Genomic DNA, 144,179 nt, shown 5'->3' on the forward strand with positions numbered 1-144,179 from the left:
GCACAATTTCGACAAACTCTGGAAGTATGGTGGTTTTCCTATTATAGTGTTGAGTTTTCTTATATAAAATAATACATTTAGTTAGTTATAGGTTTCATGTATTCTTATGAAACAATATTGGGCCTCGTATACAAGTATGAGCTCATGAATACCTGCATGAACAACAAGCATCTTATCTTAGCTGCACGTACACTACAAATAAGTTTTAATAAGGAAGTTTGGTTTGTCACACAGAGTCAAGGACGCTGGTATCTCTAAACAGTGAGCTCATTTTAACAAAGCTAATGTTATGAGTCTGAACACTTGAACATCTGCACACACACCAAATATCTTTTAACACCAAGACGAACTCCCCACAGACTTTTGTAGAGAAGTTTAATTAAATCGCATACAACCAGGGACACTGGGTAGATCACTTTTAATAAAACAAGTGTAAATCATGTATCGTCCGAAACCCCCGGAAAAGTGTCAAGATAAAGGGGCACTTGTTTTTGAGAGGCTCACGCTACGTTTAAATCCTAATATGGTAGGCCGGAACTATGAGCGCTGAGGGACGGGCTAATGAAAAAGTGATGTCATATGAAACCTGATTGGAAGAAGACGATGTCATGCACACATGATTGGTTTAAACTGTGATAACAACTTGAAAACGATGTATAAATGATGGAATCAGATGTGTATTGTTGGGATCCCTTCAGTTGAATTCTGAATATCCCAGTTTGCTTGCCCAGGCAAATAAAGTTTAAACTCTTGGCACCTGGAACCCTTGTCTCTGAGATTTCTTTCTGCGATGGAAGGCCGATTCGCCACAACAGAAGTCCTGAACATTCGCCATGACCAATGACCATACTTTCTCTGTAGCTGAAGCTTTTAAATGTTACTTCCTTGGCTAAGCTCACAACATCCAGGTTTGGGTGTTTCTGTCGTACTGTCTGTGATATGTCTTCATTCAGGACATCGATGGGAAGATTAGAAACATGCGAAACTTCCAATCTTGGTGTAAGAGAGCTGCACTAATACAGATGATATGCCATATGAAACTGGTGTCTTTGTGACAACGATAGGAGCACATTCTTCAAGCAGTTGGTATAACTCTTTTAAAGCAGCTATTCTTCACCTCGAATCGCATTGTCCACAAAGCAACCAGAGGGCCAAATTTCTCAATTAGCTCAGGATAATGCTCCTAGTGATGTAGTAGTGGTGTTTGGGAAAAAGTTTAGTCTCAGGGAAAACCTCTTGGAATCTGACCCTATGCTCAGATATCTTGAAGGCCAGATACGCTATAGAAGCTTCGGTGTGTGAAGGAGCGACAACAAGATCTACAATATCTTTTAAATCATTTAGAAGTTGCCATGCAGGTTCATCGACAGGCACTCGGTCTCCAATCAAAAAGGAAAAAACCTCAACAGGCTCCAATTTTCATAACCATTACCTCCTATTGTTTAGAGGTGGGAATCTTAAGGCACTTAACGATTCGATCCGATTCTGGGAGGAACGATCCGATTCCCAAAACGATTCTTAATTAATTATCCTGCTGTGCTATAATACTCTAAACTTTTTATTTTAACCAAAATTGGAGTTACTATGCTTTTTGTATATAGTTAGAATATCTGTTTGACAGTATTGCCGAATTAAAAATGATTATGAATATTTCTTTTCCAATACTTTTAATTTATTAAGAAAGTTATTTTCAGGATTAACAAACTCTGAATGAATGGTAAGCCATACAATTGCAATGAACAATCATTAAGAATAAACAGTTCTCATAACTCTTCCAGTAATTCAATGAGGTAATGTAAGTCACAGTATACATTATTATTTACACACTGATAAATATTTAAATATTTAAAGAAATTAGAGATTAATTTAATTAATTTAAGACATGAAATCATCACACAAATAAGCCTTAATAATATTGAGACCGTAATATTGCACTCTAATGTCACATGCTAAACATTTAGTCAATGATGATAAAATAATTACCTCTTGTAATGATGAAGCTTCAGTGATCACTGTTTTGTAAGTTTCCTCTCTCTTTTCTTTGGAAAGAAAAGGCAGTGCCTTAAAGCGTGGGTCGAGAGAAGCACATTTGTTAAGAAGGCTAGTCTCCTGGTCAGTGGTGTACCTTTTGCTGAGGTCCTCACATATGACCCTCTTTATCTCCCTGATCATCACTGATTATTCCTCAGTGTTTTCTTTCATGTCCTGGATCAGTTTAGCATGCAATGGGGCAATTAAACACACAGTGGGGCTGCTCTCCTCTGACATCAGAAGTGTGGCATCTTTCATAGGCTTAAGAGCAGTTATCACATCCTCACTGCATGAAATATCGGATTCCGTGAGAGTGAAGATTTCAGCCGCTCCTTTTCTCACCTCCTGTGATAGTAACGCAGCACAGACAGCCAGCTGTTGTTCAAGAAATCTTTCAAGCATCTCGTATGCGCTGTTCTATCTAGTGATGACGTCTGATTTCAGTTTGTGAGACGGAAGATTTAGTTGTTTTTGCTTCTCCTTCAACTGATGGTTTGCAATTGCGCTGCGGTGGAAAAAAGTCGCGATCCGCCTCACACTCCCTCACAGGCTTGACACAGACGGCAACTTCAGCGCTCGTGGGAAGCTAAATTCAGTGTGTGCGCATAACATCTCACATGTGAAATCTTGCCGAGCTGTGCTGCAACAGCCATGTTAGAGGCATTGTCACTCACCAAAACCAAGTCTTTGTTCCGAATTTTCCATTCGTCTGAAACATTGTGCAGTAGTTCAGCAATATTCGCCCGTGTGACCTTCGCTCATAGCACGCGTTTGCAGAACACAAGCTGCAAGCTTCCACTCATCTGTAATGTAGTGTGCCGTAATAGTGACATACGATTCTGTTGTAATTGATGTCCATGCATCGCATGTTATTGCCACTCTGTCCGTATTACTGTCCGTGAGTGTGATCTTTACACTCACTGTAGAGTGCGGGGACAGCCGTCTCACTAAAATAACGACGCGAGGGCAAAGTGTATCGTGTACCTGTAACATCGTGCAAAATCCTTGGTTTTCCACAACGGAGTACGGGCGCAGATCTTTGGCAATAAAACCCGCCACTGATCGGGTAATTCGTTTTGCCTTTTCAGAATTCGGTGGAAGCTTTGCTACTTGATCCAGGGTCCTTTGAATGTAACCGGGAGTGTTTGTGATTGGAAGAGAATGCTGTTTCTCCAGCTCTGAGTTGAACCGCGTAAAATGTTTCTTCATGTTAGTCGTGTTGCCGAAATATTTGAATTTGGCGCTAAAGACTTTGCACACAGTATGGCTTTTATCAATGACACCTTCGATGTCTTCAGAAAATCCAAAATGTTGCCACACATCCGATTTTAAATGAGATGGTGCAGGTCGTAGTTTGTCCATTTTATCTTAAACGAAGCTAATTCACCAGCATATAAACGGTCGTCAATCAACGTCTTTTTTCTTTGGTCACGTGAGTCTTGACAGCGCTCGCATTTGAATTATACACAGAATCGATTCTGAATTTTTGATAATCGATTCTGGATCGTTATATAACGAATCGCGATGCATCGAGCATTTCTCCCACCAATACTATTGTTCTTATTGCAGAAAATGTGAGAGGAACAGTATGGGGACGGTTTGTCTTGTCATTCCATTTGAATGGAAAGCTCTGAATTGCTTTATTAAGGTGTTCCAAGGTGAAATACTTTTTAGATGAAAAGACAGTCAAGGACAAAGCTATCTAGAGGAACAATGCCCTCAAAGAGATCATGCATAATATCAGCCGTGAATCCTATGCAAACATTGAAGTTTGATAATTTCTCTGAAAAAACACAATTACCTTTCACACCAAAATGGTGAGGCAAGTCATTGTCTTTGATATACTGATGATGAGCAGAATGTAGTTGAGTCTGATATTCGTTTTTCTCTGCTGTACAAAATCTGCAAACATATTTTCCAGAGAAAGTTTCCACAAATCCTGCAATACTGTGAGCACCAAGTGTCAGCAACAATACATTGAACTGCGCCCTTCACAGTTTTTCAATGAAAAGTCCATGTCTCTGCAACGTGACAAGATCATCAATCAATGGTTCCAGCACTTTGTCATACCCAAAACGCTTAACATCACTGCTTTAATTACAGCAGCTAAATTTATAGAAGACAGGGATTACTGACATCCTTCATGTAAATTGCCTAATATCCAATAAACTCCAAAAACTTTGGGTTTTTTCCTGGAAGTGCCAAGGGGGTTACATATCTCAAAATCATCAACATACAAAATTAAAGACATAGCAGGTTCATAAAGAAGTTAATTAAGTTGAGTGAATAAAAAAAACACTAGATTTAGATTCGTCTCCTTTATACACGGATTTTAAATTATGTGTATTATCAAGTGCAGCTTCTGCAGTAACGCGGTCGCTGTACCGGTCCGTCATGGTGAAGAGGAGCTTCACGATTTACCGGTCAATCTACGTTCCTACTCTCACCTATGGTCATGAGCTGTGGGTCATGACCGAAAGGACAGGATCCCGGATACAGGCGGCGGAAATGAGCTTTCTCCGCAGGGTGGCTGGGCGATCCCTTAGAGATAGGGTGAGAAGCTCGGTCACTCGGGAGGAGCTCAGAGTAGAGCCGCTGCTCCTCCACATCGAAAGGGGCCAGCTGAGGTGGCTCGGGCATCTTTTCCGGATGCCCCCTGGACGCCTTCCCGGGAAGGCTGGAGGGACTATGTCTCCCGGCTGGCCTGGGAAGGCCTCGGTGTCCCCCCGGAAGAGCTGGAGGAAGTGTCTAGGGAGAGGGAATTCTGGGTATCCTTGCTTTGACTGCTGCCCCCTCGACACGGCCCCGGATAAAGCGGAAGAAAATGGATGGATGTATGTATTATCACGTATTGGCTGGCAACTCAGAAGTTGCTGCAGGGATTGTAGAATTGGAACGTACTGAAATGTCCTTCCATCACTCCGATCAAGCACATACTCTACAGCAGTGGTTCTCAACTCTGGCCCGCGAGATCCATTTTCCTGCAGAGTTTATCCCCAACTCTGATATAAAACACCTGAACAAGCTAATCAGTGTCTTTACAAAAGATGCGTTCAACTTAATGCGGCGCTGTGCAAATCTGTCATCGTATGACATTTAAGTACCGCAAAAGAGATTCAAGTGCAGATTGTGCGGTACGCATTTGAATCGCTCTCGCTGTACTTTAATGCGATAAGCCAAACATTCTGCGCAGCCCAACATTAGGTTGAATGCGTCTGTTCCTGAAGTCACTGATTAGCCTCTTCAGCTGTTTAATCAGAGTTGGTGCTAAACTCGGCAGGAAAGTGGATCTCGCGGGCCAGAGTTGAGAACCACTGCTCTACAGGCATTTAGAAGTTGTCAATGCATCTTTTTGAGAGGGATGTTGAGGATGCCTCCTTGTGGCTCTTCAGAGAACTCCCAAGTTTTAAATGAACAAGGACAGTCTGAATAAACCCAAGGATAAGGATGACGAAGTCCAAAATGCCTATGATCAAGCTTAAAATGCTTGAGAAGCTCAGAACGCTTGGCTTTGGTGACACAGAAGTCTTTGCATTTCCACATTGAGTTACTTGCCAAAGAGAAGAGTGGGGTAGAACATAGAAGAAAAAATACATTACAAAACTGATCCTACAAAGCAATAATTAAAAGGTGCAAATTACTTACATTTTTCATGTGCCTGGATTATTCAAAACCTGCCCTGAAGAAAAGTTGTTCAGCAGTAAAGTTACCCCACCCTACAAGAGACAAAGAGAATTATGACATACTGGCTACATAACGTTAAATCTAAACAGGCGACTTCTTTACAGGGTATGCTGGCAGACGCGATATTAGGGCTGCAACTAACGATTATTTTAATAATCGATTAATCTGTAAATAATTTTTTCGATTAATCGATGAATCGGATAAAAACAGAAACCAAGAAAAGCATTCATTTCCAACCCTTTATTCAAAAACAGAACTAAAATCTTTAGAAAGTGCACAATCATGTTGCTCCTTGAACAGCCCTGAGCTGTTATAAAAATAATAAAATCAAATAAAAATGGACTAACACAAAAAACATACACATGTATGCTTTACATCTGCCAAATATATAGACTTTTTTTAAATAAAAGTGCCACCTGAGCTGCCAGAACAATAAATAATTTATTAAAACTAAAGAACAATACAAATCAGAAAACTTAACAGGATTTGTTTGAATGTAAGAACTTGTTCTCTACACTACACTGCAGACAGACACTCGCAGATGCACACACTCGCAGACGCACACACTTTTGCAGACGCACACACTGACAAACACTGACACACACACTCTCTCTCTCAAATTCACTTGAAGCTTATTCATTCAATTACTACCATCATTGTAGTAAGTGCAAGCTTCATTTATACACCACATTTTAACAAAGCTTAAGATGACCAAGAGCTATAAAAGAACTTTAAAATTAAATTAAAAAGTACAACACACACAAATATATTTGTCAATAATAACCTATATGGGAGAAAGCACAGAATATACACTGCAAAAATTGCTTTTCTAACTTAGTAGTTTTGTCCTGTTGTCAGTCCAAATTTAAAAAGAAATCTTATATCAAGAAACATGTACTAGACACATGAAAAAGCACAAGAAATTATGTCTTGTTTTCTGAAAAAACACCTCAAATTAAGTGATTGTTTGCTTAAAGCAAGAAAAATTATCTGCCAATGGGGTACAAAAATAATCTTAATGAGATATAATTTCAAACAGAAGTTTTAAGCATCAATTAATTTTCTTGTCTAGTAATCTTGATTTAAGATTTTTTAGATATTTGGACTGGAAATTAGACAAAATTACTAAGGAAGTTTTGCAGTGTAGCTATACATGACAACAGATTTATAAATGAATGGTCCAAAAAAGGCGAGTGAATAAAAACGTGTCTTTAGTCTAACAATGCAAAGCGCAAAGTAACTACACCACCCCTGATTATACTGTTATTAACGAGCTATTGCTAACTTGTGATGCTTGTCAATCTGGATAACGAGTAAACATCCGCACCAGGGACATTACGTTCTTCACTTCGAAACGGAACAAAAGTAGGATTCTGTAGTGACTTAACCTGCTGTTGAACTCCCTTCCTCCTCATCACAGACTCCAACATGTTTGAGTTTCAGGTGCTGGATCATTGCCGCGTTGCTCCCGCCATGTCGCGTTTGCATATTTTGTAGTTAACACAGTTTTTCTGTTTATTTAGTGTGAAATGCTCCCGCACCTATGATGACTTGGGTCGCGCTGATTTCTCTGCCTCCGTCATGTATCTTTCCTCCGCTCGTTTTTTTATTTTTGCTCCGCCCTGTATATGAGGCGCCGAACTCTGCTAGCATCAGTGCGCGATAGAGACCGAGTGTGTTTACTTCGCTCCGCGCTCAAATAAAGTTTTTTTTTTAATAACCAAACGTCTCCGCGTCGCGCGACACAACGAATCGATAATGAAATACGTTGACAACTTTTTTTACTAATCGATTTTTATCGATTCGTTGTTGCAGCCCTACGCGATATGTTAAAATGTTTTGAGGCACGTCACTTGAAGACGTGTTTGGGCCTTCATATGAAGATATGCGTTTCCTTCACTTAGCTTGAGTTAACGTTATCACGAGTTAACGAGTTAATCATTAATGAGAGACGTTAGCGTTTGGAAGACACTCTTGTACCACACAAGTTACGTTAAGCAGAGCTAACGTTAAGTGTTTGACAAGTACATTGCGAACGCAAATTTCATAAAAGGGAAATAATAATGAAGTTTCATAATAACGTTAAGCCCATACGAAGCGTCTGGCACGTATTTTCTACATGGCGCGGTGTACACACATGACGCGCCAAATTCACATTTTGACTAGTATCGCACTCCAGCATACCCGAAACAGCACTTATACTATCAACCCATATAACCTCAAGGAATTTACTTGTATTACTATTATTTTATTTCCACTCACTTTGACTTCATAGTGATGAGGGAAACTTGCTAGCCGAGATAGACCCGTCCAACTAGTAATACTAACAGTATGTAAAACAGCAGTATATCATAAAAATATGTAATCACACGTAAATGATGCTAATAATACACCCAATCGTATCTTTAGAATTATTTACCGATTTTATAGATTCCCGTTTATCCACGCCCTGTTCAGCCATGCGAAGTAACAAGATGGCGGAAAAATGAACGTCCTCACGCTCCACTGCCGATGACGTCAGACGTCACGTGATGGGAACGCAATATTTTTTATTTGAATTAAAGACATTTATTTACCTTACACTAACAAGACTTAATTGTAAGACTTAATTGTACTGTGCGTATTAATTTTGTATTTATAAACGCATACATTTATATATTTCAGAAAAATATAAAGATCATGTGTTTATAAATACAAGTTGAAATGCACAGTGCACAGACATATATCATGTAAATACAAACTTTTATTTTGGATATGGAAATTCCTATTAATCGTTTAACATCTCTATGTTTTTTTTTGCTGCTGTTCAGTGTAGCTGCAGTTCTTATATGTGGGTAAGATGTGGAGTTCACTTACAGTAAAAACCTGTTGATATGGAATTTCCCACTAGGAGGAGTTGTTTTATTAGGTAGAGAATAATCATCTGAGGTCTGTTTATTGTGGATGGAAAATGGGTGTGGTATATTTGATTTGCAATCACTGAGCAGAGTTGCAGGACATCCTTTGACTGTTAAATTTCTGTTTTTGTAACGCCCTCCTCTGTGTTACTAACCCTAACCAACTCTCTACCATCCTCCAGTTCAGACATAAAGTTAAGACGGGAACAAGATCCAACAATTATGCTGATTCGTAATAATTTCCTTTATTTATTTGCTGGAATGACAGTGGTTGGGTATGTATTTCATTTCATTAAAAAAATATATGTAGCAGATTTACTCATGTCTGTTGATGGGATGTTACGTATAGGTTATTTCTGTCGATTATATTGTTTGGATGTTGAATTATATGATGCTATGTTGGCAATGATACTGTTTCGTAGATATTCATGTGGTTTTAAGATAGTGACTATATTAATATACTATTAGTCAACAAAAAAATATCCGTAAACTGTCTCAATGACTGATTGCGAGACTGGTCTCTTTAAGCTATGACTGATTGACAGACTGGTCTCCTGAAGCTATACTTTTTGTCTATATAACGCTTTTTTCTGACAAAACAACAATATTTGAATCACATAATTATAACTCCACCTCATAATAATCCAGAGATTGTTTTGCTGAACTTTTATTCCAGTTCTTATACTGTGAAAATTCTTTGCTGCCTTACAACTTTATGTACATTTTTAATGTCACTTCAGCACTTTTTACATCACTTAAACACATTGTTTAATCGTATTAACATATAAAACGTTAAAAGCATATGTTTAAGTAAATTAAACATTTAAACATATTAAACATTAAAAGCATAAACATATAATAAGCAATTCATAAGAAAAAAAAATATTTTTAAGGACCTACATTTCACTGATGGTTGTATATTCTATATCTTGATAAATTGAAATGACTTGTAAAGCCAAGTCGATCGAAAAAAATGTAAGGAAGTAAAGAATTTTTGGTTTCACTTTATTTTATCGGGCCTGTGTTACAGTGTAATCATTAATTTAGTGCGTAATAAAAATTAACTTGTGTTACCTAAAGGGGAAAGTGTGAAACATGAGCTGTTTTTCAGTTCACCTGACCATCCAGGCTTAGCACAATAATGGCTGTAAGCAAATCTGGTTTTGACAATCTTGGAAGCGAGACTTGGGTCAAGCTCAGAGCTACCCGACTGAATTAGATAAAACAAAATAATTTACATAATGGGAAGAGTCGGTGTTTTGAAGGGATTCCAGAAGAGCTGTTGTAAGAGGAATGTAGGGTAGTTGTGTCATGAAACTCAAATTGAGACATGGCGGGAGAACCCAAGTGCAGGCAGACACAGACGGTATGATGTAAACACTGATTTATTAAACAATGACAAGACTATAAAACACAGGCAAAACCAAAACCCACGAAGGGGAAAAACTAACAGAATATATATATTACAAAACAAGAACACGGACTAACTAAACTAACAAAACAAACACTGGGAACAAACGCTAAACTGACACTTACTAAGACACGTGGAAATAGGGAACAGGAACAATGACTTGGCACATCATACTGGAACGAACAGCAAACATCAAACAGGAACAGCAAGAAATGCACGAGCAACGAGACAAAGAAACATGAGGACTCTTTATAGGCAAGGTAATTAACAGAAACTAGGAAACAGGAGGGTAGGAATGATCACGCGACTCGGGGAGAGTATGGAAGACCGTCATTGTCAAAAACATCTCTCCCCACACAAAACCATCAGGCAATGCCATGGCTCCACTTGAGACAAGAATAAAACATGACATGATAGTGGAACCATGACATAAGCCCCCCCTTTAATGAACACCTCCAGGTGTTCACCAAGGGGTAACTAACAAGACAAGACTGGCGGGCAGCGACCTCCGGCGGCGGCTGGGCAGCGACCTCCGGCGGCGGCTGGGCAGCGACCTCCGGCGGCGGCTGGGCAGCGACCTCCGGCGGCGGCTGGGCAGCGACCTCCGGCGGCGGCTGGGCAGCGACCTCCGGCGGCGGCTGGGCAGCGACCTCCGGCGGCGGCTGGGCAGCGACCTCCGGCGGCGGCTGGGCAGCGACCTCCGGCGGCGGCTGGGCAGCGACCTCCGGCGGCGGCTGGGCAGCGACCTCCGGCGGCGGCTGGGCAGCGACCTCCGGCGGCGGCTGGGCAGCGACCTCCGGCGGCGGCTGGGCAGCGACCTCCGGCGGCGGCTGGGCAGCGACCTCCGGCGGCGGCTGGGCAGCGACCTCCGGCGGCGGCTGGGCAGCGACCTCCGGCGGCGGCTGGGCCGGGCTCGGTGCCGGACGGACCGTCACCTTCCCACAGCGCCCCCCCAAAAAATACTTGGGGTTTGACACCACCGGACTCGGGACCACAGGACTCGGGGAACCCGGAACTGTTGCCGGTTGCTGAACTGGGCGACAGGACAGCAATTTCGGCCTGGGACGTCCTCCACGTGGCCTTCTCCTCCCACTACGGTCAGTCTGGCCCACGGCTGACTCAGCCGGGCCAGTGGGGAACCGAGGGAGTACCGGGGAGGAGGACTCCCGCGACGTCGTCCTCGAGTCTCTAGCCACCCACTCATCTTGGACTCCACCAGAAGGGCTGGCGACCGTGGAGCTCGAGCCAGAGGGTACTGACTCCCCAAGGGCATCGGCGGCCAGGACGATACCCTCCGCAGCGCTCGACCGTGGGGTGAAAGTCCCATGTGGAACCTCACCCCCGGGATCGCTACGGTTGGCCACGTACCTGACCATGTCCGCAAACCCCAAGGGAGCCAGCAGCCTCTTCTCTGACGGTGTGAGGCGCCGGGTGAGGCAGCAGTTGAAGATCGTCTTCAACTCCTCCTCACCAAACTCGGTCACCTCCGCCACCGCCGAGAATGCCCTGGCGAACTCCTGGTCACCATAATTCCCCTGGCGGAATCCAAGCATCAAGTGGGCCTGGCGAGACCGCAAGGACAACGTCGTACCGTCCATGCTGCCTACTGGGTTCTGTGTTGGCTCGTGCATTCTGTCATGAAACTCAAATTGAGACATGGCGGGAGAACCCAAGTGCAGGCAGACACAGACGGTATGATGTAAACACTGATTTATTAAACAATGACAAGACTATAAAACACAGGCAAAACCAAAACCCACGAGGGGGAAAAACTAACAGAATATATATATATTACAAAACAAGAACACGGACTAACTAAACTAACAAAACAAACACTGGGAACAAACGCTAAACTGACACTTACTAAGACACGTGGAAATAGGGAACAGGAACAATGACTTGGCACATCATACTGGAACGAACAGCAAACATCAAACAGGAACAGCAAGAAATGCACGAGCAACGAGACAAAGAAACATGAGGACTCTTTATAGGCAAGGTAATTAACAGAAACTAGGAAACAGGAGGGTAGGAATGATCACGCGACTCGGGGAGAGTATGGAAGACCGTCATTGTCAAAAACATCTCTCCCCACACAAAACCATCAGGCAATGCCATGGCTCCACTTGAGACAAGAATAAAACATGACATGATAGTGGAACCATGACAAGTTGGCAGCTTGGAAATGATTGATAGGATGATATGATCAGACTTCTTCCGAACTTCAAATAAACCTTTTTGTGCTTAACTGGAACTATATTTCAGAGTATACTCCAGTACAAAAATCTACTCTTGTATTTAAGATTTACGAAATACAGATTTCAGACAGCATAAATGGCAAAGGCATTTTAATGATATAAAGTTGTTACTCGATTATAATGTAAGAGTGTTGAACATACGGTGGTGTGAATATGTATTCGCCCCTTTATGGGATTCCTTTTGTGCCAATAAGTACGAACGCGAAACAAAAAAAACCCAAACAAAAATAAACAACACGAAAGAAGAAATACACTTTGAAAACGAAAACAATGAACTCAAATTGCAAACTTTTAACATACTTTCAAAAAACTGCATTCATCATCAAATGTTTTCTAATGATCCTTTTCGAAAATCATTGTTTATGAATACGATGCCCGAGATTTCGTTTGCGCTTCATTATTTTTCGTTTACGCTGCAAAAAGTTACGTTCGGACTTTGGGCACAAACCTCTCGCGTGGGCGGGAGTTAACAGTGCTTTACTCTCATTGGCTAGTCAGATTTTGATCGACAGGTCCGTGACCTGGAAGTGGAAGAAGTCTTAGTGGCGGCGCGCAACTTTAGAAAGCGATCTGGAGGTGGACGGTGAAGTTACTTGTGATTAGTTACCTTTGTTATTAAACGGGTTTTCTTGCTACAGTTTGGATTGAAATGTACGGAGCCCGGCTAGTCTTTTTGCATAACCTTACATTTTTAGAAACATCTACTATTCATTTACATTCTTAACAAGTAGTGCTGTTATTTTCCTCAAATGCGGTCAATTATGTAAATGAATAAAAGGAACCAGTGTTTAAATACATTGTACAGAATACTGTCTAGTAACTCTGTCTTTCTGTCTCTCTGTTTACCCTTATGTGTTAAAACTGTTAAGCGCAGATTGTTTATTCCTTATCATATGATATGGACTGATTTGATTTAATTCAATATTACTTTGGCTTGAGTCTACCTTATAAAGAGATCCTTTATATATTTAAGTGTCAAACACAGGATAACTATTAGTCTAAAGACACTCAAAAAAATCCTGTGTAGAAATGGACTATTTGGATTTATTGACAACACAAAAACAGCCCAATTAGGGATATCCAGCGACATTTACGACGTGGAGATGCTGACCCACTTGCTGGAGAGAGGAGCTTCATCTATGGCAAAAGCAAAGTTTCCAAATTTAGGGATATATGACAGAAGTCATTCACCTGATGTTTTATATGTCCCAAAATAATCTGAAAAGTGTTTAACAGGAATACAGACCCTCATGTCATTTAATTTCTGTTATACAAAATATATACATTTTGAGAAATGTGTGGTGTCCTTAACATGGAAGGCTACTATTACTTCAAAAACTAATAATAACCATATTAATTATTCTAATTATTATTATACAATAAGGGCAATGTATTCTGGTTATCAACATTCTTCAAAATATATTTTGTGTTCTGCAGAAGGAGGTCACATAAGTTTGAAACTATATCTACATGTTTGTTTTGATTTTATGACCAACATAATTTCACTTCGATTCATGCTGTCCTTCGTTAGGAATATTTTCATGTTAATCATATTGTCTGGCACAAAAGTATTTTTATGCTTTAATAAGATTTCCTGTGTCTCAGTGGTAAGAACATGGCGATTGGTTCGATCCAGTATATTGCACAACGTCAGAAACAAATGTATAATATAATGCAATGCTCGTCGCTTTCAAAGCATCAAAAATACTTAAATTATGTAAATGTTCTGTTTGAATTCTATTATGTATCGAGACAAAAACATGATCTCTATGTATGTTTCCTCACTGGTAACCGACTACCTTGCGAAGCTTATAGTTTTTTGTAATAAAAGTAATCACTTGTTTTTGGGGATTGATTATTGGCAAACCCATGGATTTTACTACGGTAACCATGTTCTAAACAGTAGTGAAATAAGGGCTGTATGCTTCGTGCAACATTTTAATAAATCCATGATTCTACGTTTAATAACAAAGGTAACTAATCACAAGTAACTTCACCGTCCACCTCCAGATCGCTTTCTAAAGTTGCGCGCCGCCACTAAGACTTCTTCCACTTCCAGGTCACGGACCTGTCGATCAAAATCTGACTAGCCAATGAGAGTAAAGCACTGTTAACTCCCGCCCACGCGAGAGGTTTGTGCCAAAAGTCCGAACGTAACTTTTTGCAGCGTAAACGAAAAATAATGAAGCGCAAACGAAATCTCGGGCATCGTATTCATAAACAATGATTTTCGAAAAGGATCATTAGAAAACATTTGATGATGAATGCAGTTTGTTTGAAAGTATGTTAAAAGTTTGCAATTTGAGTTCATGTTTTTCGTTTTCAAAGTGTATTTCTTCTTTCGTGTTGTTTATTTTTGTTTGGGTTTTTTTATTTCGCGTTCGTACTTATTGGCACAAACGGAATCCCATACCCCTTCCGGATTTTTTGTTTTCTTGCACATTTGTCATGCTTAAATGATTCAGATCATAAAAAAATGGATATTACTCAAAGAAATCCAGATTATATACAAAATGCGGTTTTTAAATTATGGTTTTATTTATTAAGGGAAAAACAATCCAAACATTTCTGACATTATGTAAAAAAGCAATTTTCGCGTAGGCATGCTGTTTCGCTAGCTGGATGACGCATAGCGTGGGCAGGAGCATAGCAAGCTTTTCAAAAGTGCGGAGGATGGATGTGGTTCGTTTGTTAACAATAAAAACAGAAGGCTCAAAAGGTATAACATAAAAGATATAAAAAGCTTCAAATTTAAATGAGTGATACTAGAAAAGTCTAAAAAACACACTCGGAACACACAGAAATTAAGTAAAAATAATAATTTATTAATTTGATTTTTTATTATTATATTCATAATTTTAATTAATAAAATAAATACACTGTTTAACAATGACAATTTGTCTCTCGTCCTCGTCAATTCCCTCCCTTTTTCATCACAGTTACGTTATACATTGCATGCGAAATACATAAAAGAATAGCTAGCTGCTGAACAATATTCCAAATAGCAATTAACATTAGTCTAAAAAACGAAATTGAATACAGAAAACACTCGACATCGGAGCATCTTATCTGCTTTTTCTGCAAATAAAGGCAAAGAGAAACAATATTTTAATTTGACACTTGGGAGAAATATTGTTTGTAATTCACAGAAAAAATAAAGATAATCACTTTACATAAACACATACCTATAATCGGTAAATTCAGAAACACAGAAAGTGGTCCTTGTGACGGTCCCTTAAAGGCCACGTTATCCGCGATCGCATTTTTCAACCATTAGTATGATGTTACTGTTAGAGCATAAATAATACCTTCAAAACGATAAAGCTCACAGTTTAGAGCCATGATAGAGATAAGGTCTCAATCACTAAGCATGCGTAAGCACAAATTTGTGAGAAAACTGCGTACGAACGCTTTCAGGAACAAATCATGATTCACAAAATCTTTCGTACAGAATTTCATTCTAAATATAAGAGAAAAGATAGGAACCGTTGAAAGCACAAGTACGCAAAAATCACCAGTCTCTTTCCTTTTCTTTTCATTCCCTCTTTCTCTCTAACACAAAATGAGTGTTTCATCTCAGGATAATAGTAACATATTTTAAATAATGCCCTTAAAGTTGATAATTTTGCGCACCACTGTTCTGTGAATAATTTATCTTTGTTGAAACAGTGTCACCTGCTGACAGGATCAGGTACTGTTTACCAGCCCTAAACAACGAGCACTTAATTACATAAATGTGTAAAAAATCGGTAATATGCCACGAACCGCATCGCAAAAACATATTCAAAGTCATATGATTATAATTTTATTTTTGAAATTAAAGTTCTAAATCTTCAAAAAGATGAGGGGCTTTTGGCAAGACATGATAAGGGTCTTAAAAGAGAAAATAGCCTAGCATTAGATCACGAAAATTACATTTCATGCAGTGTGTTATGTTGCCGTGTTTGAAAGTAAGCAGTCTGCCAAGTTGTAAGTCCTAAGGTGAATAAAAAACTAAGTTATTGGCTTGTAAAACTGGGAGTCGACTCTTAATCACGCAAACGAGACGTTTCTCTAACTGCCGCGTATCTACGTCACTAGACATAGTCCCCGCCTACGTTTTGCTGGGACTCCCGCAAAAAATTCACTCTCCTCCCCCAAAACACGCTCACTCGTTCGTGATGCGTGTGCCGTCTGAAACATTGTGTTCTACGTTGTGAAACTAAGTGCGTCTTATATAAACTACTAAAGGAAGAACTTCTGAGGAAACAATGTTTACAATTAATTTCCAAATGACACCAAAGGAGTATAACCCCAGGGTTTAACTGTGCAGACGTCATTTCACAGAAGATTGCTTTAAACATATCCTGCAGTGAACGTGCCAAGATTATTGAAGACTATCCTTGAAAGAGGGGGGAATAGCAACCTTATTTGGACCTGTTAGCTCCACCGAATCGCAACCCTGTAGGCCTAAGTGTGACTATTTATTTTTGTCTTGACATCAAGAAATATTTGTGTACCTTATGTCTGTGTTTAGCAAATGCATTTAATGCTGACGTTAACATGTACCGTTATGTCTAAGGGTATTACAGTTTGTTTATCTATCTATGAACACAGCAAATTTAAGTGTTCAATCTATTATCTACTATCGTCTTCGGATGTTTCTTCGTCAGACTCGGACTTAAACTGGTAAGGTGAAATCCCTGCCATCTCTATCTATACACTGTATATATAATGTATAATATATAACCTATACACCTTATCCTGCAATGATGGTATGAGTTTCATTTTCGACACATAATGAAAGCTGTTACAAATTCAATGAATGGGAAGAAAGAGACGGGAACTGGCGAACGTTCAACAACTTTTAATGAAAAATAAACAAACCACAAAACGAAAGTAAAATGCCGGCAGCTCCCGCACGGTCGACTCCCGGATGCCATACCCGTGCAACGCGCAGCTGACACTCATTATCATCACTCGCTCTTGTCCCGCCTTGCTCGTTACAAACGAATCGTTTGACAGTCAGTCAAGAAGAAAGGTAAGAATAATTACCTATTATTACGACATAATAGTGTATTTACATAAACCAAATGTACATAATGTACATAAACTTGTTGTTGGACAATCCATAAACCAATTTACTTACTCTTTAAACCCCAAAAGCCCCACAATGGCAATGCCACTGCTAAGAACCCTAGTCACAAAACAGATTCCAAAGTTTCCGGAGTGAATCGAGCACAATACTGCGTCTATACGCAGTGTTGTGCAAGTTACTTCCAAACTGTAATACATTACAGATTACTTGTTAGGGCTATTTAAAAGTAATCCATTACCTTAAAATATTGTTGTCTCCAAATTGTTATACCATACATGACTCCTGTTTACATTTACATTTAGCAGACGCTTTTATCCAAAGCGACTTACAAAGAGTTCAGGGAGCAACAAGCAATATGTCATAAAGGAGCCATAATACATTAGGTGCCAAAACAAAGTTAGTGGTTTAAACAAAAGCTAGACCACTACCTGTTGAGAGAAGCGGCCACACAATGTATCAAAATAATCTACTCTATTTTTGTGTTTTAAAAATACTAAAAAATACTTTTACCAGGGAGGGAGCAAAAAATTCGTTGTCCAATCAACAATAAATTCCTCATTCGCTTCTATAGTATAAACTGTAATCAAATAATGTCTGCTTCAAAAAAAACCTATAAACTTTTTGTGACTGTGGAAAACTGTGAGGTTTGTAAAACCACCTTGACGAAGTGAACCCATAACCCTTTCTAAGTGTGTCAACGGTGCTTTTGCAAACCTCAAAGTTTTCCACAGTCACAAACAATGCTACAACGAAACGGTCTCTCTCTGAATAGTGCTGGTCATCGGACTTTCATTTGCGACACTGGGGGTTCCTTCTCAATATCTTCTTTTTTCCTCAAATAATACGTGCTGCTCATAGCAGCATCAACAAAGGTGATGTCTGGAGTCCTCTTTGTCATCTCCACAGCTTCACAGTTAGCATAAATTACAAAAAAGTTGAATCTTATGATTATTAAACTACAAAAAGTTCTAACATTACATGACATGCGCGCTGACCTTGTAATGTCAAGTTAGCAATACATAAGACACACCGTTTGCACATGCTCAAAAACTTTTATCTGTTAACGTTAACATTATATCATTTGAAAGACTTACGTTAACAACTGAGCTTAAACAGCATAAGTCAATCAATCGTTTTTATAATATAACAAATTAGAACTAAATGTTTTTGGCATCACGTATAAATAAAACGCATATTTCTCATTTTATATATATATATATATATATATACACAGTATTGTTCAAAATAATAGCAGTACAATGTGACTAACCAGAATAATCAAGGTTTTTAGTATATTTTTTATTGTGTAGTGTATTTCGGGGAAAACTATGAGTTTGATCACAGTAAAAGACGTATAAGTAATGATGACTAACTATACCTGTTTTATACACTTAATACACGGATTCGGCAGACCTGATAATAGCGACAAACTAAATTCACTCGTCCAGCGAGTGATCCGCAGATCGTATATCAAATCTAAGAAATATTACTTTCCTGGCCTTGGAAACATAACACTCTTACTGTATGTAGTACAGTACCGCTCCAGAAATTATAACGAAATCAAGCAGTTTAAGTGACGTTAGTATGTGATAAAATAACACAGCAACAGTTTAATTGTGGATAACACAAATGCGGGTTTATTTACTACACTAAAGGGGAAACAAACGACTGACTAACAAAATAACGAATGCTAACAAACAAAACCTGAAACATAAATGCAGTAAAGAAAAGTAAGAAATAGACAAAGGAAATAATGGCAGTATTACAAAACGGCTATTCACATCTGCATGAACCATCAGACAAATCTCCTTAAAAAGGGGTTACGCTTAAACGCAGCTGTATAGAATAATTTCTAATACTTGCATTGGTCTCCTTCGAGTGTGCCTGGACAAGGTTTTGTGCCCGTGGAAGGTGGTTCTCAAAGTCTTGATGGTTTCGATCCTTCGGCTTCTCTCGGGTAGCCGGATTGGCGGATGAAGTCAGAAGCGAACTTTGCCGAAGTAATTTTGCCGAAGAGAATCTGTCTCCGAAAAGAGGCAGGACTCAGGAGGTGGTTCGAACAGGAGCGCGCGAACACGGAAGAAACTGAGCACTGTTTGCTTCTTTCAGAGATGATTTAAGCCTAAACAGATTCACGCCCTCAGAACTGGGTTATCCAATGTGATGAGTCGATTTTGGAGGGGAATCCAGGGTTCTTTGTTCTGGACATTAGCTCATTTGCATTGAGGGTCACTTATAATCTGGGCTGTATTAATTCATGAAATATGATATATTGAGTATAGTGTGAAATACATTTCTATGGTGTACACCATCTTTTAAGGAATGAAAAGGGAAACATTTGGATATAAAACAAGCCATGATTATAAGTACATTGACCTGAAGTTTGTATAAAAACACAATATAAAGAGAATACACTTAAACACACATGCTTTTGAGATTACAAGCGAGGCCGATTAACATGGGGACAAAGATACAATGTGAAAATGTTGGTTTAAACCCGTTTTAAACTATTCTTGTGTGGTTAAAGAAAAAGAGGGAACATTCAAACTAGTCTGACCATTTGCCCTCATTCCTGTTTAACACATCTGGTGTCCATCTATAGTCACACGACCCCATCCTCCCTGTTCGAAGATCTTTGAAGTCCACTAGGGTTTTTTGGGATTTATCCTGGTCAATTGACGAATGTGTTACAGGAAGACAGTTGGGTCAGACTTGCTGGCACCGATTTGGGTCCCACTGAAAGGTCATGGTAATTAACGACCGTCAATGGTCCTCTTTATTACAAACAACACCCCAAATCTTCGGATGCCGGTTAGGCCCAACAGAGAAATCAACAGTTTTACGATGTCCCACAATGGTTTTCTCTGTTTCGACACCCGGATCTCTAATCACGGGGGAGTCGACCCCTACTGAGAGGTCAGGAGGTGTTATGAGGTGACAAATGGTCCCCTTTTGTCTGGGTAAGATCCTACATATTTCCCCCTTCGGCCGACGGGGTTCGCATAGAAGCTTAGGCGGGCGACGTTTGGTGGGATCGTAATAGTCCAGGTGACAGGTGGGTCTTATTCGTCCTCAGTGCTGTGATGCACTGACAGTGGGTCGATCTCGATCAGGTTAGGTTCGGGTTCAGCTTGCGTGTCCCTTTTCTCGCGGCTCCGCTTGAAGGTCCGAGGAAACACCGCGGTACACTTGTTTACTGACTCCTGCATTCCGTTGACCCTTTTGTAAAGGACAAAAGATAGGCCAAGGGTAAGGGCATATCCTAACGTGGTGGTTAAACATAGTGCGGTATCCGCAGCGGTCCAGGATCGGACCACAGGGGAGTTGGTAAGAGCAGACATCCGATCAAGAGTCAGTAAGGCCTGGTCGATGGGGGTGATATCGATCAACTGGAGCCCTCCCTCTGCAATCCTCATCTCTAGTTCAGGACCGAGGGTGAAATTAAAGTCCTTGAAAAAGGTAGAAACCTCCAGCTCGGTGTGGTATTCTTCGCTGGGTAAATGATAGAGTGCCAAATCATCAATGTGCAGGATTGCGTCCTTCGGGACTTGAATCCACATAGTCTGATCAAGTAAGCTGATGCGAGTAGCGGTATCATGCTGGTCATAGGTTAGAGTTGCTACCCGAGCTGGGGTGTTGACTAACCAGCGGTCTCCCACAATTTCGGCCTGGGTGTAGGTGACTTGGACACGAGGTCTAGCCTCCGCGGGGCAGCGGGTGTCGCTTCTCATGGGGTGCATACCACAGATTCCTTCTGTGTTGTCCCGGAGGAATGGCTTACTCGGGCAAAGGTAATGGATGTCCTTGGTCAGCGTACACATGCGCAGGTTCGGGGCTAGGTACAGCTGGTCATTGCTGTCGTGGTAGGCCACCACGTCGGGGGTGTGAATCCGGATGTGGGTGCTACCTTGCCAAAACCCGACATTTACCATGTCCTTGAGTCTGTAAATGTTGTTAGACTCAATAATGGGTAAGTTCAACAGAAATGCTATCTCGCCCTGCTCGGGGGCTATGTATAGAGGAATGGCACTACCCAGAGAGTATGCAAGATGTGCTTGAAGGGGGTTGGTTGGTCCTGAGGTGGCAGAGTTCAACACAGTCTGTACAAGGCTCAGCGGTACCAGGTATGGTGGAATTCTGCCCATGGCGAGACTGTCCACAGACGAGCTCACTTCTCGCAGCATGTCTGACATCAGCGCTGTCACAAGTTGAGCATGTGCATAATCCTTCTGTATCACCGAAAAGAGCTGCTTCATGGAATTTACAGTCTGGTTAAGGAGGACACTGTGGGTGTTGAGGACCACTACAGTGCCCTTTAATGACTTGCCTATGGTCTGCAGGGTTTCGCTTTGAGTTGTCAGTTGTGCTCTTAGCTGGGGAATCTCAGTTTGGATCTCCTTCACATGTCGCCTGACAGTGGCTAGGCTCACGGCGTTGACACTGGTGATTCCGAGGTTGAACAGAGTTCCGACTGCGGCGGCGGCCCCCAGTAAAGCTCCCAGGAAACGTTTGCTGCGCCGGTTTTGCCCACTCAGGTCGGCTTGAGTGACGGTCATCTTCTGAAGTTGGGTGAGCATGTGGCTGATGTCGGCCTCCGCGTGGTCCAGCGCAGTTTGTGTCCATCGCCCTCCAGCCCATCCAAGCTGTGGTGCTACGATGGGGTAGTGTGCTCTATAGACGTCACGGGAGTTGAGTCGGACGTAGACCTTTTGAGTGTGTGTCCGGCAGTTGGTTACTAGAAGGCCAGGTTGCTCCCTTAAAACGATGCCCGATGTAGGGCCTAGCGACACGACATCCGGCTGGGGCAGTCCTCCAGTTAAGCAAAGAATCAGGGTGGCAAGCCCCAGCAGCATCCTAGTGACAAAGAAAAGAAAGAAAGCAGTGGATAAGCGGTGACATTCTTTAGCTGGTCAGCCTTGTTCGTGGCTTTCTCCTGGTGGGTTCTCTGGCATTGATTCGTTGAGGAGGGAGTAAAATTTAGTTAGTGTTGGTCCCCCCTTCTCTCTCTCGCCCAGAAACTGAGTGTTTTTTAATCTGGTTGCGATGGACCCATTTGAGGATTGGTTCTGTCTGTCCCCGACTAATCCTTATCCTGTAGGCAACAGGGGATAGTTTGTCAACAATCGCGTAGGGTCCAGCCCAGTGTGGCAAAAACTTTTTGGATAGCCGATGTCTGCAATGGTCTGGCGAAGCGGTAATACCAGACCCTATCACCCACACCCAGTTCCTCTCGTGATGCTTTCTGATCGTAGTATGCTTTTCGGCCTTCCGCACTCTTCTGGAGTTGCTGTTGCGCGAATGCCAACCCTGTTCTCAGATGCCGGTGCAGCTCCTCGAGGTACTGGTGAGTAGTGTACGCTGTGACCAGGTTGGAGTCTCCGGGCATGTATAACAGGTGTAACGGCAGAGTCATCTGTCGTCCAGTCATCAGCTCGAAGGGAGGCACACTGGTTGACCGATTCGGGGTTGCTCTAATAGCCATAAGCACAAGGGGAAGTTTCACATCCCAGTCCTTCTGGTTCCCTGCCACAAACTTTTTCAACATGCCGACCACCGTCCGGTTGGTTCGCTCCACTTGACCGGATGAGATTGGATGATGACTGATATGGAGCTGGGCTCGCACGCCCAATAGTTTCCACATCTCTTGCATAGTCTCTGCCGTGAAGTGTGTTCCTCTGTCCGAGTTAACCCTCAATGGCAATCCGAACCTGGAGAAGACGTGGTTCATCAAAAGGTATGCTGTTGTTTGGGCTGTGTCGTTGGGTGCTGGAAGGCACTCTACCCACTTGGTAAATTGACACACAACCGTCAAGAAGTATTTGTTGCCCCTCGTTGACCTAGGTAAGGGTCCGACCCAGTCGATCTGTAAGTCTGACCATGGGAATGTTATTTCTCTGCGTTGCAGTGGGGCTCTGTGATTTGGGTTTGCCGGCTGGAACTGGCAGCAAACCAGACATCCCCTGACATACTCTGTAACATCCTGCTGCATGCCGGGCCAGTATGCTACCTGTTTTAGTGTTTCATAGGTGGCTCTGATACCGTGGTGTCCGGCACACGATGCGTCGTGGGCATACATTAGCATGACCCCCCTTTGGCACTGGGGAACCACGAGCTTTGGTGTTGTGAGTTCATCAGGGACGTACCAGAGGATGTTGTCTGTCACGCGCAACGTGTGCTTTATGTCACTCAATCGTTTGAGGCCTGGTAGCTTAGCGAGGTCAGCAGACATGATTGGGTAGGTGGAGGGGTCAGCAAGGTGGTGTAACATAGCTTGTATGGTGTCGTCAGAGGCTTGGAGAGAAGCTATGTCGTCTTTAGCAATTTGGGGAGCTAGTGACAGAGTTTGTGATGCTGGTAAAACAGCGTCAGCGAGACGTTGGCTGCGTGTAACAGCTGCCACAGAAGGGGTGGGTGGGGGGGTTGGAGGTGACCACAGATCGCCATGGAGTGCACCTGCTTTCGCAAGGGCATCTGTCTGATCATTCAAGTCTTTGTCTTGACCAGGCTGTTTCGAGTGCCCTTTAACCTTTTTCCAGTAGACAAGCATATCATGTTCATTGGTGATGGCGTTGCATGATTGGAACAGGTGTTGATGCTTGACTGGCTTGTTGTTAGCAGTTCTGAACCCATTCTGTGTCCAGCCAGAGAGATGGCATGTGAAGCTCAGTCTGGCGTAATTCGAGTCCGTGCAGATAAGGAGTTCTTTGATGCAGTTATCCGATGCAATCTGGAGGGTGATCAGAATGGCTGCCACTTCTGCCCATTGTGATGACTGTGGGCCCAGGTTGAAGTATTTGGGTGGACAAGGTTTGTTGTTCACCCACAAGACTCCTGCTCCAGCCTTTAGGGTACCCTGGTGGTTGTATGAGCAACCATCGACGTAGGCCGTTGGCATGCCTTGGCATACATTATCTTCAAAGTACCTATGACTGGTGGATTGTTGCAGCTGGGTTTCCATTGGCTCCAACGTGGCGTTTGGTATGTCATCAGAGCAACTTTGACATGCGGCAAGTCCATTGCCAAGTGCAGATCTGTGATTCTGAGCATACCGTGCTTCAATGTTACGGCCCTGGAGGGCCATCAACCACATAGCTATGCGTGCGTTTGTCACGATGCCATCTCTGATACGTTGACTATTGAGGAACATGACAGGCTGGTGGCAGGTCTCAATGATCACCTTTTGTGCTCCAATGTAATTGGAGCATCGCTGAATTGCCCAAACAGTGCAGAGCAGGGCTTTTTCACAGTCTGAATATTTAAGCTCGGGTGGGAGCAGAGTTTTGCTGGCATAAGCGACCACTCTTTTGTCCTGATCGTGTCGTTGGTACAGACCAGCGCTGAGGCAGTGGTTGGAGAATCCAGCTTCGAGGTAGAACTCCTTATGAGGATCCGGGTAGGCAAGACATGGAGCTGAGCAAAGATGTCGTTTGAGTTCAGTTACAGCCGTGTCCTGGGCTTCAGTCCACAGAAATGGGCAGTCTTTTTTAAGAAGGAAAGTTAGGGGTCGTGCAATGTCAGAGTAATTTTCAATGAATTGTCGTGAGTAATTGCACACTCCTAAGAAACTTCGCAGTTCTGTGATGTTTGCAGGAGTTTTAATGTTCTGTATGGCCTGTATTCGGCTAGATTGGGGTTCAATACCATGTTGTCCTATGAGTAGTCCGACGTAGTTCACCTTGGTTCTACCCCATTGTCCCTTATGAAGAGCAATCTTAGCACCTGCTGTGGTTAATTGGTCCAGGACGTGGTCTATTTCTTTTAGGTGGTCGGCTACAGTCTTACTTTTCATTAGGACGTCATCTACGTAGATGAGATTGCCTCTTACTCTGGCATCCGGGCACGCTTTGTTGAGGAAGATGTTGAATTCAGCTGGTGAGTTGGCATAACCAAAGGAGCACCGTGTGAAGGTGTACTGTCGGTTTCCAAAGGTGAACGCCAGCTTGTGTTGATCTTCCGGGTGCACCGGTATAGTCCAGAATCCTGAGGCTACATCAAGTGTAGAGAAGATGGTAGCCCCCCTTATGCTGGGGATCTCTTGATCCAGCTGAGTCATCGGCCATCGTGACAAAGGTACTTGTTGATTAAGTTTCCTGTAATCGATTGTTGGTCGCCACTTGCCATTTGGCTTAAGGACAGGCCAGATGGGTGCTGAGTAGGTGCTGTTGCAGGGCCGGATGACACCCTTTTCCAGCATAGAGTTGATGATCTCTTGTACTGGCTCATGTGAAGCAATGGGGATTTTGTACTGTCTGACGAACGTGGGGGGAGCATTTGGGTGCGAGGGAATGCGTACCATATGAAGGTTGGTGAGGCCGCAGTCCAAAGAGTCTTTGGCAAATGATGCTTTGTACTTGTACAGGACCTGTCGAAGTTTTTGGAGGTCTTCAATGTCCTGTATGGCATCTGCATCCTTCAGGATTTGTTGAACTTGTGCCTCAAAACCCGGATAGGGCTCCTCCATCGTTGCGTCATCCGTCTTGTTGACAGTTACTGAAGCGGTGACTTCATTGCCTTCACAGATGGGTTGGCTACAGACTGTGTATATTGAAAGATATTCTTTAATCATCTCGGTCCTACACACCTGTTCTTTGGCGATTGGCATGACAGAGACAAGTGAGATCATCTGGAAGGGGGCTGTGTAAACTGTGTTATCTAAGCTTCCTTCTGGAATCAGTGGTGGTGGGATGGGGCCTATGACTGGTACGGTGAGTTCAAAGTCATGGAAATTTTGGCTCATTAACCATCCTACACGGTAGCCTTTGGGAAGTTTAATAGGTGTAGCCGTGCAGTTATTGAACAGGATGTACACTGCACGGGATGTAACTTCAGTGAGGGGTGTGGCTTCCAGGGTGAGGCCAAGCTCCTTGCACTCCATTGATGGCTGGAAATAGGCCAGTGTGTGGCTGAGAGTTTGGCCACACCGCATGTTGAGCCGAACAGTGACCCCTTTGGTGTAGGCCGGTACTGCAGTTTCAAGTTCGTTCACCAGGGTACAGACTTCTGGGATGGTCTGACCTGATGCAAGGTGTCTATGATCAATGGGGCCCTTTGGGGGTTGTGAGATCAATGGTGCCCACACCACATCATTAATAGTGTCTATGTGAGCTTGGAGGCGGACTAGGATATCTGCCCCAAGGTAGACATCGTGTGGTGAATCATGAAGAACAAGGAAGTAATGGGTTAAAGACCGGCCATTCCAGTTCAAGTTCAAAGCGCAGACTCCTTTAGCAGTTACCATGGTTGACAGGTGAGAGTCCAATGGGAATCGCGTGCTTTTAGCTACAAAAGGAATGTCCGGTGTGTGTAGAGTGAGTGCTTTAAACAGCGTGGGGCTGATGGCTGAATTGTCTGCCCATAATGCCAAAACAGTGTCTGTTATTGCCATGTCGTTCAGGTAGATTGCTTCCTTGACCAGAGGAAAGTAGCTGTCTGGGTCCTCGTCTGGTTTTAGGGAGCAGAGTGGAGTTCCTGAACTTGGGGTTGACCTTGAGTCGGTGTTCTCGCGACCGGCTGGGTTTTGGCCATTGACCTCTGTGACCTGGCAATGCACTTTGACTGAGTTGATTGCGGGAAAAGGCAGTGGTTCTCGCACTTGAGCCCAGATTTTTAGCTGTTTGAAATCCATCAGTGGCTCGAAGCGATCTAGCAGGTCCTTGCCAATGAGGAGAGGATAAGTGTCCATTGGTGAGATGTACACCGGGTGTACCAGGCTCATGGGACCGATGGTCAAGTGTATGGGAGCTATTTGTTCCAGTCGGACCTCATTTTGGCTGTATGATTAAACATTCAATGCGCACCTCTGCGGCTGGAGAGTCCGATTCTGTTTCTTAGCTTCTTCCATGAGTCTGTGAAACAACTGTGATGACATTAGCGTGAGGTCAGCTCCAGTGTCAACAAGGGCCTCTAACCTCATCTCTTCTTCCAACGTGATGGCTAGATATAGTTTCCTGGCCACTCCCTTTTCAATCAGATTTCCCAAAAGCCTTGGTACAGGGGCCTGCGTGGTGACTGACAGGCAGTTAGGGGTGGTATCTGGTTGTTCGGAATGAAGACAGATAACTAACACAGCACTCTCGGGTATTTGGGGATCTTGATTGATGGCTGACTGAAATGTTCTGTTTGAATCTGGATGTTCGGCCGTCGGTTGATGTGTTGTTTCTGAGTTGGTGGGGGTGTTTGCAGAGATCTGTGAATTGTCTTTAGGAGGAGAGCCTTCTGAAGGGTCGTTGATTTTCGCCACTCGTAGTCACAAGGAATCTGGCTTATCCTTCTTGTTTTGCTTGGTAGGCCCTTTGTGCATCAAATCCCTTAGTATCTTCAGGATCTCTGCTGACTCTGAGGTTTCTGTGCCGTTCTGCTCTGGAGAACAATGAGGTTTGGACCGATCACAGGGGTGTTGAGGTGCATTTCTCTGGTGACGGTTTGGGCTGGTTGCCCTTGCTACTGCCGATCGGTGATTCCTAGGTCGGCGATTACCTTCCCATGCAGCACCGCCCCTTGGATCGTCCCACGAACGTGTCCTGCTCCAGGGCCTCTCGGGATATCCTGTCTGACGCTTAGGTCGAGCACCAGCGTGGTCGCGCCGTTCTTGGGTGCCAATAAAATCCCTTGCCTCTCTGTGGACAGGCCTAGCATCGTGACGTGGTTGAGAGCCCTCCAAAGTGAGCTCGGGGTCCCGCAGCTGTTGAGTTGTCATGGTGCGGGGGCATGCCGTGACTCCTAAGTGGTGGCTCACGCTAGGATGCAGGTTACGCAGGAAAAGAGTTCTAAAGTTAAAATCCTCCTCCATCTCTGGCTCATTTCTGGCACCAAAGTATGTTCGTCTCAGTCTGTTGTAATAGGCCTGTGGGGTTTCGAGGCGGCCCTGTTTAAGGTCCATGGCAGCAACCAATCCCTGTTCAGATTCTGGGTCTGAAAACTCCTTAATTAGAGCCTGCTGCAGTTGCTTGTAATCCCCTTTTACAGTTTCGGACTGCCGGTCTAGGAAACTGCGCACCTCTCGACTGGATGTTATCCTGAGCAAATACAGTCTGTCTCTTGTGGGAACATTTGGCATGGTTTGCAGATGAAAGTTAATATCTTGCAGGTAGGCGTGTATGTCATGTCCTCCTGCAGGATTTGGTGTAAACGTGGGAATGTTTCTGGCTAGCTTGTCCAGGTCCTTGGGAGCCATGCTGCAGTTTGTAGGGATTCTCTGCTGACGCTCCCATCCCTCATTGGCAGTTACAGGCTCTCGGATGCTGGCAGGTGATGTTTTAAACCGCAGGCTATCAGCTTCCTCTTTCTCGGAGGGTGCTTGGCTGGGAAGTCTGATCCTGCTTGCCGGGGGGGGATTGGTAGTGTAACCCTCCCCCTTTCGTTCAGCTTGAAATATGTATGCGTACTTTAGTTCTCTTTGCACGGTATCAAATTCAGACTGAAGTTGGTCGTGTTGCTGAGCCAAGTTTTGGGCTTCAGCTCGGGCTGATTGAAAGTGTCTCTCGGAGGCTTTGAATTTTGCATCCCTCTCTTTCAGTTCGGTTTCAGCCCGTCGTAATAGAGTCTCTGCTTCATGGAGCTTGCATTCTAGGTCATTGCGGGCCTGCTTTTCCAACCGTTCTCGGGCTTCTATGTCTGCACGGAGGTCGGTCAAGGCGTCCTGAAGCTTTTCCCTCTCTTCCTTTAGCTCGGAGTCGCACTCCTCTTTTGCCAGCTCCTTGGTCTCTAGGGTTAGTTGATCTAGGCTTTTCTGGGCGTCTGCCTGGTTCCTGCGGGCCTCCTCAGCCTGAAGCTTTAATGCCGTTGTCTCCTGCTCCAGGAGGGTGACGTTTCCGTCGCTCAGCTTCAACTGGGCGATGAGGTTGTGGGCGAGGCTACCCATGGCCTTGGCCAGCTCCTTGTGGGCGTAGCTTTGTGTTGGATCTTGGGCCATCAACTGGTCCAAGTTGTCATCCAGCTGCTCACGGTTCAAGCCCTGTATGTCTTTAGTCGCCTCGGGTAGGAGCGCATCCGTCATTGCGCTCAACCAGGTCTCTAGCTGGTCCCAGTGGGCATCAGGGCTAGGCGATCTGGACATACTGGCAAACTGAGGGTGAGAGAGAAAAGCACAAAGGGCCAATGCAAGTCCTTACAAGTTTAGTGAGCTCTATAACACTTATATGTTATGTGTTGTGCAGCTAATTGGGTGAACAGTCAGTGGCGTAACTCAAACACCTATTTATCCTACTCGGTGAATTGGCGTGGTGGATAGAAGGTGTGTGAGTGAGTGTGTGTGGGCACAGGGAAATGGTTGGAGTAAATGTTTCGATGGGTCTAAACTTAGGGTGTCATTCTAATGACCGGGGAGTTTACTTCATCAACATATTACTGAGAATTCCCTGATGGCTCATGCAGATTCAGTCTTCCAGAAAACAAAAAGTAAAACAAAATTAAATCAATAACAAAACAAAATAAAGAGATAGAAAAGGGCTAGAGAGGGTTGCTTAACTTTGCACCGCTGGTTGGGAACCCTAGGGTTATGACAGGGCCTGCAGGTAGGGGGCGCTATGGTGTCATCTAACCTAGGGAGGCAGCTAAGCTCAAAAACAACAGGGAAAACTACACAGTTTAAAAGCGGGGGAAGGGAGCGTTCCTACTTCCCTTTCTTCCTATAGAAAATCCGTAGGGGCTGTACCTTATTTGCATAGACCTGGCGTGAAATGAGGGCTTCCAGATGGGTCCCAGGTAAACAAATCCAACTCTCCAGCATCTCCGGACACACAGCAGCAATCACCCAGACCCCTCGCCCTACACGCCACTCAGGTGCGACCACTCAAACAGTCACAACTCTCAGCCCAACCTGACCGTACCGAGTGGGTTACCGACTGGTGGGCACAGAGAAACCTGGGATTTTACCCGGGGGTGCCACTCGCAACAGACATAGCCCGTAGGCTTTTCTTCCCGCTAAGTGGCACTTCCCGGGGTTATGTACCCCAGAATTTACTGCAGTGCACCACCCATCGGCCCCCACTAAACATAGGAGTGCCAGTGGCTGAAAGTCTCCCTGCGTGCCGTCACCTAGAGCCGGGGACAAAGGTATCTGAGAAATCCACCACCAGTGCCAGACACGCCAAGAGAGCCGGATCCGCTCACCAGGTCCACTTAGGAGAGCCGTCACTTCACTACCCAGGCAGCTCTAGGGGAAGAATTAATGACATAGCTAGAACTACACAGAGATGAGCAAACCAAATTGTTAAAGGGCGAAAAACTCTTTAAATCAGATTTTAATAAAAAATTAAAAACAAATTGTGAATTAATTTGAAATCAAATTGTCAAATATTCAATCCATAAATTAAAACATTTGATACTTTAATCAAATTAAATTAATGATGTTCCTAGGTGGGGGGGCTTTATAGGGAGTAATGAGGAAATGGAAACAAATAAACCTACAATGTTGAAAACTGAAAAACAAAAATAAGAACCAGTAACCTGAAAACGAATTATTATTATTACAATAATTAATTAAACTGAAACTCAAAATCAAATAAGTAAATAAATAAAAATAAACTGAGAAGTCAAAACAAGAAAAATGGAAATGAGAGAAGTTAAGAAGGAAGAGACTGACTGAGAGGACCCACAAGGTGGGCGTGGTCGAGCCACGCCAAAAGGAAGTCAGGGAGGAAGGGGTGGAGTTAGGAAAGTGTTAGTCACCTACACACGCTACACTGCCCTCTGGTGTTAGTGAGTCGTAACACCATATCCTCTGACTTCAACGTGATTACCATCTCGTTTACACAAAGACTTTAACAATCACTTTAATTTGAACATTCAAGCGGCAATTGCTGTAGAAAAGAATTTACATATAAAATAAACCTCAAAACACAAGTCAACCAATAACTTTCTTAACTGGGTCTACAAGACAATTATGCTACAGAAATTGACGTCAGCTTGATATAAATTCAAATCAAATCGCCCGCTTTGGGGGCGTCACGGATGGTGACGTTCGATCTCGGCGGATCTAAGCTACGCGTCAGTTCACTACCTGAACGCGTGCGGCAGGATCTCTTCGCTGCCCAAACACTGAGTTTACAACACACAGTCATACAAAACAAACACACAACGGGATTTCTTCGCCGTCGCACAATTAACTTGATCAAGATTCTAAAACACTTCCCTTTTAACGTTCGTCATCTATTGTTTAACTCCACAACATCCAGTAAAGTAAAGTACAAAAACAATATCCTTACGCCTTGTTTACGAGGAAACAAAAAGCACGCATTAGCTAGCTAGGCTAATGGTTCAACTTCGGGAAGCGGTGTATATTTAGCTGAACCCTCATTGGAAAATGCATCAATGGCTTTACATCAGTCTAAAATACACAAAATTCGGCCGTATACATGAAACTGGGAGGAAATCCGCTCCACAATTTCCTTCGCGCTAACAGAGGATTTCTTCGCTCAAATTAGGGCGGTAAACAATATCTCGTGACTCGCTATAAAAGGTTTCCTCGTGATATAGGGTCAAATTTGAAATAGCAGTTATCTCGCTCATCATTAACGGTGACTGGAGTTTTCCTGGATTGAAACTCAGAGTGTGTTTCGGCGCAGAAACTTCACTATTCAATAATTCATTCATACAAAGAGCGAGTTTTACGTTTCGCTCAGCGCGCATTACCGTTACACACAAATGCAGACACAAATGAAACTGAAACTGGCTCTCCTCACAAACAACGTTTAAAACTGCCCGCATTCTCCACCAATTATGTAGTGTATTTCGGGGAAAACTATGAGTTTGATCACAGTAAAAGATGTATAAGTAATGATGACTAACTATACCTGTTTTATACACTTAATACACGGATTCGGCAGACCTGATAATAGCGACAAACTAAATTCACTCGTCCAGCGAGTGATCCGCAGATCGTATATCAAATCTAAGAAATATTACTTTCCTGGCCTTGGAAACATAACACTCTTACTGTATGTAGTACAGTACCGCTCCAGAAATTATAACGAAATCAAGCAGTTTAAGTGACGTTAGTATGTGATAAAATAACACAGCAACAGTTTAATTGTGGATAACACAAATGCGGGTTTATTTACTACACTAAAGGGGAAACAAACGACTGACTAACAAAATAACGAATGCTAACAAACAAAACCTGAAACATAAATGCAGTAAAGAAAAGTAAGAAATAGACAAAGGAAATAATGGCAGTATTACAAAACGGCTATTCACATCTGCATGAACCATCAGACAAATCTCCTTAAAAAGGGGTTACGCTTAAACGCAGCTGTATAGAATAATTTCTAATACTTGCATTGGTCTCCTTCGAGTGTGCCTGGACAAGGTTTTGTGCCCGTGGAAGGTGGTTCTCAAAGTCTTGATGGTTTCGATCCTTCGGCTTCTCTCGGGTAGCCGGATTGGCGGATGAAGTCAGAAGCGAACTTTGCCGAAGTAATTTTGCCGAAGAGAATCTGTCTCCGAAAAGAGGCAGGACTCAGGAGGTGGTTTGAACAGGAGCGCGCGAACACGGAAGAAACTGAGCACTGTTTGCTTCTTTCAGAGATGATTTAAGCCTAAACAGATTCACGCCCTCAGAACTGGGTTATCCAATGTGATGAGTCGATTTTGGAGGGGAATCCAGGGTTCTTTGTTCTGGACATTAGCTCATTTGCATTGAGGGTCACTTATAATCTGGGCTGTATTAATTCATGAAATATGATATATTGAGTATAGTGTGAAATACATTTCTATGGTGTACACCATCTTTTAAGGAATGAAAAGGGAAACATTTGGATATAAAACAAGCCATGATTATAAGTACATTGACCTGAAGTTTGTATAAAAACACAATATAAAGAGAATACACTTAAACACACATGCTTTTGAGATTACAAGCGAGGCCGATTAACATGGGGACAAAGATACAATGTGAAAATGTTGGTTTAAACCCGTTTTAAACTATTCTTGTGTGGTTAAAGAAAAAGAGGGAACATTCAAACTAGTCTGACCATTTGCCCTCATTCCTGTTTAACACATCTGGTGTCCATCTATAGTCACACGACCCCATCCTCCCTGTTCGAAGATCTTTGAAGTCCACTAGGGTTTTTTGGGATTTATCCTGGTCAATTGACGAATGTGTTACAGGAAGACAGTTGGGTCAGACTTGCTGGCACCGATTTGGGTCCCACTGAAAGGTCATGGTAATTAACGACCGTCAATGGTCCTCTTTATTACAAACAACACCCCAAATCTTCGGATGCCGGTTAGGCCCAACAGAGAAATCAACAGTTTTACGATGTCCCACAATGGTTTTCTCTGTTTCGACACCCGGATCTCTAATCACGGGGGAGTCGACCCCTACTGAGAGGTCAGGAGGTGTTATGAGGTGACAAATGGTCCCCTTTTGTCTGGGTAAGATCCTACAATTGCTACGTGGCAAACAAGTTACCAGTAGGTTCAGTAGATTCTCAGAAAACAAACAAGACCCAGCATTCATGATATGCACGCTCTTAAGGCTGTGCAATTGGGCAATTAGTTGAAAGGGGTGTGTTCAAAAAAATAGCAGTGTCTACCTTTGACTGTACAAACTCAAAACTATTTTGTACAAACATTTTTTCTTCTTCTGGGATTTAGCAATCCTGTGAATCACTTAACTAATATTTAGTTGTATGACCACAGTTTTTTAAAACTGCTTGACATCTGTGTGGCATAGAGTCAACCAACTTGTGGCACCTCTCAGCTGTTATTGCACTCCATGATTCTTTAACAACATTCCACAATTCATTCACATTTCTTGGTTTTGCTTCAGAAACAGCATTTTTGATATCACCCCACAAGTTCTCAATTGGATTAAGGTCTGGAGATTGGGCTGGCCACTCCATAACATTAATTTTGTTGGTTTGGAACCAAGACTTTGCCCGTTTACTAGTGTGTTTTGGGTCATTGTCTTGTTGAAACAACCATTTCAAGGGCATGTCCTCTTCAGCATAGGGCAACATGACCTCTTCAAGTATTTTAACATATGCAAACTGATCCATGATCCCTGGTATGTGATAAATAGGCCCAACACCATAGTAGGAGAAACATGCCCATATCATGATGCTTGCACCTCCATGCTTCACTGTCTTCACTGTGTACTGTGGCTTGAATTCAGAGTTTGGGGGTCGTCTCACAAACTGCCTGTGGCCCTTGGACCCAAAAAGAACAATTTTACTCTCATCAGTCCACAAAATGTTCCTCCATTTCTCTTTAGGCCAGTTGATGTGTTCTTTGGCAAATTGTAACCTCTTCTGCACATGCCTTTTTTTTAACAGAGGGACTTTGCGGGGGATTCTTGAAAATAGATTAGCTTCACACAGACATCTTCTAACTGTCACAGTACTAACAGGTAACTCCAGACTGTCTTTGATCATCCTGGAGGTGATCATTGGCTGAGCCTGTGCCATTCTGGTTATTCTTCTATCCATTTTGATGGTTGTCTTCCGTTTTCTTCCACGTCTCTCTGGTTTTGCTCTCCATTTTAAGCCATTGGAGATCATTTTAGCTGAACAGCCTATCATTTTTTGCACCTCTTTATAGGTTTTCCCATCTCCAATCAACTTTTTAATCAAAGTACGCTGTTCTTCTGAACAATGTCTTGAACGACCCATTTTCCTCAGCTTTCAAATGCATGTTCAACAAGTGTTGGCTTCATCCTTAAATAGGGGCCACCTGATTCACACCTGTTTCTTCACAAAATTGATGACCTCAGTGATTGAATGCCACACTGCTATTTTTTTGAACACACCCCTTTCAACTAATTCAACTAATTGCCCAATTGCACAACCTTAAGAGCGTGCATATCATGAATGCTGGGTCTCATTTGTTTTCTGAGAATCTACTGAACCTACTGGTAACTTGTTTGCCACGTAGCAATAAAAAATATACTAAAAACCTTGATTATTCTGGTTAGTCACATTGTACTGCTATTATTTTGAACAATACTGTGTATATATATATTATATATATATATTAACGTAACGTACAAACTTACAAAGACGACTTTGACAGACGCTCGGTGACTAGCAAGCAATATTTAGTGATCCACAATTTTAGTTGATAATTCACCTTCAGAAATTCAGTCCCTGAGTCTCGAAATACACCGACAATTAGGAGTATTGGTACAAGTAACATCAAAAGTTCATTTTATTGAGACATGCTGTGATAAGAGAACTGATGAGATAGAACAGATGAAGAAGAACAGCTTTTGAGCATGTGTAAATTACCATTAAATAAAGCAAAAATACTTATTTCGTTATTTGCAGTCCTCAAAGTCCTATGTAACCGTTCTAACGCAGGATCTTCATCTTTTCTTTCATGTCAATGCATGACTAGAAACTTCTCAACTCGTTTGCAGAAAATGGCAGATGTCTCAACTTCGTTCGTAACAAAAGTACGTCATCATGACGAAGACTATGTTTTGTGGTTATTTGAACAAGTAATTTAAATTTTTAAATTTCCATTCAAGTTGAGGTTGTTACAACTCAGCATATTGTGTTGTGACGCACTGCAATTCGACAGGACATGAATTTATTTGTCCACCTGACAAAAACTCAGAATCATTTTTAACAGTGTGTATTTGTTTGTTTTCGTCAGAATCAATCGTGGTTACCGTTGTTGAGGTTTTTATGAGGAGTGTTTCTGTCAAAGTTTGTCAGTGAGGTTTTTGGTTTACTTTGTCACGGTGCTTTTACAAACCTCACAGTTTTCCACAGTCACAAAAGTTTATAACTTTATTTGAAGTAGATATTATTTGATTACAGTTAATATCATGGAAGCAAACAACCGCAAATTTACATGTTGTAGAGAGGTTCAATAAAAGGAAGGAAGGAAGGAGGTGGGAACCGGCAGACATTTAAACATTTAATCACAATAATAACAAAGTAAAAGACACCCGGCAGCCCCTCACGGACGACTGCCAGCGAATAAAACATAACTACAAACATAAACATGTTCGGGCCCGGTCCTCTCGACGGTCCGGTCGCTCGTTCTCTTATATGCTCCCGATCTCAGGTGATTCGAGACCGGTGCACGCACAGCTGGCGCTCGTTAACAATTACTCAACGGTCTCGAACCACGGTTTCGCACCGCCTACTCCACTACACATGTCTTAAACATCTTTCAATAGGCGTCCTCGATATTTAAGTTTTTATTAAAAACAATTTCAAGCACTGAAATTTAATGAAATCAAGAACCCAACTAAATCAAACAATCAAAATAATTGTGATTTGTTGAACATTTACATTTTTTCAACATTCATTGCGGATGTAAAGGATTTTATTGATTCAATGTAATTAAAATTGACCAATCAACTATCAATTCCTAAAAGGAGTTTATATTCAACATAAATATGACAAACCAGTTTTGCTTTATATACAATGTTATTCTTTATATAAATCTTCCCTTGTGTGTGTCATCATACATACCATTGAGAACAAAACAACATGCAAATTCATTGCAATAAAGCATAAAAAGATGATCCAAAGCAATATAACGTGACTAGAACGGGCATCAGTCCTGCTGATCCAACAAAGCATAACTCTAATGCGCGCAGCTTTAATGACATGTATGGACTGCGTGCCTTTTATCTTGTGCACAAAGAAGTTTGTTAAATGTATAATTTCGATAACGAAAATTCCGTTTTACAAGAAACCGTTTTACAATACACATGCGCTGCCTTGAGCAAGTCTATGTGTCACGGAATGGGAAGTGAAAGAACCCAATTGCAGGCAGAGGAGGTTAACAAATTATTTAACAAAAAACACAATGCAAAAACCCAATACAAACAGGAACAATGAAAATAAGATCAGGCAAAGAGCAACGCAGACAAACGGATGCTATATTAACCCATCTGAATAGTTTCCTAGGTAATGAATTTTGTTCTGTTGAACTCAAAATATGTTTTGGGTGTTTTAGGAAAGCAAACAATTCTGGGTCACCTTTGACTTCTATTATCATTTGACAAGCTATGGTAGTCAATAATGCTGAAGAATTTCCATTGCTAACATTCTACCAAATATCTAAAATGTATACAGGTTTGGAACAAGAGGGTGAGAATCCATAACATAATTTTCATCTTTGAGGCCACGCATGGAAATGGACGAGAAACATGTTTTCTCTTCGTAAAACAAGCAAAAACTTGCTTAAGAAATAAGCATGTTTAAATTCATTGCATATGTATAAGCACATCAATGTTTTAGTTGTTCTAGATTGCGTGTAGTGCTGCTCAATCGTGATATTTGGCCACCGGAGGAAACAACTGTCATATACTCACGAGTGATTTCTTTCATCTTGCAACGTGACATGCAACTGACGAAACATGGCCAAAAGCATAATTCGGATGCATTGTCTAATACCACCATTATATTTTCCTCTTTGGTTCAGCTGAGCTCCTGCGTCCTAAACACGCTAAATGATATGTCTGATATGGAGGCGATCTGTAAAAGCTTGCCTTCTCCACAGGATGCGGCTAAATATGTATCAATTTTGCAAACGCATACAAAATATGCACATTTTACAGGAAGAGATTTCAGAGCGGTGTTGTTATGAACACTAGAGAAAGATGCAACTGGGGAAATGCTGATTGAAAAATGTCCCGCATTATCACTTGACAATGACAAAATCACAAACAGCGGTACAGCTGCAAACCCACATGAGTTGTTTTGGGAGACAGCTGCTATTATGGGATGAATTCCGACTCAAAATGATTAACAAATCATGCACGCACAATCATCCGTGAACGTGATACACGTTACATTTGCATTTTACGATTCACAAACAAATGCCTTATGATTTGATTCCGTGAAATTTAGATTTGAATAAACACGAAGCGATTTGTACAAATACAGTCAGGTTTGTGATTGCAATGTTTTATTTTGTGTTCATGTATATTGATTTTGCGCATACCAATGAGAAGTTGTGCATTTGTGTATCCTGCAACGCGCGTCCATTTATCCTGTTCGGTTCATATGGATTTTGAGACTTTCTTTACGCGGTTTTGCATTGGACAGTCCACACACACGCAACTGCAGATTCATGCGCAACCGTGCATGAAATAAGAACTGCCACTAGATGGCAGGCTTACGGAAACCATGGGTGCTGGTCCTATCATTAGAATTTCATCAAAAAGTTGATGCATTTTGTAACGAACGAAACTGTATTTACATGCATCACATTTATGTGCGGTGTGCCCCTTTAAGAGACTGATCACGTAATTTCTGATGCGTGCTATGCGTGGTAACGTTGTTGTGTTGAGCGTGAGTGAGATCCACCGTAGATTCTAAGCTTGCTCTACCCTCTTTCTATACTTTTGTTTTGTTAGTTTTATTTTGTGACACTGAGAAAGAGTAATCTCTCATGTGTGAGAGGATTGCGTTGCTTGTGTTACCTGCCATTAAATGTGCGTGATACAGCCTTTACGCCTCTAACCTCTTTATTCCATTGACTTTGTGAGAGCTATCCTGGTCAAAGCGTAACAATTAGCGCCCGAACAACTTGAATCTGTATCCGTCATCTACTGGAAACCGGATAATTTGCAACTCCGATCGAGCGTTGAGATCTTTGCAGAGACTGGTGAGATTAGCTTGCTAACGCTGGGTGACACGTGTGTGTGGACCGCGTGCAACGAGGGCTAAGCGTTTTTTCCTTCTCTCCTTTTCTCCACTTCAACCTGATATTTTTCTATGAAGTGACAGCTGATTAATTTGATCAATTTAGACTGTGCTTCGTCAGATTTTTTTCTTATTTTTTTATTTTTGCCGATGGTAAAGGACTGAGTGAAATAGATCGTTTGGGAACGGAGGATTATAATTTTTTCCCACATCAGTTTTGGAAGTGATCCAACTTTTTCCTCACTGTTTTCGAACGCGGACTGACATTTGGATCTTTACCTTTCTTTGATATTGTAGCACACATATAATATTTTTTTTTCCGCTTTGCGTGCTTGGAACTGGCATGTACTTTGTGCACAAACGGACAGCAAAAACAACTTTTTTTGTGTGTGTTTTGTCTGAACTGAATTTGTGAGCACGGAAGAAACAAATTTCTTTTTTTGGAACAGTTTTGGGACGTTTTTCGTTCCTAATTCATTGTGAACTGAACTGCTTGTGCAAACTGAACGATTTCTAACGTTTTGCTCTCATTTGGATGATCAAGTGACTTTGAGAACGTTACATTCACATTGAAAAAGCACGTTCCTTTGCTCTGGGTATGCTGATGGACAATATAATAATTGAACTCGCATAAAAAAAAAGTAAACCTGTATGTTTTTGGTCACATTTGCTATTTCACAGTTTAAATGTAGGATTATTGATTTTTCAATTTACATTTTCTGGGTTACATTGTGAATTTTACGGGTGTTGTACCGCTGTTTATGTGAGTGTACAGTTAGTGTGATGGCTTACTACCCAGACTTTAGTTCTGACTTGACCCACTCATTGCCAGACTCTGTTCCCAGGCGGAGACAAAAACCAGCGCAGCCTGCTGCGGGGAGTCTGGAGACTCAAGTGGAACGTCTACAAGCGGAAGTATCGGTGCTTCAACAGTTTCTCACTGACTCTCTCCAGTTACAGCAGAGCATATTAAGAAGGTTTGGACCTCCTGATGTGGACACCCATGCAGCGCCACACGACCAGCTGCCTCCTATGGCCAGTTCTAAGCCCCACATCCGTGTATCACCAAGCCAGGTGCCACTACAAGGTACATCTACCGATAATGTTTCCCTCAGAAATGTGACATTCTCACCACAGGCTAATTCTTCTGATGTGAGTAATACTAGTAGAATCCTTGCATCCGTACTGCACCAGTCTAGGCTTGAGCCACCTGTATTTGCAGGAGATGGACGTGTAAGCCCAGAGGACTGGCTCCAGTCAGTCAATGTTTACAGGACCTCACTCGACTTAACCGATGCCCAAGTTCTCCTCGAGCTGCCTCGATTTTTGACAAAGGAACCAAAAAAATGGTTCACAGTCCTTGACTCTCATGTCGTCACATGGGCCCAGTTCTGTGATTTCTTCAGCACAGTCTTCCTTCCCTCCAACAGTCAAGAACAAATAATGAGTGGAATCCTAGACCGTATACAGAGTCCCGAAGAGCCCCTCCCTACTTTTGTGGCCCACATGCTAAGTGAGTTCAGGAAGCTGAAAACCCTCCCACCCGAGCAAGAACAAATCAACCTTATTTCTAAACATGCTCTTGAGAAATACAGAGTTGCACTCTATGGAACCTATGTTTCCTCAGTGATGGATCTCCTCCTGAGGGCTCATGAGCTCCATCTGGTCCTTGGACCAAGTAATTGTTTCCCTACTTCAGGGCAGAGTAAAGCTAAATTTGACAAAGGAACTTTCTGTTACAAGTGCTCACGTCCTGACTTCACTTCTCGCACATGCCCAGACTGTAACCCAATTCCCAGAAGGAGCTCACAACGAAGCGAGTCCCCTGAGGTGTGTTCAGGAAAGAATCCTGAGGCAAAGGATACAAACAACGGTGAAAGCAGTAATGGAGGGGGAAACTTTCCTTTTGTCGCACAGAGGGAAAACTACAGAGGGGGGAGGATGATTCGCAGAGGCAGTCCTCCCTCCAGAAGATGAATTCGCCTCAACCGACTGTTCCTGCACAACCTGTCCTTTGTCATGTGGAAGATCCCACATCCCCGTCCTGTTGGAACACCCCATTAAGAGTTAAAATTAACCTACGTGGCCAGGTGGTGGATGCTACACTTGACACTGGCGCATCACTTTCTGCAGTGCAGGCAGACATCGTTCAAAATCATGACAGATTGAAAGCCAAGATTCAACCATGGACCTCTTCCCCTATACAACTGGCGGACGGTGGAGCATGCCTGCCCGTGGGGCTTACGTGGCTGGCTTTTGGATTTATGGGACAGCGCTTTTACCACCGTTTTGCTATTGTCCCACGCCTTCCCTCAACAGTAGTCTTGTGAATGGACTTCATGTTGCGTGCGTCCATTATGATTCACGTCCCGTCTAGAACTGTCGTCATGGGTGAAAATCCTTTATTCATGGAGGAATTGGATGGCGGAGCTGGTCTTGAGTTGGATAAAAGTTTGTTGTTCATGGAATTCCAGCTTCAGTGCTTCAGGAAAAAATTGAAGATGCATGTTTGAGTTTTGACGAAAAGGAACAGTTGTCAGAACTACTTGAAAGCTTTCCGGACCTCTTCGATGGTCACCTGGGCCGTACTACTCTAGCAGAGCACTCCATAGAGACAGGAAATGCCAAACCAGTTCACCTTCCCCCTTATCGAACTTCTCCAGCCAAAAAACTGTTGATCGAGGACCAAATAAAGAAAATGTTGCATGAAGGAATCATTGAACCTGCGGCTGGTCCTTGGGCTGCACCGGTTGTGATCGTGCAGAAACCTTGTGGTGAACCACGATTTTGCGTGGACTATCGTGGGTTAAACCAGCTCACCACAAAGGATTCTTACCCATTGCCGAGAGTCGACGAGTCCCTTGACTTCCTTTCTCGAGGAAAATTTTTGACCACAATTAACCTTGGTCACGATCTTTACTGACCACAGTGGACCTAAGTGGTTGATGTCCCGCCCAAATCCCACTGGACGTCTCGCTCGATGGTCTCTCCGCCTTCAGGACTTGTTCAGGACTGATTTCGACATTGTTCACTAGCCTTCACTTTATTGGTTTGTACCCCTGTGTTTCAATGTTCTCCTGGGATGTTGTTTTCTTACAAGAGAATAAGTACTTGTACATTTTGTTATGGTTCTTGAGTTTTCATACGTTATGTGAAAAAGAAAAAAATTGTATTTTGTACACATGGCTTGACTGTCGCAGGCTTTTGTTTTTGAAATGTCTTTGTAGTGCATACTGTGTAATGTGTAGCTCATGCTGGCATGTCTGCCAGTTATTGGCTTCTGTATGTGATACATAGTTTGGTTAATGGGTTTTCCATGTTTCCATGTATGGGGCTGGATATGTATTTTGTCCTTATGTCGTGTACGGCTGGGGACAGCCTTTTTCTTTCCGGGGGGAATCTGTAACGAACTAAACTGTATTTACATGCATCACATTAGTGTGCGGTGTGCCCCTTTAAGAGACTGATCACGTAATTTCTGATGCGTGCTATGCGTGATAACGTTGTTGAGTTGAGCGTGAGTGAGATCCACCGTAGATGCTAAGCTTGCTCTACCCTCTTTCTATACTTTTGTTTTGTTAGTTTTATTTTGTGACGCTGAGAAAGAGTAATCTCTCATGTGTGAGAGGATTGGGTTGCTTGTGTTACCTGCCATTAAATGTGCGTGATACAGCCTTTACGCCTCTAACCTCTTTCTTCCATTGACTTTATGAGAGCTATCCTGGTCAAAGCGTTACAATTTCACTATTTCAGATTTCACTACAGAATTCAAAAATTTCAAATAATTTAAACAATTTGAAGTGAGGCGATTGTCTCAACACACCAAGGTGACTAGAAACATGATGTTGTCCAGCCACGACTTCTTGTTACACAACATCAGGGTAAAAATGTTAACGTTTTTGGGGTGGTTGCCGGAAAGAAATTAGAATAGACTAAAATAAATAAAATAACTGTCCAAACTGAAAAAACGTATGCTGAACATATTTGGCGAAAAACAAAACTTGAAGTTTACTAAAAAAAACTTGAAGTTCACTTTAAAATCTATAAAGACAGCCTGCATGCCTTTAGATTCGAATTAGGCAAAGCAAGACAGATTTATTTCTATTGACTGCAACAACAGTCATAGGCTTTTTGCTACTGTAGAGAGACTAACAAACCCCCAAGTCAAGTCCCCTTCTAAATGCTTTCTGATGACAAGTTTGCAACTTTTTTCCTTGAGAAGATAATTTCAGAATGGCAGTCAGCAAAGCCCTACATGGCACTCAGGTCAGTCTGACTTTATTACAACAATCTAAGAAATTAGCAACATTATCTGAATTTACAGACAATTGATCAGAAAACTTTGGAGAAAACCGTAACGCATCTTAAGTCGTCAACATGCAACCTGGACACACTCCCCGTATCCTTTTTCAAAAATGTGTCTAACTGTTTAGATGCAGATCTTTTAAAAATAGTAAATAGGTTATTTCTCTCAGGAACTTTCCCAGAGTCCCTAAAAACTGCAGTTGTCAAGCCTTTACTAAAATAAGAGCAATCTAAACAAAAACTTACTGTCTACCAACAAATCTTCCTTCATAGGCAAGATCATTGAAAAGGTTGTCTTCAATCAGCTGAACAAATTCCTAAACTCAAATGGCAATCTGGACAATTATCAGTCTGGTTTCCGTCAGCATCCCAGCACAGAAATCTACTGCACTGTACACTCTCAGAAAAAAAAGTACAAAACGGTACCTTTAAGGAACAAAAGCTTGTCACTGGGGTGGTACCCTCAAAGGTACATTATTGTACCTTGAGTCAGGGGAGCAAATTTGTACCTTACTTGTTTGTACCTTCTAAGGGCCAATACTGTACCTTTGAGGATCAATAATGTACCTTAGACAAAGGTACAATAAAGTGCCTCTGGAAAAAGGTACAATTTTGTCCCATTAAGGTACCGCCCCAGTGACAAAGCCATTTTGTACCTTTAGGTGGCAAAAAAGTTCCTTTTTATTCCTTAAGGAGTGAAAGAAAATGTAGGCAAACAACAACTAACTGAATTTTAGACATTTATTTTAGTCCATATATGGAAAACAGTTTAATTCACAGATTCAATAATAATTCATCTCACAACCATACAATGTAACATCCCAAAATAAAATGCCACAATGTTTAGGATGTCATGTCTGATATAAAAAAAACATTAAAAAAAATTAAATACATTTTTAAGAAGCATTTCATTGACCAACTCTCAACTTCATACTGCCACTCCAAAAACAAAACAGCGATATAAGAGAATAGATACAGGGAATAAAATAACCATTTCCTTCTTTGTCCTTTAAGAAAGGGTATTTCAAAATCAGGGCCTTACACACTTTCACGTAGTCGTCATTGGTCAGAAACCTGAAACAGCGATGCAAAAGAAGGTGAGGAATGTAACAAGAGACATAGTATTAATAACTCAAATGTCGTGATCCAGTTATGTTGCAAAACTTACATTTTGATCAGGGACATGGTTTCATATAATGTTCTTATGATTTTGTTGTGATCGGATCTCTCCATTTTGCATGGCGGTTTTTGGTCCAACTTTGTCTGAACATCTCTGGGAAATTTAGGAATGATGAAAGCTGCTGGGAAGGCTGATGATGGGATTGCATGACTATGATGAAATAAAACAATTTCATCTTAAAATGTTGGCAAATTAACCACACAGTAACAATACAAGTTAAAGTCCTGCAGAGTAAACGTACTCTAAAACGTCCATGGTTCTACTTAGGCCTAACGTTATAACAATGACATAACATTACTGTTACCGGTACCTTGATTCCGGTGTAGCCTTCTCTGAATGTACCGGGACAGGCTCGAGGGTTAGTGTCACGGTTTCTTTCCACTGCTGAACAAATCGGTTGTATTTTGCTTGCTTCTTAAACAATCCTTCAAAGAGGTATGAAACCATTCTCTCAGTCAATCCATAGTCCACTGCTTCTCCATCAACTTCATTATCTAGACAATAGAGAAAAGAAAAACAGCAATGTTAACAACCATAGTGGTAACAGCATTAAAAACAATTTAAAAAGGCACATTATGTCATAATGTAACTTTAATGTAAGTCAATGGGGGAAAAGATAGTTTTGATCGTTTGATTCATTGGGTATTTTCCCTAATTTCTAGAGGTCTGGGCTTGCCGTTTGGTAGCCCTAATATCCATATAAAACATATTGAAAGTATTTAGGCGTAGCCAACGTTACCTCATTAGAGACGCTAGAAATGCGTCTCTCTCTCTCACACACAGCCGTGAATATTAATATAATGTAACGTTAGGCCTATCTTATTTTTTTTCCAGGACAGCGGGGAAAGTATTGAAATAAGTTAAACCCATTAATGATAGTAATCGGTTTATTTTTATAACAGAAGCTAACGTGAGTAATGTTAACGTTATTGCTACTTGAAAGGGAGGTTAACCGTTGGTCGGTTCTGTCAGTTAACCTGATGTTGTAATTTAACGTTAGTCTTACATGGTTTTACGAAGATGGTCTAAAGACAGTTTGTCGAAAAAATAAAGAATTTCAGAACAAAACTGTTGGGCGGCAAAAATGTTTTTTTTTATCTATCGTTCTCCTCTGACGCAGTCCAGCTAGCTAACGTTAAGTCAGAACAAAATACTTTTCGGCGGCAAAAACGCTTCACATCCAACTCTGACGCGGTCGTTTTATAGCTAACGTTGACGTTAGCTCGATGGTGAACTGTAGCTAAGATAGTACTTATAATAATAGTATGTGGAATGGCAATATGAGACATAATACTGCTAATGTTTTAACTAACTAGTTAACGTTAATAATGTCAATCGTCAATGTCGAGTCTAGCAAGCTAATGTTGACAGAGTATGAACTTGGATAGCGTTAACATTAACAGTAAAAGTTAACTTCCAACTTTGAATTAACACCACAAACACAGATTAAAAATTCAAATACTTTACCTTTGAATTTACTTCTCTCCTCTTCAGTGACCTCTATCCCAAAATGAAATAATTACTCCGTGATTAAATCCTCCGTGGATAAATGTCATCCTCCCGAATTTGTTCGACACTGACAGAGACTGACAGTTGGAATCACTGTCTATTCACTCATGTATCCTTCCGCGCTGCTATATTTATGCTTCCGCCGAGTCGAGCTTTGGCCTGTAGCTAGATCCTTTCAATAGAACAATTATTTGTCTATTTCATTCTAATATAAATAGGGTATAGCGTTTGAAAATCAAATTCTTCAATACTGTTTGTGAATATAAATAATTACATAATCCTCATTCACATGATTAAAAATGATTCAAAGGGACTTTACACACACACACACACACACACATACACAAAAGAAAAAAACATTCTGATTTATTTTGCCCATATCTCAAAACTTTTGGTTTAACAATTATTGAGTTATTGAGTTTGATAGTATAGGTAAACTTGTGTTTCTATATTGAGAGATGACATTTTCAGCATCCACTAATTCCTCCCATGTTACATTTAAAAATTAAGGTACAAATATGTAAGGGACAAATATGTACCTTACACCTCGGAAAGCACACAATGTACAATGGAAGGTGCACGATTGTACCTTAAAGGTGCAAAATTGTACCTTATAGATACATTTTTGTACCTTTAAGGGTACATATGCAAAGTTTGTACCTTAAGGAACAAAAATGGACCTGTATTGTACCTCTTTTTCTAACAGTGTAACTTTAATAACTGCACTAACTCATCTACTGCACTGTAACTTTAATAACTGCATTGACTCATCTACTGCACTGTAACTTTAATAACTACACTAACTCATCTACTGCACTGTAACTTTAATAACTGCATTGACTCATCTACTGCACTGTAACTTTAATAACTGCATTGACTCATCTACTGCACTGTAATTGTAACAACTGCATCTACTAACTTTATGAGAAAATGCTTTGTCTTTTAAATTAAAACGCCTTATCAATTTGGGATTTTCATTAGTTGTCAGTTATAATCATCACAATTAAAATAAATAAACATTTGAAATATATCAGTCTGCGTGCAATGAATTAATATAATTTACAAGGTTCACTTTTTGAATGGAAATAGTGAAATGCATCAACTTTTTGATGATATTCTAATGATAGGACCAGCACCCATGGTTTCCGTAAGCCTGCCATCTAGTGGCAGTTCTTATTTTTTGCACGGTTGCGCATGAATCTGCAGTTGCGTGTGTGTGGACTGTCCAATGCAAAACCGCGTAAAGAAAGTCTCAAAATCCATATGAACCAAACAGGATAAATGGACGCGCGTTGCAGGATACACAAATGCACAGCTTCTCATTGGTATGCGCAAAATCAATATACATGAACACAAAATAAAACATTGCAATCACAAACCTGACTCTATTTGTACGAATCGCTTCGTGTTTATTCAAATCTAAATTTCACGGAATCAAATCATAAGGCATTTCTTTGTGAATCGTAAAATACAAATGTAACGTGTATCACGTTCACGGATGATTGTGCGTGCATGATTTGTTAATCATTTCGAGTCGGAATTCATCCCATAATAGCAGCTGTCTCCCAAAACAACTCATGTGGGTTTGCAGCTGTACCGCTGTTTGTGATTTTATCATTGTCAAGTGATAATGCGGGACATTTTTCAATCAACATTTCCCCAGTTGCATCTTTCTCTAGTGTTCTTAACAACACCGCTCTGAAATCTCTTCCTGTAAAATGTGCATATTTTGTATGCGTTTGCAAAATTTATACATATTTACCCGCATCCTGTGGAGAAGGCAAGCTTTTACAGATCGCCTCCATATCAGACATTCTTAACGGTCTATCATTTAGCGTGTTTCCTTCCAGCTCTTACCCAAACCATTGAATTTTGAGGGTTTGTAGTTACATTATGTTTATCAATGAACTTTTCCGGTTTTATCTCTTTTGGTTTTATCGACAGTGATGGTGCAGAGGGAGAAAACTGTGTCTGGCAAGGGTTTGTATATCCCGGCGGCTTTTCAAATGGCCACTGGTTTTGATTTGCATACGCAATCATTTTATATTTTTCCGGACCTTGGTCCCAAACCTTTTTCATGTCTTTCCATACTGCATAAGCTTTATTCATGTATGGATAATCCCATGTTGGGTCTCCCCAACCTCCATTTGACATGCCCCCTGCCAGTAACATACACTCATCAGCAAATGAACCTTCCCTCGGATAGGGAATATCAATTTTCGGTTTTATTCCCTCCGACCATCCTGCGATATTGCTAACATATGGATCTGTATAAAATCCTTGATTTTTTCTGTACATAAATGCGACTGGCGTTTCGCCTGGCAGTAGCCTCGAAACAGAATTTCCCATCTTACACTTTATACCCGGCGGTGATAAAACAGTACAGTACAGACAAAACAAAGAAAAACCCTTGTGTTCAATCGACCAACCGTTTCAACAGTGCTGCATGTATTATATTGTGATCAGAGGTGGATATTAAATTCACCGTCCTTTTCTGACACCAATATTTCAATACATGCAGTAACAGTGATATCAATAATATTTTGAATTTTAACTGTAAGAATGTTATCTTTTAGAATAAACATTAAACAGATTTTTTTTTTGTGAGTAACAAAGCCTACCTCAAAGCTAAAACTTCGATCCCAAATTACAGTTTGATCAAGACTGCATTAACCATTCATATTCGTGCGTTAATAATTATTTTATAAATGACTGTCGCCAGCCTCACTGGTACAACAATGGGAAGTCTAACTCCCACTAACATGAATTTAAAAACACAAGAATCATACAGGGTAAGCGTTAGATTTCTGTAAGTCATAAAAAACACTTACCCCTTTTAATGTAGGTCTGTGACCGATCGTCAGTGCGCCCCAGAGGTCTTTGTTCTCTTTGGTTCAATGAGAGAAGAGTCTCCCCTCAGATGAGCCCCCAACTGATAGAATGTAAACTTCTTTATTATATGGTTGAAGAGTCTAGTCGACGGAACACACAGAGTTTGCAGATCTGGAGACAAAGTTTGACACAGACACAAGTGCTTGTTCAATCAGAGTCCAATGTTTATTGTTTTAGGACTAATACTTATAATTTTGTCTTAGGAGGCGTCATATAAAACCACCAAAACAGTGGAAAATCAACAGACTTTCTGTTTAGTCTTTCCTCCTGAACAATCAGATATGATTACATATTCAATATTACAATAATAAAACAATTGTCCATAGGCATCATTAGGAACCTCGATATGGAGATTTATGTACAACTATATAGTACATTTATGTACTAAAACAACAATCACAATGTTTGATCAGTGCAACATTCAATATTGTGATCCTTCAATACATACCCGATGCTTCTAAGATTGTTACAGCCATCTATTTACGCAGCTCTGACAGGAGGTCCATTCTAGAAGGTATCACGATTTCTGATGGTGTCGCTGGAAAAGCCTCCACTACCTCCTTAGCCATCTGTTGTGTAACATATATAGCATATCTTAAACTTGAGAAATTCTTGAGCCATAGCAGAATAAGAAATTTAAATAGTATACTATTGAGGTTAATGTAAAAATGAGTGTTGTTACAAGGTAATTAAAAATGTTAGTCACCTGCATGACATATACTCCACAGCTGAAACCATCTTCCTGTAGACTGTGGTTCAAGACACCATGTGTCCATGGCACATCCACCCAGTCTGTTTTACCATGATATATCTGCCTCATTTTGAAGTACAGTTGTGTTCAAAATTATTCAACCCCCAATGCTGTGAATGGTTTTAGGGAATTTAGTGTACATTTTTAATTGTATTCAGAATGAAATCCTACAAGGACTTCTTAAAGAACCATATGCAACTAAAATGACATCAATTAGTTTTGTAATACAGTAGTAAATGTTTCTTTTGTGAATTCTTCATTGACATAATTATTCAACCCCTTAAAGACTACCACTCTGAAGAACAGAGGTTCAATGAAGTGTTTTCAATCAGGTATTGAAAACACCTGTGGATATCAGGGAGCAGCAATAAAGCCTAATAAGCACCAATTAGGCAGCTTTAAAATGACTGTGATACTCAACTCCTAGACATTTACTGGTGTGGTTACAAACATGGTGAGGTCAAGAAAATGGTCCAGGAAGACAAGAGAACAGGTGATTACTCTTCACAGGAAGGGCAATGGCTATAAGAAGATTGCAAAGATGTTAAACATACCAAGAGACACCATAGGAAGCATCATTCGCAAATTCAAGGCAAAGGGCACTGTTGAAACGCTACCTGGTCGTGGCAGAAAGAAGATGCTGACTTTGACTGCTGTGCGCTACCTGAAGCGTAGAGTAGAGAAAAGTCCCAGTGTGGCTGCTGTGGAACTGAGAAAAGATTTGTCAGATGTGGGTACTGAAGTTTCTGCTCAGACAATACGGCGCACCCTGCGTAATGAAGGCCTCCATGCCTGAACTCCCAGGCGCACCCCCTTGCTGTCCCCAAAGAATAAGAAGAGTCGACTGCAGTATGCCAAAAGTCATGTGGACAAACCACAGAAGTTTTGAGATAGTGTTCTGTGGACTGATGAAACAAAATTAGAACTGTTTGGGCCCATGGATCAACGCTATGTTTTAACAAGGCCTATGAAGAAAAGAACACCTTGCCTACTGTGAAGCATGGCGGGGGGTCAATCATGCTTTGGGGCTGTTTTGCTTCTGCAGGTACTGGGAAGCTTCAGCGTGTGCAAGGTACCATGAATTCTCTTCAGTACCAGGAGATATTGGATGACAATGTGATGCAGTCCGTCACAAACCTGAGGCTTGGAAGACGTTGGACCTTTCAATAGGACAATGATCCCAAGCATACATCCAATTCCACTAGAGCATGGTTGCAGATTAAAGGCTGGAACATTTTCAAGTGGCCATCGCAGTCAATAGACTTAAATCCCATTGAGAACCTCTGGTGGGACTTAAAGAAAGCAGTTGCAGTGTGCAAGCCTAAGAATGTGACTGAACTGGAGGCTTTTGCCCATGATGAATGGGCGAAGATACCCGTAGATCGCTGCAAGACACTTGTGTCAAGCTATGCTTCACGTCTAAAAGCTGTTATAACTGTAAAAGGATGTTGTACTAAGTTCTAAGATTGAATGTCACTTGGGGGTTGAATAAAACTGATAATGATGTGAGCTCAGAAAAGACATTTGTGGTTATTTCATTATAAATGTTATGTTATATTTGTCTGACCTACACGTGCCTCTTTGATTTAATTGTAAGCAGGATGACTGAATGATCATAATCAATGACAAACCGACCAAAACAATCAATTTCAGTGGGGGTTGAATAATTTTGAACACAACTGTATCTTCTGTACGTGTGTGAGAATTGTATATTATTCAATTTAGAACCGGTTAATATTACAAAACTTTTAACTTAGCTGTTAATAACCCTGCATTGTTATGTACTGCATGATAATAAAAAAATGAAATAATAAAATACCTGAATCTTGCGGCAGCAATTTTTGAATCTTTAACTTCATCTTTTCCTTGGGGATCCACCACAAACACTTTCTGCATTGTCCTGTTGAGATACTTTTACAAACATATAGTTTTTTAAGCTTTCGATGTCTTTAAGTTATGAACTATGGTCTGACAATGGTTTTACACACCAGAAATTTCCAGTGGTTATGGTGTACTTGCATGAATCCAATCATGGCCACATAGTTTTGAAAGTTGACCTGCAGACAAGTTTAAATATTACAGATTACTTGGATTTCTCCTTCCGACCTTTTGATTTGCATTGAATAGTATCTGTGAAGTCTTACCTTTCTGAAACTGTGTTTAGACATTTCTGCCCTCTTACCAAGCACAACAATACCGGCGGAGTAGTGGTTGAACAAAAAGATTTTTCTTCCATGTTTTGAATTTAACAGTGATTGGATGTAGCCTTCAATAATCTGCAAACATTATAGAAAATTATATTCATGAATTAAGTAACAATAAATAAACAATTATTTGTCAAATATATCTTTGCATACTAGTCTATAAGTAACTGTAAAACTACAGTTTTGAAAATACATCCTCAAATGTTTGTTTGGAATACCATGAATACCAGAATTTACTCTGGTGGCAGAAATACTTTTCTATCTTTAGTATAAATCCCTGATAACAAATATAGACATATAATTACCTCTCCATTCAACCAGTTGTGTGGTTTCAGGGTTTTGAACTCTGTTTGGCGCAATGTAAATGTAACAGTCTGGTCAATTGACCGAATTACTGCTACAATGCTTTCACTGTCTTTGGAACTCCAACAAGCCTTAAAATCAGAGACACAGACAAACACACGTGCGCGCACAGACACAGACAGACACAAATTAGATCCGTATTTATTTTTTATGCACAGATTTAATCAAGTTGTTTTGTTTACAACAGTCCTGATCAGATCAGTCCTGTTTGAATTTTTCTAACAAACAGATCAGATGTGTTTTATGGAAGTAATGGTACAACATAGTTACAGCTAGCCTAGGCTAGGATTTCATGTGACAACCCAACTTAGAAGCAATTACATTTTAATGATAGTGTAATCAACCCTTAACAGTAGCATATTCACACGCACACATAATATAACAAACACAAACTTCATTTTTTTACCTCTACAATGTCCTCATTGTGGATATGACTTGTGGCATCAGTGACACAGTCTGTATTTCTCTTTCTGGACTCCGGCTGTCCAGTAGAAGGTTTTGATGCCTATGAGGACAAACAGAGAAAAAGGAAATATGTTGTGAAACACAATAAAATGTTAGAGAGTATGTGCGATGTACTGCATCATATGAGGAGTTTTCAAGCTCCTATGTTAGTGTTCAGTTATTTGACTTGAATGGTAATGAAAAGAACCAATTCATTGATATTAAAATGAAATTACTCAACCGAAATGTACAAGTTTGATAAAAATGATCATTTTCGAAGAAAATTTAAGATTACACTTATTGGCTTCTGCATCAGCACTGTAACATATAGTCATGCCCACTGATATGCCAAAAGTGGAGTTGTCTCACCTGTGAAGTTTTTGATGCTTCTTCAGCAGTGTCAGATTCCTTCTTTCTGGATTTAGCCTGTCCGATAGAAGGTTTTGATGACTACAAGGACAGGCAGAAATGAAGGATATGAAGCAGACTGTAACAATTAACTTTTCATGTTCATAGTAAAGCGTAGCACTCTATTTTAAGGAGCTCTAGTTACAAATTACATGTATTTATTTAGTATAATATAATTTATATAAAATATGCATGATTACATGTAAGTAACCTTAAACCACAAGCTAATCCTAACCATAACCCTATAGTAAGAACATATAAATAAATTTTATTATTCCGTTCTTAAATGTATAATTACTATGCAACAAACAGACACTTTACATAATTGTAACACATCTCAATAAAATGGAAGCAAGGAGGCGGGAACCGGAAGACATTTTAAACATTTAATAAATTAATATAACAGCCGGCGGCCCCTCACGGACGAGCGCCGGCGAACAAAACATGAACATAAATATAAATACAAACATAACATAAGTTCGGGCCTGGTCCTCCCCTGGCGGCCGGCGGTGGCTCCTCCTTTATCTGGGAGTCGGGGCGGGCTCCCCGTCCCCTGCTCCTCCCCCTTGGGCGGACGGACGCTGGCTCCGGCCTCTGCCAGGCGGTGGCCGCACTCGGCACTTCCGCCTCCTGCTCCTCCCCCTCGGGGGACGGACGCAGGCTCCGGCCTCTGGCGGACGGCGGCAACCCCCCCGCTCCCGCTTGGACGACAGCCACCCCACCTCGACCCAGGGGCGCGGCAGCAAAGGTCGCCGTTCCACCGAAGCTTTGACGGTGGCCGCACTGTGCACTTCCGTTTCCCCAGAGCCACCGCTTCGGGCAGCCACTGGCGGACGCCCTTCGTCCGCGCTACCCGGACTCTCCGGCACCGCGAGTCCACTCGGCGGCGAGGACTCTCCGACAGCATGTCTCTCCTTCCTCCCGGGTTTCGGCACCACTGTAACACATCTCAATACAATGGAAGGAAGGAGGCGGGAACCGGAAGACATTTTAAACATTTAATAAATTAATATAACAGCCGGTGGCCCCTCACGGACGACCGCCGGCGAACAAAACATGAACATAAATATAAATACAAACATAACATAAGTTCGGGCCCGGTCCTCTCTCTTCGACGGTCCGGTCGCTCGTTCCTTTTATATGCTCCCATCTCCTACGTGATTCGAGGCCGGTGTGCGCACAGCTGGCGCTAATTCACAATTACTCACCGGACTCGAACCACGGTCTCGCCCCGCCTACTACAATAATGTAATAAAAATAGTTTAAAGAATTTATTCATGGTTATAGTACTCACTTTTTCTTTAGGAGAAGGCACTACTTCTGGGGTATGAAAGTATTTGTTTTTTTTCTCCTTTCTGTCACACACGCTCTTTTTGGACCATATTTCTTCAAAGTCATCCAAACTGCTTTGTTTTCTTTTGCAAGGCATCTGTAACATTTGGTCCGGAAGGTAATATTGCATGATATGTTCTCTGTACCTTCCTTGTAAGGATGCATACATTTGTTGTATAAATGTTGCTGGCCTATGGTACAGTTTTTTCTGTAGGATTTTGGCTTTGACAATGCAAAACCAGTTTTGAGCATGACAATTTGTGTCATGTGTTTTTTGCTTATTGTCATCTGTGATAGACTCTCTGTCAGTGTATCTTTTCAGATCCCCAAGCATTATTCCTGATGTACTCCCTCATTAGCATTTCCAGTATCCCTGGACATCGATATATGTTATTGTCCATTTCAGTTTCCTTCTCGGGATCTTTCATAGACATGACAGCCTCAAGTACAATAGCAAAGTCTTTTGTAAATGGTGACCTTGCCAATATTGTATTGGCTTCTGGAGGGATGTAGTCGTCCACTCCCTGCTTCTCATCCAGTGTGTCTTCTGGAATTTTTATTCCGCGAATTTGGTCATGAAGTTTTTGCAGACACACCTTTACACATTGTGTGTTTATATATGGGCAGAACAAAGGTGAAGAACAGTGAGTCTCCTGAAGTCTGTGATTGTTTTGTTTCCTTTCACTAAATTGTAGCTTTCCATCAGGTAAACATGTATGTCTTGTTTATTGAATGACAACAGGACACTGTGGATGAGTGCCAAACTGAAGTCGGTTTCAACCTGGTGTATGTGGTAGACAGTGAGTTTTCGTATTTTTGTTACAGTCTGATTTAACCAGAAAGAAACATTTGAGATTGTGTTGTCATTTGTTATCATTTCTGACACAGGAAGAGGAGGCTTGTTTTTTCCCTGTCCTGGTAGATTGATGCTGTAGTACAAAACTCTCTTTGTCTGGCTTTGAATTCGGCTCACAACCCCTCCAGTAGCATCCAAATGCAGTGTAACAGGATGTCCTTTTCTGAGATGTTGTACAAGAATGATCAGTCCTGTCTCCGTGTATAAATGTACTCCAAATGGGTCCACCTGCAGATGTTGGACATATCCTGGCCAAAACCTATATGACAGATCTGTGTCTTTCATGATTTTCTGAGTCAACATCAGCTCCAGGACCACATCATCATGTAGTCCGCAGCTTTTATGAATTTCACTAGAAATTACTTTGAGTACATTCTTATTTAAACTTCTAGTGATGTTTCCTGCCATCAACTCCGGAACTGGAGTTTTACGGAGATTTTTGTAGTACAAATTGCTCACTCCTTGAACCACTTCTTTGGCAATCTTTCCTCTCTTCTGGTTACCTTTGCTGGGCGGGATTTTACCTCCCCTTTCAAATGGGTTATTTTGCCAATTCTTGTCACCACAATTGGAATTTTTTTGTCACTGCTCAATGGTTTGTGTCTAATCCGCAAAATGTACTGTGCATTGCATGTTTTGAAAGAGCATGATGCCTTAATTGTCAAGTATGGACACTTGTACTTTCTACTGTGGGTGACTCTTAAATGCTGGTATTTAAAAACCAGTGTGCAGCAAGGATTTTGTTTTAGGAATTTTTCATAAATGACATGTGTCCATGACTTTTGCAATTTTCTGCTACCCGGCAAAGGCCGAATCTTTTTCCATTTACGTGTGGATATATGGATTGTAAAAGACTTGGGTCCTGGGTTTCTGTCCCTGTATGGCTTCTTTAGATGTTGCCTTTGGTCCGCAGACTTTGTTGCCATGTCGCGCTCTCCATCGCTATTGGTCAGTGCCACAGGTGAGAGATGTTGCCCTGATAATAGATGGTCCGCAGACTTTGGTGCCACGTTGCGCTCTCCATCGCTATCGGTCAGTGCCACAGGTGAGAGATGTTGCCCAGATAATAGATGGTCCGCAGACTTTGGTGCCACGTCGCGCTCTCCATCGCTATCAGTCATTGGCACAGGTGAGACATGGTGCCCAGATAATAGATGGTCCGCAGACTTTGGTGCCACGTCGCGCTCTCCATCGCTATCGGTCAGTTCCACAGTTGAGACATGTTGCCCAGATAATAGATGGTCGGCAGACTTTGGTGCCAAGTCGCGCTCTCCATCACTGTCTGTAAGCTCCCCAGGTGAGACATGGTCTGCAGACTTTTCATCACTGTGTTTATCATCAAAGCTTTTTGGTTTCATGACATGTGTTCTGAGTCCTCTTCTATTTTCATTCCACACAACATAAAGCTATTTACGGTATTGCAAAGTATTAGCTCCAAACACAGCTGTAGATAATTCAGACCATACCTCTTAACTGCAATGAGTTTTCCTTTGTGTTATATTGACATCATGAAACCTGTTTAACAGTTGGTCAAGTCCTCCACATCGACTCCATAAATCATCTTTTCCAATTTTTTTACCTCTCTTCACTCTACCCATGTCAACATGAAAAACTTTCTAAAGCAATATCATAATAACAAAATTGCAAAACCTACTGTTCACGAAAATCTGCATCAAATCTTAAAATACAGGTGGATATTTTCCAAATGGCACGTTCAGGCTATGTCCTGTAATGATGTAACGGAAGGTTTTACGACCGAGCTGAAGTCAATTAAGTAATATAAGATGACTCAGAACACATGAATTTTTTATGTATTTTTTTATTTTATTGTTTTTAAAATTCATTTAATTTGTAAATGTTTACATAACTTTATGGTTAACGTTTTTATTTCAATAAATATATACATAAAAAAACCTGTTAAATTGAGTTGCGGAGCTATTCCAAATGAGGCCAGTTGGTGTCACCAAGTCATTTATCAACGTTTTTTTAATCGCGACACAAACATATAGGCCAATAATACGAAAATATTTGCCATATAATAAGTTGTAATAGGATCAAAAAAATCATGTTTACGATTATATATTGAAATTCCAATAACACTTTTTAAGAATGACATACGATGTCATTGTAAAATTATATTTGTTAAAATGGGAGGTGTGAGCACCCGCTAGTGGGCATATGCTACTATATTCCACTTAAAATGAGAAATTAGAATTTTTCAAATCCTATGTACCTCAAAATACTCATTAAACAAACGGAAAGTCTATAAACACTGAGTACAAATAGCCCGCCTTTTAGGCAGAGACTATTTTGAATACCTGCGCCCACCAATATTTGATTGGACTAGACCAATCACATATTGGTGTTTAAGAATGACGCTATATCAAATCTACGGCTCCAGTGGCAAGGTGGAAAGCCTTTATAACTTCTAGGGTTCTAATACACTTCTCACTGAAAACACTCTTACCTATTTCTATCAAATTTGAGATCAGAAAAGACATTTGTTTTCAATGAAATTGATTCAAGATTAAAACATTTTTTTAAAATAAAATTTAGGTTAACATTAGGGGATAGGTGTAGGGCTTTAATATCTCAATAAGTTGCCATCATTTTAATATTGTTTTATAAATCTAATGATATTCACTTGTTGTTATTGCATAATTTTCAATGCTGAACTATGCTGATCTGCAAATAGTAACATTATCTGACATTATTTATAAGTAACAATAGAATTACTTTATCCACAGAAAAAACAGCTTACTTTGGGGGGCTCTTACACCCCAGGGGTGCAACTGACAACCTATTGTGTTATGTTCTTATAGAGCCTGCCAGACTCTTCAAATGTGTTAACTCCCAAGTTTGTACGACATCCTTACTTTGAGTTATGAGCCGTCAAAGTTTGTCGCAATGTTAAGTCCATGGGAAATTAGGTGGATTTGAGAGTCTGGTTTTCGAAAACCAGAACCTGGATCAGTTTAAAAAGATAAAGCAACTGAAGTCAGACCAGTTTGAAGGTTTGTGTAAAGTTTGGTGCATGTAGCATGAAAGCTCTAGGAGGAGTAGCAGTCAGAAATTTTGGGGATAATAATAATAATAATAATAGGCTTAGAACAAAGAACGGTAAGTTGGCTCGGTCAAGCCAACATAATAATAAGCTTAGAAAAAAGAACAGTACATTGGCTTTGTCAAGCCAACATAATAATAATAATAATAATAAAAATAATATTAATAATAATAATAATAATAGGCTTAGAACAAAGAACAGTAAGTTGGCTTTGTCAAGCCAACATAATAAAAATAATAATAATAATAATAATAATAATAATAATAGGCTTAGAACAAAGAATAGTAAGTTGGCTTTGTCAAGCCAACATAATAATAATAATAACCTTAGAACAAAGAACAGTATGATGTTGGCTCTGTCAAGCCAACATAAAAATAATAAGCTTAGAACAAAGAACAGTATGTTGGCTTTGTCAAGCCAAGAAAATAACTATTCAAAATTACATTTTTAGGAACAACTGATCATATGTCTTGGAAAACATGTGCGTATGATCAGGACCTTGTATAGAAACAAATCCAAATATCAAACTTTAGTTCTAAATAAATATATATATATATATTTCTTTATCAATATTTTTTTACATATAACTTTAGATTCAATTTTATTGTCACTATGCAGAGAAAAAGTACAAGCTAATGAAATGCATTTAGCATCTAATCAAAAGTGCAAGAACAAAGTGTTTTATATGCAGATAAGTATAACTTATATACAGTGGAGTTTCAGTACACAATATAAAGAAATTATGAACAATATATAAATAGCAGTACAATGTAGGGTTATACGTGCAGTAAGGTCTGCAGCTATGTAAGAACTGTGGTAATAATACACATGGTTTTATGTGCAGAAGCATTGTTAATCAATGTACAGTCTGTGTAAAATATTAGTAGTGCAATAACATTTCAATGAAAATCGTTCACTTGGACAGTATCATTGTAAAACAGAGTATAGTGTTTTAGCTTAAAACAGTGTCTGTTAAAAAATTATAGTGCAAATACATGTTTTAAAAGTGACCATTGAGCAACAATTCAGTAAGAGAGCATGTAAAAATTAGATGTGGTGATGTTCTCAGTAGGGTCAGGGATGAAGCTCTTCGTGAGCCTACAATTGTAAGAATGTTGGCTCCTGTAACGCCCGTCGGATGGGAGGAGGGTCCATGATTAGGGTGTGTGTCGTCTTTAATGATGTTCTGCTTTACCCAGGCAACGCTTGTATTCATCTTCTCAATGGTAGTTAATAATGTACTGGTTGGAAAAAAACATTCATGTTGTTAATTCTCTCCCTTGCTTACATCAGCTGTAATCCTCCTAATAATGGTACTATCGGTACTGTTTAGTGTGTCGACCAAATTTTTTCTCCTACTTTGGATAAAACGTCTGCCAAATGAATGCATTAATGAAATAAATAAATAATACGTTGCACAATTTTCACCATCCACTCAGACTGATGCAGAGAAATTGTTGTACCACGGAGATGGAGTTTGCGTGTATGTTCTCAACGGTACAGTGATAGAAGTCCACAAGTATCCTGGGACACTGATGAACTCTCCTTATTCGGTTAATTTTCTGTTAAAGTTTCTTGTGTTCTGGGGTCTGTGTGACCCTACCCAGCTAACAAAGAATTGTTATAAGAATGTTTATTAGAGGTTTTTAATACATTTGAAAGTATTTAAAAACATTTAAAGTGTCAATTTTTTATGTTTTAAGAATGTTCCCATATTACAAAAGTCACCTTCATGGTGCTCAGTGTTTGCTTGAGTTGGCCTCTTGAACATCTTGGCCTAATGTTCCGCTTTAATGAACTACACTGGTTTTATGTCTCTGTCTTCATGTTGCCCACCGCCCCCCTCTATTGAATGACCCTGGTTGTATAGGTCTGTCTATCTGCTGGACAAAGCTATTTCAAAAAGTAAGTTATTTTTGGACATGAAAATCCCTTTTCCACCACTAGGGGTGAAAAAAAGGTTGTGAAAGTTGCCCCCCGCCCCCCTCTAATCAGTTAAGTTTAAGTTTAAGTTTATTTATTTATATAGCGCTTTTCACAATGTGTATTGTTTCAAAGCAACTTTACAGGGGCAAACAGAAAAAACAGAAATGTTAAAACACAGCACAGTGCATGGTATTTATACAACGAGTAAGATCATTCTAATAAATAATATCTAATTTCTAATTAAATAATTAAATGAATGAATGCAGTCTCCCGGTGAGCAGGCCAACAATGCCCTGCTGTGGTGAGGAACCCAAACTCCAATGATTGATTAATGGAGGAAAAAACCTCGGGAGAAACCAGGCTCAACCGGAGGGACAGATCCCCTCTGACGTGTCATAGCTGCACTCAAACTGCTGACATGTGATTTAAGTTTAGCATTTAATACCAGATATTGTAACTTCAGCATTAATAAGACAAATAGTCCGTCTTTGCTCTTGGTTGGGGATGTAGTGGTCTGAGCTGGGATGGTCTGATGGTCATATTTCTCTTGGCTGGTGGTGGAATTGCCTTAGATGGAGCTGGGATGGTCAGTCAGTCTGCAGCTGTAGCTGGCGTAATCTCAAATTGGGGATGGGCATCTGTCAGTTGTCTGGACACGGTGGAACTTCTTCCTACCTCGGGATGGGCATCCCGAGGCAGTGGCGGAAAGAGAATAAAGAGAATAATTAGCGTAGCTGCTGTTCATTAACTATGCATTATGTGAAGGCATGGCTGAAAAGATGTGTCTTTAATCTAGATTTAAATTGGGAGCGTGTGTCTGACCCTCGAATAGTATCAGGAAGGCTATTCCAGAGTTTAGGTGCGTATGAGAAAGCTCGTCCCCCTTTGGTGGATTTTGTTATTCTAGGTATTATCAAAAGTCCTAAGTTTTGAGATCTTAGAGAGCGTGATGGGTTGTAACGTGATAAAAGCTCGGTTAAGTAAGTAGGTGCTAAACCGTTCAGGGCTTTGTAAGTAATTAAAAGAATTTTAAAATCAATACGATACTTAATGGCAGGGCCGGCCCTGGCCAATTTGCTGCCCTAGGCAAGATTTCACCTGGTGCCCCAGGAATTTTGTTATTAAACTTACACAGAAACAAACTGCACAGCTTTGTCTTGTTTTTCTTTATTTTGAAAATATTTTGGAAACACACACACAACGTATTATAGATACAATATAAATATGTTTATATTATATTATTTTAGTGCAGAAAAAACTATATTACAGAAACATTGCTTTCCTTTGCTTTCCTTGCCTTTCTTACAGCATATGTAACATTCCAGAAATTATAAATAAGAGTGCTGCACAAAAAATAAATAACTATATACAAACTTGAATGAACTATGCAAATGTATAGCAAATGTTCTACAGTCTTACTCGCCTTGCCTTTCTAGCAGCAAAGTCATCTATGATATCATCATAAGACAGCTGTTGTGAGACTACATGATTTATGCTAATGACTGAAAGTCCACTGAGACGTTCTTGAGCCATTGTAGATCTCAGGTAGTTTTTAAACAGTTTGAGCTTAGAGAAGCTCCTTTCAGCAGCAGCGACTGTCACAGGTAGAGTGGCAAAGATTCTCAGAGCGACCCACAGATATTTCTAAAGTGCATCTGAAGAGAGAAGAGGAGGATTATATGTGACCATTGGGTGTTACATTTTATTATTAAAAAGCTGATGATAGTGGAACTATAAAAATATGGCAGCACCTAAACCACATTATAGCTTAAACACACAAACAGCAAGAATAATTACATCTGGTATTCATGCACAAAATTCTATTCATTGAGCACTTCTCTAGCATACAGTAGTTACATTTTCAAAATTAATTTTGAAAGTGTTTGTTTTCCAGTATATCTGGCATGGCAGCAATGTCCTACTAACTACACTTTATGATGTTATAGTAGTGAAGTTAAAGTAAAACATCTCCTGAAAAAATAATACATATAACATTACTAATTTAGCCAATTCAAATAAAAATACCATAAAATACTGAACAAGTTCGACTAACTATGTCATAAGCTAATTCAAATTAGCGAACTTTACAGGCATCGTTGAACTAACTTAATGCAACATAGATAAACTAATCATTACCTACCTCTGTCTTTTTCGCGTTTTTCTTCCTCTTCTCTTCTTTTTTTTCTTCCCTGGGCACCAGATGGCTTCGGTCTTTTTGACATAATGACAACTTATCAGTGTCAGTGAATTCGGCCATCTGTCACTCACAATCACACACAGGTAACGGATGTTTGTTTTGTTTTTCAGCAGGGCGGGGGCGGGGAGATTGATGCGTCACTCAGTCGGACCGGGGTGGATCGGGATTCGGGAAAGCAATGTTGTAGTTTTGTCTTTATCGGACGATCGCTTTTTTTAATCCATAATATTTAAGTAGTATTGGTAATAAAAAAATTAAAATATATTCATAAAAATAGTAATTTGGGCGCTCGGGCGCCCCAAGGGGTGGGCGGCGCCCTTAGCATTTGCCTATTCCGCCTATGCCCAGGGCCGGCCCTGCTTAATGGGTAGCCAGTGAAGCGATGATAAAACTGGGGTTATGTGATCGTATTTTCTTGACCTAGTAAGAACTCTGGCAGCTGCATTCTGAACTAACTGTAGTTTGTTTATCGATGATACAGGACAACCACTAAGTAGAGCATTACAATAGTCAAGCCGTGAGGTCACAAATGCATGAAATAGCTTTTCTGCGTCTGCAACACATAAACTATTTCGTAATTTGGCAACATTTCTAAGGTGGAAGAAGGCTGTTTTTGTGATATTTGAGATGTGATTTTTAAATGACAGGTAGCCGTCTAATATAACGCCTAGGTCTTTTAACTGTATTTGTTGGAGAAACAGTGCAGCTTTCAATTTGCAGGCTGTAGTCGGAGATATTCTGTTTACTTGATTTTGGTGCTATAAGTAATATTTCTGTTTTGCTAGAGTTTAAAAGGAGGAAATTACTAGTCATCCAATGTTTTATGTCCTCGATGCACTATGCCAGTTTGGATTGCTTAAAGGAATCATCTGGTCTTGATGAGATATATAGCTGAGTATCATCTGCATAACAGTGGAAGCTAATTCCATGTTTTCTAATAATGTTGCCGAGGGGCAGCATGTATATGGAGAAAAGCAAGGGTCCTAAGACCGATCCCTGAGGTAATCCGTAATTTACTTGCGTAAGATTTGAAGATTTCCCATTCAAATGGACGTATTGATATCGGTCTGCTAAGTAAGATCTGAACCATTGCAGTGCCTGTCCCTAAATACCGATATAACTGTGTAAACGATCTAGTAGTATTTTATGGTCTACAGTATCGAAAGCAGCACTAAGGTCAAGCAGGACTAAGAGTGAAATGTTACCTTTATCTGAAGTAATAAGGAGGTCATTTGTAATTCTAACGAGCGCAGTTTCAGTGCTGTGATGCAGTCTAAAGCCAGACTGAAACTTTTCGTTCATGTCATTATTTTGTAGGAAGGTACACAGTTGAGTTGACACTACTTTTTCTAGTATTTTAGACAAGTACGGTAGATTTGAAATTGGTCTATAGCTTACAAGTTCATTGGGGTCTAAATTGGGTTTTTGATGAGAGGCTTGATTACAGCCATCTTAAAGGGCCCTGGGACATGTCCTAGATTAATTGACGAGTTGATTATGTTACAAATGGGCTCAATTACAGCAGGTAGTGTCGTGGAGAATCGGCCTTCCATCGCAGAAAGAAATCTCAGAGACAAGGGTTCCAGGTGCCAAGAGTTTAAACTTTATTTGCCCGGACAAACAAAGTGGGATATTCAGAGTTCATCTGAAGGGATCCAACGAATACATATCTGACTCCATCTTTTATACATTGTTTTCCAGTTGTTATCACAGTTTAAACCAATCATGTGTGCATGACATCGTCTTCTTCCAATCAGGTTTCATATGACATCACATTTTCATTAGCCCGTCACTCTGAGCTCATAGTTCCGGCCTACCATATTAGGTTTTAATGGTTACGTGCGCCCCTCAAAAACAAGTGCCTCTTTATCTTGACACTTTCCTGGGGGTTTCGGACGATACATGATTTAACCATGTTTCTATCAAAGATGAGCTCATGGTTTAGCGATAATGAGCTACCGGTGTCCTCGGTTGTATGCGATTTAATTAAACTTCTCTACAAAAGTGTGTGGGGAGTTCGTCTTAGTGTTAAAAGATATTTGGTGTGTGTGCAGATGTTCAAGTGTTCAGACTCATAACATTACTTTGTTTAAATGAGCTCACTGTTTAGAGATACCAGCGTCCTTGACTCTGTGCGACAAACCAAACTTCCTTATTAAAACTTATTTGTGGTGTACGTGTAGCTAAGATAAGATGCTTGTTGTTCATGCAGGTGTTCATGAGCTCATACTTATACACGAGGCCCAATATTGTTTCATAAGAATACATGAAACCTATAACTAACTAAATGTATTATTTTATATAAGAAAACTCTACACTATAATAGAAAAACCACCATAGTAGTAACTCTTTTAATAAAGTAGTCGGAATGGGGTCTAATAACTCTTTTAATAAAGTAGTCGGAATGGGTTCTAATAAGCATGTCGTCGGTTTGGATGTTGCAATTATTTTAATTAAATCTTCCTGATTTATAGGAGAAAAACACTCTAGCTTTTCTTTTTGGGTGACGGTTGAAACTAATTCTTCCGACACACTTGGAGGTTTGGTTTTAGCTATGTTGTCTCGTATTATTTTGATTTTCTCAGTAAAAAACTTCATGAATTCATTGCTTCCAAGGTGCGGCGGAATACCCAGGTCAGGTGGAGTCAGTTTGTTTGTTAGTTTAGCAATTGTACTAAATAAAAACCTTGGATTGTTTTTGTTATTTTCTATGAGGTTACGGAAGTGCTCGGCTTTTGCCGCTTTTAGTGCCTTTTTGTAACAGCTTGCACTCTCTTTCCATGCAATTTTAAAGACCTCTAATTGGGTTTGTTTCCATTTGCGCTCCAGTTTACGCGTTTCTCTTTTTAAGGCGCGAGTGGTGTTATTATACCATGGTGCTGTGATCTTTTCATTTATCCTTTTTGACTTCATAGGTGCGACCGCTTCTAATGCATTAGAGAAAATGGTGCCCATGTTGCTGGTCATGTCATCGAGCGATTCTATATTAGTTGGAAAGGTTATTAGAGGAGTCAGATCTTGCAAGTTCTTTACGAAACTATCTTTAGTAGTTGAGGTGATTGTTCTACCTTGTAGATAACGAGATATACAACTGATTTCTGCAGTGCGCAGTGTACATGTTATAAGATGGTGATCGGAAACATCGTCGCTTTGAGGTATAATATCGACATTGGTTAGATCGGCTCCGTGAGATATAATCAAGTCTAGGGTATGATTAAGGCGATGAGTAGGACTATTGATGTATTGTGTTACACCACAAGAGTCTAGTAGTTCTTTAAACGCCACAGCTAATGGATCATTAGCAATATCTACGTGGATATTAAAATCTCCAACAATCAGTACTTTATCGACGTTAACCAATAGATCCGATAAGAAGTCTGCGAACTCTATCAGAAAATTAGTGTAAGGCCCAGGGGGTCTATACACAGTAACCAATGTAAGAGAGACCAATGGTTTTTTACTTTTATTTGGAACAGTTATGTTCAACGCAAGCACTTCAAATGATTTAAATGTATGCATTGTTCTCCGAGTAACTGTAAGAAAGTCTCTAAAGATTGTTGCGACACCACCACCTCGACCAACCGGACGTGGCTCATGAATATAACCGTAACTTGGTGGAGTAGACTCATTTAGACCGAAGTAATCATTTGGCTTAAGCCAGGTTTCAGTAAGGCAAAGTATATCAAAACTGTTGTCTGTGATCATTTCATTTACAATAACTGCCTTTGGATTTAGTGATCTAATATTAAGTAGCCCAAACTTTAGGCGTCGGTTTTGCTCATTAAATATATTGTCTTTTGGTTTAATCATGATAAGATTTTTTCTATGACTTTTAAATAAATTATTATTTGGTTGTATTATTCGGGGGACAGACACAGTCTCTATGCATTTGAAAGCAGTTACATTCTTAACTGTAACATTCTTAACAGTTGGGTGAGAAGAACACAGACTATGGTTAAAATTTTTACTTACTAGTCAAATGGTGCGTAGCGTCTTTGAGATGTTGTCAGACAGAATTTCCGCTCCAATGCTGCTGGGGTGCAGCCCGTCGGGGCGGAAGAGCCTTGGTCGCTCCCAGAACAGATCAAAATTATTTACAAAGAGCAGCTTCTGTTCAATACACCATGACTTTAACCAATTATTAAGCGTAAATAGTCTACTGAACTTTTCGTTCCCTCGTCGGTAAGTAGGAAGCGGTCCTGAAAGTTGCCCACCGCCCCCCTCTATTAAATGACCCTGGTTGTAGTGGTCTGTCTACCTACTGGACAAAGCTATACAAAAAGTAAGTTATTTTTGGACATGTAATTCCCATTTCCACCACTAGGGTTGAAAAAAAGGTTGTGAAAGTTGCCCACCACCCCCCTCTATTGAATGACATTGGTTGTATTGGTCTGTCTATCTGACGAAAAAAGCTATTACAAAAAGTAAGTTATTTTTGGACATAAAATTCCCTTTTCCACCACTAGGGGTGAAGAAAAGGTTGTGAAAGTTGCCCACTGCCCCCCTCTATTGAATTATCCTGTTATATAGGTCTGTCTATCTGATGGAAAATGCTATTACAAAAAGTAAGTTATTTTGGGACATACAATTCCCTTTTACACCACTAGGGGTGAAGAAAAGGTTGTGAAAGTTGCCCACCGCCCCCCTCTATTAAATGACCCTGGTTGTAGTGGTCTGTCTACCTACTGGACAAAGCTATTACAAAAAGTAAGTTATTTTTGGACATGTAATTCTCTTGTCCACCACTAGGGGTGAAGAAAAGGTTGTGAAAGTTGCCCACCGCCCCCCTCTATTAAATGACCCTGGTTGTAGTGGTCTGTCTACCTACTGGACAAAGCCACTACAAAAAGTAAGTAAATGTTGGACATGTAATTCCCTTTTCCACCACTAGGGTTGAAAAAAAAGGTTGTGAAAGTTGCCCAACACCCCCCTCTATTGAATGACATTTGTTATAGGTCTGTCTACCTGATGAAAAAAGCTATTACAAAAAGTAAGTTATTTTTGGACATGTAATTCCCTTTTCCACCAGTAGGGGTGAAAAAAAAGGTTGTGAAAGTTGCCCACTGACCCACTCAATTGAATGACATTGGTTGTATATTTCTGTCTATCTGACGAAAAAAGCTATTACAAAAAGTAAGTTATTTTTGGACATGTAATTCCCTTTTCCACCAGTAGGGGTGAAAAAAAGTGCGCAGCATGGAGCATTGTCATAGGTTAATGGAGGAACACTGTTGTATACAGTGTTGGGTGTAACTAGTTACTAAGTAATTAGTAACTGTAATTTAATTACAGTTACTTTTGATGTAATTAAACTAAATACTTTGTGAGATACATCCGTGTGCAATAGTTTAATTGACATCAAAATTCTAAGTCTTACTTTAAAATCTGTGCTTTAATGTATAATTCTCACATTTGGTCAGTTAATAATATTATTTATTTGAATGAATTAAATAAGCCGTTTCATGTCTATCCTTTAATCACTTAACTAATCAAGGTTGATGTAGGATATAGAAAGTAATTTGTAATGAGTAACTAAATACTTTTTGGACAGAGTAATTTGGACAGTATTCTAATTACACTATTGAATATGTAATGAGTAACTAGTAATTAATTACTTTTTCAGAGTAATTTACCCAACACTGGTCGTATACTTAAATAAATAAAACCTCAAAAACTAAACAATTTGATTTATCTCCAACAATTTATCAAACAATAAAGTAATGTTTCTATAATTTGGTAATTTGCGCGCGCGCAAACTCTCACTCATTTGACTCTCCCTCTCACGCGCATTTGCTCCTCGTGCACACTCGTTCTTTCTCGTGCACACTCGCTCCCTCTCGCGAGTATTCGCCCCCGTTCGCGCGCGTTGTCTCCCTCTCTTGGCATTCGCTTTACTTTTGTCAACTTCCGCGCCTCATATGAAACGGCGACCAGTGACGGATGTAGCAATATTGTTGTCCGGGTGGAAATCGGGAGAAATTCGGGAGAAAGTTCGGCCCGGGAGATTTTCGGGAGGGGCTTTGAAAATCGGGAGGGTTGGCATGTATGATGTGTCGTGAATATCGAAAACAAAACCAACTTTACCCCGCTACATTCAAGTGTTTTAAATAGAGGAACAGATTGTAACGGCAGGCCAGATAGTTTAAGCCAACATTACCCGGAACGGAACAGATGTCCATAGCCGAGGATGAAAGACAATAGTCCATCGGTTTATGCACCGGCACATTTTTATAGTGGTGTAGAAACGGGGAAGGAAACCCTCCGGTTCCGTCACAAAGAAAATCGAATACATAATGTCAGTGGTAGAGCGACCATCACACCTGTACACTATAAACCCCAATAAGTTCATAGTACTTAACTTTTGCAGGAACTGATTACATAATAACTTTTGAGGTAGCAATTTTTTTTTAAAGTTACACTAATCAAACTTAAATTAAAAAAAATTTTTTTTAAAAATTAAGTGCACCGTGCTTCAAAATATTGTTTAACACTGGCACATTTTTAGTTTCTCCATACTTAATTATTTTGATCCAATGGTACTTATTTAAATAGAAATCTACTAACTCAAAAAATATACTTGTGTATAACCCACAAGCTAATGAAATTTAAAGTGAACTACAAAAAAATACTTCAGCTGTACATTTTCTGTTTTCTTTTATTCAGTCTTTAAATTGTTTTATACAAACATGTCAGAACATCAACAGCATTCATTTTTGTAAAACTTTGTTCTGGCTCAGAGGCGTCTGTGCCATGATGTGCTAAAACTGGTTTCACCACCTACCCAATAGTTGTAAGTGTGTTAACCAGTGAAATAACCCTGTGAAGTATTTAGTTGGAATGAACACTTACATAGAAAGCAAAATTAAACACCTCTGCTCTTGCTACAAATATAACTAACATTTAGTTAAACTCATTTAGTGTATGGTTGTGTGTGTGTGTGTGTACATATGTATCTCTACATATCAAACAGGAACAAGACCAACAGGAACTGAGCATCTTAAAGAGCTTAATATAAAACTTTCTTAAAGCAGCATTAGTAACAGCTATGACCATCAAAGTGCAAATGGAATTAAAAAAATAAAAAGTAAATAAATAGATTTATCAAATCTATCCTGTTTGTAAAAACAAAATATAAAAAAGGCACATCTCACATCATTTTAGGATTCAGAGCACCAACTTGGTGTACAACCAATAAGTATAAACAACAGCAACTATGTTAGATTTGTTGGGCAAGACATAATCTGCCAAATGTTAACAGTTTCAAATGCTTTGACTACCATGGTGTTCAACGACATACTATAAAGTTACCATACTGGGAACCCCAAAAACACATCAACATGCAGATAAAAAAATACATGTGTATTTTCTTGTAAACACAACTCTTAAGTTATCCTACTATTTTATTAACAGGTCATTTTTGAGACTCAGTAGGCAGGGTTTAAGTGGTTTACTAGTGGTCGACCGATTATCGAATTGGCCGATTATCGGCGTCGATATTAAGGATTTAGCCGATAATCGATATCGATCAATTTCAAAGCCGATTTGCCGATAAAGTCATTTAATTTTGAAATGCGCTTTTTGGCTCTGACGCAGCCAAGGATTTAGCGAGAGCAGTCGGAACACGTCACTCTAGGGGTTTGCCTAGAGTAATGCCCGCCCACTGACCCTCTGATTTGTTGGGACTAAGTCACGAGTCCGGCCAATCAACACGGGAGGCTGCGGAACAGAAAGTCTTTTTTCACTGTCACACCGAAAGCGCTGCTTCGGGTTCATGCTCTATGAGGTAAAGCAGCATCAGACGTTGAAATAAATCTCAATCCACTGCACTGAAGATGCAAAACACTTCAATATAATAAGTGCCTGAATTTCGGAGCAGCTTTGCGGGTTTCCTGCAGGTGCCGCGGGATTTACGCATTATTATCATGTAGATATAATTCACATCCTCAGTATAACAATGATTTGCTCTGCAAGCGAGCAGCACACTGCACACGCGTTTCTTGTAATTGATCGAGCTGGCGTTTTGCACGTCACTTAAAATGACGCCATTTCAAAAATACAAGACATTTTAAAGCATAAAGAACTTGAATCGTCGGTCTTCAGTCAAAGTTCTCTCATGCTCATGTTATAGCTTCATGAAAATATTGCGGTCTTTTCAACAACATACACAATAAGCTATGAAGGCAATTCAATTATTTACACTTAATATATAAATTCATATTTTGCTAGTTAATCCGATGATTAGCATAATGATTAATTGAAAAGTATTGTATGCAATGTTAAAGTCATCAGAACATATTTTTTTCCATAATTAAATATAATTTGTTACATTCAATTCATTTTTTCATTTGTTGCTTGTTGTTTTTTACTGTGTTGCTTGTGGTTTACAAAATGTTCACAGAATTCTGCTGGGTGCTCCCTTCTTTCTTTTATTAGTATTAATATAAGTGTTATGATTAAGATTTCTCAGTCAGAATTAAAAATATTTCAAATGTTTCAGAGCATCTGTTCTTAATTTCTATATAAATTTACGTTTTTTACACCATATATATATATATCGGTTCAAAATATCGGTTATCGGTCTAATTTGCATGGAAATAATCGGTATCGGCCTGAAAAAAGCATATCGGTCCACCTCTATGGTTTACCATCATCAAGACCCATTAGGACTTTCTGGATGAATGTAAAAGTGTGAATGAGTTTCTTGGGATAGTCCAAATGCAATGCATACATCAACCCAAGCAACAATGCAAATGCAACAGCCAAGTTAGGGATATCACTCATCATAACAGCGTCTTCCACAACAATAGAAATACTTGCAGGACCACTAAAATTACTTATGCTTCAGACTCACTACTTACAAACTTAACATAGTTAATGTTCCTGCATGTGAAAAATGAAAGGTCAGAAAGGTCAGACTTGTTTAATATTTGGAGAAAGGTTGGTCCTGTGGGCAGAGATAAAACAATAAATATGAAACCAGTCAAATTATACAATCAACCTCTTTACAAATTAATGATAGAAAATTCCAAGTGTTAATGTAACTTACCGATAAAGTTGCTCTCTGGTGACAATGTAGGTCTGCTTGCACATGGACACAAAAACAAACAGCAAGATATTACATTTTTAGGAAACTTTTAATTGATTTACTCAAGGACAGCAAAAATAATTGGCAACGACTGGGTTTTATAGATACCATTACAACTCGCTTTGCAAAAAACTAACAAAGTCTTCAGTGTCCATGCATTCACTGCTGACTGCTTAAAATAACTGATCTAGAACAAGAGTGCAAATAACAATGTTATCAGATTTCAAAATACAGGTGGGGTCTTATCTGCTTTATGCTTTGATATTATGAAATCACACAGAATGTGTCTGCTTCCGCTCTTTATAAATTTTTAATGAATTGTCTGACAACACAGAAACAATGTTGTTCCACTTTAGAGGGTGGCTAACGTTAACTTGTTATTCAAAAATATTAGCTCAAGAGATAGAGTAAGGCTAAATTTATATGCTAATGGATTAGAAATGGAATTAGTTAATAAAAGAAATGGTGGAAAATAGGTTACAGCCTAAATTGACATTTGAGTCACGTTGGTTTTGGGGGATGCTCATTGCACTTCTTTCACTTCAACCTATAATGAAAAGACGTTTGTAAAGGTTTAATAAATACTTGCAAAGTTCATTTGGTAACTAATATGTACATACCCTTAACTTTGTTTGAGTAAAAGTTACAGCTAACGTTAGCCACTAGTTAGCTCATTTGGGTGGATGTAACGTTAGGAATAACATCACATTGAACTTACCAGAGCAGGGCGCTTAACACAAACAGCAGCAACACACTCAAAACAGAAGGACTATCGCTTGCTGAAAAGAGTTATTTACTAAGGTTAATATTATTGTCTTGCCACGACCTTAACGGACTGATGGTAATTGCGCTTTCGGCGCCTAAAAAATGCGCGCGGCACCGTGAAGATGCGCGTGAAAATTAATACTAAAAATAGACTCGTCTAGCAGTCAAATATCACATGTAATATGATATTCTTACAATGTTACAAGAAGCAAAGTAGTTTTGGTTTACTTACAAGTAGCTTCATGCTTGATACCACGTCGCTCGAGAAGGTAGCCATCTTCGATAGATTTTTCTGGTAACGTCAGTAAGCGCCGCACGTCATGACGTCATATCACGTGATCAACGGTACACTTAAAAATAGTGAGTGAACCAGCGGTGTTCCCTCAGAAATGCTGAGGCACACAAATATGAAATACATATTTGTTCATAGACATTAATAGTTTAAAGGTGGATTAACTCAGCAAGAGATTTTAACTGTAGTGACCTCAGTCTTTATAAGATAGTAGTACTGTTCGGGTTTACAGTTTACATCTCTCAGCGTTCCACTCCAACTGCCCGCATGCTAACGTTGGAGCCACGTGCATACAAAACAGACGTCATCTTAAAGGTACATACACATTAGACATAGGTGGCCGTTACAGATCCCCCACGGCAAAGAAAGGCTGACCCCAGCCGTACACAGTTGAGAACAGACAATCCAAATTTGAACAACCTCACACATGAACAATTGTCAAAATAACCAGACAGGAGCTAATCCGCAATCTCAATCGACCAAGTATACACAGTCATACATGACCGCATAAACGGACCAAAGGACAGTACACTTTGGCAGAAAACAAAAATAGCAGTTGAATACAAAGTCAGTTATAAAACAGTACGATACACAGGAATATGAATCAATCCGGCACACACTAGTACACATGGCAGGATAAGCGGATCACAAGACATAAATAACTGCGTCCCACTGCAAATAATCAATCACAGTATGCAAAACGCAGCGAAGGTCCAATATAGTTGGTTATAAAGAAATATGAAACGATTAGGCATAAAAACTAACTCACAAGCGGATCAAAATACATAATTCACAGTAGACAGTCTTCTTAAAACACAGCAGAGGCGCCCATCCACTTTAATAGCATTAAATAATAGTACTAGATATACATTTTATTAAACAATATACTTTTAGCTGCCCCAGAAATAAATGAACATCAAGGTATCTATAGAACTCAATATCTGAACACAAGTATTAGTGCAAGTAACAGATGACATAAAGACGTCACCGGTCAGGGTGGTACACCTACGACCCTCAAACCGATGACCAGCGAGAGGCGATCCTCGGAGCACGCCAGCGTCAAAGTCCTAGTGTTGAACGTTGAAACAATCACCCTCATCAAGCCGTTGCTAAACGATTTGACCTCATTATATCCTCTCGAAGTGAAATGTAGTACAGTTCAGGCCAATCCACATGGCGAAGGAAAATAAAGTCCGAAGACCTCTTGGAAATATTCAAAGTTCTTAATGTTCAGGCAAACTCACAAAACTACAAAGTTAAATCGTAGATAAAGCACATGAACAGTACCTGAAACTCAATTATAGCCACCGACCGCATGTTCTCCACAGATAGCAAGCTAGTCATGCCAGCAAAAAAATAAGCATCCAAGAAGCGGTTAAAAAAAATGAAAATCCACGAGGATAAAATCATTTGGTAAGAATCCAGTCGATCGAACGGCAATGTGTAGCGGCGACGAAACCAAACGATGTTCGGCAAGGGTTCAATCGACCCAGCGCCAATTCGAGGCGATAATGAAATAAAAAAAATGTCAGCAAAATTTAGTTGACCGAAAGCAGTGGTGAAACAAAAAGATGATCGGCCAGGATTCAGTCGTTCGGGCGCTACTTTGTAACGGCAGGTCAGATAGTTTAAGCCAACGTTACCAGGAACGGAACAGATCTGGCCATAGCCCTGGCCATAGCCGAGGATGAAAGACAATAGTCCATCGGTTTAAGCATCCCGCACATTTTTATAGTGGTGTAGAAACGGGGAAGGAAACCCTCGGGTTCCGTCACAATGAAAATGGAATACATATTGTCAGTGGTAGAGCGACCATCACACCTGTACACTAGGGTGACCACCTGCTAATAAGCCCAAGGGGGGACAAGGGGTATGTTTCTGAGGGACAATGTGGGACACTGCCTGGCCCGGCGGTGCCCCCACCCCCCGGACAGACTCACTGATAGTGGTTTAGCCATTTCTAGCACATACCACCTTACATGGCATATTAATAATGTCCTATTCCCCTAAACATGTGTAATTGCTGATGTATGCTCATGAATAGGCCAGCCAATGTATATTTTTTTAAAATAAAGATTCACAATATTTTGAACATTCAATGAATTGACAAATGCACTTCCACTTACGATTTACTTTATCTATTTAATTTTCCCAGTCTTTCTTGTACCCACACCTTCTCTTTTTAATTAATGGCTCAGACCAGTGGCGTTGCTAGGCCCTTTTTAGGGGAGCTAAAGCCCCCCTAAAGTTCTAGCTCAGCCCCCCCTAAAATATTGTGTGTAATGTAATCTGTACAAGAATTCTAGATCGCTTTATAGCCCCCATTAAAACTCTTATTAAGTAAACGGCGTTAGGCTGCGTTATTTAGGGCATTCTTCAGTTCCACAGTAGCACATTGGAGTTAACGTCATTAGCAGAGTAACTTTACAAGGTGTGTTCATAAACATGACATCTGCATTTTTGCCATTCTTTGTTATAAATGGATCTTAATATGATGTGGAAGCGATACAAGACCCTTTCCCATCCACTGTTTAAAGGTTTTATGTACGTTCACCCCTCGTTAACTATTTTTTTAACATTACCTCAAGCAAAATGAAAGCACTAATTACCTATGACGTCATACTTCCACGATCAAGATGATATTGTAGCGCATAGAAAGTGTCATTAATGATGATGTGCTATAGTTATAGAGAGTCGACGGTAGTTTTGACAGCTCTGGAAAGAGGACGGGCAGATAAGAGTTACTGTAGTTTAGCCCGGTGAGGCAGTGTTACTCACTGTTCTGAGTTCTGAGGAAATAAAAGTGTACAGAAGCTCTATGTCGTTTTTCAGACGCTTCAGAATTTTTATCATTAATTGAAAACATATTGTGGATGTAATAGATGAACACACAGTCATGCAGAGAGTAACAGCGCTAGTGCTAATCAGAATGAATGGCAGGGAAACATATTAAGTTATTTTTACTAAATAATGATTCAGCAGTTGATTGTGACATTTATTTTATGGATTTGTGACTGTTGTTTCCACTTTGACGTATAAATGTTGCAGATTAACCGATTAATGTGATATTCATTTGAATAACAATAACTTGTATTTATTCTTTTCTGCATATTCTTTCTTAATTATTTATTTTAAGTAACGTATACAATATGTTGTGATTAGAGTGTGGCTCTCTCTCTATATATATATCCTCATTGGAGGCTGAGCCCCCCTTATATTGAAAACCTAGAATCGCCCCTGGCTCAGACTCAGTCTCTTTCTCCATTTTTCAAATTGGAGCGCGCATCTAAAAGTTCCTTCTTAGTGTGTGCATGTGCGCGCGCTGTCATGACGACAACAACGGAACAACCTAGTCAGCAGTTCAACTGAGGTGTGGGTGTGGCAACAGTAGCGTGCTGAACTGTCAAGTAATGTTCGTTTGGCTGTCTGGGGCTCGAGGATATAGAGCGACCAACTTTTTTTTGAGCAAGCATTGATTATGCGTGACACGGTCTCAATTTGCGGGACGCATGAATTGGGCTTCAAACGCTGTGCGCGCACGCGCTACGCGGGACGGGTGGTCACCCTACTGTACACCTCTCAGTGTTCCACTCCAACTTGCCCGCATGCTAACGTCGGAGCCACGTGCATTCAAAACAGACGTCATGTTAAAGGTACATACACATTAGACATAGGTGGCCGTTACATGACACCGGATATATGCTGAATTGCAATTTGTAGACCACTATAATTCCACCACCTCTGCCAGTAGTAGGGCTGCACGATTTGAAAAAAAAAAGCATTTTTTCTGACCAAAGTTGCGATTTAAAATGCGATTTGACTACTATTTAAAAAAAAGAGCTAGGTTTGTTTTGTTGGTTTTAACAGCATGCATCAAAGAAAGACCAAGCAAAATCACAAACTTTTGTAACATTATCCCACTGTTTATTTAAAACCACTCACACTGTGGCCATTTTTTTAAATAAAGTTGTCATTCAAAAATGTCATTACAAATTAAGAGAATAACAGCAGTATCTTAAATAGTTAAATAAACAAGTATAAACAAAACCTTAAACTTTTAAGATCCCGAACACACAGTTATATTTATGTATAGCGTCTGTTATTTTGCAGTACCTTTGTAAAACAAGTCGTCTAGTGCTGCAGGACTTTGCGCTTCAGCAGACATGACGTTACTTTTTTGCGAATTTGAACTGCTGCTCCCGGTCGCGGTCATCTTTCCCAAATGACGTTCTTTGCTAATTAAAAAGCATGTACAGTGTAACAGTAGAGATGCGCGGATAAGCTAAAATATCACCCGCATCCGCTGCTTCAAATAAATGATCCACCCGCCCGCACGTATAATCTGATATAGATATCCGCACCCGACTCGGACTCGATCGTCATTTTAATTACTCAGTAAATTTTCTAGCACTGTCTTTCTCTGTAAATTCTTAAATCTAATCTTTCGATTTAGCAAACACATGATGTACCATAAGAGGTAGCAGTCTTATGGCTTTTATATACATACAGTGCCTCACGGTCGTTGCATATTACACACCCAGCACTTGATTCACCCTTGTTGACCACTTCACTAAAACGCTCCCACACGGTAGGCCTACTTTACTTTCCTACCTTTTGTTTTGTTTTTAATTCTCCCTTTTTAAATTTCTCTTGGGTCTGTTTTGCCTCCATTTCTGCTTTAAGAAATAGACCGTCTTCTACCGCCGTCACGCGCGCATTTCTTTTAAATTACTGCAAATTAGCGACTGATTAAAAATGCATTTAAAACATATTCGTATTTCCTGAGAAATCTTGTTAATATGTATATGATATCATACACCCGTGACCCACCCGCAATGAATCAGGATGTCATTTTTTATTACCCGACCCGCGGATCATCTGCAGCGCCCGCGGATTTAACTGCCATCCGCGCATCACTAAAGTGTTAAAATGCTCCCTATTGGTTAAACGTGAAATTGCAGAAGCAAACTGTCAAATACAACGTAGCTGCATTTTATCTTATTTAAAGACCTTTTAATCGAAATAATCGCAGCTTTTGCGATTTGAACATCGCACCCGTTCAAATTGCGATTTCGATTTAAAAACGATTAATCGCGCAGGCCTAGCCAGTAGTCCGTGAAACATCATAAAGTCGAAAGCCCGCTGGTGACAGTTGATTTAAAAGCAGGCCATCATCCTGTTTGTGGCAAGTTTCGGTGAGAAACAGCAAATCCAGTTTATTGTCCATGATAAAATCCGACAGAAGCAAGGCTTCATTGTTCACTGAACGTGCTTTGAATAGCGCTGCAGTTAAAGGACTTTGTAGACACGGCAGCACTGCAATTCACCTCACGCTGTAGAAATGAAAGCAGATCGACTAAAGCAGTCATTCTTTTTCAGCAGCTTCATTTTACCCTTTCGGCGCCACGTGCGCTGCTTCTCTCCCGCCAAAGACTCGCAGCTTGAAGATCATCAGAAATGTGTTTATTTTAACAAAAGTAATGCAGTCAGGATACACCCTGGATGGAGTGCCAACCCATCGCAGGGCACACACACTCACTCATTCACTCACGCACTCACACCCCAGCAATTTTTGGTCTAAAAGACGTCTATTAGCCGTCGAAACCCAGCCCAGACGTCTAGGCTAAAACAAGGCTGAATTTGGGCTGTCAGTGAAAATCTAATAGACGTCTAACCTTAGACCAAGCATAGACAATTACACAGCTATTGGACGACTACATATTTACATCTAATAGACGTCTAACCACAGCCCAAGAATAGACTAGTCATCAGTTAGACCGCTATTAAACGACTACATACTAATAGACAGTCAATACAGGTCTAGGCTAAAACAAGGCTGAATTTGGGGTGTCAGTGAAAATCTAATAGACGTCTAACAACAGGCCAAGAATAGACCAATCATCAATTACACAGCTATTGAAGGACTACATATACGTGTGATAGACAACAAAATGAGGCTAAAGGATTCTTTTCACTCAAATATAACAGGTTCTCATAAATGACAATCATCCAAACAAATTAAATATAAAGGATTTATTTAGAAAAAAAAAAAATATTAACAACTTATACAAACATAAAAATTATCAAATACAATATTTAATTTTATAAAACAAATCAATTGTTGCCTTTATTCCCATACCCACCACCCCCTGCTCTCCCTGGTGCCTGTTTAAAATGGCCAGAAATTTCTAATTCTGTTCCCGATGGAAAATTGGTCATCACTGCGTCTGCCAAACGAGAAAAGAAAACAAATTGCACAAGAAAAGCTTTGTTTACAATCATCTTTTAACTATTTACAGTGATTGTGACAGTCATTCACTTTTGCTTGGATGCACACTAGCTGGCCAATAGAGAGTTAAGATACATGTATATGATTACCATTGGAATATAGATTGATACTATATAATTTATATCAATATTATTAATAGATTTGTATTAATAATTGAACATTTTTGCCTGCATAATGGTGATGCACTAATTATATATATATATATATATATACACACACACACACACACACACACACACACACACACACGCACACACACGCACACACACACACGCACACACATTAGGGGTGTAACGATACATGTGTTGAACTGTTCGGTACGAGGCTTTCGGTCTGATTTTCAAACCATTTTACCTGCTGACCAAAATGTTGTTTTTTTTCAAATGTAAGCGCACTCATAATGTTAGAGGTGCTGGCGAGAACACTACATTGACTGGCAAATGCAATGTAAGTGGAACGAAACTGAGCTACTTGTTATTGTGTTTGTGTGGACCGTTATCAGTCTGGACCAATGTGTTTCATCCTTACCAGCTTGAATTTAGATCAATTTTAGTTTTAGGCCACACAGTTGCAGTAACGTTACACGTGCAGGTAACGTTAGTTGTTGGAGAAAACAAATACTCTGCAATGCTCACGCTATAATGTCACGGTTCCTTCACATAACAAATAATGAATTTAAATACTGAACATGTCAAAAAGAGCAGGCATACTTACAATTTTGAAGTAGAAATAGTAAGGTTGTGTGAGTGTCGCTCGACCGTTGCTTTCCGACAGGTGCAACTGCTGTCTCGTGTAATATAAAATTGAAAATGGCGGAAATGTTTATCGCGAGATCTGGCTAAAGTGATCTCGTCTCGCGATGGCAGTAGTCCCAGTAGGAGTAGTCATGTCTCAGTAGGGCTTCGCTTGTGACATCTAGCGACAGCAGTGACAGCAAAGAAAACGCTAGTTCAAATGTTTTCAAAAGTGTGGGCTAAAAGCAGTCTACAGGCCGTGTAATTATCGTTGCTAAAGACCATGTCATGAAATGGCATATGATTTTATAACAACTATCTTATGCGCTACCTAAAACTAAAATGATTTTTTGACTCAAAATGGGCTAAATTAGTCGGTCTGACTAGGCGCTAAATCGTGACTACGGACAGCCTAGAACGTGAAAGAAATTAAACTAAAGCTTGCAATCACTGTTGACTTTGATTGCATGGAATTTCATACATCTGGTAAGCTATCTTATAAGTTATTTTGGTCAAAATGACATGTATCCAAATTCAAAGTTATTTTGGCCTGTGGGCTGCGGGCTATATCGAGTATAACCGAGACGGTAAAATGACGTCTATTGCTTGCGGGGAAATAGCCCGTCCAACTACGATCTACATCGTGTCTACGCACAGCCTACACATATAACATGTCAAATAAAGCAAACCAAACACCTCGTCATCACAGTTGACTTTGCTAACATGATGAAATATCATACATCTCGCAAATTATTTAGGATAAAATTACTTTTAAACAGATTAAATGTTATTTGAGCTAAAAGTGGGTTACACATAGCCGGACTATATCGGGTCTATATTTAACCTAGACGTTGAAATGACGGCTATTGCTTGTTGGGACCCTACGGACAATTTTTCCAGAGATGCCAATCAACCTACCATGCATGTCTTTGGACCAGGGGAGGAAACCGGAGTACCCGGAGGAAACCCCCGAGGCACGGGGAGAACATGCAAACTCCACACACACAAGTCGGAAGCGGTAATCGAACCCCAAACTATTTTTAATAATGTTAAATAAAATAAAAATACTCATATAAAAAGATGTAAAACCATAGTACATATATAAAATCAAATAAGTGTAACTATATAGGTAAAACCTGATTTTTGAGATAACATTTGCTGGCTTTCCCTTACACTATATTCCATTCTTTTATACAATATGTGTTTCTTTCACCATACATTGACAGGTGACATCACATATCTTTTAACACTGCTATTTTTTTTTTTTAGAAAGTTGCATTTAGAATTCACCTAAATAATGCATCATGCAGTAGGCCTACATTAGAAGAAGTTTTTGAATACCTTCTCTCTTCTGTAGACAGCAGAAACAGTATTACTCCATGGCTGAAATACATTTTTGTGTAACTAATATTTGCGCATAATTATTTCCTAAGAAACATACGGAACTCCCTATATCCATGTTGGTTTGCGATGCCAACGTCACTCGGTTAATGTTAACTCCATGAGCTGCTTTATGGTACCAACAAAACTTGATCTCTTTGGTTTGGTCAACCCAAAATTAACCCTGTAACCCAGAGTTTGTTCAGCAACATTCACGGTACGGACCCCGGATTTGCGATATTTTTTGAACCATAACGTTTGTATCTACATTTAGAATTACCATTTTTGATCAGCATGTAAACATTTGTGACACTGTGAAAACCCAGGCTAAAGAATCATATTCTAAATAATTATTAAGATTTCAATCTTTGAAATGGTATTCAGTCAACATTGAAGATATTGTTGTTATATTTTCACAGAATATTCAGTAGGATGATTTTATGTAGAAAAGGCATTTTGCTGGGTTTAAACAAGCAGGGTCATATTTTATAATGAACCACGTTCTGATTGGGAAATTATTTATAGATAGAAATAGTTCTGGTATGAATCACATTGAAAGCCTTATTTAGTAAGTATATTCGTTTTATGTTTATCATGAGAGCATTTTCATTGTTACATTACATTTGCTGTTTGTACGTTGTCAGTAGTTCCCTTTCTGTCGGTCTCTCGAAGTTCTCTCGAGAACCTATCCACTTCTGACTAGAAATGAAACGATTACCGGTTTCACGATAAACCACGCTAAAATGGCCTGACGGTTAGTATTACTGTTTAAACTGTACTTATCATGATAACCGGGTATGATTAGCGTGATTTTACACACTCGCAGTGATTCCTTTGCAGACAGTATCTGTCTGATGCAGGCGTAGGATGTGACGCTGTGCTTGGGAGATTTTACCGCAATTTAAAAGCACCAAATCGGAGGTCTGGGCATATTATGGCTTTTACTAGAGTCCCGAGGGGCAAGTTAATCAAGGATGGGCAGCCTGTTAGCAAGTCATACAAGAAGGAAGTCGCCGCAAAATTCGTCATATTCGTGAACACCACCCGCTGTTATATAGCGAATGAGAGATAAGTTAACTTTTAACTCAATACCAAAACTAACCTCGGGCAAATAACGGGTCCAAAAAATATTTATATTGATTAGAGATGAAATATTTCATTATCTCACATGTAATTAACTCAAAATTAACGCATATCTCATGAACGTGATTCGTGAGATTTCTATGTGCGCCCTGTCATACACACTGTAAAACTTTTCACTGTAAAATTACAGTAAAATACTGGCAGCTGGGTTGCCAGCCACATACTGTATTTTTACAGATCTAGTACTGTAATTATAATTTACAGTACTAGATCTGTAAACCGTTGTACTGTAAAATTACAGTAAAATGCTGGCAGCTGGGTTGCCAGCCACATACTGTATTTTTACAGATCTAGTACTGTAATTAAAATTTACAGTACTGGATCTGTAAACCATTGTACTGTAAAATTACAGTAAAATGCTGCCAGCTGGGTTGCCAGCCACATACTGTATTTTTACAGAATACCATAACCAGATAAAAATATATATTTTTTACAGGGAAAACATTATACTTTGAACTTGAAACTAGAAACTAGAAACCAACAACATTCTTGGGGTTTTAAACATTTATTTTAAAAGCAACTTAACACTTTACAATTTATAATATATTAATCTTGTTAACCTTTAACAAATGTAAAAAAAATCCAGAAATTGAAAGTGCTAGAAAGAGTAAAAAAAGAAAAATAGAACAGCAAATTGGCTGAAATCCCAGTTGTATTTTTATGAATGGAGTTAACGATGCAGTATTTACTTTGAATATACCTGCTGACAGGATCTAAACAAAGTTCCATTCAAAGTCTGCAAGTTTTTGCAGAAGTGAGGAAACTGGTGGGCTTACAGTGTTTTTCTTTCTTTGCACAATTTGGCCGGTTTTCTTTGAAGTAACTTTTCTTTTTTTTGCTTTCGATCCCCGTTCAGGATTGATGTCAACAAAGCATCTAAAATGCAGAAAAGAAAAAAGAATCAAATTAAATATTTGATAGAGAGAGAGAGAGAGAGGTCTGTTTTAACGACTATTCACCCATCTTATTAACAATAAAATCCCCTCATCAGGTATGAATCAGGGCCCACCAGAGTATCAGTTGAAACACAGCCATAAACCCTGAGCACACATTGCTGAATCCAGTCCATATTTGTGACTTAATTTATATAATTTTACAAAATTTCAACCTAAATGGTGCTTTTCACCATGACCTTGAGCCAATAGTTGTTGAGCTACTTTTCGATCAAGGGAAAAAAGGCTTCTGGGGGGGGGTGTTTGGCTCAATGTAATGGTGAATGACCCTAGGTTGATTTTACTCTGAACCATCCCTTTAAATACTCTAATTTTACTAAAGCCTGGGCCTGGCTTAAGCTAAGACCTGTCTGCACTGCAAAAAATGCTTCTCTTTTTGTCTGATTTCCAGTCCACATATCTAAAAAATCTTAAATCAAGATGCATTTACTAGATACGTAAAATTAGATTAGATATTATGTCTTGTGTATTTATTAATCCAAATTAAGTAATTATTATTTTTGGACTGGAAACAAGACGAAAGCAGTGTGTTTGTCAGTGTGTGAAACCAGGTCCATATTGTTATTCCCAGTAGTCAGCTGTACAAAACGTTTATATAAAAAGATGAAGTTCTTAACAAATACTGTCCAGACAAGGTTAGTGTCAATTCAGTCTAAAATATATGAATGGCAAATATGCTAATTACTTACCTATGAACAAACTCAAGGGTGCATGCTGCCTCTTCCTGGTACTGTAAATTGAAATTATAGAAGGAGGCAAACAGCGCTGCCAGGCCGGTGATGAAGGTGGGCTGTGCTCCTTCACACACAACTTGACCCTCCAAACTCAACATCCAGCGCTGGTTGCTCAGAGATTGACCTGTAATAAAATAAAAAACAGAATAAAAAAGTATTAATAAAAAAAATTGTGGGTTCTATGTAGTTGTCTTTTCATAATTCTACATAACTGATAAAAGAACTCTGAAACACCATTCACATGATACACCATTTCAATTTTTCTTAGTAGTGTTTTTTGTTAGGGTTCATCAATACAGTAATGAAAACGGAATTTGGAACATGACTATGGATTTTCATGTGCTGGCAAAATGCTGACAATGATTCAAAAGAATAATCGCAGAACTGACACAATGGCATGTTTGCACGTGGACTAGACATAGCACTTACTTTAGCACTGGATTGTCATGTCATCAGATTGTAAAACCTGAAACGAAAAAAACATGTTAATAAAAAGCAGATTATCCAAATGACATTGTAAATTTTGTCTATATGTGGTTGTTACTTGGTAAAGAGGTGGGACAAGTGATTTTTATTTTCGGGGTAAATATAAATATATATATATATAAAAGCAGGTCATGCAACTAAAATGGTATGATGTGAAATATCGAAGTTAATTTACTTGGTAAAGAGGTGGAGTGTTTTTTTTTTCGCGGTAGAAAACCATGTTTGCAAAATCAAACTAATCGTGTAAACGATACTTGGTTAAGAGGTGGAACGAGTGATTTTTAATGTCGAGGTATTTATAAATATATATAAAAGCTAGTCATGCAACTGAAAAGGTATGCTGCGTATGTGAAACATCGAAGTTAAGTTGTTACTTGGTAAAGAGGTGGAGTGTTTTTTTTTCGCGGTACAAAACCACGTGCGCAAAATCAAACTATTCGTGTAAACAATGTAGAAATCCGAACGCAATAAATAAATAAAAATAGATTGGCTTACCGTATCGATCAGTTGAACACTCTTCTCAAACTCTAAAATCCACTTTTGCTCGCAGACGCATGACAGATTCTTCCTCCTGTCTTCATGAAGTTCATGTGACGTTAACAGTTTCTGCTGCGTCACACAGGCAACTCATATTTGAAAGACGCTAACAAAAGCTTTCATGAAACGAAGCTCACGCGAAAAAAAGCTAACAAAAGCTAACACGAAACGAAGCTTACACGAACCAAAGCTAACAAAAGCCTAAAGATTAATTACAAATTCACAAAAACTCTGAAATATAGATCAAAGGAATAAATATTCGTCAGACCCGCTGGCACATCAAGTTTTCCTGAACTGTCTCATCTGAATTGAGCGCGAAAAAAATCAATCCCACAATGCAATGCATTTACAGTATGATTCTGTATTACGAATTTAGCGGGATGAAAACAGAAATGTGCTGTATATTTACAGCTGTTCTGTAAAAGATACAGCTTAATACTGTATTATGGAAATACAGTACAATTCTGTACGAAATTCGCTGTAAATTTACAGCAAAGGGTTACAGTGCAGCATTAACGTACATGCAATCATTGCTGTTCATTTGATTTGTTTACGTTTCATTTGCTGTTCATTTGTGCATATTGCTTGTGTTGTTTTATGTGTGGATTTGGTTTTCAATGTTCGTTAAAACATGCACTAGAAAAACTTAAACCTCTTAGCCATTTAGGCTACTCATGTTTACTGAATGTTTATCCTTAAACTTGCATAATTTGTACCCACGTAGGAGGGGACGTTCTCGCGACCATGCGCAACGTTCCCTTAAAGTACTCTTAAGGTAACTAATGTCCCGAACCTTTAAAGAACATTAGGGACGTTCTTGAAACGTTTTATTTTGGTTATGAAAGTGTTGGAGTTCAATGTTCTTTATATGACTTTAGGGGGACGTTCCATTTTGGTTATTTTATGGTCACATTAGAACGTTACAAAGAGGATATTTGTGACCATAACAGAACGTTCTCACATGGTCCTCTTTCAGTCATATAATAACGTTCCCGATATGGCTTTAAGAGGACGTTCCATTTTGGTTATTCTATGGTCACATTAGAAAGTTACAAAGAGGACATTTGTGACCATAACAGAACGTTCTCACATGGTCCTCTTTCCGTCATATAATAACGTCCCTGATATGGCTTTAAGAGGACGTTCAATATTGGTTATTCTATGGTCACATAAGAACGTTACAAAGATGACATTTGGGACCATAACAGAACGTTCTCGCATGGTCCTCTCTCAGTCATATAATAACGTTCCTGATATGGCTTTAAGAGGACGTTCAATATTGGTTATTCTATGGTCACATAAGAACGTTACAAAGATGACATTCGGGACCATAACAGAACGTTCTCGCATGGTCCTATCTCAGTTATATAATAACGTTCCTGATATGGCTTTAAGAGGACGTTCTATATTGGTTATTCTATGGTCACATAAGAACGTTACAAAGATGACATTCGGGACCATAACAGAACGTTCTCGCATGGTCCTCTCTCAGTCATATAATAACGTTCCTGATATGGCTTTAAGAGGACGTTCAATATTGGTTATTCTATGGTCACATAAGAACGTTACAAAGATGACATTTGGGACCATAACAGAACGTTCTCGCATGGTCCTCTCTCAGTCATATAATAACGTTCCTGATATTGCTTTAAGAGGACGTTCTATATTGGTTATTCTATGGTCACATAAGAACGTTACAAAGATGACATTTGGGACCATAACAGAACGTTCTCGCATGGTCCTCTCTCAGTCATATAATAACATTTCTGATATGGCTTTAAGAGGACGTTCTATATTGGTTATTCTATGGTCACATAGCAACAAAGAGAACAACAGAATGTTCACAAACAGTCCCCTGTTGTTCAGTTTCGTTCCCAAATGACGTCACGTCTATGGTAACAGGCAAATCTTCCATAAAATAATGATAAAAAATAAATTATTAACCAACAGTAAATCCTTATATCTCTCCTATATCTCTGGACCACTGGATACTTGGCGCTTTAAACCAATCGCAAAAGTCCTTGGCGTTATACGCCCCAATAGCGAGAGCAGATGGGAGGGACATCCACCTATCCCAGCATCCGCAGATCCAGACTGAATTTGGCGGCATTTGAATTTGTCATCTTCTACGGTGAGTAACGTCTGCTAATTTGATCATCTCTCAATCAAGTGTAGTTATTTAAGCACTTATTGTGTTAGGTAGTTTTCTTAACGTTACTTACTATAATGATAAAATTTCGTTTTTTTCTGTGATTTCTGCCGCCAACTTACTTGGAAGAATACACAATTGTACAAAAAGACTACAAACTTTAAATGAATAACATCGAATACTATCCAACATGCTGTGGCTGACAACAACAAAATAAAAAAGTAAGAAATACCAAAACCCAAACTAATACAGAAGTAATCAATGTTATTCGTGCACTGTAATCCGAATCTTTAGAATCCATGCGACTTCAAACTCGCAGCGACAGCATGAAGACCAGCGCTGACGCGAAGTAATTCCTTCTTTAGGAAGCTAACGTGTTATTTGTGATCCGTTAATTTAAAACTTGAAATGTTTACGGCAGGAATATGCCGAATGGGGCGTTGCTTTTTTTGACTCTGAGTATGTAAGTAAGATTTTGGACGGCAGTAGCCTACCTGGTTCCTGAAAATTAAAATGTCCATTGTAATGTGTTAAAGCGTTGACACAAATGTATATAACTCACAATGTTATTTTATTGTCCTCTGCACATGAACAAATTAACAGGACAAGGGTCTGCGTTAACAGCCAATCACATACTCTTATCGCCACACCCACATAGCTCCGTGCAGCACATTTTGCTGAGGACAGCTAGTATTTAAAGTGTTACTGTTTTTTGTGCCCATTTTGTCCTTTGATTAGCAGTAAACATTAAATCTGTACTAAAATAAATTCAATGTTTTCATACAATTTATTTTTATGTGCTTTTTAGATCCTTTCTTGTACCCTGGCCTACTCACACAGGTTGGGATGTCGTCTCTAAAGGTAGGCTTATCTTACTAAATTATTACAGCAGCATTCTGCTGAAAGTCCAAAAAAATGGGATCAATTTCACATTTTAATGTAATTTTTTCCTTAAGATGTTTTTCACATTATAAAACAATTTTTTCCATGTTATAGTAATATTTTTACATTATTAGAATATACAAAATATATTGCTTTATATATTGTGTATTTACGGATTAGTTCACCCCAGAAATACAATTTTAAGAATATTTCCGCACCTCCAGGAATTTTCACCATATAGTGCACTTCAGGGAGGTAATGAGTTAAAAGTCCAAAATTGCAGTTTCAATGCAGCTTCAAAAACGGCTCAACATGATTCCAGCCAAGGAATAATTAAGAGGAATCAGCCATATGTATCTTTGCATACATACTAATGTCACACATGACAAATGTTTCCCTCAAAAATCAGAATTTCTTTTTGATTGAAGAAAGATATGAACATCTTTGATGACATGGGGGTGAGTAAATTATCAGGAAATAAAGGGTAAAAAAAAATATTGCCAAAAATGAAAACGGACAAAACGGAATTTGGGAAAAAATAAAACTGATTTTATAGGGCCCTTCATATCACTTATGTCGAGTAAAAACGTGATATACCGCATGGCCCTAGTTATTACAGTACAATTTTTACTTTGTAAGTAATACAAATGCTTTGTTCTGGTGTGTCAGAAATTCGCTTGCAAACAAAATTAACAATCTTAAGGTTGGCTACAAAAAGTAAACATCATTATACCCATTTGCAGAGAAGAAAACACAGAGCTGTGTCACACAGCTGGATGCCTCCAGAAGACAGGAAAAGAGAATACAAACGGCTATGGCAAAGGGTTCAAAGGAAAATAAAAAATGTGCACAGCAAAAACGCTGGTCCTAGTACTTTGCAAGACAGTGGAGCACAGAATCCCAGAGACACTATGCCAGTCCAGGACTCAGGCCTAGAAAATGGAATGACTGGAGTATTTGATAGTGACAATGAGGAAATTAGGTTTTTCAATACTGGCACCAATGCACTCAAAGGTAACACACCGCTACAACATTCAATGGCTGTAGACACAGAGAATATGGATAGAGAATCTTCTAGTAGCGACATTGATGAAGTGTTTTTTGAGAAGACTGCAAACGTTGATATAACCACTGAACATTTTTCTGAGGAGTTAAGGAAATGGATCATTGGCTATAACATTAAGCACAATGCTGCAGATGCACTGCTTAAAATTCTTAGGAATCAAGGTCATAAAAACCTTCCATTCACTGCTAAAACACTGTTAAAAACTGATCCCATTGAAAGCCAAATGGTATCTGGAGTAGAATTTGTTAAATTTGGAGTGAGTGAACAATTTATCTTGTGCTTGAATCGGTATACCTACAATTATGCAAGAGACATCTCTGAGCTTGAGATTTCCCTCAATGTAGATGGACTGCCCCTCTTTAAGAGCACTAGTAAGTCTTTCTGGCCTGTACTCTGCACTGTACATCTAAAACCAGCAAGCACATTTCCTTTGGCCATCGCCCTTACTGAGGCCAAGCCTAAATCACTGGACTTCATTAAAGTCATAGCAGATGAGCTAAGCATGGTTCTAATGAATGGCTTTTCATGGAGAGAAAAAAGAGTCAACGTGAGATTGAGATGTATAACATGTGATGCACCAGCAAAAGCCATGCTGAAGTGCATCAAACAATTTTCGGGTTACTATGGCTGTGACAAATGCACCCAAAAAGGAAACTGGGTGGGGCGTATAACGTATCAACAGGTGCATGACCTTATTTTGAGGGATGATGTCTCATTCAGAGAGCAACACCAGCCAGAACACCATCAGGAAAATACTGCATCCCCTTTCAGCAATCTCCCAATTGACATGGTCAAGTCTTTTCCTGCTGACTACATGCACCAATGCTGCCTGGGAGTGATGAGAAAAATGCTCCTACTGTGGTCACGGGGGAAGTCAGGGCATCGGCTATCGCCCGCTCAGCTGAGGGAGGTCAATCAGAGGCTAAGGAATTTGAGATGTGACATACCCCATGTATTTGCCAGGAAGCCACGCAGCTTGGAAGAATTAGAGAGGTGGAAGGCCACTGAATTCAGACAGTTCATGCTCTACACAGGCAAAGTTGTTCTTCAGGGAGTCCTACCAGAAACACTTTACAGTCATTTCATGGTCTTTAGTGTGGCAATGTGTATACTAGTGTCTCCACATTTAACACAAACATTCAACATGTATGCCCATCAACTACTCACATATTTTGTCGAACAAGGCCGTCACATATATGGCGAGGAATTTTTAGTGTACAATGTGCACTCACTGCTTCACCTCACTGCTGATGCCACCACATATGGATCATTAGACAAATGCAGTGCTTTTTCTTTTGAAAGCTACCTGCACCAGCTGAAAAAGATGGTTAGATCAGGAAACCATGTTCTAATCCAAGCAGCAAAACGCCTCCAAGAACGTTCAAAGATTCCAATAGAAACAAGTGAAGAAAGACCAATTCAAATGAAACATCCTAACAATGTTTACATTGTTAGCCCAACATCCTGCTGTGAAGTTCTAGAGAGCACTAACTCTGGAAAGCTCCTATGTAGAGTATTCATGCACTTGACATCATACCTTTGTGAGCCATGTGATTCAAGGATCTATGGAGCCTTTGTATGTGGTCAATCAAAGATGGAGATTCTGGAAAAGACAAACTTACAAGGAAGAGCAATGATTCTTGAGGATGGGCATGGCCGCCGAGTTGTCCTTACTCTTCTCCATGATCTCGATTAACAAAGAGAAGAAAATATGTACATAGTATGTTTTACTCACATTGCTTTAATGTCGTGACTGATATTTCTTTGGTGTCATTTCTAAGAAGTGTTTTATGTCTATAATAGGTTCGTTTCTACGTAGTGGTTTTTATCGAGGAAAACTCAATTGCTGTGACGCCCACATCATGGGTAGAGGAGGTGAATGGGGTAAGAGTACACACACACACACACACAAGTCCATTAAGAAAAATTATTAAATTTGTAACTTTTTTTTAGGTTCTAACTTGCTACTGGCCTCGTAGAAATGCAGATGCCATGTCAAAGGCCTGTCACAGGCCAGATAAGGAGCTCTGGAAACGATATAAAATAAGAATACTCTCAGAGACTGGTGAGAAAACTCAATAAAAATAAATTAATATGGAGAGTACATAAAACATACATACATAAAAATTGATTACCAAAATTATAAAACATAAATTTACTGTGTCCTTAGACAACTACAAGACAGCTAGAGAGCGAGCCAAAAAAGCTGTTGAAACATCTAATGTGGAAAGTGAGGACGATGTGGAAAACATGCGTAAGAGAAAAGTCCCAGTTAGATACTGGACAGATAGTGAAGGTAAAGTGACTGTTTTTTTATTCATTATATTACTGTAAATAGTATTATGTTGTTATCAGTTAAAAAAGTTTGAAAACACTGTAATCAGAACAAACTGTGCTATAATAATATGTAAACAGAATGTTTATAAATGATTGTGTTTTTGAGAAAACGTTGTTTTTGCATGCTTGGTAAAAAGGTTAAATTATTGAGAAGAGGTGCATAATGAGCTTTTAAGTACAGAATGTTGCAGAGATGGAACAACTAAAATGGAAAAATTGGAATTAAAAAGTATGTGTTGACCAAAGAAATGTATACATTTCGTTTGTAGTTTATTCAGAATATAGTGATTAAAATATTTATAATAAAAAAATATATTGTAATAACATTTAGCAATATTTTTCCTTTATTTTTTATCATAAATGCTGCTTTGATGGATGTTAGATTCAAGTCTTACTGATTCCAAAATTGTCTGTGTCGCACGCATGCACACACACACACAAACTCACTCACTCACTGTTTTATCCTGAATTAATAGGAGAAAATGAGATGCCACCGAAACAAAGGAAAAAAACATCCATGTCTTCTCAAAACCCACAACCAAGTGTCCCTAAGCCCCCAAGCTGTAAGTAGCAGATTTAACTTTTGGGGGAATTTCTTGTTGTGATGATTTGATAATGTGCTGTCTGGTGTGGGTGTCAATAAGTGTACATGCAAAAAAAGCTAAGTACCAGCTGCTGTGAACATATCATTTTTATTAATATCTTTTCTCAGACAAACCACCTACTGATATCACAGTCACTGCCCATCCATCTGAGGAAGATGTGCCATACCTTTTTTCGAATGACCTTTTTCATGGTATTTGCATTTGATGTTTAGATTTTTAATCTGCTATATCTGTGTGTGTGTGTGTGTTTTAAATATACCAGTTTCATTTAATGTTTTAAAAGAAGTTTATTATGCTTTTCAAAAATACAGAATAATATTATAACGTGAAATAGTATAACAATGTAAAAGTTTTTTTACATTAATAAACATAAACATTTTATTTATATCTGTAATTTAAATCATTAGCTGTTACTCAAGTCTTCAGTGTCATATGATCCTCAGAAATCATTCTGATATGATGATTTATTATCATTTCTGGGAATAGTTGTGCTGATTAATAGTTTTATATTTTAGCTTTACTAATTTTTTTGATCAATAAAAGGTTAAAAAGGAACAACAATTATTTTAAATGTATGTTTTCTAACAATATACACTACTGTTCAAAAGTACTGTACTTGTATTTACCAAGGAAGTTTTAAATTAATAAGAAGTCATAGCACAGGTTTAAATTGTTAGAAAATATTTGGATAAATACTGTTCTTTTTAACTTGTTATTTGTCAAAGAATCCTGAAAAAAATCACAGGTTCTAAAATATATAAAATTAATCATTCTAATAATAAATCAGCATATTAGAATGATTTCTGAAGGATTACGTGACACTTAAGATTGGAGTAACAGCTGATGAAAATTTGCTTTGCATTACATTTTGCAATGTTATAATTTTTTTCTGTATTTTGGTTAAAAAAATGCAGCCTTGGCGAGTATAAGAGACTTCTTTAAAAATATCAAATGAGAGGGTGTTTATATTTTTATAGATTTTTTAAAAATTGTATTCAGGTTTTAGACCTAAATATGACCTAAGCATAAGTCCAAGTAAAACATATGGTGAAATGTATAAAGTTTGGGAAAATGAGAAAATAAGCATAACATAGAACATTTTTCAATTACAGAAAATACCCATGACATCCAAGAAACCAGTCATGCAGAGGGTGCAGTAAATGCAGGTAATTGTATCTTTACACTTTTTAATTACAGTATATTACTATCGACATTGGACCAAAGCACTCCATCTGGTAACACCTTCATGCCAATGTCTATAATTTATTACTACTACTATGTACTTACATCAAACAAATAAGTACTCTTTTTTTTACCAATCCCTCTTCTCCACCTTGATCTGTCAATCCTCTTGCCTGCTGTGACTGCAGCTCGGGCTGACAGGCGTGCTCACAAACTTTTATTTACAGAGCAAATGATAAACCATTGTCCAAGTGAAGTATCTTTTATTTTTTTATAAATATGCAAAAAGAAGTTATTTTGGTAGCCAAGTAATGTCATATGTGGATAGCCATTGCGTTTTTAAAATTAATTTGCATTGAGTCTGCTGTATTTGTTTTGCGCATAACTCGCACGCATGTGCATGACCTTGCTTTAAGTTTAATCGAGTAAATAATTATCCACAATCAATCGATCCTCAATTAATCATTAACATCCCTAATATGTAGATAAGTTGAGCATTGTATCAAATTACATTAGTAAGTGCATACTAATTTAGGCCACCTAATATAGAGTGGGACCTATTTTTTTTTAAATACCACGCATATGGTTTGATAACACCAAGCAAATAATTGAATGTCAAAATGGCTTTTTTTTCTATCTTTATTTGTCAGATCTCCAGCAACTTATTAGGCAATCTGAGCAGCGGGTGCTGCTAGCTATAGAAAGAATGCAGACAGACGTTGCAAATTCTATTGAGCGCCTAGTTCAGGCCATTCAGCAGAACCGTGCTGTCCCTGCATCCACCTCAACACCACCACAGGAGATCATTGAGGGGCCCTGCAAAACAACGCAGGAGCTGCAAGTGTTGCTTTTAAAACTGGAGGACACAGAGGAAAAAAGAAAGATGGTATGTCAAAGTGATACTTCACCCCAAAATAATTGTTTTGCCATTAATGTCAACTCAAACCCATAAAAGCTTTGTCTTTGGAACACAATTTAAGATATCTTTATGCATTCTGTGTGGACGATCAGACCGAACCACTGAAAAAGCTATCCAGGCACATGACCTCAAGCACTTTTGAGTTCCGAGTTGACTTTTTTCCAACTTCAGGCGTTCAGCGCTTCGCCCCAAATGGTAGCAAAAAATTGTCAAAATTGTAGTTTAGGGTCAAACCACTGATGTCATGGAATATTTTACACATCTCCTTACGTATTTGGACGTTGATTATGTTAATTATATTGCTGTCTATGGGAGGGCCATAGAGTTGTCAGAATGCATAAAAAATATCCTAATTTGTGTTTCGAAGATGAAGTTTTACAGATTTGGAACGACACTGGGGTAAGTGTTAAATGAGAACAATTTAATTTTGGGGTGGAATAAAATGTACTTTAAAGACCCATTGTGCTTTTAAAGATAATGTTTTAAATTGCAACACTAACACTTGCTTTTAAATATTTTTCTTTATATTTTACATAGATCCAGTTTTTGAGCATGGTCGGAGGCAGCAGCATCGGGGACGTTGTGAGAAGAATTCTCCGTAAAATCGCTTCGAATGAGGTCTGGTCTAATTACAGCCTGAAAGGCAGAAAAGGAAAGCTGCCCTTCATGGGAACATCACTCCACCACATTGTTTTAAGTAAGCTTTTCAAAGCTTCTCCCTTCGTCTTACTCATTCATGCAACTGTTTTAAAGAGAAAATGATAAACCATTTCTGCTAATAGTGTAACAATACATTAATTCTTATTGAACCGTTCGGTACAAGGCTGGCGCTTCTGTAGGCCTATGAATTACAAACAAAAAGATTTGTTGCACTAACCCTATTACATTTGGAAAATAAGAGCTTAAAGTGTGTGAAATATATCTTATATAACATTGTGATGGTGAGCTCGTTTGTTAGAGTTTTACATCTTTGTAAAACACAGCCTGTGTGCATTTTAATTTTACTTTAAAAGGACCGTTTATCTGCTCTAGGGAGAGGGAAAATAAATGGACTGGTTTCTAATTTTACAGACATTTCATTCTTTTTGCTGTTTTGAAAACATACCCAACTGTGACACCTCTGTGTTGTATCAATGTATTAACATTTATTACTGTACCTTCTTTTCTAGGTGCATGTGCCAAACAGTTTCCCCAAAAAACTGAGAAGCAAATTGATGTTTGCATTGGGGAAACCCTCAAACATGCACCTCATCGTGCCAAGCTGGCCATTACACCTGTAAGTTGTTATATTCACTAAGCTATATATTAACTCTGAAGAATTTTCTGTGTTTTTGTTTAAACCTATATAAAACATCATCATATTTTTAAGGTAGACAAAGAGAATCCAAACCAAACAAAGGAGAAAAACATGTACTTTCTCAAAATAATCCAGTGTAAAAAATCTTGCAAAAGTATGTCAATATTTGTTTTCAGTACATGATCTGACCTAGTTTTGCAGAAATAACTGCAGCTAATGGAATTCATTCCATCCATGATAGCCAGCTGTCCATGATACTACCAGCTCTCAAATTTCGCCTTTAAATTGACTAGTAATCCTAGAGATTCACTTCTTAATGTACTATTAAATAAACTACCCAAATAAGTATATATTTTTATATTCTGTTTGGATTTGCTTTGTGAACATGCAGGACTTTTTTGTTTTACATATCCAGAAATATAGAAAAGATATTCAAACATAAGTGAAGTGATTTGAAAATACTTTTTTTTTTTACTTTTTTTTGACAGGAAGGAGAAGGAAATCTTGGCACATCTCTTGAAGATAGAGACACTGACTGACTCACACACACACACACACACGTTTTGTTAAGTGTTAGTTTTCATGGCAACAAAGCCAATTTGAAATAAATATAATTCTTTTTGATATCTCTGTCTATTCTCCCCTTATTTGTGAATAGGTTCTACCGTACCAGTATAAAAGAAGTGCTGCAGTAACAGTAAAGTTTGATCCCCTTAAGTTTCTTGTAATGTTAGAGGTTTTATATCATTCAGATATTAATAGGAACCTAAATAGAACCAGGAAATAGCATTTTAGGTTGGTACCCAGAACATATTGAAAATGTAATAGGAATCTACAGGGAAAGTCCTAAAAATGTCCTGATTGTCTTGTGGTCCTTGCCCTTACATCCTTAACAACAGCGGGGACGTTCTGGGAACGTTAAATTTCCTAATAAAGTATGGTCCCCTAAATGTTCCAAGAACGTCCTGAATGTTCTTTAAAGGTCCCAAATAACGTCCCCCTAACCTTTAAAGAACTCCACATCATAACCTTCTCAGAACGTTCTAGGAATGTTCCTAGGCAACGTCCAGAACACCAGTGGGGACGTTCTGGGAACGTTAAATTTCCTAATAAAGTATGGTCCCCTGAATGTTCCAAGAACGTCCTGAATGTTCTTTAAAGGTCCCAAATAACGTCCCCCTAACCTTTAAAGAACTCCACATCATAACCTTCTCAGAACGTTCTAGGAATGTTCCTAGGCAACGTCCAGAACACCAGTGGGGACGTTCTGGGAACGTTAAATTTCCTAATAAAGTATGGTCCCCTAAATGTTCCAAGAACGTCCTGAATGTTCTTTAAAGGTCCCCAAATAACGTCCCCCTAACCTTTAAAGAACTCCACATCATAACCTTCTGAGAACGTTCTGAGAATGTTCCTAGGCAACGTCCTGAACACCAGTGGTGACGTTCTGGGAACGTTAAATTTCCTAATAAAGTATGGTCCCCTAAATGTTCCAAGAACGTCCCGAATGTTCTTTAAAGGTCCCCAAATAACGTCCCCCTAACCTTTAAAGAACTCCACATCATAACCTTCTGAGAACGTTCTGAGAATGTTCCTAGGCAACGTCCTGAACACCAGTGGTGACGTTCTGGGAACGTTAAATTTCCTAATAAAGTATGGTCCCCTAAATGTTCCAAGAACGTCCTGAATGTTCTTTAAAGGTCCCCAAATAACGTCCCCCTAACCTTTAAAGAACTCCACATCATAACCTTCTGAGAACGTTCTGAGAATGTTCCTAGGCAACGTCCTGAACACCAGTGGTGACGTTCTGGGAACGTTAAATTTCCTAATAAAGTATGGTCCCCTAAATGTTCCAAGAACGTCCTGAATGTTCTTTAAAGGTCCCCAAATAACGTCCCCCTAACCTTTAAAGAACTCCACATCATAACCTTCTGAGAACGTTCTGAGAATGTTCCTAGGCAACGTCCTGAACACCAGTGGTGACGTTCTGGGAACGTTAAATTTCCTAATAAAGTATGGTCCCCTAAATGTTCCAAGAACGTCCCGAATGTTCTTTAAAGGTCCCCAAATAACGTCCCCCTAACCTTTAAAGAACTCCACATCATAACCTTCTCAGAACGTTCTGGGAATGTTCCTAGGCAACGTCCTGAACACCAGTGGGGACGTTCTGAGAACGTTCTGGGAACGTTAAATTTCTAGCGGGGTAATAGCACAATTGTGTGTATCACCAAGACAAATTCTTTAATTTCTTGATTTTCCAATATAAAACTTGTTGAAATGTTTTCAGGTTATGCATCAGTTCTTTTTGAACAGTTTTTGCTCATTTGAACAAAACCATGATAATATTGATAACCGTGGTAATTTTGGTCACTATAACCATGATTTGAAATTTTCATATCGTTACATCTCTACTTCTGACCAATGTAGAAAAGGCCAATGAAATTGGCGAATGAAATTTGCATTCATTCAACTTTTGTTCTTCCGAGTCTTCGCTTATGTCTGAAAGATCTTAGAGGTAACTCTCTACAAGACTGCCAGATTCTTACGAAGTGGTGCAGTGACTTCCCATGGGCATCTCGGCCATGCTAGAGGTGTTTGAGTTTTCTGCGGGCAGATGGCGATGCAGATGTTGCGGTCACGGGTGGCTGTCTTCTTCTGAGAACCAGCCACCACCTCGCTTGCTTCCCAGGCCGTGACGACAGTGGCTAAGACGCTGCTGTCCGCTAAGGCGAGCTGCGAGGGTAATATGTGGGTGTACTGCTAGCGTAACTCCGTCAGCCAAGCGCTCGCGGACCGCTCGCACCCCGTCTCGCTAGTCTGAAAATTTCCCAGAAGGCAGTCCCACACAGTCTGGATCCTCAGTCATGTATTCAGAAACGGTGCGTACCGATGATGAGATGTCTATTGCAGCTTCAGAAGGCAATCTGCTGGCATCCGATCCCGACAATTCCTTGCAGCTCCCTTCCACGGGGAGTTGAGCTCAGGAAGAAGCAGATATCGAGATGTCAGCCATGCTTTCCCGGGCCGCCATGAGCATTGGGCTGCTGTCCACCGCACAACCTCTTCCCCAACGCTCACAGATGGACACATGGTACCTAGGGTCTGAGCGCATCACCAAGCCGCGGCCAACCCCGGTACCATTCTTCCCGGAAGTGCATGAGGAGCTGAGTAAGACCTGGGATGCCCCTTTTTCGGCTCATTCAACTCAATAGTGGGCAGCTAGAGGCTATATTGACATGCCCCAGGTAGAACATACAGTCGCGGTGCACCTGTGCCCTGCAGGCGGCGAGGTCGAAGCCGTGTTGAACTTCGGCATCCCTGGTGTCGAAGCACTACACTGCTGCGGGCCAAGCTGCCTCCTTTCTCTACACCATGGTCATCCTGCAGGTCGACCAGGCCAAGGCATTGAAAGGGCTCCACGAGCGTAAGACCGACCCAGGGTTAATGCAGGAACTCCGCACCGCCACCGAGCTCACCGTACGGGCGACTAAGGTGACAGTGCGGGCCCTAGGACGGGCGAAGTCCACACTCGTCATCCTGGAGAGGCACTTCTGGCTCAACCTGGCACAGATGCCTGATGCCGAGAAAGTCCGCTTTTTCAATGTACCTAAAGCGCAAGGTGGACTGTTTGGTGACACAACAGTTCTCGACAGTGAAGAAGCAGATGGAGGCGATCTGCCATATCCTACCCCGCCCGGAAGAGGAGACCGCCAGCCCATCAGTAGCTGTCGCGGAAGATGAAGCGGCCCTGTGCGAAGACCCAAGGGAGATCAACATCATTTGGACCCACCCCAGACATCGCTAGTCGGTCGGTCGATCATCATCAGCTAGGTCCCTCCGGGGGACTAGCGCCCACATTCTCACAGAAAGAGTTTCCAATCTCTCTGGGTGTTTCTCACTGCCGCTCTCACCCTCTACACGACGGTGTTTCATGGCGAGACGCAATGTGGAGTATACTCTGCAGCTCTCAGCTCCCTCAACTGATGGTTCATTGAGCTGCATCACCAAGCAGGAAAACGAGCAAAGCCGATCTCCTCCCCGGGGGCCTCCCCACTGCCAGCCGTCGATGCAGCACATCGTACCCTTAGTCCCCTTGTCTCGGTCCCTGGGAGCTTGCCTCGAGTTTCCCACACCGTCACGGTGGCTTCGGGAAACCATCCGTCTTGGCTACGCGATCCAATTCGCCAGTCAGAGGCAGCAACTCAACTCTGTCTCCATGACAGTGCGACTCAACACAGAACCTGCTCAGTCAGTGTTGAACTGCCTGGAAAATTTTAAGCAGTCAGCGGTCCCCCTGAAACAATTTCACATGGTCCTGGAAAACATGGTATCCTCGTTGGGGGTGATACCCCTCAGGTTGATACACATGAGACAGCTCCAACATTGGCTACAAAATGGAGTTCCCTGGACAGCATGGCACACCGTCAGCAAGCGTACGGTCATTGCGCCTGTGTCTACAGCATGACGTCTGCTGCTCTCGCGTTTGGTCATTTGGTCAACAGCGTTAGTAGTTAAATGGCAAGCGATTTTTAGATATGACCATCAAGCAATTATGGATATTCGCCAGATTATGGCGTTCTCTGGATTGGACCTCTATTCCCGGGATTTCGATCGCTCTGAGGACAACGTGGACAAGGCTTTCCTTAAGATGATCCCGCTTTCGATCCGGCGGTGGCCTGCCTATCTCCCGTGGAGGAAACGAAGGAGAAAGCAAGGCTGCCTGGGAGGGATCTAGGTGAACTCATGGCTCTCAGACGGGCTGGTGATCCCACAGACCCTCTCCACGAAAAGGCCACTGGCAGCCCTGCAGCTTTATGCCCGGCGGTCTTGGACTATCGTTAGCTGTTTCCCATGGGAATCTGCGCTTATTGGAAAGAGCACCCCCCAATCAAGCGATCACTTCCCTGAGGATGGCTCCACTCTATTCCCAGTCAGTAGTGAATAAGACTTTCTTATTGAATGATTTTTTTCACATCCCAGAACTTGGATTTTATGTTTAATACGGAATCCATTCTCTGAGCTGATCCAAGCGGTTTTAATATTTCTTATTTCCCCTTGTCTGTTAATTCCCATTATCCATAAAAACCCCACTGAAATCTCATCGCTTCTCCAATGTTTTGAGGAGAAAAAATCCGGGCTGATCCAAAGATTTATCTTCTTAACCCTCCTGTTACCCTTAAATCTGATAATATATTTTCCCCAACAATTTAAACCACCAGAATATGTTTTTTTAACTTAAAGGTTTTTGTAAGGTAATTTATATATTGTTGAGTTCTTAATGTGACGAGGGCATGCGGTGCAAAGAGATATATCAAAAAACCTTAACCTAAAGTTAATAGACACCGAAAAGCTCACAGATTCATTATTGGCTGGGACGGATACAGACAAAAAGGGAGATGGCAAACCATTTATTTCACATTCAATATAAAATACAAGTTAACATTTAATTTAAAGCCTTAAAACTCATGCCATCAAATTATTATTACTAAAAAACACTCAAACACACAAACAGAAATCCTCCAGCCCAGAATTGTGGAAAGGCGTCCGATGGATCCGATCACTCAGCAACCATTGTGCTCACTCACGTCACCACACGCCGAAAACATCTCTGTTGTGAACACTGCAAACAAACCAACCACAGCATCACACACAGACGATCTCGGCCGCGACCGATTCCCCAATTCTAGGACAGAAGAAAATTAATGAAACAAACAAAAAAACAAATTCAAAACAGATCACTTTAAACAAAACAAATTAACCACAAAATAACAGATTATAATTTGCATATCATCCTGTAGTCCGGTAATCACCCCTCTCGAAGTCCTCAGAGCGAGGAGAAAATAAAGATAGTTCAATGTCGTTGCCTATAGCCTTGACAGCAGCAAGAAGCGGAACGCTTCACATAGGCACGTCGAGAGAAACAAAATAATTAGTTCCTAGAAGTTTCTGTCCCTTAAGTAAAAGTATCACTCGCCTAAACCTGGAACAAAGACACGGCCCCAGGCGCGGCAAAGAGAGATATCACGTAAATCAGCCCGAAAAGCGGCGAACTGTCCACTTCGTCTGGGGATAACCCGGCTCAGGCATCCGCTACGTGGTTAGATGAGAAAGAAGGTAAATTGAACAAATTCGCGCGAACAATCGTAACACTGTCTATCTCCGGTCAGAAATTATAACCCGGTTCAGGCATCCGCTACGAAGTTAGATGAGAGAGAAGGTAAATGAATGAATCAGCACGGATAGTAGTGACACTATTTATCTCCCGTCCAGAAACACTCCAGTTCAGACAGTCATTATACGTGCAGGTAGCATGATAGCGCTACTCCATAAGGGAGAATCACAGTCTTTAAATGACGCCGGTTCAGCCTTTAAATGACGCCGGTTCAGCCGGTTCAGCCTTTAAATGACGCCGGTTCAGCCTGCTGCAACACCTCCAACTCCCCAAGTCACTGCAAGAATATAACAAACGAATGAATTAAAGGGAAAATACGTTCCCATAACCCCACACGTGAAAGAGAGTAACAAACCAGCAGCCAATGACCCGTAATGCACCACGCATTTGACGCGGAACTTGTCTAATAGCTCGCCAAAAAATAACCAGCCATTCCAAAGTGCCCCCAGTACTCCTCAGCCACACTGTAAATGAATCTCCATTTACCCTGTTCGACATTAAATCTCTACAATTTAACTGCCACTGCTAGCTCTTACCTGCTTGACGTGTAGCCCAACCCACCGGAAATAATGACACTTCCTGAAGCCCTGTAGGACACACCTATCTGGCTTACCAGTGCTGCCTACTTTTATACCCCTGGACCGTACCATTTCATCAAGCATAGGTAGATCTGGCGATCGCATCACCACATTAAATATATCTTTAAATAAACTGATTGTTCAACAATTGTTCCCCCGATTTAAAAAGTTTTCCAAAACCTGGTCAAGTATGTGTTGTATGACTGTTGGTTAACGTTGATCCGCTGATGCAAGCTGAACCCACATGACCTGCCAGAATTGACGCTTGATTATGTTCTTTTCAGTCATGTGGTCCAAACAATAACACAAGATAGTTTGTTTAAATCAAACAGTGTTTAAAATGTTAATCTTATTATTGAAGCAATCTCACACTTTTGAACTTTTTGAGGTTTCGAACCTCCAGACATTGGATAGTCTAGTAACACACGGTGCAGTTTGTAATCCTGTTTGATAATGTCACCATGTAATCTCATTGTTTACACAATGAAACATCAACGTGAAACCAATGCAACCACTTTCAGTACATAAAGCAAAGAAAATACTTGTCAAATAAGACAAAAAGCCATAGGCTCAACAAAGAGACAAAATACAGAATACATAGAGCATGGTCTCATTCTCCTGACACCATGGGTCTGTACTTTGACAAGTCGTTGAACAAGTCCAAGGAGTTGATAGACTCCATCAATGCCAGTAGGCTTTGTTGGGATCATGAAGCAGCTCATCAGCTAACTGTCAAGAAAGACAAGTTTAGTCAACTCACATTAAATAGCTAGATCAACACTAGACAATGAATCTCCTACACCATAGATGAAGCAAGATATCTAAATAATTATGTATATGGAAATATTAGAAACTGAAATGTTTTCCAAGTAATATTGATGCTTCCGCTAAAGCAAAAGAGAATTGTTGAAAACATATTGTATTAATGCAAGTGAAAAATACTTTCATAGTTAATGTATTTACTTGTAGTATTGAAGTTTTAGTGTATTTGTCATAATATACAGTGGGTACGGAAAGTATTAAGACCCCCTCAAATTTTTCACTCTTTGTTATATTGCAGCCATTTGCCAAAATCATTCGAGTAATTTTTTTTCCTCAATGTACACACAGCACCCCATATTGACAGAAAAACACAGAATTGTTGACATTTTTGAAGATTTATTAAAAAAGAAAAACTGAAATATCACATGGTCCAAAGTATTCAGACCCTTTTTCAGTATTTAGTAGAAGCACCCTTTTGATTTAATACAGCCATGAGTCTTTTTGGGAAAGATGCAACAAGTTTTTCACACCTGGATTTGGGGATCCTCTGCCATTCCCCCTTGCAGATCCTCTCCAGTTCTGTCAGGTTGGATGGTAAATCGTGGTGTACAGCCATTTTAAGGTCTTTCCAGAGATGCTCAATTGGGTTTAAGTCAGGGCTCTGGCTTGACCATTCAAAAACATTCACGGAGTTGTTGTGAAGCCACTCCTTTGTTATTTTAGCTGTGTGCTTAGGGTCATTGTCTTGTTGAAAGGTAAACCTTCGGCCCAGTCTGAGGTCCTGAGCACTCTGGAAAAGGTTTTCGTCCAGGATTTCCCTGTACTTGGCCACATTCATCTTTCCCTCTATTGCAACCAGTTGTCCTGTCCCTGTAGCTGAAAAACACCCCCACAGCATGATGCTGCCACCACCATGCTTCACTGTTGGGACTGTATTGGATAGGTGATGAGCCGTGCCTGTTTTTCTCCACATATACCGGTTAGAATTAAGGCCAAAAAGTTCCATCTTGGTCTAATCAGATCAGAGAATCTTATTTGTCTCCATGCAAAAAAATGAACATAAATGATTGTAGCAAATAGCTGCAATATAACAAAGAGTGAAACATTATTTAAACATCACGTTTAAACATGAACATTGTTGATTGTTTAACAATTCGGTCCATGAGGTAAAATGTTTGCCCACACCTGGTCTAGTATTTGTTTTATGACTGTTGATTAACTTTGATCGGCTGATCCAAGCTAAACTCAAATGACCTGTCAGAATTGACAGTTGATAATTTTCTTTTCGGTCATGTGGTCCAAACAATAACACAAGATAGTTTGTTTAAACAAAACAGAGTTTAAAATGTTAATCTTCTTATTGAAGCAAGCTCACACATTTTGGACATTTTGGTTTCGAACCTCCAGACATTGGTTAGTCTTCAACAGTAACACACGGTGCTATGTTTGTAATCCTGTTTGATAATGTCACCATGTGATCTCATTGTGTACACAATGGAACATCAATGTGAAACCAATGCAACCAGTCTCATATATATGGTATTGCAGGGTTGCATTATCAGCCAACAGCAATGTTGAAGACTGTATATTGTGTCACAATATACCAGTATTGACAGTAATCAAATATTAAAACACAATTATTGAAATTGTGTAAATTCTTCACATATCGTAACTATTCAGCACCCATTAAAAAGTTCACTAAAACAGTAACAATGGCTGCAAATTCTCTCTCTCCCTTCATACACTTTTATTATTCCATCATACATGTATATTCCTTTTTAAACTTTTTCTAAAATGCATGTATAAACATCAGGATTTAACTATTTAAACATGAAAATTGTTGATTGCTTAACAAAGTGGCCCCAGAGGTAAAACGTTTGCCCACACCTGGTCTAGTATGTGTTGTATGACAATCGGTTAACGTTGATCGGCTGATGCAAGCTGAACTCAAATGAATTCCAGAATTGACGCTTGATTATGTTCTTTTCACTCATGTGGTCCAAACAATTACACAAGATAGTTTGTTTAAATCAAACAGAGTTTAAAATGTTAATCTTCTTATTGAAGCAAGCTCACACTTTTGGACTTTTTGAGGTTTCGAACCTCCAGACATTGGTTAGTCTTCAACAGTAACACACGGTGCTATGTTTCTGATCCTGTTTGATATTGTCACCATGTGATCTTATTGTGTGCACAATGGAACATCAACGTGAAACCAATGCAACCTGTCTCAGTGCAGAAAGCTTGTTATGTATAGGCAAATATTAGAAACTAAAATGTTTTCCAAGTAATATTGTTGCTTCTGCTGAAGCAAAAGAGAATTAGTGAAAACATATTGTATTAATGCAAGTGAAAAATAATTTCATAGTTAACGTATTTACTATTGTAGTATAGAAGTATTAGTGTATTTATTATACTATACCATGAATGAGTAAATTTATGGTATTGCAGGGTTGCATTATCAGCCAACAGCAACGTTGAAGACTGTCTATTGTGTCACAATATACCAGTATTGACAACAATCAAATATTAAAACACAATTATTGAACGTGTATTAATTCTACACATATTGTAATATTGTATACTATTCAGCACCCATTAAAAAGTTCACTATAACAATTACAATGGCCGAAATCTCTCTCTCTACCTTCATTCACTTGTATTATTCCATCATATATTCCTTTAATTCTAACTTAATTCTAAAATGCATTTATAAACATCAGGATTTTACTGTTTAAACATGAACATTGTTGATTGTTTTCTTTGCAGTATTTAAGATCCAGAAAAGTATTTTTGTTATTTTGACCAGTAAGTGTTTTCTATGATCACAAAGTAACTGAATGGGTAGCCATTACATTTAACTCACAATTCTGTAAGGAGGACAATTTGATAGATGATTTAATTAATATTCTATAATCATCTTTAGGTTATCTTAATTATGTACTCACCTAATCGCAGACGTATTCTGAAATCGTTTGGACATATCCAGTAAATATAATAAATACATTCTAAAATGAACACGTTAATGTGTTTTTGTCTTGATGAAAACTGCATTTTTTTTAACATCTATTTAGCCTATTTAGTTGATATGTGGGGGTACATAACCTGCTGTGGATATGGAACCTACAGTCTAGATCAGCGGTTCTCAATCCTGGTCCTCGCGACCCACCGCTCTGCATATTTTGTGTATCTCTCTTGTTTAACACACCTGAATTAAATCTCTAGCTCATTAGAAGAGAGCTTAATGAATGAACCGGGTTCTGATTGACGTGTTCCCTGAACTGTGTTCATTGCTCTCTACTCCCTGCACACATGAAATCGGCTGACGTTAATTTAAGAACACGAAGAACAAAACTTACTACGGAAGATTGAAGGGTAATTTAACCGTAATTTTGATATTTGCGCAACATTATCCACATTTCGAACGGGATTTATGGCAGAATATCTAGTGATGTTTACTTCGCAGGGCTCTTATGGGCGTATTAAACAAACCTCCGAAGCGGTAGGAGAAGCATACAAAATATGCAGAGCAGGGGGTCGCGAGGACCAGGATTGAGAACCGCTGGACTAGATAATCACACAGACATACCAACCTTAAGAAGAAATCAGACTTTAACTAGTTCACAGTCTCAATATGTCACACAAACAAAAGATCCAGCTTAAATGTTTGAAAAGACATTTATGGGTGTGTTCAGTGTAAAAAATGCATTAACAAAGAAAAATTTCTGTCAGCATATTAAGTAACCTTCCCTTGACACCACACCTAGTTTAAAGACACTGCCTGGTTTATCTTTAAAATGGACCAGGGTGTTGGTTGTCACTACACATTCATAGCACTTTTTTCTTGGATGGTACACCTTTTTAAATGTACAGTGTGTAATTTTTGGAGGACCCGTTGACAGAACACACACAGACGCACACACAGACGAACCCACAGACGCACGCATACAATTATGTATACTATATTGCATTTCTGTCAATAGGTCCTCGAAAAATTACACACTGTACCTTTAAAAAGGTATACCATGCAACAAAAAAGTGCAATGAATGTGTAGTGACAAAACCAACACCCTGATCCAATTTTAAGATAAATCAGGCAGTGTGTTTTAACTAGGTGTGTTATCAAGGAAAGGTTACTTAATATGCTGACAGAAATGTTTCGGTGCTATTGTAAAGTCTCAAGTTGCACACCAGTAATGTATTCTTCTTAGGCATGTTTATAAAAGCGACATGCGTATCTTTATTCAACTAAATCATAGTCAGTTTAAGCTTAACCATGTCTGTGAAACCGGGCCTAAGAGTTCAAACTTGACTAAATTAGTAAATGCTGAACACAAGCTAAAATTTATTCCCCTGTCACTCGTTTCAAGTGACCGTAGGTGTGCACTTTATACTGTGGTCCTTGTCACATTCTGTTTTTCCAGACTTTAAGTTTGTATTTTCATACTTTTCCCGAGCTCTTTAACCATTTCTATAACCTTTTAATATTTTCTTACAAAATGTTTATTAAGAGAATATTCTGTCTTTTCTTCCAGGCTCCTTTTTCTGGGCTACTCCTCCAATTGGCTGAGGTAAATTTCACACACCCATACGTACAGTACACACAAACATTATGTAAAAAGTTAAATAAAAATGGCTTTGTAACTGAGGTTAAGAGATTTTAAATGACAATATGTTTTTATTGCAGACCTCAACAAAAAGACAGCATCAAGTAGGTGCTCGTAAATACACACATGCAACCTGATGTACACATTTATATGTACAGTATACTGTAAAAGACTTTATATCTTAAATGTATAGGCATATGTAGGCATACACAAATGCAATTTAAAAATTTGCTGCTATTATTGTCATTGTATCGTAACTACAAAAACAGTGAAACATACTTTTTTGACCAAATACATGTGATAAAAAACTATTTTATTTTCAGCATAGAGTGGAGGCATGAAGACTTGAACTCAACGCCTAGGTGTGTACCATTAGACTAACATACACAAAACTTCTTATCAGTCTGATTTTTTGACTGAGGTGTAAAAAGGGACATGATAAGGAATATTTTTATTTTAATTAATGAGTAGTAATAAACTGCACCTGTTAGGATAAAAACAGAATCAACCTCATGCCCACACACACACTAAATATATCCTGTAAACTATAGTAAAGGATTATTTTATTTACAGGCCAGTGGAAAAGCATGGAGACTTGACATTGCACTCCTCACCTGGGTTTGTACAACTACACCAACATACACAAAATGTCTTATTTGTCTGTCTTTTCTAATTCTTTGAGATGTAAAGAAAGAGACTAATAAAGAAATGATCATAGGTTTGCTTTTATTAACGCTTCACCACTTTTCTACTTTTTAAAAATGTTCTATGTACTCAGTGCTTGACATCAACTCTTTTGCTCATCGGCCATTGTGACTAGTGGATTTCTAAACTTTGTGAAAACTTCTTGGTATTGTAGCATTTCCTGTATTTGGTTGATTAAATGTTTTATTTAATTTATGATGGGGTGCCGGAAAATGTGTTGCTGTCATTAAATCAAACCAACTTTTAAATCACATTAAGAAACCAACAACAGCCTGGATATCTCAAAGCGACAGACCCTTCAATTATGATTTAGAAAATTCAGGTAGTTTGCAAAAAACTAACCTTCACACAGAGAAAGCCACAAACATTGAACACAATAAATCACCTTATCCATTTTTCGAATATGTATATTCAAAATTCAAGTTCAATAAATCATAAACATTATAAAATCATAGAAAGTAGAGAAATCATCATTAGATAAACAAACCATGAACATAATACATTCATAAACAAAAGGGAGCAATCAGTCAATAGAATTTCTCCCTAATAACAAAATAATCCAGCCAAGGAACAAAGTTCAGGGAAAATCCAAAACACGCTTTTTCATCCAGAAAAAGCGCTCTCCCTAAAAACAAAGTAGCAATATTATCATTCATCAGCAACAGTCCACAGCCGTTGTATTTTACTCACAACTACTTTTTCATACAGTCAAATCCCATTCCGTGACTCTGCAAATCCGTGAGCAGTGAATTAATTAACGTTAGATCTCAAACCTCGTTCATTCCGAACACACCCTTGCTAAATGGTATCCTTACGGAGTTTAAACAAAGATCTGCCTGATATTCCGTGCGAAAGGATAAAGTACTCGATAATCCAGGAAATGAGAAGTCTCTAGATCACTATAATCACTTACATACTTTACTTTGCATGCGAAAAAAAAACAATAAAACACCACACGAGTCAATAGAGAAAGCTCCGCGAGATCAGCCGCCATCTTAATCAATAATATAGGTATGTCTACGGGTTGGACTTGTACCGTAACCGATCAAATAACAGGAACTGTTACATAAGAAATTTACTAAGGCTGTATGCATTTAAAAGTATGATTGAGTTGGATAACAATGCGAATGAATAGTGATTAATATTTAGATTACCATATAACTAAGACTGAAATACATTTCTGAAGGTGAAGAGTAAAAAATAAAAATAAAACTGAATAAATGCTGGTTCATATACGTTTCATGAAGACATCGTCACAGATTGTGTGACCGGACCTGATTTAAAGGCAACAAAATGCAGGGGCCTCTAATGATTCCAGTTTAAAATTGTCGAGCTCCGCAATAGTCTGAAATTCTGAAAATGAGGAGAATCGGAAGATCCACTAAACACTTGACATAAACCACGATAGATGTAAGGTATTTATTACAATTATATATTACAATAACATAAATCAAAATATGCAAAAGGGAAAAAACAATATAGAAAAATTATGTTCAAAGGATATTAACAACCCCCCCAAAAACCCAAACAAACAACCAACCATTTAAGTAAACAAAATGCAGCAACAAAAGATTCCAAAAGATGGGCGCTGCTTCCTTATAAAGACCAGTTCCCTTTCTGTCGGTCTCTCGATGTTGTTTCGAACCGACTGATGGGGTTTGACTTGAGAACCTATCATCTTCTGACTAGGTTTGAAAAGGAAAATAAAATTGGCGAATTAAATTTGCAAAAGATTCCTCAGAGCTCTCTGCCTCAGAAGGTAGAGCTCAGGAATAAGCGGACGTCGAAATGTCAGCCATGCTCTCCCAGGCCCGTTGCACCGCCCCTTCCTCAATGCTCGCTGTTGGAAACTTGGTACCTCAGGGTCTGAGCGTGACTCCAAGCCATGCTCGGCCCTGGTGCCATTATTCGCAGAAGGGTATGAGGAGCTAAGTAAGAGCTGGAACGCCCCCTTCTTGGGGCGTTCCTTGCAAACTAGCTTGGTCACCCCTTCTTCCCTCGATGGTGGGGCAGCTAGGGGCTATGTTGACATACCCCAGGTGGAGCATGCCATTGCGGTGCATTTATGCCCTAGAGTCCCGTCCAAGGCATGTGCGTTTTTGGCATCCCTGGTGTTGAAGGCTTACGCTGCCACGGGCCAACCTGCCTCCGCTCTATACACCATGGCCACCCTGCAGGCATTCCACCAGCCGCCGCGGAAGCAGAAGCGGCCCTTTTGAAACAAACCCAGGTAGATCGAGACCAACATCGGGCCCGACCCCAGCCATCGCTGGTCGGTCTGAGTCAGTCCCTGCCCCGTCCCAACACCTGCAGGACCCCTTTAGGGGCCTTGTGCCCACATTCTCACAAAACCTTCATTCCATAACGCTTGCTGCCTGCTGAAGCAGTCGAGAGATGCTCTCAGGCTCCTTGCAACAAAAGGTGAATGAATGCAGTATTCACCAATTTCTATGGCCTTTTCAAACCTCACGGCTTCAGTTACGCATCCTTCACCACATATCCCCATCGCTCCTTACAGCCTGATTCCACCTATCACTCAAGCCACCAGGCCCGCCTCACGGCTCCTGTCACGCCTTCCTCACCACAACCACCTTAATGAAAAAAATATAAAAACTGAGCAAATTACAAAAAACATCAGCTGCCCCAATATAGTTGAACACCTCGAAAGCACAGTCAAACAAGGCAAAACTACCAGCATTAAAGCAAGCAACAGGCAATTTACATTCATATAAGAGGATAAGATTTATAGTTGGTAAATCATAAGAGCATATAATACCCATCCAGTACCCCATACAGTGAACCCAATAACTTTGTTTCAAACAACACTAAAGCAGCAGCTGCCATTCACTTATCAATGACAGAATTGGAGGCAGTTAATAATTTGGGGAGCAAGGAGATGCCTACACCACACCAACTCAAATTAATTAGAGACAGTTAAGCATCTCACCTGTAATTCACTAACCACACCCTTAAAGGGGCATACTACCACATATGTATCCTCAGTTCCCTGATGGAGGGAACAAGAAATTGTGCCGAACCGACAGAATGGGGTTTGATCCTTAGAACCTATCATCCCTGATTGTACTTTTAAAAGGCCAATGAACTTGGCGAATGGCATGGCATTTCAAGAAGGACAACGTCTTGTTCTTTCCATCAGAGAACTGAGGTTACATGCGTAACCACGATGTTTCCTTTCTGTCTGTCTCTCGAAGTTGTGTCGAACCGACAGAATGGGTTCTCTAAGTGGCGGGGTTGCCGACCAGTACCGTAAGGAACACTGGGCAGCCTTACCCCCTCATCTGAGGGGGGAACGCTATGTAGACCACATCTGCTGTAGGGAGAGAATACATGGAATACCTATTATGTAGCCGTGTACTCCATGGGAGTAGCCGTGTGGGGCCCCAAACAGGGGTGCAGAGAAGCGATGGAGTGCACCAGGGGGAGGTCACAGGAAACGTCAGACGTGTGGAGAACTAGCTCAGGTATAGGGGTTCACCTCGTGAGGGAAATTCGCCTATACTGGCTCCGCCCGTCTTGCAAGCTCGAAAGTGCTTAGTGATGGATGGAATACCTATGCTTCATACAGAGAAGGAGGTAGGGAAGCTGGAACAGCGCACCAACTCACTTGATGAAGGGTAGAAGGCGCTTCGCATGCGTATGCTCCAGGAAGTAGCCAGCCATTGGTCGATCCCTCTCTTCACAAGAAGGGTGGCGACCTCGACCCTGAAGCATTCTCACCTCGCTCCGAGGTGAAGAAGTTCCCAAAATTTGGGCGGGATCGAAACACAGTTTAAGTGACCCGCTTGTTAGCGTGAACCCAGAGAACCCATTACAAATGCCTTTATGGTTTTCATTAAACTCTACTCTACATGGTAAACATAATGACGACAAACAAATACATGAAACACAAACTCGGTAGGAAGCGCAGAGAGAGAGGGAGAGTGAGAGAGATAGGGAGAGGGCATGGCCGCGAGGCAGGTAAAACATGTCTGAAAACCAATAAAATCATCTTTAACAAAGAGGCACGCTCTTAACGCAGCTATTCTAATATATATAATCGGATACTTGCAATCTCGGTGTTGGACCAATATCCGTATGCGCGTGGATGGAAATCTTGAATGTTTTCAGAATGCAGTCCTGTTGAAACGCTGAGTTTGGGTTCTGAGTCCAAAGTTCCATGGGCAAATCGGACTCCCCAGAGGGGAGCCCCAAGCAGGGGGTGTCCGTTTGAGTGTCCTCCGCGTCCTCTCTCTTTCCCTTCCAATTCCTAATTCCAGAAACGGTATACTCCGAAGTGGCACGGTGATGTTGTTTTAAATGCATACCTGCCCTGCCCCCACATGGTCTGGGGGCCAATGCCATGAAAGTGATAAGTTTGCTAGAGAAAGTTCCTTTGTTTCTCATGGCACCTCATTTGCATAGCTCTGGCACGATGGTCAGTTTGCATTTAATATCTAAACTTAGTTATGGAAATAGTTGTTGTTCTCAGGGATAAACCACATCCTGAAATATATGTACATGTCACGCTTTGCAGACAGAACCCAAACGCAGGCGTTTAAAGGGTAGCAAAAATACTTTATTATAAAACAAGAAAACAAACATCCTCGATGAGAAATACATGATAATTTACATAATAACTCGACCCAAAAACTTCCCACAAGGGGATATAACAAACACAAGGAAGAATCCAAATAATAAATCCAAACACGAAAAGGAAAGTCCAACAGGAAAACGTAATCCATAAGAACACGAACGAGATGCAACAAGGGAGTATACATATAAAATGAACTGACAGGGAATGGGAAAAGAACAGGACTATATAAAGGGAACCACTGACGGGGATAATAATACAGGGACGGTGAAGGACAGGTGACAAGATTTAACATAACAGGAAGACTAGCGGGAAGATGATGGGACAGGTGAGGGAGATTAAACACTAACGGAGAAACAAGGGGGCGGAGCTACACGTAAGACACATGCCGAATGTGAAAACATAGGACACGTGTCTCCACACAAGACATAACGCACACACGCATGGTACTGTCACAACATTTCCATAAGGCACGAAAATACCAAACAGGAAGGACAGTATCCTGACAGTACATTCTTAAGTTGAAGGCATGGCCTCACTTTAAAGTCACTTTGAGTAATAACTGGCACAACTCACCCCACTTTCCCCTATCCCCCTATAACAGCCCAGCTCGCATGAAGAGTGTTTGGCATTATTGTCTCTCGCGTGTGCGTTTGGAACTCCCTTCACAAAGGGAATGACTGGCCAAATGTTACCTGGACAACGCTATGTGTGCACTCTGGATCCAGCACTCAGGTGTAAAAAATTAGCAATATATTAACACTGATCAAAATTATAAACTCAACACATTCCACAGGCCACAATCAACAACCTGATCAACAACCTGATCAACTCTATGCATAGGAGATTTGTTGCACTGCGTGAGGCAAATGTGGTCACACCAGATACTCACTTGTTTTCGGACCTCCCAAAAACTGCACATTTTAGAGTGAACTTTTATTGGGGCCAGCCTCTGGCACACCTGTAGAATAATCATGCTCTATAATCAGCATCTTAAAATGCCACACCTGTGAGGTGGACGGATTATCTCGGCAAAGGAAAATTGCTTACTAACACAGATTTGTGAACACTATTTGAGAGAAATAGGCCTTTTGTCTACATAGAAAAAGTTAAGTTCAGCTCATGCAAAATGGGGGCAAAATCAAAAGTGTTGCGTTTATAATTTTGATCAGTGTAATATATTCCTTGTTGAACATTGTATAATGTCTTATTTAACCATGTGATTTCACCTTGTTTTTTTTCAATCCACTTGGTATTTAAAAAAGAAATATATGATTAAGGAATCCTATACACAAGTAGCTATTATTACACATATTAAACAGACTTTCCTATAAACTAAATCATCTTATACTCTATTTTAAAAATCTAACATTATATTTATAACTGACAACAGTAGTATAAAACACAAACTATATTATTGTATTTACATTAAGGGTAACGTTAATCTCACTCCATATTTGCTTTAAAATGCGTCACGAGAATTCGTAATCCAAGCACGTGATCACAAACGGAATTTACTTCCTTGAAGTGGCCATGGAATGTACCCTTCGCCTACAGACTTCTGAAAGGGTCCTTCACGAAGGAATTCAGGTGTTTACTTTAGTTTGGAACTTCCCCTTCAAATTGCGTCCCCTTCGCGAAGGGCCCTTCAAGGATGCATAAATGCCGTTTGAAAAATGCCCAGAGACAGATCAAATCCTATCCATTTGTTTAGTCATGATGCAAACAGTACCATTTCTGAGAATCAAACCTTCTCTCGTTTCACATGAGGCAACTATTTAAACAGCTGTTCTTATGAGCACTGATTATTCACAAATTTAAGCAAAATGTTAATAAACTTGCGTGTAGAGTGCAGTCTCCAGGCTTCAAAATGTTGAGAAATGATAGAAAAAAATAAACGTTAACTGGTAATCTGGGTTTTTGTTATTGAGATAAATAATTTAACATTAATGCATGAGTGTATATGAGCATTTTTTTATTGTTTGCCTATGCCATCTGGAAGTATATTGGACCCGGAAACAGTGGTGTGAGACGTCAGACTTAACAAATGAAGAGTATAGTATATAGTATAAGGGCATAGCTCAATAGTATAAATATCATTTTCTAGTACAGTGAGCTGATCAATTATAGTCCAAAAGTAAATATTTTCAAATATTGGCTAGTTGTGTTATAGTTAAGATGTGTTCAAATTATATCAACATCTAAGTCTATGAACTATGGTAAAATCTTCTATTCTGTTTCAATCTTTTTACAGGCTGCACTACAAACAGCCCAGTGCCTTGGATGCGTAAGTATTATAATAAAGCAGTGCACATTCAATTTAAATGGCATGGTAAATGACAACAGTGCGTTTTGTGTTTTAAAATCAGTCGAAGAGATATTGCTACTGTATCATCATGGTTGGCACCAATTGTTTGGGAGGGAACCTTTGATCCTACACTCATCGACGACATCTACAAACCAAAGAACCTCACCATAGCAACTACTGTTTTTGTAGTGGGAAAGTGAGTTATATGCGATCAACTCATAATTTGTACTAAAAAATTATAATATCAAGAAATTATTGTTACAACAAAAGGTCCAAAACAAATTTATCTTAGAGTGACACTTTTGGTGTTTATTTTATATTTCCAGAAACGAACTCTTAAATTGAGCGCTCTCTTTCTTTTACAGATACATGATATTTTTGAAAGACTTTCTGGAGTCAGCAGAAGCACATTATTTTGTTGGATATCGAGTGCATTATTACATATTTACAGATCAACCAGAAGCCATCCCTTATGTAAAGCTTGGTGGAGAACGAAAGCTGATAGTGCGGAAGGTACCGAGTTCGAATAGGTGGCAGGACATCAGTATGGGCAGGATGGCAGCATTGGAAAAACTAACTGAGAGTGAACTGGACAATGAGGCTGACTACATTTTCTGCTTCGATGTGGATGCAAAGTTCCATGCCCGCTGGAGTGTGGAGACTTTAAGTAATCTGGTAGCAGTGATTCACCCTTGGTATTATAATTATCCAAGGGAAAAATTCACAAATGAACGTAGACCAGAGTCAGAAGCGTTTATCCCGCATGATGAAGGTGATTTTTATTACGCTGGTGGCGCATTTGGTGGCAGAGTGCAGGAGGTGCATAATCTCACCAAAACATGCACTGAGAAGCAGAGTATTGATCGTGCTAAATCCATCGAGGCACTATGGCACGATGAGTCTCACTTGAACAGGTATTTTCTTTACAACAAACCTAGCAAGCTGCTCTCTCCCGAGTATCTATGGCGAGATATAAATGCTGGATCAAATGAAGTAAAAGTCATTCGTTTCACTAGTGTAGCTAAAAATATGGCAGAGGTTCGCCCAAATGTATAGCAACGTTACAAATGGCAATATTCACCTGCATTAACTTGTTGTGATCATGCAGGCCTCAGATGTGCCAAAAGGTAATACTCAGGGAAAATAAAAATTATTTGCTAGTCAAGCGGACAGTAACAGGACATGAAAACTGGCCAGATATAAACCAGGAAGTTGCGAAAGAAAATTTACGGAAAGCATAACTAATATTTATTTTTTCTGGCATCATCAATATTTAAAATTGGATGTCTGATATGTTTTATATGTAAAACCCAAAAATAAAAAAGGCAATAAATATAAGATGAAAAACACATAATGAGATTAAATATAAGGAAGTATACTGAGCTAATACCCAGATAGCACAAGTACATCTGTAAGATTTCTGCTAAAGATCTGGAGATCTGGAAAAAATTAGCTGTGGAAAAACTAAACATCTTAGAAAAAGCTGTTGTTCATCCATTCTAAATCATACAGATCTTACAGACATCTTCTAGAGGTCTATATGACATCAGACTGCAGACACCTCAGAGATGTAGGTCCAATGAACAAACAGCATTTTGCGGTCTTGCAGATGAAAATTCGGATGTACGTGTACTATCAGGGTAGATGCATTTGGGGAGGAAAATCAGTCAGGTATCAATTTGTCATCTGTAAAATATTTTCCTCATACTGTAATTTAAGAAACTGAGTTAAAATTGATGGTTGAAAGTTGGTGGAATCTTTTGGTTCATTTCTGTGTGATTGGTTTTGGGTTGTTTGGCTCGACGGGCTTCTGGTTGTCTAGGAAAGATGCAAGGTCTGTACATCAGGAAAAGCAATAGCTGGTCTATGGTAAAATACGTACAGACCAGAACATTTTTCAGGGTCTTCTGTGTAAATATGGTCTTTTCAATACTAGATGCATGTAAACATAAAAACATTTTGAGGAACTACAAAGCTGGAGATACCAAAAAAATATTTGCATTATTAAATTATTGATTTTGTCTATTTGTTTTTTCTTTCTATAATAATACTCTACTCAAAGTTCAGTCTCAACAGTTCTCAAATCACCACTACTCTATCAGACATGAGGCTTATCATGGTTTCTGTTAAAAGACTTGTTTACTTTTATTCAATGTACACTATATCATTCAGAAGTTGTCATGACTCTGCCTCATCATGTCATGTCTTTCTTGGTCTCGTGGCAGGGCCATGGCAAAGCCTTAGGTTTTATGTGGAGAGAGACATTTTGGCCCACTTGACCTTCCATATGCTCTCTCCGATCTTGTCTCTGTTCCCGCCCTCTCGTTCCTACTTACCTCTCCATTAGTGTTTCATCCCCTACGCCTGTCCACTTGTTAATTATCCTTTTGTCGGTCTCCCTATATATATCCTCATTTCCATTGTCCTATGCTCGTTTGTTGACCTTGTGTGCTTTTGTTGCTTCTCTGACTGTGTGATTATTTGCCTTGCATACACCCTTGGATTACCTTACCTTGTATCATTCCTGCCCTGCCCTGCCCAGCCCAGCCCTGCCCTGCCTTGCCCTGCCTTGTGTTTTGATGTTGTGTCGTGATTAAGTTTCTTAGTTTTTCTCCTGCTGTTTTTGCCCTGGAAACATATATAAAATGATTCATTATCTTTTTTAAATAAATTAAATATCAGCTATAGGCACTCACTCGACTTTATTTAATGTGTTTGGATGTATTTACATTCACCAGGATAATACAAATGACTGGTTCTTTGAAACAAACTGGGAATTCCTGGAGAAGAATCAGACTCCCTGTTAAAATGTTCAAATTACATATTTTTTAAATGGAGACATCCAAAACATTCTGTTAAAGGTATCTCTAGGATTGGATTTGAGAACCACTGGTTTAAATGATCGCACGGACAATCCAGCACCCTCACGTTTCTATGAAACAAAAGAATACGTGATGTTTACCAGTTCATAGAGTTGAAATGTCTCAGGAAACCTAACCTAACATCTGAACAAATGGAAGATGAAACTTTTACAAAGGCCTTCATGTTGTCAATATAAAACCCCACATGCATGAAGCAGCCATAAGTAAAAAAAAAATTCTGATCACACAACCCACCCCTTACACAAAATAACTGATTGGTTGATGTGTGACAAACTGGATTAGTGTGTTCTATTCACTATTCACTTTAATATGACCTTCTCCCATACATTTTAAGGACATGTTCATGACATGTTTTTCCCCTGAGGTGCAATTTTAATGCAAAGAAGAATGTAATTTTAATCCTCTTTAATGGAAACACAGTGGAGGCAGTGCCTGGTGGTCAGGGAGAGTGATTCAGGATGCCAACGGAAACTGTAGGAGGGCACGGATGAGAGGTAACACGGTATGGCAACAAGACAGAGGATAATAATAGCTGTGGCGAGACTAAGGCTGAGACAAAATAAGCTAGACGCGCTAGACCTAGGCAGTCTAAGCTACACTACATATATCTACACATACAAACACACACCTACATATTGGCTATAACACAATTACCATGGCAATCACAATAATTACAAGCGCAATCAGTATACGAATTAAATACACCTGCTTTGTACAGTTGCATGTTTAGCCACCAACGTCAACTCAGCACTCTCAACAGACTTTCCGAAAAGCCCGCTCACACTATCGTGCGCGAGAACAAAGCACGTTTTTGCGCAAGATTAAAAAGCCCCGGAAACGGGTAAGGTACTTATACTTTCTTTTATTGCTTTCGTTTTCTGGCGGCTGTTTAGCTAATGATTAGCGTGGCGATCGTGACCCCATTGCAACCTCTTTTCCAAAATGTCATGTTGTTTTGGCATTCATCATGTCATGTTGTTCGATCGGAAGAATAATATAGTCATGTGCCCCTGCCATTTAACTCTGGCAGAGTCGGCGCCAGAACAGATCTACTGGAGGGGCGATGGGTCATTGGCGACGGGGCACTGCCGTTTGAGAAATATTTTGACGCAGTGGCGACATCTTAGTCCAACACAGCAGCAATGCTATAAAAACGAAAAACGTTTTTTTTTATTATTGATTATTGTGATGTATTTGATTTAATATTATGAGCAGTTGACAACTATAGGGGGAAACCGTATGCGCAGGGTAGTGTGTGTATCCCCAATTAAAATCTGCAGCATAACGAAGGCAGGTATGTCCGTCTCTCTCTATGTGAGTATTATAATGAATTGCAGAGTTAATATGTTATGCACATATTGATGCGAACATAACAATTATTATTTGCCAATTTCGTTTATTCTTGTTGTTGTTCATTTCCACTTCATGTCACTTAGTCGAGACTATGTGGTAGCCCTGTTCACACAGTTTTCTCAGTCACACACAGCGGAGGGCTGTCGTGGAGGCTAAACGCAAATAAATGCAGTTTACCCATTTTTGACATGTGTTACCTTTTGTTAATCCGCCTCTCCGATTGCGGATAATCTTAGCTGTAACCGTTTGCTCTGGTCCATTTCTCACAATGATGAGCCACCAAAGTTATTACGAAGCGCGTTGTATAATCTAATTATAATCTTGTATAATCAAGTTTCACGAATTTATAAAGAAAACAACAAAACCTCTAAATCAGTTTACTCTCCTTTTCTCCGTCTGCTACTTTTCTCTCACACATGCGAATACCCCGCACCCGCACTACTTTTCGCATCATTCAGTACGGCCGGGACTATAAACCCCGTGCTTCTTAAAGGGACAATGCCCATATTTCCGCAGCAGTAACCAGTAACATGTCATGAACAACTAAACTGATTACTTTTTCCACGTTCATTTTATTTCGTTTAAGTTACAGTTTGCACATGTAATATTAACAGAATAACTAACCCGGAAGTTCATGTGTATTTATTCTCCTAAAGTGAGACACATACAAATCCACGAGCGTCATGTGTGTAGCATGTTAATCCGTGCAACACATTCAGTCATACACGTGGAACCGGCAGATAACAGATTTAAAGGGTGATATGACATGGCTAAAACGAATAATTTCATTTGTTTTAGATGTAATGCAATGTGGTTGCACGATTTAAAGTTCAAAAACGTTGTATTTTCCACACACCGTGCATGTTTGTATCTTCTCTTTGACCAGCCTCTCTGAAACGCATGACATCGAGGCCCCCGTGTAAATGTTGTAGACTATCGAGGCCTTCGTCACAATGTTCAGGCCTATCGAGGCCTTTGTGTCAATGTTTTGGCTTATCGAGGCCTACGTCACAATGCAGTGGCCTACCGAAGCCTTCGTCACAATGTTGTGGCTGATCGAGGCCTTCGTCACAATGCTGAGGCCTATAGAGGCCTTGGTCACAATGCCATGGCCTATTGAGGCCTTCGTCACAATTCTGTGGCCTATCGAGGCCTTTGTCACAATGCTGTGGCCTATCGAGGCTTTCGTCTCAATGTTGTTGCCTATCCAGGCCTCCGTCTAAATGTTGTGACCTATCGAATCCTTCGTCACAATGTTGTGGCCTGTCGAGGCCATTGTCGCAATGCTGTGGCCTTTCGCGGCCTTCGTCTCAATGCTGTGGCCTATCGAGGCCTTCGTCACATTGTTGTGGCCTATCGAGGCTTTCGTCTCAATGTTGTGGTTTAACGAGGACTTCGTCACAATGTTGTGGCCTATCGAGGCTTTCGTCTCAATGTTGTTGCCTATCCAGGCCTCCGTCTTAATGTTGTGACCTATCGAATCCTTCGTCAAAATGTTGTGGCCTGTCAAGGCCATTGTCGCAATGCTGTGGCCTTTCGAGGCCTTCGTCTCAATGCTGTGGCCTATCGAGGCCTTCGTCACATTGTTGTGACCTATCTTGGCCCCAGTCTCAATGTGTTGGCCTATCGAATCCTTCGTCTCAATGTTGTGGCCTGTCGAGGACTTTGTCACAATGTTTAGGCCTATTGAGGCCTTTGTCACAATTTTGTGGCCTATCGAGGCCTTTGTCTCAATTTTGTGGCGTATCGAGGGCCCCGTCTTAATGTTGTGGCCTATCTTGGCCCTCGTCTCAATGTATTGGCCTATCGAATCCTTCGTCTCAATGTTGTGGTCTGCCGAGGACTTTGTAACAATGTTTAGGCCTATTGAGGCCTTTGTCACAATGTTGTGGCCTGTCGAGGCCATTGTCGCAATGCTGTGGCCTTTCGCGGCCTTCGTCTCAATGCTGTGGCCTATCGAGGCCTTCGTCACATTGTTGTGGCCTATCGAGGCTTTCGTCTCAATGTTGTGGTTTAACGAGGACTTCGTCACAATGTTGTGGCCTATCGAGGCTTTCGTCTCAATGTTGTTGCCTATCCAGGCCTCCGTCTTAATGTTGTGACCTATCGAATCCTTCGTCAAAATGTTGTGGCCTGTCAAGGCCATTGTCGCAATGCTGTGGCCTTTCGAGGCCTTCGTCTCAATGCTGTGGCCTATCGAGGCCTTCGTCACATTGTTGTGACCTATCTTGGCCCCCGTCTCAATGTATTGGCCTATCGAATCCTTCGTCTCAATGTTGTGGCCTGTCGAGGACTTTGTCACAATGTTTAGGCCTATTGAGGCCTTTGTCACAATTTTGTGGCCTATCGAGGCCTTTGTCTCAATTTTGTGGCGTATCGAGGGCCCCGTCTTAATGTTGTGGCCTATCTTGGCCCTCGTCTCAATGTATTGGCCTATCGAATCCTTCGTCTCAATGTGGCGGTCTGCCGAGGACTTTGTAACAATGTTTAGGCCTATTGAGGCCTTCGTCACAATTTTGTGGCCTATCGAGGCCTTTGTCTCAATTTTGTGGCGTATCGAGGGCCCCGTCTTAATGTTGTGGCCTATCTTGGCCCTCGTCTCAATGTATTGGCCTATCGAATCCTTCGTCTCAATGTGGCGGTCTGCCGAGGACTTTGTAACAATGTTTAGGCCTATTGAGGCCTTCGTCACAATGTTGTGGCCTATCGAGGCCTTCGTGTAAATGTTGTTTCCTATCCAGGCCCCTGTGTAAATGTTGTGGCCTATCGAGGCTCTGTGTAAATGTTCTGGTCTATCGAGGTCCCTGTGTAAATGTTCAGGCCTATTGAGGCCCTCGTCTCAATATTGTGGCCTATCGAGGCCTTCTTCACAATGTTGTAGCCTATCGAGGCCTTCGTCTCAATGTTGTGGCCTATCGAGGCCCCCGTCTTAATGTTGTTTCCTATCTTGGCACTCGTCTCAATGTTGTTGCCTATCGAGGACTTCGTCACAATGTTGTCGCCTATTGAGGCCTTCGTCACAATGTTGTGGCCTATCGAGGCCTTCGTCTCAATTTTGTGACTTATCGAGGCCCCTGTGGAAATGTTGTGTCCTATCGAGGCCCCCGTGTAAATGATCAGGCCTATTGAGGCCCTCGTCTCAATATTGTGGCCTATCGAGGCTTTCGTCTCAATGTTGTTGCCTATCCAGGCCTCCGTCTTAATGTTGTGGCCTATCGAATCCCTCGTCTCAATGTTATGGCCTATCGAGGATTTTGTCACAATGTTGTCGCCTATCGAGGCTTTCGTCGCAATGCTGAGGCTTATCGAGGCCTCCGTCTCAATGTATTGGCCTATCGAATCCTTCATCTCAATGTTGTGGCCTGTCGAGGACTTTGTAACAATGTTTAGGCCTATTGAGGCCTTCGTCACAATGTTGTGGCCTATCGAGGCCTTCGTCTCAATGTTGTGTCCTATCCAGGCCCCAGTGTAAATGTTGTGTCCATTTGAGGCCCCTGTGTAAATGTTGTGTCCTATCCAGGCCCCTGTATAAATGTTGTGGCCTATCGAGGCCGTTGTCACAATGCTGTGACCTATCGAGGCCCCAGTGTAAATGTTGTGGCCTATCGAGGCCTTCGTCTCAATGTTGTGGCCTATCGAGGCCCCCGTCTTGATGTTGTGTCCTATCTTGGCACTCGTCTCAATGTTGTGGCCTATCGAGGACTTCGTCACAATGTTGTCACCTATTGAGGCCTTCGTCACAATGTTGTGGCCTATCGAGGCCTTCGTCTCAATTTTGTGACTTATCGAGGCCCCTGTGGAAATGTTGTGTCCTATCGAGGCCCCCGTGTAAATGTTGTGTCCTTTCGAGGCCCCCCTGTAAATGTTGTGTCCTATCGAGGCCCGGTGTAAATGTTCTGGCCTATCGAGGCCCCCGTGTAAATGATCAGGCCTATTGAGGCCCTCGTCTCAATATTGTGGCCTATCGAGGCCTTCTTCACAATTATGTGGCCTATCGAAGCTTTCGTTGCAATGCTGTGGCTTATCGAGGCCTTCGTCTCAATGTTTAGGCCTATCAAGGCCTTCTTCACAATGATGTGGCCTATCGAGGCCTTTGTCACAATGTTGTGGCCTATCGAGGCCTTCGTCTCAATGCCGTGGCCTATCGAGGCCTTCGTCACAATGCCGTGGCCTATCGAGGCCTTCGTCACAATGCCGTGGCCTATCGAGGCCCCAGTGTAAATGTTGTGGCCTATCGAGGCTTTCGTCTCAATGCTGTAGTTTTTCAAGGCCTTTGTCACAATGCTGTGCCTTATCGAGGCCTTCGTCACAATGCTGTGTCCTATCGAGGCCCCAGTGTAAATATTGTGGCCTGTCCAGGCCTTCGTCTCAATGTTGTGGCCTATCGAATCCTTCGTCTCAATGTTGTGGCCTGTCGAGGACTTTGTCACAATGTTTAGGCCTATTGAGGCCTTCGTCACAATGTTGTGGCCTATCGAGGCCTTCGTCTCAACAGAAAACACAAACTAAAACCTGACCTTTCTGGCCTTCCTTGATGCAAAATCATCAATTATGTCATCATACGAAATCTGCTCCCCTATTGAGTGATTGATACTGATGATAGCAAGGCCAGTGAGCTGTTCCTGAGACATGGTTGACCTCAGGTACGACTTGATCAACTTTTGAAAAGCTCCTCTCTGCTTGAGACAGTGACTGGCAGAGTAAGTGCAATCCTGAGAGCAGTCAAAAAGTTGGAGTAGTTCAAAAGTGATAAGTTCAAGGAGGCTGATGGTTTTTGATGACTGACCAGTGGCAGAGGATTCTCCAAAATACTTTAGAAGTGCCCCTTAAATTGCAATTGAATTGCAATTGAAATTGACACCAAAAGACAGTAGGCTACAGTATAACTCTTATGAATTGCAAATTTAAATAAACATGCCCTTACATGCCAAATGTCTGTCATTACTCATTAGACGCGATATTAATCAAATCTAAGGGAGAAACAATAAGCTCCTTGGTTACTGCCTCAAATTATATTCTTTGTCACGCAATAATGTTATAGGAAATGTTCGTCTTTGAAACTTCCTACACATTTGTTAATTTCGTTGGCTAATTACAGGGCCTGCCATTAACCCCAATGATGAAAATAAATAATACTTTACTTGTAACAGTTTTGTTGCAAAGCACAATCTTATGGTGAAATTAGATCTCGTATTTGTTGAGTTAAGACCGAATTATTGTTGTAAAAGCATAGCAAGCATCATTAGCAGTTAACGTTACCACCTTAGCCCTTCATTGATGACATGGATAACATTACCTTAATCATACAGAGAGAACATAGTTGCATACCTTTATCTTTTGCTCTTTTCTCTTCTTCTACTTTTATTTTTTTCCTATATTGGGCACCTGACGGCTTTAACATTTTTCTCTCCATCGCTGTCGCTGTGCTTATCTGGCACTCGACAATCAACAGATTTCCCATCCCCCCAACACTGTCGCTTACGACCAAAAGTCAAGACTAAACCACTTCACCTCCACATAATCGTTTTGGATTATTATTTTTTTTTTAATTTCACACACACAATTCAGAAAAATGTACTATTTTGAATGAAACGTGCGTTATTTAGAAGAAAGTCAAGGTGTGACTGACTTTAGCCCACAAAGTGGATCCCCCTCCTTGTCCGCTCCACTTGGGAGAGGTGAACTTTCCATCGCGGGCGCGGCCCCTCCTATTCCACTTTTTACACAGCTTCTGCGCTTCTCAGCAAGCAGGGTCGCCAATTTGCCAAATTCCCCACACAGACAGTTATATTATTCTATTATAGATAATAGAAACCCTATTTTTCTTTTTCAAGTGCTTTTGCCGCCCCCCACATGTCGTGAAAATTTGCCACCCCGGGCGGCTGCCCGGTTCGCCCGTGCCTAAAACCGCCACTGGTCTCGCTCCCTCCATCAGGGAACTGAGGTTACAGACATAACAGAGACGTTTTACCACATTGATAAGTCAGATGTCACCACTGGGTATGAAAGATCTGATAGATTGTACTATCTTGTTATTGATCCAAAGGATACCATAGTAGTGTTCCATATTGTTCATATGCCAAAACTGATAGATCTAACTATTCTGCAGACATGGATGTCAGAGCGGAAGAACAGCAGGCAGGAGATGAAGTGATGTTATAATACAGGTGGGGTATAGCTTACCCCACCTGTAAGTTGCTTTGGATAAAAGCGTCTGCTTAATGACTAAATGTAAATGTAATAAAATGAGCAAAGTTTATTGTAGAGAAAAAATCACAGTTGGGTTCAGATGCCCATTCTAACTCTGTCTCGGTTAAGAGTTCACTCTTTCTCTATCTATCTTCGTCCGACTTAGTCATTCTAACTTCATCTGACTAGAAACACATTTGTTAGGTGCTATTATACCAACATAGTCCGTGGAAAACTGTGGTTTAAAGATGCTTTACTTTGAGACAATACGTTGATATTAAAACTACCTTCTGAATATCTTAAAAGCAACCTGTTTGTGTGGGAATGGCAAACAGTATGTGGTTCAAAATGTAGTGGACATTTTTTGGTCCCCATTAGGAAACAAGCTTATAAATCATACAGAAGTAACTTTTATAGGGAAAATGACATATAGTTTGTACAGTATAAAAACCATTGGGTCTAAGGAATGCTCCCATAAAACATGGAAATCCATCAAGGGTGTTTGCGAGTGTGTGTGGTTTCTAAAGATGATGAGATTCTAACTTGAGAGAACAGACCTCCATTTTGTGTTGTATTTTATTTCTCATTTCCTTATTCTTATTTTTCTTAATTATAATACTTCACAATGTGTGGAGTCCATGTTTTTGTATATGGATGTGATTGAACATGTGTGTGCGCTTGTCTTTCGTCTGTGTTTTTTTACCTTTTTGTTTTTCCTTGTATAACTATAGTCAATATGTTTTATGTACAGCTGCTCTGTAACAATGAAAATTGTAAAAAGTACTACATAAATAAAGTTGACTTGACTTTATTCTACATTCTGTTGGATGATGCATTTGCATTGTCTTCACAAGTAGATATGAGTTTGTAGTGGTCTCATTCAAGGTTCTTGATAACATCACGAGACAATGTTGTGAAGCAGTAATTTTCCACATTCTATGTTGGTATAATAGTACCTGACAAAAGTGTTTCTCTTCAGATGAAGTTAGAATGACTAAGTCGGACAAAAATAGACAGAGATGGGGTGAACTCTTAACTGAGACAGAATTAGAATGGGCATCTGAACCCAACTGTGATTTTCTCTCTACAATAAACTTTGCTCATTTTATTATAAAATTACTTCGTCTCCTGCCTGCTGTTCTTCCCCTCTGACATCCATGTCTGCAGGATAGTAAGATCTATCAGTTTTGGCATATGAACATTATGGACCTATGGTATAGTTGGATCAATAACAAGATAGTACAATCTATGAGATCTTTCATACCGAGTGCTGACATCTGACTTAACAATGTGGTAAAATCTTCAAGGCCTCAAGTCCATTTTGATATATCAATTTTAACTATGAAACCTTTGTTGCCCCCCCCCAAAAAAAAGGATTTTTGATGTGACTGTCCATCATTGTAACAAAATAACATAATTTTATGCAAATCAGACAAATTGTTGTAGTTTGAAATAATCAGCCTTCTTTTCCTTTTAGTTGTCATTCTTTTTAGTATGGATTTCAAAATAAACTTAATTTCCTTTTGTATTATGCATTCTTAAGCACTTTTGATTTTAAATAATTTACTTTCTGAAGAACTCATTCATTAAGTATTGTTTTCTTTGTGAATCAATTCTATGTAAAGCAATTTGAATTACCTTTGTGTATGAATTGCGCTATATAAATAAATGTTGCCTTGCAATGCCCAACCCTGAGAGAATCGTTGATGGCATATAGATATAGATATAGAGTATAGATGGTAATGCAAAACAGAGATAAACATTTTGAAGAGTATGAATCAAGAATTACTCATAAATGAGACATAAAGAAGAATTGAATGCATTTTTTTATCATCCGTTGTGAAATTAGAAAAAAAAATTAAATGTTTGTGAAAATAGTGCCTAATTGTAAAATCTGAAGACAAGAGCTATTGTTACAACTGCAGCAGACTTCCAAATAAGAAACAAATGTTTGAAATTTACAAGGCAAGGCAAGGCAAGGCAAGGCAATCAATAATACTATGACAATTGATTATAGACAATCAATAATACTTTGAAATTGATTCTAAGTAACAGGTAACCAGTGTAAGGACCTGAGGATTGGAGTGATATGCTCAGATTTTTTGGTTCTGGTCAGAATCCTGGCAGCAGCGTTCTGTATGAGCTGCAGCTGTCTGATGGTCTTTTTGGGAAGACCTGTAAGGAGTCCATTACAGTAATCCACCCTGCTGGTGATGAAAGCATGGACTAGTTTCTCTAAATCTTGGCTTGAGACAAAACATCTGATTCTGGCTGATTTTCACTACTAAAAAGTAAGTGTAGCACATGTGGTATGTAAGGATAGTAACATTTCTAAATATTGCTTCAAAACAAACTTTGTGTATTTTTAAGATTGGCACATAAACAAATTAATTAGCAGATGAAAAAACAGACACAAAACCAGAACTTACAATGCCACCAAAGAGCAAACCAACAAACATATAGCTGTAAAATCTTTTATCTCATCAGTGCTTGTCAGCAACTCGTTGACACTTCAGAAATCAGTGTCACTGTTCAATATGTAGGTGGTTATTCAAAGGTACACATTATTATTAAAAGTTTTTTTTAATATGGATGAGCTTGAGCTAAAATTGTATGATTTTGGATAGGTGGGGGTCAATGTTGTCTGTAAAAATCAAACTTTGCTTTTGCTCGGTTAGTGAAACAGCAATATTATGATCCAATTAGATCTTTTTCAGGAATTCATTTACAGTTTACCAATCCTGAATCTGAACAGCAGCATGGAAAATGCACATTGCATTGGAGATAGTTACCTTTGAATAGTTTCTGGCTTCAGGACCAATAATTATAATTCCTTTATTTGCTATATATAATTGCCATAAAAATTGCATACAGACTATAAAAGAATAAATAATCAGAATTTCATGGATAATGTAAAAAGTGTTGTGTTTACATACACAAACACTGTTTGTGCCGTAAATCTTGTTACCAAACAAGTTGGTATGTACTTTCCATGGAAACAAGTTTTATGATTGACACTTTAAACAACTTTCCTTCCCTCCTTTCAAAGAAAAACGAATCTAAATCAAGACGCTTTCTTCAGTAAAATACAACTGAGCTACATTATAGCAATCTTATATTTAGATCATAAGGACTGCATGCATATCTTGTGCCAAATATTGGTGCCGATGTATAAAATAAAACATACATACTTAATAGCTAAAATACTATTTGTGTAATAAAATCGAGACATTAAGATGATGAAGGGTTTGGATGTAAATACTTGTTTTTCATTAAATCAAAGCAAACATACATCAACCCTAAAACAGCGCACGAACAATGAGAAAACTTAGAATGGTCAGCCGATCTTACCAACATTAAAGCAAGATATTTTGGATAAATTGGTGAGGAAAATAAGACTGTAGTAGAGTAGGCGGGGCGAGACCGTGGTTCGAGTCCGGTGAGTAATTGTGAATTAGTGCCAACTGTGCGCACACCGGCCTCGAATCACGTAGGAGATGGGAGAATATAAAAGGAACGAGCGACCGGACCGTCGAAGAGAGAGGACCGGGCCCGAACTTATGTTATGTTTGTATTTATATTATGTTTTGTTCGCCGGCGGTCGTCCGTGAGGGGCCGCCGGCTGTTATATTACTTTATTAAATGTTTAAATGTTTGCCGGTTCCCGCCTCCTTCCTTCCATTTTATTGAGATGTGTTACAAAGACAATTGAACAAGAACTCAAAACACTGAACAGGCCAAAACGTAAGACTTAGCTTTTTGTACAAAGTCAAATAACAATTTATAACAAAGGCTATCTGAACAATTAAACAATCAAACAAAGAAGTAAACATCCAAGTAATTATAACTAAGAAGTGGTAAAGTAAGAAAACAACGCTGAAAAACTAATGAAAAGACAAACGTTTAAATGAGAAACTTTACATAATAAAATACAAATCCATAGCCTTACCATGTCTGTATTATCACTTTCTGTGCATTATGTCAGAATATGAAAAAGCTGTCCTACATTTACTGGCTAGCTGTTGAAATGCCGACCATCGGATTAATTTGTTAGATTTGGTAAAACATGTAATGAAGCTAAGAAACATCACTGACACATCACATCAAATTTGTCATTTGTAAATATTCACAAAACAGTGACAAACAAAACAACTTCTAAATACTTAGGTGTAAATACCTGACAACTTTGTACTTACTAAATGCATATGTTGAAACCATACAAAAGGTTTACAAAAAAAATCAATTTAAGAAATGTAAAAATGTTTTTGACATTCACATGGTGAGGAAACAAACTTGTGTAGTAAAACAGGTACAGTGTTACTACAGTGTTGATTTAGTGTTGATACTGCAGATATATAGTGAGAGATCCCCATTGCGTGCACGATGTGTACTTGGGAGTATAGTATAAGGATTAAATCACAAACTCATTTCTTAAAGCATCTATTTAAGAGGTAACACAAAACGTGTATTCATCCTTCAAGTTATTAGTTATTTATCAACTGATTCATTTACTGACGCACTGGTTTTTAGAGATATTGTCGCAATGTTAATACTTGACTAAACACATATTTACCTTATGTGATGTGAAAGATTCGGATTGGGCAGTGCCCATGGACTTCTCATTTGTCTACACCACTGAAAGACATAAGGTGAAGGTCAATTAAAATGTTACTGATATGAATGTTTGCCAGTACTTGTAGAGCAATCAAGAAAAGAAGATGAAAAGACCAAAACATTTGACAAAATCAGATAAAACTAGGATAAAAACTAAAGGTAACATCCAATCTTTTAAAATGAAGAACTTTCTAAAAGCTGAAACCCTGGCAAATCTATCTCGGCAGCTCTATATGTTTTTTAAACATTTAAAACCCCATTCACAGCGTTTCCACAAGACACATTTTCTGCATATGTTGCCTATTTTCCTGCACGCAAAAGCCATTTTTAGTTTATTTGTCCGTTTGTTAGAACTTTAAATCTAAATTTTTTCACATAAAAGATATTCTTAAATGCAACTACATTGTAACAAACACATACAGGAAAATACAGTGGTAATTAAAAAAGAAGAGTGGCCTCTCTTGCTATTATTTTTAATACGTTCAGATGGTTTCTGTCAGAAAGGGAATTATATTCAGTGAAAAGCATGCAACACAAGAAAAGGATGACAATTTTATAAAACATGCCCAGTTGATTCAACTTCTACTTTGTTTGTGTATAGCTTAGATCTGAAGAGAACCGTTAAAAACATTTAATCATTTGTTTAACACTTTCAAATATATACCCTTAAAACAATGTGAAATGGAAACACAATCGGCTTAGACTCTTTTGCTATCAGATCTACAACACGAAATAATTGCGATGAAGAGGAGTGAAATGAAAAGAAACTACTAAAGTCTCAGTTTGATGAAGTCTCATGAGTTAAGTTGTGAAAACTGGATGTGGGGGTGTTTGAGTCCCCCAAAAGTCATTAGACCTATTACCATACACACATTCTTACCTGTAACTCTAGTAACAGAAGCTATATTTAAAACCCCACTGTTGTGACTCAGTCTTTACTCAACAGGATGCCAAGAAGTTATTGGACTATTTAACATTTTTTAAAGAATACAGTAAAAGATCTTGAATTTTGAAAGGAGTGCTAAACAATTGTATTTTAACCCATGGTTAGAACTATAGGGGATAGCCCAATCCTTCTTAAAGATCTTAAGATATCATCTGAAACTTAACATTTTATAAATAAAACCGTGTAGAACTATGACAATTGAAGATGAAGATATTGACTAGTTTTTTTTTTGGTTATTTTGGTTTTGGTTTTGGAGGGAACGAGACGTTGTGTCAAGAACGACAGATGGGGTTCGCCCTTGAGAACCAATCAACTCTGACTACTAAAGAAAAGGCCAATGAAATTTGGCGAATTAAATTTGCATGCCGGTCTCTGCCCCCGGATGTCCGCTTTAAAAGGAAGCCGGCGTGCAGCATTCATTTACCTCTTGTTCTGAAGAGCCTGAGAGCCTCTCATGATTGCAGCAGAATACGATACGTGTTTGTGGCTTAAGGGACACAACGTCTCGTTCCCTCCATCAGGGAACTGAGGTTACATTCTTAACCAAGACGTTCCCTTTCTGTCGGTCTCTCAACGTTGGGTCGAGAACGACAGATTGGGTTGCCTATGTAAAACACCACGCTGTATCGCGTCACAATCTCTAGCGAAGCTATGGTTACAGGCCTGGGCGTGTCACCTCGATGCTTTCGTGAAACTAACCTTCCAGTGTGGTGGTCGGGGGGTTCCAGAGCTTTCTTGGGGAAAGATGGGTACAGCCCTGACTGGTGACCTTTCACCTTACACCGGGTAAGCGCAACTTCCTTAATTAGGGATGCGCTGCAGAGGCCACCTCCTACCCGTGGGGAGGAATATGGTGGATATAGGTATGGTCTAGTCCTTGAAAGAGAACGCATGGAACGTGCGGACTGTTTAGTTAACCGCGAGGTGGAGGTCCACCTGGGGAAGCTCAGGGGTTACCAGGAGTGGGAACCATTCTCATGAGGATACATTAGACAGAACAGCCCACGGAGGGGGTGTTACAGACGTCTGGTAGCACTAGGTCCGGTTAAAGCTATCTGTGATAGTTTATATGGTATCCCGGCCTGAGGGGAAAGGCTGCTCTGCCCAGCCAGCCCCCAGGGTGTGCTTGTTTAGTGATGGATGGAATACCTGTTCTTTACAAGTATTTAGGTAAGAAGGGAGGTTGGTGATATACCTGTTCTTAGCCATATGTTTGGGTAAGAAGAGAGGTAGATAGCACACTGACTTAACCTACTGGAGGGTGGGAAGGTGCTTTCGCAGGCATACGCCCCCCCCCGGATGCCAGTCCTACATGTCGCCACGCAGGACGTGGGCTGACACCGGGTTTACATGCAGGTTGTTAACCCTTGCGAGGGTGTTTGGGCAGCCCAACCCGCAGCTCTACAGATGTCTGTTAGAGAGGCGCTTCTGGCCAGTGCCCCGGAGGTGGCGATTGTCACGGATCATGTGGCAAGAACCCAAATGCGGCACACACAGGCAGGGTGGTACAGGGGTTGAACGGGTTTATTAAACAAGAAACAAAACGAAGACCCACGATGGGGTAAAACCAAACAAACAGAATAAGGGTAAAAGACTGACTAACACAATACTAAACTAAACAACACTTGATATAAACTAAACTAAAACACTTACTAAGACTGAGAGAAACAGGAACAGGGTAATAGGAAACAGGAAACAACGGCTTACACAGGAACAGGTACAGCTACAACACGAGGTAGACGTACAGCATACACAAACAATGAACCAGCCCAGGACAATGAACCAGGGATGTTTTAAAGGGAGAGGAACCAAGATGGAACAGGTGCAGGGGATAAACAATGAAGGAAAGCTAATTAACACAAACTAGGAAACAGGAGGGTAGGAACGATGACGCGACTTGGGGAGAGTATAGAAGACCAAAAGGTCAAAAAACCTCTCTCTCCACATGAAACAAAGGATTCTGTATGATTCCACCTCAAAACCAAGAAATACCTGACCATGAGAGGTGAAAGAGGTGAGGTCCCGCAGTCAGCTGTGCGCAAGGACAAAGGGCATCAGTACCAAAGCGGGCAATGGGTGGTGTCGTGAGAGGCAAAGAGGTCTACTTGTGCCTGTCCGAACAGCACCCAAATGAGCTGGACTGCGCGGGGGTGGAGTCGCCACTCTCCACAAGGCGTATACTGACAAGAGAGCGCGTCGGCTGTCTGGTTCAGATCACCTGGGATGTGTGTGGCCCGCAGGGAGCGGATCACCTGCTGACTCCACAGGAGGTTGCACCCCACCCCTGCAGTGAGGCGTCAGTCTTCACCACGACGTGCCTTGTAACCTGCCCGAGGGGAACCCGCTCGGAGAAAGGTCATGAAGACCAAGGGGTTAGAGTGCGTCCGCAGAAGGGCATCATCACCATGCGCCTGCTGCCAGTGTGCTACGCTGTCCTCGGAACTCGACTCTGTAGCCGGTGTTGAAACGGTTGCATGTGCATCAACCCGAGGGGAATTACACCCGTCGAGGACACCATTTGTCCCAGGAGCCTCTGAATTGTTTCAGGGGGACCGTTGGCTGCCTGAAGTGATCCAGGCAGTTCAACACCGACTGGGCGAGTGCTGCGGACAAAGAGGATGACCTGTAATCCCAACCGATCTAGGTGCCAGAGCACCAGGTCCCTTTGTGAACATTACAGATCTTGCGAGTGTGCCAAGATAAGTCAGTCGTCGAGATGTTTTTGGACCCGCACACCTTCCTCCTCTCAGGGAGATAGGGCGGCTTCCACGATCTCCGTGAAGACCGTGGGGACATGGACAGACCGAAAGGGAGAATGGGTCAATTGCCACAAGACCAATCCTGACACCTGATAGATGTCTGGATGCGCCTATGCGTGAGCATCCTGAACGGCAGCTTGTGAAGGTGCTTTGTTCAGGGTACACAGACCTATTGGGCGCAACCCGACGGTTCTCTTGGGAACAATGAAGTGCGGGGCTGTAACCCATTAAACATCTTGGTTTTGAGGGACGGACTCGATACACGTTTTGCCAGAAGGGTGGTGACCTCTACCCAAAGTATGGAGGCGTCCCTGCCTCTGACAGAGGGAGATGTTGCCCCGAAACCTGGAAGAGTCTCTAGCGAACTGGATCGAGTAACCAAGACGGACCGCACTCATTAGCCACCGAGACAGTGTGGGCAGCTCACAATCTCCCAGGGACTGTGACAGGGGGACCAAGGGGACGGTCTGCTTCATCATTCCCACGGAGGGTGGTTCGCCGGCTGGCGGAGCTAACCATATGTCGCAGGGGGTCCCCGGAGGGAAGGTTGGCTCCGCCTTTTTGCATGCCTGGTGGGACAGCTGCACGCATTGTCGGTTTGAGAGTGGTGGCAGCTGTCGTGTGTACGACCCTACGCCTCGCCAGGGCATGAGGTCGGGTTTCCGGGCACAGTCCAGTGGAGTGTGCAATCGGCTGCAAGTACACCTAGGGAGAAAAGAAAAACTCTGTGAGTAAGTGGGCGCCCGACCATGAAAAGGGTCTGGCTTTGGAGACGAGGCAGAAGGCGTCCCGTACCGACCGATTAGAGCCGTGGCTGTGAAGAACGGGCCCAATGATGTTCTCCCTGGTGTCTTCCTGTCAGTGTCCCTTCTCGCGAGAAGGTTGCTGATGGGGTGGAGGTTTCCCCCTCGACCTCCGCAACCGGGGTGCTGTCTGTAGGGGCACAGGATCCGGAGCCATTGTCGAAGAGGTCCTGGGCTGCCAGCAAGCAGACACCATGCGGGATCTCGGAGGCCTCTAGGCGGCCGAGTCGCGGCGCGGAAAAAATGTGGCTAATTGCCATTGTCTACTTCACCGTCAAAAAGTCCTCGACGGCATTACCAACAACCCACCATGCGAGATGGGTGCATCAATAAAGCGAACTTTCTCGGTGTCACTCTTCTGCGCAAGGTACAGCCAGGGTTGTCTCTTCTGGACCACTACCGTGGACATCACCCGACCCAGGGCCCGTGCTGCCACCTTGGTGGCCCGTAGAGCGCTGTCAGTGGCAGCACGGACATCCTGCATTACACCCGGGTCGGTCTTACCCTCGTGGAGCTCTCTGAACGCCTTGGCCCGGCGGACCTGCAGGATGGCCATGGCGTAGATAGGGGAGGCAGCCTGGCCTGCGGCAGCGCAAGCCCTCGACACCAGTGATGCCGAAGTCCTACACGCTTTGGAAGGTAGGCGTGGCCGATTCCCAGGCACAGGTGCACCATAGGAGCACATTCCACCCGGGGGATCTCGACGTGGGCTTTGGCTGCCTCACCATCGAGGGTAGTAAGGGAGCCGGAGCTGGTTTCGGAACTGGAGCAGTCCGTAAGTGGAGCGCTCCAAGTTTTACACAGCTCCTCATGCACCTCCGGGAAAAAAATGGCCCCCGGGGTGGGCTTGGTCTGCACCAAGCTCCGACTCAGGAACCACGTCTCCCGGGTTAGCACGGTTGACATTACTTCTGCTTCCTCCTGAGCTCCGCTGGGGTTGGAGCTCAGATTCGTCAGAGTCGGATGCCAGTCTCCCTCAGATGCTGCGAGAGACATCTCATCTACGTCACGCATCGTTTCCGAGTGCATGCCTGAAGATCCGGACGGTATGCCACCGCCGGTTGGGGAACGTTCAGAAGAGCGAATCGGGGTGCGATCGGCCCGTGAGCACTTGGCTGGCGGGTTTACGCTCGCAGAGGTCCCCACATCACTAACGTTGCTAATACAGGCGGACTTCGGGGCCATAGCCACCGATGTCATGGCCCAAGTAGCAGACGAAATGGTGGCTGGTTCCCGTAGGAAGACACCCACCCGTGACCACAACTTCTGAATGACAATCTGCCTGCAGTGCGGGCAAGATGTGTCAACGAACACTGAGGATTTTTTAATAAGTTTTATTACGTTTAAATCTTTATTCTTTATTACAGTTTTGATGAACATAATATGTGTGTGTGTGTGTGTGTGTAGCCTTGCGTACAAAGATTGGGGGAAGCAGCAGATGGCAGTTGGTGCCTCTAGGTATGTGAGTGCAGATAATAAATTAAAGGGTCAAACCAAAGGTGGAACAAAAAGGTGCACACACACACATACCATTATCTGAGTACTTAGCTATGCAGAAGTTGGGTGTGGGGGTGTCGTGTCATGTGATGTTTTGCAGAAAAGTTGCAGACAAAGAAGAAGAAATTGATTGGACAAAACCAGGGTGGACCACGGAAAAGAAAGAAGACGCACCCTCTCACTTACACACTATAAATATGTTGTAACCCCTCCCCGCTGAGTTGTTGTGCTTAGGACGTTGTGTCTGAAACAACCCAGCGCTGTTTCTGATCAATAAACTTCAACATTTATTAGAGTTGCCTCTTTCCAATTTTTGATCACGCAGGACTACAAAGTCCATCAGATGGTGACCTCGAGTATCGTGATTGGAAAAAGGCAGTAAGGATAGTCGTAGAATTCGGCAAGGACCGAAAATTCGGAACGGAACGATTTTGGGTTCAACATACGGTCGACCAAAATAAAAAGGTAAGCAGAAACCTGTTTAAATGAACTTCTGCATATTGGACACTCTAAATTCCATGTGTTGAACTTGATATGTATTCCGTTCCATTTAATAGATAGTGTTGATATCTGTTGATCAGAATAAATAAAAGACTGTGGATGAAAGGCCCACAGCTGACCGTAGGTTATAGTCTTACGGCACATTAAATTAGGAGACTGTGGATGAAAGGCCCACAGGTGACCGTAGGTTATAGTCTTACGGCACATTAAATTAGGAGACTGTGGATGAAAGGCCCACAGCTGACCGTAGGTTATAGTCTTACGGCACATTAAATTAGGAGACTGTGGATGAAAGGCCCACAGCTGACCGTAGTTTAAAAGTATGGCACATTAAATTAGAAGACTGTGGGTTAAAGGCCCACAGCAGTAGTTAAGACCGTAGGTTAAAGGCCTACGGCAGAGTAAATTAAGACTGTGGGTGAGAGTCCCACAGCAGGTAAGACCGTGGATTAAAGGGCTACGGCAGATTAAATAGAAGACTGTGGGTGAGAGGCCCACAGCAGTAGGAAGACCGTGGGTTGAAGTCCTACGGCACATTAGTATAGGAAATTGTAATTTTGTGTGTTTGTGTATTGCTGTATGAAAATGTCTGAATTTGAGAGAGAATGTGAGTATGTGTGTACCCCTGTTACCACGCAGTGGGGAAATGTAGTGGATATGTTAATGGCCCAATCAGAGCCAAAGAATCATAAAAGAGAGAGGAAAATTTGGGAAGGGAAATGGAGTCAGATGTGTATTGAAAACGGATTGATAGATCCGGAAAGAATGTTGGTTAGATTGGCGCCAAGCCGTTAGAGACATGTTGATGAAGAAAAAAAAGAAAAAATATAAAGTGGTTAGAAAAGAATAAACATAAAAATAAAGAAGTTAAAATGAAGGAAGAATTAAGACTATGGACATGCATTGCGCTTACGGCCACTGCTCTGAGTCCGGTTAAAAGAGAGGGGGGAGAAAATGTACAGACAAAGAAGTCAGGAAGTGAACAGGGAGACACCTCTGAACAAACAGCATATTCCCCACCCAAAAAACTATATCAAGACTTGCAACTATTGACAAAACCACAACCGTATGACGCAAAACTGCAGCAAGTTATGGTAAAATTAAACCAAGGAAACGTAGTAAAGAATTGACTAACAAGATTAGTCAGTGGAACAGCACAGCAGTTAGCCCCCGAGAGAGAGGAACAGAAAGAACACATTCCACAAGGGGAGGGGAAGAAAAGTGTGGGGAACTAATAAATCACCACACACCCCTTGTTTCATTGCATAGCAGACAGCGTTTAGATAGTGCTGAAGGAACAATTGCAAAGTGGAGAGAATGAATCTCCCTCTGAAACTGAAATTAGCTAAAATCTGTGCACAGACCAAATTGTCATGGTTATCAGCTCTTCCGTTGGCATTAATATCTGTACGTTCCTCTGTTAAGAGGATTTCAGGCTTTACACCATTTAAATTGCTTACAGGTCGATCTTTTCCAGGACCAACCACACCGCTGAGACCAGACACCATCAAATCGTTGTCACATTGTTCATATTTTGACAAACTAACTGCTCTGATCTAACACTTTTCCCAGCAAGTCACACCAGGACCTGAACCAGAACCTATTCCACGACCCACGGAGTGGGTACGACTGAAGACCTTCCGCAGGAGGTGGAGCGAACCACGGTGGTCAACACCATTGCGTGTCACCTCCTGAACATCCCATTATGTCCGCCTTTAAGGCAAAGGCGACACATGGTACCATTTGTCTTCTTGTGCTGCTTGTGATTCCCCAAAGAGGTCTCTGGAACAGACGGCTGTGGACCTGAGATCTCAGGTCCAAGAGAGGGAGGGTGTTGAAGGTTAAGTACAAGGGAGCGCAGAAAAAGGAACATTACAGGTCATACACAAGAAAGGTGATATTTTTTAGGAACATTACAGGTCATACACAAGAAAGGTGATATTTTTTACCATAGGAACCTCTAGCGCACTGTGTAAGTGAAGATTGTGCATATGGGATAGGGTATTGCAGTAACATTTAAGAGTAGATATGGTGTAGAAAAAGTGAGAAAACAAAACAAGAAACCAGGGGAATGAGCAGTAACTCACGAAGAAGATGGTAGAACAATTTTCCATTTAATCACAAAAACAAAATGCACCGATCTCCCAACATATGAAGACTTTACAAACAGTTTAAAGCATATGAAAGACTGCTGTGTACAAAATAAAGTAAAAAGAGTTTCAGTACCAAGGTTGGGGTGTGGACTGGATAAACTAGACTTTCAGAGGGTACAAAACATTTTAAGCAAAGTGTTTGCGAAAGAGGACATGGTGATAACAATATACTCATTATAATCAGGTTTATACTATTATCATTGGCCATTATTGTTGTTTACTTTAAATCATTTATTTTGAGTCATTTATTTCCAATGTTTTTAAAACGAGTGTATTATAAAAAACTTAACCATGAGGCGGAAATAGAAAAAACTAAAACACAGCTGCTAAAAATCCAACTGGATTTAGCTAGAGCCAATGGCCCGAAAAAGACCAAACAAATGCCCCAACACTCAACAAATGAGCAACCTACCCCATCAGTTATTTCCCCTTACTTTGGGTAGGATCAGGGAGGGAACTACCAACTAACCCCTTCACCAATAGGTCACTGGGGAGGTTATAGGGGACAGAGGGGAGGTAACATGGGAAGTAGGGGTAGAGGGCGTCCGAGGGGTGCATGTTTTGGGTGTGGGGGCACTGATCATTGGATAAATGAATGTCCCGGGGCAGGGGATGGTCAGTTTACGGGGCCACCTCGAGGGGAATGGGGTCCTCAGCAGGGTGGACCCAGTGGTCGTGGCAGGGGACAACAAGCCTCACGATACCCGGGGCAACAACATCCGTCTCCACCCAGTTTTCAGGCGCCCATGCACCCAACATGAGGCCAGGGGGAAGACGCGGGGGATTGTTGAAGGGGATCACAGAGACCCATCATGAGGGGAATGGCTGAGCCCCTCATGGACATCGTGGTTAACAACAGACCACTAACAGCTCTGGTAGATACCGGAGCAACATACTCCACTGTTACAAGAGGCACAATCACTGACAAAGACATAAGTGATAAAACAGTGGGAGTTATGGGCTTCTCTGGTGGGTTAGAACACTGGCCAATGACTAAAAACCTTACCACTAAGGTGGCGAATCAGAGCCTTTCACACTCATTTCTGTACTTATCTAATGTCCCGGTACCCCTACTGGGAGAGATTTACTGATTAAACTGGGAGCAAGCATTTTATGTTCACCACAGGGGGAGTTGTGGTGACAAACGACTGTTCACCAGAGTACCAAAATAAAAAATAAAAAAAAGGTTTATGTGCTATGGTCAGGCTAGGAGCTCCTTTAACATTAATAGGAGAAAAGGTGGTGGAGTTACAACAACAAGGTGCAGGAAGTTTAACAAAAAGCAGAAGATACCATGTGTTGAGAAAACGAGCTGCAGCTATCATTGATTTGTCAATAAACAGTCCCACATATATAGATGCCATAGGAGTTCCAGATGAATATAATTAGTTGACCAGATAGCTGCAGGATTTAAGAATATACCAGTTTTATCTATGCTCTTCCCAGTCACCCCTAACAAAAATGTAGATAGGATTAATTATGTTCATTACAATGTTATGAGATTAGCCAATCTGTCCAGGGATGCAGTAGAGGGACTATCTGAACAATTAGCGCCCACCTCATTAATGGCCGTACAAAATAGATTAGCATTAGACATGCTCTTAGCGGAAAAAGGTGGAGTCTGTCATATGTTTGGTGATGTGTGTTGCACTTTTATTCCCAATAACATAGCTCCAGATTGTTCAGTCACCAAGGCATTAGAGGGTTTGCGAACGTTATCAGCTGAAATGAAGGAACATTCTGGAGTGGACAATCTGATAGGAGACTGGTTAGATAAAGCGTTGGGTAAATGGAAAGCACTCATAATGTCTATAATTGTGTCTATTGCTGTGTTCATGGGAATTTTGGTCACCTGTGGATGTTGCTGTATTCCATGTATCAGATCATCATGTAACCGTTTAATTGTGGCTGCAATAGAAAAGAAAGATCTCACCCTACCTCCTTACAGTATGCCACTGTTGTCTAACAACCTATTTATGGATGATGAGGGTGATGACAATGATGAAGTTGTGTGACCTCTTTCAGAGGTCAAGAGGGGGATTTAAGGATTTTTTTATAAGTTTTATTACGTTTAAATCTTTATTCTTTATTACAGTTTTGATGAACATAATATGTGTGTGTGTGTGTGTAGCCTTGCGTACAAAGATTGGGGGAAGCAGAAGAAGGCAGTTGGTGCCTCTAGGTATGTGAGTGCAGATAATAAATTAAAGGGTCAAACCAAAGGTGGAACAAAAAGGTGCACACACACACATACCATTATCTGAGTACTTAGCTATGCAGAAGTTGGGTGTGGGGGTGTCGTGTCATGTGATGTTTTGCAGAAAAGTTGCAGACAAAGAAGAAGAAATTGATTGGACAAAACCAGGGTGGACCACGGAAAAGAAAGAAGACGCACCCTCTCACTTACACACTATAAATATGTTGTAACCCCTCCCCGCTGAGTTGTTGTGCTTAGGACGTTGTGTCTGAAACAACCCAGCGCTGTTTCTGATCAATAAACTTCAACATTTATTAGAGTTGCCTCTTTCCAATTTTTGATCACGCAGGACTACAAAGTCCAGCAACGCCCAGACACCTAATGCAGTGATCGTGTCCATCCCCCTCCTCGATGAGGGTGCCGCACCCTAGAGAACATCGGGACATGCCGCGCTGGAGAATGCTCAGTCCTGAAAAGGACCTTTTTTAGAAAAAATTCTCTAACACCTCTGGAACCGCCGAGACGCCCAGGGGAAGGCCGCTACAGGTAGGGACAATCCGCTAGTCTACGTCGTTAATCCGGCAATGTAGAAGAAGAAGAATTCATTGAATTCATCTTGTTCATAGTCATGAGCGAAGGCTCTCAAGAACAAAAGGTAAATTAATGTTGCACACCAGCTTCCTTTTATACCGGACATCCGAGGACGGAGACCAGCATGCAAATTTCATCTGCCAAATTTCATTGGCCTTTTCTATAGTAGTAAGAGTTGATTGGTTCTCAAGGGCGATCTGTCGATCTTGACACAACGTCGAGAGACTGACAGAAAGGGAACTTTCATCATTTATCAGAAAAAAAGTATTTAACCTGGAACCATCTAACTCTTAGATGAAACAACACATAACCATTATCTGTCTCAAATTAAAAAACACAACCGTGAGGTTTCAAACTGTATTGTGAGAACATCAGGGTGTCATGCCAGAAGGACGAAGACTCCTTTTAATGCAGGAATAGGCCTACAGCAGCAAAAGTCCTAAAATATAAACTGTCAAACAAGACTGACAGATCATAAAAGACTCAGCTTACTTTGATTGACTGGTCAAATTTCTTGCATGGGATATTAGGGAGACAGTCACACTTTGGTAAGATTCCAAACCTCAAGCCTTCACTCATTTGCATGAAAAAAGCCATAAAGCAAGGTAACAACACTCTTAGAAGAGAAATCCAAATACAATATCTATATTATCTCAGTCTATTTTAAAACAGGTTTCACAAATAGCATATAGTAAAAGCAAACAAGATGAAAACACCTTTTTTATTAGGAAGGGATGAGGGGGGTGTAGGTGTCTCACAAAACGAGCGAGAGTAGAACCCTAATGCAGGCAGACACGGGAATGAAGGGGTTAACAAAGGAATATTTGATTAAACACAAAACAAAGACCCACAATTTGGGGTTTAAACTAGAAAACAAGATAACAGGAAGCAAATAGGACACAGACTAACTAGGACTAGATAACATAACACTTGACATGAACTTAAGTACAACAAACACTAGAATAAAATTGACTAGGAGAATTCTAAAGGAACCGGCACAGAGGTATTACCAGATATGGGATACAGATACACTGGAAACATGTAAAACACACAATGAACCGAACAGGACTGGGAATATAAACAGGACTTATAAAGGGGAGAACTAATGAGAGAAAATTGGACAGGGACGGTGACTGGCAGGTGACAAGACTTAACATAACAAGAGGACTAGCGGGGAGAAGATGGAACAGGAGAGGGAGATTAAACACGAATTGGAGACTAACGGAGAAACAAGGGGGCGGAGCTACACAGAACACACGCACCGACATGGCGGAGCTATGCTGTGAAAACATACGACACGTGTCTCCAAACAAGACATAACACACACAAGACATGGTACTGTCAAGTCCTGTCCACAAGGCACGAAACTCAGAACAGGAAGGCCAGGACCATGACAGTAGGTCTTTAGATCAACTGAAGGAAGAATTGGGGTCAGAGGAGTTCCCAACAACAGTCATAAAATATAACTGTCATTAGGCTTTACAGGTCATAAAAGTCTCTGTTTGAGTGACTGGTTGATAGAAACTTTGACAGGTCAATGAGTAGGTCTATTGATGTTTTTTGTTACACCAAAAGAGTCTAGTAGCTCTTAAAATGCCTCTGCTAATGTATCGTTAACACTATCTACGTGGATATTAAAATCACCGACAATCAATACTTTATCGACATTAACCAATAGGTCCGATAAGAAGTCTGCGAACTCTATCAGAAAATTAGTGTAAGGCCCAGGGGCTCTATATACAGTAGCCAATGTAAGAGAAAGCAATGTTCTTTTACTTTTGTTTGGAACAATTATGTTCAACGCAAGCACTTCAAATGATTTAAATGTATGCTCTGTTCTCTGAGTTACGTCAAAAATGTGTCTCTTAAGATTGTTGCGACACCACCACCTCGACCAACCAGACGAGGCTCATGCATAAAACCATAGCTTGGTGGAGTAGACCGAAATAATCATTTGGCTTTAGCCAGGTTTCAGTAAGGCATAGTATATCAAAACTGTTGTCTGTTATCATTTCATTAACAATAACTGCCTTTTGATTTAGTGCTCTTATATTAAGTAGCCCGAACTTTAGGAGTTGGTTTTGCTCATTAAATATGTTGTCTTAAGGTTTAATCCCGATAAGTTTTTTTCTCTGACTTTTACATAAATTATTATTTAGTTGTATTATTCTGGGGACAGACACGGTCTCTATGCATTTGGAAGCAGTAACATTTTTAACAATTGAGTGAGGGGAACACAGACTATGGTTAAAGTTTGTACTTACTATTCAAATGGTGTGTAGCGTCTTTGAGATGTTGTCAGAAAGAAGTTCCGCTCCAATGCTGCTGGAGTGCAGGCGAGAAGGGGGGAGTCTGCAGACCTGGATCATGCAGTTTTACGCCCCAGGCAGTTTTACCCCTATGCAATTTTAGGACCCTGTTGTTCCTTATTTCTCCAGGAGGGGTTCCCTGTTCATTATGAACCACCAGTACAGACCTAACAGATAACTTTGTCGTCTATCGCAAGTTAGAGGTATGGTAAATAATCGTTTTTGTTACTAAGAAATGGTCCAACGATTAACGATTAATTGATTTTGTTATTAATTAATTTAAACATCTCAACATATATATATATATATATATAGATATGTGTGTGTGTAATTTAAACTCAAAGACAATACAATTAATACTTATTGGCGACCAGGTCAATGTTGTGTCTGGATCAACCTTAGCTAACCACGTGTATGCCAACTCGAT

At 40.5% G+C, this 144,179-nt stretch overlaps 2 protein-coding genes and 2 long non-coding RNA genes across 6 annotated transcripts; 2 read left to right on the forward strand and 2 right to left on the reverse strand.

Annotated features, from left to right (window-relative positions):
- Positions 1–5,103: 5,103 nt before the first annotated feature.
- On the reverse strand, positions 5,104–8,082 carry LOC130414156 (uncharacterized). Its single transcript, XR_008905582.1, has 3 exons — positions 7,978–8,082; positions 5,677–5,747; positions 5,104–5,581 (listed from the first exon to the last, which is right to left on the reverse strand). It is a non-coding gene; the product is annotated as an uncharacterized LOC130414156 (long non-coding RNA).
- Positions 8,083–8,796: 714 nt separating this feature from the next.
- LOC130414144 (globoside alpha-1,3-N-acetylgalactosaminyltransferase 1-like) lies at positions 8,797–116,979 on the forward strand. Its single transcript, XM_056739884.1, has 8 exons — positions 8,797–8,887; positions 107,283–107,318; positions 107,435–107,458; positions 107,678–107,716; positions 107,928–107,972; positions 114,905–114,937; positions 115,020–115,154; positions 115,324–116,979. The coding sequence occupies exons 1-8, from the start codon at positions 8,835–8,837 to the stop codon at positions 116,012–116,014; spliced, it is 1,056 nt and encodes a 351-aa protein (XP_056595862.1). The 5' UTR covers positions 8,797–8,834; the 3' UTR covers positions 116,015–116,979.
- LOC130414150 (uncharacterized) lies at positions 44,002–46,295 on the reverse strand. The gene is made up of 4 exons (XR_008905581.1): positions 45,922–46,295; positions 44,765–44,948; positions 44,443–44,604; positions 44,002–44,348 (listed from the first exon to the last, which is right to left on the reverse strand). It is a non-coding gene; the product is annotated as an uncharacterized LOC130414150 (long non-coding RNA).
- Positions 86,656–95,859, forward strand: LOC130414116 (uncharacterized). 3 transcript variants are annotated; one of them, XM_056739828.1, is made up of 13 exons: positions 86,656–86,693; positions 86,817–86,929; positions 87,756–87,808; positions 90,699–90,779; positions 90,849–90,960; positions 91,066–91,191; positions 91,709–91,795; positions 91,945–92,028; positions 92,950–93,003; positions 93,670–93,905; positions 94,476–94,635; positions 95,108–95,214; positions 95,724–95,859. In XM_056739828.1, the coding sequence occupies exons 2-13, from the start codon at positions 86,851–86,853 to the stop codon at positions 95,772–95,774; spliced, it is 1,230 nt and encodes a 409-aa protein (XP_056595806.1). In that variant the 5' UTR covers positions 86,656–86,693; positions 86,817–86,850; the 3' UTR covers positions 95,775–95,859. The 3 variants fall into 3 exon arrangements, with proteins under 3 accessions (XP_056595806.1, XP_056595816.1, XP_056595825.1); XM_056739838.1 differs by lacking the exons at positions 86,656–86,693; positions 86,817–86,929 and adding an exon at positions 87,081–87,168; XM_056739847.1 differs by lacking the exons at positions 86,656–86,693; positions 86,817–86,929; positions 87,756–87,808 and adding an exon at positions 88,602–90,615.
- Positions 116,980–144,179: the final 27,200 nt, after the last annotated feature.

The sequence above is a fragment of the Triplophysa dalaica genome, chromosome 2 (assembly GCF_015846415.1).
Source record: "Triplophysa dalaica isolate WHDGS20190420 chromosome 2, ASM1584641v1, whole genome shotgun sequence".
Classification (NCBI taxonomy): Eukaryota; Metazoa; Chordata; class Actinopteri; order Cypriniformes; family Nemacheilidae; genus Triplophysa; species Triplophysa dalaica.

Excerpts from the sequence above, each read along its gene's own strand:
- LOC130414116 (XM_056739828.1), top strand. The coding sequence starts at position 86,851 with ATGGGAGGGACATCCACCTATCCCAGCATCCGCAGATCCAGACTGAAT. Across the intron at positions 91,192-91,708 it reads ATACTGGACAGATAGTGAAG|GAGAAAATGAGATGCCACCG; the intron begins GTAAAGTGACTG and ends CTGAATTAATAG. Across the intron at positions 92,029-92,949 it reads TTCGAATGACCTTTTTCATG|AAAATACCCATGACATCCAA; the intron begins GTATTTGCATTT and ends TTTCAATTACAG.
- LOC130414144 (XM_056739884.1), top strand. The coding sequence starts at position 8,835 with ATGCTGATTCGTAATAATTTCCTTTATTTATTTGCTGGAATGACAGTG. Across the intron at positions 107,973-114,904 it reads ACATTGCACTCCTCACCTGG|GCTGCACTACAAACAGCCCA; the intron begins GTTTGTACAACT and ends ATCTTTTTACAG. Across the intron at positions 115,155-115,323 it reads ACTGTTTTTGTAGTGGGAAA|ATACATGATATTTTTGAAAG; the intron begins GTGAGTTATATG and ends TTTCTTTTACAG.